Genomic DNA, 105,952 nt, shown 5'->3' on the forward strand with positions numbered 1-105,952 from the left:
AGGTTTGGTTTGGGCATTTGCAGGAGGAGCCAACGTCTTTATTCTCTGATGCACCCCCTGCCAGTCCCTGCGCCCGCCCAAGCACTAACAACATGGCCGTGTGTGGTTTGTGTCAGGATCAAGATCAAACAGCGCACAAGCTTATTACCTGCCCACAACCTCGTTTAAATTACTACGTTTACATGTATATAAACATTTTTTTTGAAAGATTCATGTATATAAATATGATATCTGTGTCGGTCGGTCGATTGATTCCTTGCTGCTGAGATGGATGAATGAAATGGTGAATGGATCGTCCCCACCCCCAGGAATAAACAAGAGGGAGGGACATGGGGGAGGTTCCCAAGATCCTTTCCTTGCAACTTTCGCCTTGCTTTCGCGACCTGCTCGAGCCCATGTGGGGATCACTCGTTCCCTGGGTCCTCCGAATCGAGTGTCCAGGTCTCCGTGTGGGGTCCCTAAACCCTTAACCGTAACGTAATAATCTCTTCGCCTGGAAAAAATGGCCGTCTAGAACAACCATCAGTAAGGACACGTTCATCATGCCAATGGATCGTATGCCATCCGTAGTTCGTAGATGGTCACATGCTCGTGACGAGAGCATCCATCGATGGCGTCCAGCGTGGTGCTCCCGTTTGCTCACCGGACCTCAGAGCCTCCCCCTCCCTCTCCGTTCACCCCGGCGGTTCGGAGCAATCGAGTCCCGCGAGGACACCTGCGCGCAGCGAGCATGATGGTGTTGGCTAAAACAGCGTCCCCTCACCGCGCCGCCCGCAACAAACAAACCAACGGCCGCCCGGGTCCCAGCCACGCCGCCCGGCCTCTCAAACGGTCAAACTGGCGTGCGCGAGAGGCCCGTGTCTTTGAACGTACGCGCCCGGAGCAGAGGACGCTCGGAGCCAGCCAAAGGACCCGGGGTGGAATGAATGATGGCCTGGCCGCAGTAACTCTCGGCAACCACCGCGCTGCGCGTAGTACGACACCCCCCGGCGGCAGGGGATGCGGCCGTGCGTGCACAGAGGGGGAGCTGGTGAGGATCACATGGAGGGAGCCAGGCCAAAGAGCGTGCCCCCGAGTGGAGTGGAGCCGTGGAGGAGAGCCAGTTTGTCTGGCGCGGTGCGTGCGAGCACCCCTTCTTGCCCGGTCACAGAGGCGAGAGAGGGGCGGCCGTCGGTGAGCCGGCGCTGCGTGCCCGGGAATACTTTACTCGGGTGCCGCTCGATGCGCGTGGCAGCGGCCGCGTGAGTCACCGCTGCTCTGCGAGGCCGCGACCTCTGTTCCCTGCCGCGTTGGTGCGCTGCCTCTGCCTCCCCACCCACGACGCACCGCACCGCACCGACCGCTTCAAATCGCGCGTCGCCACCAGGCGCCCGGCACCTCACTCCTCACTTCTCACTCCTCTTCACTTCACTCCTCGACTCCTCGCCTCGCTGCAGCTCGCTGCTGTCTCGCTAGCTCCCAGGAGAAGAGAGACAGAGACAGAGACAGAGAGGCAGGGAGACGGGAGAGGAAGCAACAAGCCAACGAACAAAGAGCTCCTGAGATGGCGGCGCCGGCGCCGAAGCAGGAGGAGCTGCAGCCGCACGCCGTCAGGGACCAGCTCCCCGCCGTATCCTACTGCCTCACAAGCCCGCCGCCATGGCGTACGTCCTCTTTCTCTCCGCTCCTCCCACGCTAATCCCCTCGTTCACATTGCTCTGGTCCTGTACCCTGCCGCCGCCGCCGCCGGCTTCGCGCATTGCTCTTGGATCTCTGTCTCGGACGAGACTGACGCGTGACGCCGGCCTCCTCCGGGTTCCTGTTTGCAATGCAGCGGAGGCCATCCTCCTCGGGTTCCAGCACTACCTCGTCATGCTCGGCACCACCGTCATCATCCCCACCGCGCTCGTCCCCCAGATGGGCGGCGGCAATGTACGTTCCCGACTCCTCTCTCGCTATCCTTTTCTCTTTCTCTTTCTCTCCTCACCGCCACGGCTGCCGCGCCGGAGCCTGACAAGAAAGCTCGCTTTTCCCCCCCTTTACTCGGGCAGGAGGAGAAGGCGCGGGTCATCCAGACGCTGCTGTTCGTCGCCGGGATCAACACGCTGATCCAGAGCTTCCTCGGCACGCGCCTCCCCGCCGTCATCGGGGGCTCCTACACCTTCGTCGCGCCCACCATCTCCATCATCCTCGCCGGCCGCTACAGCGGCATTACCGATCCCCACGAGGTAACCTCGCCTTCCTCTTCCTCCCCGGCCCACCGAGCCTTTCATCGTTTCAATAGACTTTGGTTTTAATCTGGTGGACCTGTGGCTGCAGAAATTCCTGCGCATCATGCGGGGGACGCAGGGAGCGCTCATTGTGGCCTCCACCCTCCAAATCATCATGGGCTTCAGCGGCCTTTGGCGCATTGTCGTCAGGTTGGTTTCAGGTCCCAGTGTCGGGATGAATTCATCAGTGTACCTTGTCTCATCCCATCTGTGCTAACTCCTGTTCCTTCGATCTTGCAGGCTGCTGAGCCCGCTATCTGCTGCTCCCCTGGTCGCGCTTGTCGGATTTGGGCTCTATGAACTGGGATTTCCAAGCGTAAGTCTTTATACATGTACGTTAGACCTGCATGAATGTAACAACAGTGAGATAGTAACATGAATTTGCCCTGCAGGTTGCCAAGTGTGTTGAGATTGGTCTTCCTCAGATTTTACTGCTTGTGGCTCTTTCTCAGGTATGATGCATCAGGATGGCTGCTGTGTGATTTTAACCGTAAAAGTAGCTGCATCCTTGAGAACGATGTGTGATCTTGGTTTTCTCTTGCAGTACATACCGCATCTGGTCCCGTTACTGGGTACTGCCTTTGAGAGGTTTGCTGTCGTAATGTCCATTGCCGTTGTGTGGCTTTACGCCTTCTTCCTGACAGTTGGTGGCGCGTATAAGAATGCTGCTCCCAAAACCCAATTCCATTGCCGTACTGATCGATCTGGGCTTGTTGGGGGCGCTCCATGGTAATAGCATGCATCCTTTTGCATGTTCCTTCACTACTTAAGAGAGCTTTATATGTTTGCATACATATTCTGAATGCTACATCCTGCAAAGAGCCTGCTTCGCCGCTAGATTGATAGATTATTCATCTACAAATTGCAGGATAAGTGTACCTTATCCATTTCAGTGGGGAGCACCAACCTTTGATGCCGGTGAAGCTTTTGCTATGATGGCAGCTTCCTTTGTTGCTCTTGTGGAGGTATATTATTCAGATGAACCCATGATTTTTTTTGAAGGAAGAACCCATGATATTTATTAGAACCCATGATATTTATTTACAGCTTTCTCATCCTAGATAGTACTGCATATCATCAAGTTAATACTCCTTACTGCATGATGCAGTCTACTGGTGCATTCATTGCTGTTTCACGGTATGCCAGTGCAACTCCATGCCCTCCTTCTGTCATGAGTCGTGGCATTGGTTGGCAGGTACCATCTAAATTTCTCTATTTGCAGTTAGTGTATCTGAAAATTTGAACGACATGTGAGCATCTAACTGTCTTATCTAATTAATTTGTCTATCTGTCATTCCAGGGGGTTGGCATTTTGTTGGGTGGCTTATTTGGAACAGCTAATGGATCCTCTGTATCTGTGTGAGTAGATTCTAGATGACTGCTACAACTAGTTTTTATAGTGTGATGATGTGATCTGAATTCTACTCAGTATTGATCTGAGTTTGCATTGTTCTGAAACAGTGAAAATGCTGGGTTGCTCGCTTTGACACGCGTTGGTAGCAGACGTGTTGTGCAGATTTCTGCTGGATTTATGATATTCTTCTCCATTCTTGGTAAGCCTCTGCTTTTATGTGAATTATGTATTCAACTTCTGGCCATAATACTGTGTTAAGTACCTAGCTTAAAGCCTGGAACTGCTTAAGTTTGTTACCTGGACAAATACAATCGAGCAGAGCAATCCATACTATGCCCCTGCACTCCTGACAACAATCAACTGTATCTAATGGTAGTGATTTTGTGCTGCCTTTGTAGGGAAATTTGGAGCTGTTTTTGCATCAATTCCTGGCCCAATTATTGCAGCTATATATTGTCTTCTCTTCGCATATGTTGGTATGTAGCACGAAGCCACGAAGTAAATTGTAAACATCGTATATTTTTTATATCAACTGGTTGAATAATGATAGAAGCAATGCGTTCTGCTGTACAAACAGGTATGGCAGGTGTTGGGTTCCTTCAGTTCTGCAACCTGAATAGCTTCCGGACAAAGTTCATCCTGGGCTTCTCTTTGTTTATGGGTTTGTCGGTGCCACAGTATTTCAACGAATACACTTCTGTCGCAGGCTTTGGTCCAGTACACACACATGCCAGATGGGTAAGATCAAGCTCGAATCAAATTTTGGTTTTCTTACAATAAGAGCAACAAGCTGACAGCTTGACAGATAGTTCTACCAAATGCACATTCATGCCGCCTTGCACTGTGAAGTTAGATATTATTTCATGGTGGTTTACAGACATCATGCTCCTTTGATGTTGTAGCCTGGTGCTATATTTGATTTTTGTGTATAATAGTTAATAACCAAACATCACATGTCAAAGCAAGTGTTTTGAGTATTGCCTTCTACTCACTCCGTCCCAAATAACTATTCGTTTTGGCTTTGACTTTTCTAGAAACATAACTTTTGTTACGTATCTAGACATACATACATCTAGATCCATATTAAAAGTTTTGTATCTAGAAAAGTCAAAACGAATAGTAATTTGGGACGGAGGGAGTAGTAGTTTTAGTGCTTTGATACACTGAAGAGCTGCAACCTAACTGCTGTTTTCTCTTCTGCTCATGTCCAGTTCAACGATATGATCAACGTGGTATTCTCCTCCAAAGCATTCGTCGGAGGCGCTGTAGCATATTTTCTGGACAACACCCTGCACAGGCGTGACGGCACCGTGAGGAAGGACCGGGGGCACCATTTCTGGGACAGGTTCAGGTCGTTCAAGACAGACCCGCGCAGCGAGGAGTTCTACTCCCTACCATTCAACCTCAACAAGTTCTTCCCATCCTTCTGATCCGCAGCCGGTAACAGAAAACGGGAAAAAAAATTGTACGGTTAGGTCGTTGACGAAGTGATTTTGGCGATGCCACGCCCACGCTGTTGTCTCTCCTATATTCTAATGTACCTCCTGAGTTCTGAATCTTGTAGAGCTCAGCTTAACTATGGACGGGATGGAGGAATGGCTCGGTATTTTTGGATGTAAATTGGGTTGGATTCCCGGTTATGTCAATAAACTGAAAATGCCTAACTTCTTTCTACCTCATCAATCGTTCTGATGCATGTATGTTAGGGGGTGTTTGATACTTATGTATTAAACTTTAGCAGTGTCACATCAGATATTCGGATGCTATTTAGGAGGACTAAACATGAACTAATTATAAAATTAATTGCAGAATTCTAGGGTTAATTCGCGAGACGAATCTATTAAGCCTAATTAATCCATCATTAGCAAATGGTTACTGTAGCACCACATTGTCAAATCATGGACTAATTAGGCTTAATGGACTAATTAGGCTTAATAGATTCGTCTCACGAATTAGACTCCATCTGTGCAATTAGTTTTGTAATTAGCCTATATTTAATACTTCTAATTAGTATCAAACATCCAATGTGACAGGTGTTAAACTTTAGCGGATGCTCTCCAAACACTCTGTTTCCTGATGCATGATGCAGTGATGCTCTTACTACGGGAAATTTTATCTTCCTTGAGAGTTCAGAGGAATCAGGTAGGCGACAAGCTGAACACATGAGGATGGTCTGAATTCTTGATCTGAATGCACAGTTGCAGGCCATGCTGGAGTGATGGGGTGCTGCCATTTGCAGATTTCAGATGATTTCTGCAGCTCATTGGTGTCGGCCTTCAGGTCGTCAGAGCCGATTGCGCGTCCCTGCTGGAAACAAAAGACGGCGCGGTATGAACTCACACGGCCACATACCACGGTCATGGTCAAATCCAACAGCGTGAATCTACCCTGAACTGTTGATGTGAGGTAGCTGTACAACTAGAACGCCAGACCATTTCAAAGTTCAAACTATTAATATTTTTTAAAAAAACATTGTGAGTGGCACATGATTTTGAGTCGCATGCACGACCTCGTCATCAAGTACCAACCGCTAGCATGCAAATCTTTTCATTTTAAAAAAATAGTACAAGTACAGAGTACTAACGTGCAAACATGTGGGAATTGTTTTTTTTTCGCCTCTTTTTACAGATTACGAAATCGTAAAATAGCCGCCGACGCTAAACGTGATTGATGTTTACACGAGAACATTTTTTTATTTTACTCCATTTGACGCGTCAAAAACACTGAACCCGAGAGATCTGTCGCGCTCTAAAATCCAAACTAAATTCAAATTCTCTGATGGTTCGTTCCTCTGCTGTACTCTGATTTCTTTTCTGACAACAACATTATTCATTAATTATTTTTTTACTTTTAGACCCCCTAATGATTGAGTAATTATTAAATAACTACTATTTCGATCCCCTCCCTACCGCGCGTTTACGCCCACGTCCTCTGCCCGTTTCCTTTCGGTTTCCTCCACCATCTCTCTCACATCATCGTCGCCACCTCCATTCGGGTCTCCGTTCCCTTCGGCCTCCGATCCCTCCACGAGTCCATCCGAATCCGAGGTACGCACGCACGCGCAATTCGCCGCGGCTCTCCCCTCCATTACGCGATCCGATCGATCTGCGCGGCGTCGCGTCGCGTCGCAGTTCCTTCGCTCTCTTATTCGGTGGATCTCGGTGGCGCGCGTGGCTCCTGCAGGATCCGCGGCGGCGGCGGGCGGGCGGGCGGGCGGTGGTCGGCCGGCGATGGCGCACCGGGTGGACAACGAGTACGACTACCTATTCAAGATCGTGCTCATCGGCGACTCTGGCGTCGGCAAGTCCAACATCCTCTCACGGTTCACCCGCAATGAGTTCTGCCTCGAGTCCAAGTCCACCATCGGCGTCGAGTTCGCCACTCGCACCCTCCAGGTAAACCCACTCCCTCCCTGCCCTTGAATCTCGGGACGTGAACGCGAGAGATTTATTGCATTCGATGCGTTCTGGATGCGTTCTGGTCAGAGACGATTGTTTCGGCTTGGGGCTACGGAGACAGAAATTTGGGATAGCTAAATCACTGCGGCTGATGGGTCTATTATAATGATTTGGAGGATGTGGTGCGCTATGCACAGCAAGAGTATCAGCATGTATCAGATCTGTGAAGTTTCTTGTGTTGTTATGAATGATTGTAAATGATAGGTACAAATCAACTTTGTATGGATAATATTTATGCATGCAGAGAAGAAAACTATGAATTATGGTTGGGGGTATATATAGGACTATTTAAATTTTGAAGTCTAGACTAGAGCAGGCGTGTTGCCATGCAGTAAGCAGTATTTGCAGCTTTTCCCTAGTTTTGGTTCTTATTGCAGTTTAAGCTCTAACTGAATGGTCGAATAAGCAGTGAAGCACTTTACATAAAGACTCGCCTGTGGGATTTTCTGTCCTCAGCAAGTAATCTAGTACTGCTGCTCTTTAATGAATATTTTGTCTACACCAATGATTTTGAGTCCACACTTGCAACAGTTAAACTAATTACCACCGTAAAAAAAAGTTGGTTGTATTGAGTTGCATGCACATTGTTGATGTGTCCTTCAGTTTGGAGGTTTCTCAGCTTGTCTGTCTAAACTCCATCCAAATACGCATAATTTGCTGTTGTGCTTGTCAGTTTTGTCTGTGGCTTCAATATCTATTGTTGTTCCCCACTTTTTATTTGGTTGTTTTGTCTCATTATCCAATAACAAGCTGGAGCATAGACTCATTTGCTGGTTGTCTTCTACTGTTTTAAGCTATAATGCTATGTTATTTTAAATTCCTGTATTCTAGTTTACTGACATGATTTTATTCCAACTGGAGAAAATGTTGATATACTGGTGGTTTAATAGTTCTGCCATATGTTGTTTTCGAGTTCACTGATACATTGCCTGGTGTATTTACAAAGCATGCACAATATTGTGTTTATTATCGTTGCTTGCAAATCAATTATGAAACTATCACTTTTGCCAGTGGTAGCAAACTGGTTTGTTCAGACTGGTATGAAAATGAGCAATTGCTCAGAGCATACATGTGTATGTATCTGTATCTTGGCCAGGAATATTTCAGAACAAGGAACTGCCTGGCGAATGGATATCATGACTTCATGAGTTAATGATTGTGCTGGTACCATGTACTCGATTTGTCCTTGCATGTCAAAGGTGGTCTGTTTTTGTCAAGACAAGTTCTTTGATTAATTTAGTACGTATAAGAAATTTGGGTGCTGTTTGACTGTACCATCTTGGCTTTATATTCTATTGTACTGAAAAACCTTGCAATGTTTTGTTGGCAATAAATGATCGTCACTTTTGCTTATTTTTCCGCTTCATTGTATAGGTATTTCCACTGTTCTCTTTCGGCAAGCAATTTAAAATTAAGTTTTTCTAACACTGTCACTGTGTTACTTGTTCTAACAGATAGAAGGGAAGACCATCAAAGCTCAGATATGGGATACTGCTGGGCAAGAGAGGTACCGTGCGATCACTAGTGCTTACTACAGAGGAGCTGTGGGTGCACTTTTAGTCTACGACATCACAAAGAAGCAGACATTTGAAAACATTCAGAGGTGGCTTCGTGAGCTCCGTGATCATGCAGACTCCAACATTGTGATCATGATGGTTGGTAACAAATCGGACCTGAACCACCTGAGATCGGTTCCAGAGGAAGATGGTCAGGCATTAGCGGAGAAAGAAGGCCTACACTTCCTGGAGACATCAGCACTTGAAGCCCTGAATGTTGAGAAGGCATTTCAGACTATCCTCACTGATATTCATCAAATCATAAGCAAGAAAGCACTTGCTGCACAGGAGGCAGCAGGCAGTGGACCTCCAGGTCAAGGAACCACCATCAATGTTGCTGATTCGTCTACCAACACGAAGAAAGGATGCTGTTCTTCCTAGGAGCAAACAAAGATATGTTGATGATGCAAAAGGAAAGTATTATGGATCTTACAACACTCTAGGTGTTATGTAGGTTGCTTTGACTCCTTTTGGCCTGTAACTCTGGTGGGGTTGTAATCACAATTCATACTTGTGCAAAGAAATTCCAATCTCAGGTAGATATGATGTGTAGTTCCGAAATTTTGGTAGAGACTGGTGTTTGGCAGACTTCCTTTGAGAGTGTGTTTTCTTTCAGTGTTCTATCCTAATATAGTCTTTCTACTGAAAAACAAAATCAGGTATTTCTTGTATTTCTACATGAGCTTGTGGTGTTATCCGACATTTTGATTTCTGTGCTAGAACATCGATCCATGTTCCAAACTACACAGCTCATGTGTTCTCCATGGTTTTGGCCATTGTGTTGGTTCATTCACTTGTTGCCTAGACTACGTGTGATCCCCTCCAATATCATGCGTACCATACTTCAGTTTTGTTTTCGTTATGCATCATGATCTGTCTCTGTTATTCATAGTTATTCCATTCAGACAGAATCAGTTCTAACCTATCTACTTTAGCATAATCCTCTTTTCAGTTGCACTGTAAAGCTCCATCTTCGCTGTCAGTAGTGAGCGGCAATGCATAACTCGTGCAAAGTACCTCAACCCCCTTTCAAACTTTTGATATATTCATCTATGGCTTTATATCATTATATCACTCTCACCTGATCCATTTTGCAACGATTTATCCTTTTCTGCTGGGAGAACGACAAGTCATAGTTTGCACAGCATTTTTCTTGTGAACCTTAAAAGATAAGTGTGGCCAGTGTCTGTTACCCTTAACTGTGATTGATACCCCTTGTTTCTGTCTTTGCATCCTTACATCACTCTCAGCTGATTCATTTTGCAGCATTGTTTTCGCTTTCTGCTAAGATTGGGACAGATAATTCAGATGCCCAGTCTCTCCGAAATCAGCTTATCTTACCAGCATTCTCTGGAGAACCATCAAAGATTAGGCTGGCCAATGTCCTTTCAGCGAAATCTTGGTAGAGACTATCGTTCGGCAGACTTACTACAGTTCAGAGCAATGCCGTTTTTCTTTCAGTAAGCTAATCCTAATATGTTCTTAATTATCCGAAAACTAAAATCAGGTTTGCATTTCTAATTCTACATGAGTTTTTCGAAACCTGAAGCACATCCTTCCATTTTTTTTGTGTTTCCACGTTATGTTCTTCCAGGCTGCACAGCTTCCACGCTATTGGCTCATTGTCTCGTTGCTTCAACTACACTGCTTGCGATGTCCCTTCTCACGTGAACAATACTCCAGTATTCGTGTAGCGTCATGATTTGAGCTTATCATGTGGTTCATTGTTGCTAATGCATTCTGACAGAATCAGTTCTCTGATCTCAGCTTTAGCATAAACTTCTTTCCAGCTTGCATTCTGGAACTGCATCTTCGCTGTCAGTAGCAACCATGCTTAACGCTTCTTGCTACGGCGACATTTTCAACCTCTTCATGCATGGCTTATGTCCTCATTCCGCGTTGCCCGGTCTTTCAAATTGCTCTCTTAAGTTGACGTCGAATTCTGCAGATGCCCGGTCTTTCAGAGACCAACCTGCTAACAACAACATTTGAATAGTCTGAAGAACACAAGGACCTTCCAATATAAGGTAGGAAGCACCAAATTCCTTCTTAATCATGGTTTAGCATTTGTATCACTCTCAGCCGGTTCATTTTGCACAATCTATCGCTTTCTGCAAAGACTCCTGCACATTATTCAGATGCCCAGTCTTTCAGAAATGAGATCTGACAGTATTACCAAATCTGAAGAGCATTATCTGAATTCTGAAGAACGAAACGATCGAAAACGAACCCTTGTGATTTGTCAAGTGTGAGTGCACTCCCTACCAACAACTTGTGATCTCCATTTCTTGCAGCTGCTGCTGCCGCGAAGAAGGAAGAACATGTTCTGTCCACACAAAAAAATCAGTCAATCTTTTCAGGCAACGGGCACTTGCATAGATGCTTTGCCGCAGAAAATGGTAGCGAATGATGAGATCGTGCGGGTCGTCCGTCAACTGGAGAGCCTCCTCAAAACCGGATTCGCAGCGACGCAAAACGTTTTTGCCGAATCCTGTTCTGTCCCCTCGCCGAGAATGTGCACGGCCATTGATGATAGAACTTGCTTTCTTCAGACCTCTTTTTTGCAGGCCAAAGCAAAGCAGTTCTAGAAACCTCAGTCTGGCTTTGGCTCGTAGGATCCAAGTCCAATACATCCCTCCGATTCCAGATTTCCAGTGGCAGGCAGCCTTGGCCCTGATCGTGATCTATCATGCAGGTGGCCATTTGTCATGTGCTTTATTTGTAAGGAGCCTCGCTCCCGGGGTTACAATGTTACATGGGTTCTGACTCGCCCCTTCTTGGATTGGTTGGCATTGCTGATCAAGGCAAAAACACTGATCAAATATCAATTGAACCAAGGTAGAAAATTACCCTTCATGATGGATTGATGTGAGGCGCACTTTGGAGAAGCAAGTGGGTGTCTGATGCAAGTGCAACAAGGTGAGCTAACTCGTTACTGGCTACCACAAATTCTTATCCCCAAATGCGCCAATCATGTATGATATGTCGCCAATTTGGTACTCCGATGGTTACATTCTCCCATAGAAAAATGGCTACATTCTGATTCTTTGAATATATCCTATTAAGAAGCGGTTGTGTAGGCACCACCTTGCCTGTCTTGGAAAAGAAGGTCCATCCCACGATCCATATGCTTGTCCTCATCAGGGGTTAGACTCACTAGACCCATGCTGGAAATTCACGTTGGCCAGGACAATAAAAAATACTCACTTGTGGCTGAGGTGCAATCTACCACTGAATATTTATTCCAATTCCTCTCTAGATGCAGGTTTGGTCGGTGTAGGCCAGGGGTTGACCAGGGGATTACCCACTAAATTTGGAGCTAATCATTTTGCTTCCATCATGAGATTTGGGTTGGGAATTTCATGCTCCACGATCTAAGGCGCAAAAGTGAATTTGTGCACATCTTGGTGAGCATGGTGTTGATTTAAGACAACTATTATAATAAGACTCTCTGCATTGCAGTTGTGCAAAATGGTGACAACATGGTACACAGGTGAGATGAGAAAAAGAAGGGCACAAGGTTAACCTTATTTACCACTGCCAAACTAACTCTCGGTTGCATTTTGTTGGAACTGAGTACCAAGGTTAGCTCCAAGAATTACAAATCACAGTCCCTTCAGCTAATACAAATTGCAATCAGATACAGTATCTAGCTCAAGCATTTATCTTTCTACTCTTACTTACAGGCCACTTCAAAAAGGCCTATCAATCCGTATCTTCAGCGCATCTAATCTGATTGGCGTTTCAAATCAATCATGTAATCCTTTCAGCACATTGTACACGACCAAATTTCCAATCAATCCATCTGGCTCATAATGACCGCTAACGGACCGAAGAAAAAAGATACCGGTATGTCATTATATAGCCAAAGCACATGTCAACAGTCAACTGCTGTTGTTTCAGATAGCGCCAACGATCGACACGTGGATCGGCGCCACTATCGGCAGATTAGTGATGCACACCCTCAATATAGTATCCTTTCAACATGACGATTTGACAGTAGTTTGGAGAGTGATGATGACCATAATGGGAGAGCACGCCCACTGTGACCGGACCGGTACAAATGATGATTATCGTCCTGCTCCCACAATGCCTGGACCGATCAATCCAAAGTTCTTGACATCAGCTAGCTCAAGAGATACAGAGGTGCCATGCATAGCAGTCCCATCTGTTTACAAACAGTCACTAGCAAAATAGTTTGTACCTGAAGCAGTTTCCGGTGGCGGCTGAAGATCTGCATTAGCATCCACTAACTAATTAGCTCGGTACGAGCTTGCTGTGCAAATTTCTGACGCATTTCTTTCATGTGCTTGAATTAGTTAGTTGGATCGAGGCAGGCACTGACTAAAGCAAAACCAAAGTGGTGGTAGCAAAGGTGTGGTGTGGATCGCATCCATCCATCGATTGATCCTTCACCGATTGCACCCAACTCGACGTTGTCGGCAATGCAAGTGCATGCATGGATCCGGCCACTAATTTTCCAGCAAGTTCGTTCGATGCATGGAACTACTGCTAATCTGGGTTAAAAAAACAAAAGTAGTGATGCTCATATATGGAGCAAGGTAGTGGTTAGCTTAACTTGCAGTGAATGCTATAAATGGGCACATGTCAAATTTGCAGTATGATTTGTGGATGAAATCATTCGGTTCGGTCAGAGATAAAATGGATGTGATTAGCTGCGAGCTGAGTGACAGACGAATGGCACATCAAGTAGTTATCGTCTGACCTTGAAAATGATTGTGCTCCACCGCTGCACTTGGTCGATCAGTGCGTGCATTGTTCATCCTTTTTCGTCAAATCTCAGTTCTTCCGGCAGTGTATCGTTGGCTGTTGTCAACTTTCTTTTCGGTCGACAATGTGTACTGGAGCAAATCCCATCCATGATCCAACTTTGACTGGTTTCAAATTTCAAACACTGAGGACGACCACTAATAGCTACTTTTTAGGTTTATGCATAGCTATACAATTTTTCAGATAATTCTTACAAGTTGCTGCATTTTTCTGCGCTGCAAACATGACGGTATTAACGTTTTAATTACAAAGCTAGAGGCGTCCACTTGCATTTGTGATCAAAATAAGACCAGAACTTCTTTTTGCAAAAATAAATAGCCTTTCTAGCCACATAGCCTTCATGATTAGAGAGATTCAAGGAGTAACAAGAAGTGGTGTAAGCAATATGACAACTCAAAGTGAGAGAAATAAAAGATAGAAGGCAAAGAATCACGATGGTGTATGACAATATGACACACTATGACACTAGATAGTAGATCAATCCATTCGATTGCAAAGCAAGACAAAGCTTGCAAAATTTGAAGTAATTAACTATGAATAATGCCAAATATGAATTGATGAATGAAGGTTATATTATCTTTTATATTCATCAAAAACTGCTATATTTAAAACATTCAGATTTTTTTAGGCAGCTTAAAAGCATATTATAATTTATTTATATATTTCATTCACAGTTCTTGCTACAGTTACCCACTGCAAATTAGTATCCTTTTTACAAATACTATTGCAGCTATTTATCAACCAAAACTAGTTACTATTTGTCGATTAAAAGGAAAACACACGAGATTAGATCATCCAGTTTACTGCAAATCATTTTTTTTTTGCTACTGATGATACACCCATTACGAAAAATCGGTGTCGCATCAATGGAATCCACACATAATATTCGGGTGGAAGTACTTGTCGCACAACGGTAAAATCGACATTTTCCCCCCTCGGATATGGGCTACCTAGGCGATATATTCAGGAATAAGAATGTGTTGATTAGAATGCACAATCACTTCTGATTGACCCTTCATGTTATAGTAGCCTTCTAGGTTTACCCACCAACTCTTTTTTTTAGAAAAAAAAGGTTTACCCACTAACTCAATATGATAATCGGCTCTAAAAGTGGCGTCATCTTGATCAAAACTAAGAAAATTGACCAAGCTATGGGCTTCAAAATCCGACTTATTATACTCAGACCCACTTGAGGAAACGAAAATTTTAATAAAAGAGAGAAAGTATCCTACCGTATTTGGTTCTCTAGAGACAGACAGATTCTTGAAAAAGCTATCTTCTAGAGATTGTCAATTAGAGATGGAGGTTGGCCAATCTTTAAGCTCGGTTACAGTTGTTACAAGACGTGAAAAAAAAGAAAAGAAACCACCCCCTTTGTTTGAAACATAGCATATGCCTTGTTCATTAATACAAAGATATATTATTTCATACTCCAATATAGAATGTATCTATCAAGATTTAATCTAATATTTTGTAAATTGTAGGATATAGCTTTAATATCATTAGATTCATATTTAGAAGCATTTCTATAGTGTTGACCTTATGGACACATACCATCTCATATGGAGTAGGAGATATTAACTGTTACTAGCGTTAGAGACCAGGTCAGTCAAATCGAACCTTACATTTGTAAAACGGAAGAAGTATTTTTAAAAGTAACTTCGCATGCTTGCATGCATACATTATGAAACGGACCCGAATTCCTATTTCTGAGAATTCAAGCCTACGCACCTCGATGATAATTTTAGGAAGGCTATCACGTGCGAATCCCTATCTCAGGTAGTACAAACCCATACCAACATAAAAACAGAGAGAGAAACAGAATACAAACATCATAGGTAACATGAGTACGAGTACATCTCAGCGGCACATGTCGGTACAAGTCCATCAGGACTGAATCAAGAAAGGTAAAATATCTACGCAGCGGAAACATAAGCTATGGCGAACTCCATCTCCAGAGGCAACTCGAGCGAAGAATGGTCTCTAGTCTTCCCAACCGTTGTTGTCGAAGTCGTAGTCGGGCTCCGACCCTGAAAAGCCACAATCTACCTGAGAAGCAGGTAGGCCATGTCAACTCCCAAAAGCAGCAGAGCCAAGGAAACAGGGGAAATATACTATATGCATGGATAAACCTATATATGGTTGTAGAGGTTTATGCAGCAACTGCAGCAGCAATCAAGGAAGCAACTATGCAACATCATCTCCGAGGTCAACACCTCAAACAAGGAAGTCGCCACAAATCACCGGATCCTTTACCCAAGGGTCCAGCACCCAAACACACTAGGCAATGTGAGAACTCCCTCCCCTCACATCTCAATGGCAAACGCCAGCCTATCTCAAAAAGGGGAAAGGTGGAAGTACAAGAGAAGTCTAGTAAGAAGTAGCGGTAGTCAACAACACTGTCCATAACCAGTGGACACGGACTATAGCTATAGCTTTATACACTCTGCAGAGGTTCTATAACTGTATCCGCACGGATGGAGCTTGAACGGTAGTGAACCGTCCAAACCCCGCCTAGCAGCCGGAGCCCTAGTAAGTGGATAGCTCTCTCCTGTTTCCTCGATTCTGGAACCGTCCTCAGCTGTAGGGCACACCGTCACCAATGAGGACCTCGAAGCTATGAAACCTACCCACACTAGGGTGCAGTCTAGTTAGAGCAAGTCAACGCCTCGAACTCCTTACACGATCCTCCAATCCACCTACAAGCAGAGCACTATCCACTACTAGTCTTGGACCGAACCCCGCCCATAACGTAAGCGAGTGGTAAGTATGAAAAGTAGCTGATGTGACTGGTGGTAAATTGACTCGGTCCTTAAGCGGCTGAGAGCGAGCACTCAGCCAACAAGTATGTGCCGAAGCACTAGCAATGTACAAGTACGCCACCTGCTCCTTAGTAACAAATAAGGTACCCACCACAGGTATGGGGTATAGAGAGAGTCCAGAAAGCTCTCTCTTGGCAAGGGACTCCTTAGTACCAATCATGGCTCGCTCCCGCCAAGAACACATCAAGGAGTCACACTCACCCAAAACACACGCGAGAGTATTCAAGGAATCCCATCACCAAATCCATGGCAAATACGCATCCATAACTCAAAAGCATATAAATGGATAAATGAGCGTTGGACTAGCTAGGGGTCCGTAGTTAGTCCACAAAAGTAGGTAACCAAGAAAAACAGGATTAAACAATTATCAAGGCATGACTAAAAATATTAGCTATGCAATCCATCATCACCAAGCAATATAAGTAAAGCACTAGCAAATAAGCATGCATAGGATCTATATAATTGGGAGTGACATGATACTTTGTCCGTAGTCGATTGGGTCCTCCTCGGTGTAGTCGAGGTCTTGAAGGTCTTCCTGGTCGTAGCTCGGATTTGAACAGAACAAGATACGACGAAACGTAAATTAAACGGCATTACATCTAGGCAAAAACTCCAATAAAGCCAAATTTAGAAGATCCAAATAATACCAAACTAGCAACAAACAACACGGGCTCGATTTTACGAATTTAATGCAACTACTTTCGGAGTTAAAATAAATTAGTTATGAATTTTTAAAGATTATTAAAGGATTTATTTAATTATTTAGTAATTTCAAACAAATATTTATTAAATGTGACATGTGTCAGCTTGTGGTTGCTCCACGTGGCACCCCCTCGGGTTGCCACGTGTCCTGCTAACGTCAGCGTTGACCTGATCAACGGTCAACATGGGCCCATCGGGTTAGTGGGCCCACAAGTGGGCCCGACCAGCCACATCAGCGCCACGTGGTGCCTACGTGGCAGCCACGTGGGCGGCGGCATGGCGTGCGGGCAACGGTGAGTGCACGTAGGCGAGCGCGGCACAGCACAGCGGGCACACACGGGCGCGGCGTGGCAGGTGCAAGCGAGCACTGGCGCGGCACGGTTGGGCATCCCTTGGTCGCGGCATGGCCGCGGCGGCCCACGGCGAGCGGCGGCATCTACGGCTACGCTAAGGCTACGACACAACTAACAGCAAGGGGAAAGGAGGAGGGATGCGAGGCTCACGGCAAGGCGGGTGAAGAGGAATAGCGTCGGCGGCAGCTTCCTTCGGCGGCGGCGTGGCGGCTCCCGCGGGCAGACTCCTCCTCTTGCTCTTCTTCTCTTCCTCTTCTCCTCCTTCTCCTTCATCTCCTTCTTCTCCTTCATCTCCTTCTTCTCTTCTTCCCCGCGACCCTCCTCTCACTTTCTCTCTCGGCGATGGCGGCGCAAGGGGAGAACCCTGGGCGGCTAGGGATAGTGAGGCTGGAGGGAGGGGCGCGGCTCCTTTTATAGCGGCGAAGAGGCGGTACAAGGGCACAATTGTGCTCCGCCATCCATCCTCGGTGTCCGCGCCTGATGATGGCGTGGCACCAATCCGGCAACTCTGCGGCTAGGATTAAGGCGCGGGCGGCGGGCGCTCCGGGGGCACGGAGGGGAATTCCCCTCTGCGGAAGCCTCTAGAAGGGGACACGGAGGCGCCTCCGGTCGGGGGTGTGCGCCAGCGCGACGCCCTTGCCCGCCCGTGAGCGTGCACGTACCGGGCGCGTGACTCGTACGGGCGGGAGGTGGAAGAAAGGCGCACAGGGCACACCGACAGGTGGGGCCGGTTGGTCAGCGAGAGAAGGCACGGGCGAGCGCGCAGAACGCTTGCGCGAGCGTGAGCTGGGCCGAGCAAGCGACTTGGGTGGTGGCGGCCTGCTGGGCAGCGCAGAGCGGTGCGGGCGAGCTAGGCCGAGCAAGCACGATGCGGGCGAGCTGCGGGGCGGCGCGTGGTTGAGAGGAGAGGTAGGTTAGTGGGCCAGACCGGCTCAGCTTAGCGGGCCGGTCCAGTGGGCTGGGTTAGTTTAGGTTAGTTTTTATTTAGTTTTAGATTTAGAGTTAGATTTAGATTTTAGTTTGAATTTTGAATTGAATTCAAAATTCAAACAACACTTGAACATGAACTCCAAATAAAATCCAAAAGATCCAAATCAAGCCACACAAATTTTTAAATGGGATTTAGGGATGAGAGAGAAATTATCTAGTTTTTCAAATGAGCACACAATTCGAACAAAAAGTTTTAAATTTTTGCAAAATTCACTCATACAAATATTACAAATTTTTTTTTGAATATTACACATTAAATATAGTAAGTCTTTGAAACGGCGACAATGATGTGCTGTGCAGTCATATTCAATTGTTTCTTTACTGCATCCAAGATGGAAATACACGCACCTTGTAATTTCAAACGAGGAGAACACCAGATTCAGGCAACCACACTCATTTGCGTAGTTCAAGCTGTTTGCTCGGCCAGACAAGCCCCATTAAAACCTTTGTCCTCGGACACCCGAGACGCTGGAAACAAACAGCTGGATACCTGCCTGCGCGTATAAACAGCTCAGTTTGCTTGCTTCCATGATCACAGTGGCAAGAGATCCAAGCGCACCACCGCGGCGCGGGCTGCAGGATCCAGCCATCCGGATTGCATCATTGCTGATGGCTGGCATTTGGACCTCTGACTTCTGGACACGAACTGAACCGGCAAACAATTGTAGCTGACAACCGGTGGTCTGCTACGGTTTGTAGCTGGCCTTGAATGCAATGCAGGCGTTACACATAATAGTCTCGTTCATCTGCCTGCGAGGGACGCTATACATAGTATAGTTCAGGTCATGGCAGCACATCTAGTGGACTCCGTGAGGAACATAAGAACTTGCCAAAGAAATCGAGAGATATTGTTGAATACTACGCACTTAGCCTCGTAGTGTCATGTATAGATTTCAAAATAAGTTCCTTTTTATGAGTAGATCTACTGTAATCTTCGCAACCCTTTTGCTCTGACTTGTTAATTTTCGCTGATACGACGTGGTACCAGACCCGCCGCTTTTGGTTCTGAGCCAGCCAGCGATCTCGATCTCCCCCATTAGTGCTGCCTCTTTACTGAACAATTGCCAGATTAACAAATTCCCTCCATGGATTCGCCTGCGTGGCCTTGCCTTTGCTCGATTCGATTCGTGCCCATCGTCGTCCATCTCCTCAACAGCGACCACCCGGTGCCGCAATTCCGGCCGCTTTCCTATTCCCCCGGCCGCTCCCGTGCTGCCATGTGGGCCCCACAGGGGGGGGCGCTTATATAAAGGCCCTCCTCCCTTCTCGGCCTCTCAGACCACCAAACCAAGAACTAGATAGATCATAGATAGATCAAACAAAACAACCCTCTCCTCTCTTTCTCTCTTGACGACTGGCAAATATAGGAATCGAGATTGACTTCATGGAGAAAAGCTTGAGGGTTGGTTCCATGGAGGACCGCCGGGAATGGGTACACGACTCCTCCGTCGATCACCGCGGGAGGCCGCCCTCCCGTGACGCCACCGGCTCGTGGAAGGCCGCCATGTTCATCATCAGTGAGTACCCACTGTCCAGAGATCATCGAGCTCCATGCACCGACCAGCTGTTTTTCTGTCGTCGGCGTGTTCTTCGGGTCGATTAATTCGTTCCTAGCTTTTCCTCTCCCAAAATAGGTGATCACTGATTTCGTCTTCCTCCTTTGGTCGATTGGCATGCAGTGATCGAGTTCAGCGAGAGGCTCAGCTATTTCGGGATCGCGACGAGCCTGATGCTCTACCTCACCAAGGTGCTGCAGGAGGAGATGAAGGTCGCTGCCAAGAACGTCAACTACTGGACCAGCGTCACCACGCTCATGCCCTTGCTCGGCGGCTTCCTCGCCGACGGATACCTCGGCAGGTTCTCCACCGTCGTCTGCTCCACCGTCGTCTACCTCCTGGTGAGCTGCTGATGTCCCTTTGAATTCTTCTCGCATGCATGCATTGAATCTCTCAGCTCCGTCCGTTGACGCGTGTTTTCTTGTCGTCGTTCCAGGGCCTGATGGTCCTGGCCACGGCGCAGCTGTCGCCGAGGCTGACGCCCAACCACTCGCTGCGGCTCCACGAGACGCTCTTCTTCGTCGGGATATACCTGGTGTCCGTCGGCACCGGCGGGCACAAGCCGGCGCTAGAGAGCTTCGGCGCCGACCAGTTCGACGAGAGCCACGCGGCGGAGCGGGTCCAGAAGATGTCCTTCTTCAACTGGTGGAACTGCGCGCTCTGCTCCGGCGTCCTGCTCGGCGTCACCGTCATCGTCTACGCGCAGGACCGCATCGGCTGGGGCGCCGCCAGCGTCGTGCTCGCCGCCGTCATGGCCGCCTCGCTCGTCGTCTTCCTCGCCGGCTGGAGGTTCTACCGCTACAGGGTGCCGGAGGGCAGCCCGCTGACGCCGCTGCTCCAGGTCGTCGTCGCCGCCGTCAGGAAGAGGCGCCTCGCGCTGCCGGCCGACGCCGGCGAGCTGTACGAGGTCAAGCCGCAGAATATCAAGAAGAGGCTGCTTTGCCACACCCACCAGCTCCGGTAAGAACTGGCGTTGCTTTCCTTTCCTTTCGCCGGCCATTAAAGTGGTCGATCGTGAGGTGCAATTGCTGGCTACAATTGTTGCAACCGTCGCTAGTGACCAGTGATTGCGATACGAGTTTATCCAATTCTGCTTCTTTCGGATGAACAAATCCGGAGCAAATCTTTGAAAAGCAAAAGGGAACACAGAAACCCAGCATTACATTTACGATGAAATGTTGAGTGTGACGCATGTGGTACGTGACGTACGTGCAGGTTCCTGGACAAGGCGGCCATAGTGGAGCACGACGGCGGCGAGGACGCGGCCGGGCCGTGGCGGCTCGCGACGGTGACGCAGGTGGAGGAGACGAAGCTGGTGCTTGCCATGGTGCCCATCTGGGTGGCGACGCTGCCCTTCGGCATGGCGGCGGCGCAGGTGTCCACCTTCTTCATCAAGCAGGGCAGCATGATGGACCGGCGCATGGGCCCGCACTTCGTTCTCCCGCCGGCGTCCATCTTCGCGCTGTCCGCCATCAGCATGATCGCCACCGTCGCGGTCTACGACAAGGTGCTGGTGCCGTTCCTGCGGCGCGCCACGGGCGGCGAGCGCGGGATCAGCATCCTGCGGCGCGTGGGCATCGGCATGGTGCTCGCCGTGGTGGCGCTCGCCGTGGCGGCCGTGGTCGAGCGTCGGCGCCTGCTGTCCCCCTCGCCGGCGTCCATGTCGGTGTTCTGGCTGCTGCCGCAGTTCGTGCTGATCGGTGTAGGCGACGGGTTCGCGCTGGTGGGGCTCCAGGAGTACTTCTACGACCAGGTCCCCGACAACATGCGCAGCCTGGGCATCGGGCTGTACCTGAGCGTGATCGGCGCCGGGAGCTTCCTGAGCAGCCTGGTGATCACGGCGGCGGACAGGGCGAGCTCCCGCGGCGGCCACGCCAGCTGGTTCGCCAAGGACCTCAACCGTAGCAGGCTCGACCTCTTCTACTGGCTACTGGCATGCATCGGCGCTGCCAACCTGGTGTTCTACGCGTTGGTCTCCACCAAGTACTCGTACAAGACCGTCAGCGGGGCCGGCAAGGTCGGCGTCGACAAGTCCGGCGACATCGAGTGCGCCGCCGCCGCCTAGCTGATCGATCGATAGCTAGCTGGAGATCATTAGCGGCTGGTAATTCGATTTATAAGATGTGTATGATAATGTGTACTATGTCATCAGTTATCGTGTGTGTCACTCTAGCTAGGGTACATGTCGTCTCAGTGTCACAAGGATTTAATTAGCTGGGATGGATCGTTCGTGAACTCGCGTGTCGTGGAATGTACTTGTACAAGTGCGGTTTGGTTCGTTGTAGCGGCGATTTACCATGTGCGTGAGCTCGGTTAATTCGTGACGAGGAAATGCCAAAAAGAAATGGAATGGCAAACGGGCGCGGCGGGCCGGGGAACTCGTCTCCGACTCCGGCGACGGCGGAATCGCGAAGGTTAGGGGCGACGTTCCAATATGACGATAGATGGGGAGAAGTTGGGCTGAAACGCTCGGCCCGAAATTATTTAGTTACCGGGTTGTTGGTCGCCACGTTGTGTTTGGTTGAGTTGGGCTGAAAACAAATTGATTGGCTCAGTTGGACCGGGCTGAAAAAAGGAGTTGGACGGAGATCGATCTAAACGACGCTAGCAAATCGAGTACTAGTTATATTTTCAAATAGCGCGTTTGGTTGTGCTGTGGTTTTTGTAAAAGTAGGTGGGAGCTGTGAGCTGTAAAAAAGTAGCTGTGAGCTATGGGCTGTGGAAAAGTCGTTTGGTGGAACCGTTGTAGTTTTTGGAAACACTTACAAGCGAACCCTACATGTCATTAATAGTCCACCCCACTCAACCCTCTCCCTCTCTCATTGACAAGCGGATCCCGCTCGTCAGCCCCTTCTTCCTCCTCCTCCTGTTGCCAGTACCAAAGGAGCTCGTGCGGCTGCTCGCGGGGGAGCAGGTGTCGCCCCTGCTGGGAGCTCGCGCCATGCCGCCACTAGCTGCTCGCTAAAGGAGGAGAGAGGGAGGCGGAGAGGGCTGTTGTCGGCGTGGTCGGTCGGCCGCCGCGTCGGACCCCGCCACCACCACTGGTAGCCCGCGGAAGGAGAGAGGAGCTCGTGGCTAAAGAAAAACATCAGGAGAGAGGGGAAAGAAACGAAATAGTATGCATGTAACGAGTGGCAGTGGATAATTTCTTCCAACTTGAGAAAATCAAAAATCCAAGGAAGCACCTCCCTAACTACTGCCAGAAATGAACTAACTAAAAACTGCCAGTTTTTGGACGGAAATAGCTGAACCTTTTCGACCCTTTAATTGGATTTTAACTTTTGGAAAACAAAAGCAGCCCTCAAAAGTCCAACCAAAAGGAGGCTTAACCAATTACATGCGCCACCAAGACAGAGAGACCACTAGCACTAGCACTAGCACTACCACTTTGTTCCTCGGCAAAAGCCGAGGTGGCTGGCATTGGCTGCGGTCGACGGGTCAAGTAAGAAAATGAAAAGATTCTTATCAGATCCGGAGATTCTTAACCATCTGGCTGTGCGCATGGTTAAGCAAACAGAAGAAACAAAACCAAGATCGTGAAACAAAACCAAGATCTGGCTGTGCGCATGATTACTTTAAATAATTTTGACTTGGCCTGAACCAAGATGATGAGCACAGTCAGATCTTGACCTGAACCAAGATGATGAGCACAGTCAAAATTATTTAAAGTAATTATCCTGCAGTATTTAACTCTGGGAAAAGGTAAAGCAAACCTGTGTGAGTTCTGCGTCGCGGCGAGCAGTGGAGGAAGGAGCCGTGGCCGTCTCGCCGGAGCGCGGCCACGTCCTTCGATCTTCTGTGGCCACGATCACACACACGCTGCTCCGACTAAGCAGCAAGGCAGGCTCAAGGCTGTGCTCCAGTGGCACAGAAGATCCGGGCAGGGTTTGTTGTTGCACGATGAAAGTGAGCCCATGAAAGTGGCGCTTTCTTCCCTCGATCTTATCTCTGGTGACTCATTTCCGCATGTGACTCTCGGGACTTATCAGTTTGTATCTTCGGTCTTTTGGCATATACCCCCTCGTGCTATCAAGTGTATTATTTCCTCATGGGGGCACCTATGTTATCTACAAATCGAAAATGAGCCCGTATTTTACTTACCCTAGTGCAAACCATTTGTGCAGCTTTTTATTAACGAAAAAGCTATCGAGTGCAAAGCTATCTTTACACTCCTATAGATCCTGTACACTATAACGAGACGATGTTCGGCTTCTCTACATCTCCTACTCATCATTCTAATAGGTTAGGTGTTAAGATTTGGTATCCTTTGAGCTTAGGAGATATCTAATACAGTAGATTGAAACTAGCAGCATTAGAACCATCACATGTGGGCGGAACATTGTTGTGGTCAAGGTGGGCTATGCCTCCCTTGCAATTTAGAATTGCTAGGAGTACTTCTTAACAAATGACGATATTTTAGTTTATATATGGCCACCCATCTTCTCTCTAAGCGTATTTAGCCATCCCCTCTAAAAGTGAATTCAAGCTCCGCCGCTACATCAATAGTAGACAATTCATGGCAACATTAGAAGGGAAAGCGACAACTTGGTTAGCCAGATTAGGAAGAGTGTAGTGATCCATCATCACTCGAAAAATAAAAAAAGACAAAAGGACCGGTGGTGATAAGCACCGGGTGAAAACAACACGACTCGAAATATGAAACCATCATCCTAGACTCCCAACAAATGGAGTGCATCAAATAAGCCCTTTTTCTTTTTTATCGCAAAATTTTTTCTATAGTCCTTTATAATTTCGCACTCTAATTTCATCACAGTAGAGGGGTTGTTCTTCAAGTTGCCTGTTTGTCTATTGCCACTTGCTCGCTTACCAGTGGGCGAGCAGACACGGCACACGGGCTTGGTGCCTTGTCCCCGCGGAGGGGTCCCCGGGTTTCCTTCGCCTTCTATAAAGAAGGCTTCTATTAGCCGCGTACAGATAGATAAGCAGCAACTCCAGTCCAACCAAAGCACAAACGGAAGAGGAGAGGAAAGACACCCGTTTCTAACAAGACCAATTCTTGCAAGGAGAAGCAGACATGAGAACCCAAGTGTTCTTCCTCACATTCGCCTTGCTCGCAGTGCTCGCGCAATCCAGCAACAGGCACCACCACCACTCCCATGTTCAGAGCAAAGGTACCGGATCTTCTCTTTGTTCTTGCCCAAAAGTCGCTTCTTTTCTTGACATCGGAATCCAAGAATTGCTTGACCTATTTAATTTTCTAGTTTCCAAATAACAATCAAAGAGTTCGAGATTCGTTTGATTTTTCTTGTTACAAGTATGCATCAGTTTGGTTTACTCGGTTTGGAATCTGTCTCTGGTTTCAGGGCATGGAGGGGGAGGAGGAGGAGGAGGAGAGCTAGCGAGCCGGGGGAAGGCGGCGGCGCGGGCATGGCCGTGCTGCGACAACTGCGGCGGGTGCACCAAGTCGATCCCGCCGCTGTGCCAGTGCCTGGACGCGGTGCCCCGCGGGTGCCACCCTGCCTGCCAGGACTGCATCAAGTCCAGCCTCAGCGCCGATCCGCCGGTGTACCAGTGCATGGACCGCGTCCCCAACTTCTGCGACCGCCGCTGCACCGCCGCCGCCGCCCACTGACCGGCCGGCTGAGCGAACGACTGATTGCTGTGGATTATAGATTTTTGTGTGTAGAGAGAGAGAGAGACGAGGAATCTGTTCGTCTGATGAGCAACCAACCAAACCAATCTTGGGATTTTTTTTCTCCTTTTGTTTTTTTGTCTTTTGTCTTGACACTGCTCTTTGCCGGCTACTACTGCTTGGTTGACTGTTCTTGGTTGCGACTTGCGAGGAGATAAGCACGGTGAATCACCGGAATTTGGAAAAAAAAATTGCTTTCCTTGCTGGTTTTTTAGCTTGGTCACGCCGACCCTGCCTCGGATAATTGAGGTCCACGCCACACGAGCTTGGCCGATTTTTCGTCTGGACATTTTTGGGAACACAGATGCTGCCTCAGTGCCTCTCTGTCAGGGATGCAGGATGATGGACCTGGACGCTAATCCGGTCTCCGGCGCGACGCGAGGCCGAGGACGAGTTCCAGGGTCAGATTCACCCTCCAAAACGACAGGGGTGTTCTCACTGATCCGATGACAACAGGCACTGCAAGTGGAGACTCCTACCCCGCACTCGCACTCGCACTCGCAGATGCGCATTTTCCGCGAGGATATGCGGCAAACATGCAGCGTCTGAATTTGGAGCCTAGTTTCTTTCAAAAAAAATAAAGAATTTGGAGCCGAGGTGGGGATAAAGGCAGGGAATATGTCATCCAAGGAAGAAACTAGCTGCGGTGTATCTGCATACGTGTTCTTGGTCGAGAAAACTATGCTGCTACTTGCAACGTGGTAGCATTGGACACTACAAATTCATGAAAAATCAACAAACTGGTGGAATTTTCTTTTTTCCAGAGTAGCACGAAAATCAACAAACGTTCTCTTTTGAAGTCAGGAGAAGGATTCACTAGTGCACAGCTCTGGTGGAGTTTTCTTTTTTCCAGAGTAGCACGAAAATCAACAAACGTTCTCTTTTTGAAGTCAGGAGAAGGATTCACTAGTGCACAGCTCTAATTTTTTTTGAGGAAATTGCAGAGCTCTAACAAAGTTTAGATTAGTACGGAGCTCTATTTTTTTAGGAAATTGCAGAGCTCCAATAAAGTTTAGATTAGTACATAGCTCTATTTTTTTTAGGAAATTGCAGAGCTCTAATAAAGTTTAGATTGAGCAACTCCAAGAGTCTAAAAAAAATCTCCTCCAAAACTATCTATTGGGGACTCTACTAAAAATTTATTCTCTTAAAATCATGTCATCCCACAATAATAAACTTCCCAATACTTCAAAACTGACCACGTCAGCACCAAGTAGCTTCAAAATGCGCCGCCCATGCTCCGGCCGTGCCGCGTCGGCGGCGGCCTCCGCTCGCTGCTGCTTCTGCTCCTCTTCACCGTGCTCCTCTCCGTCGCCACCTTCTCCCTCCACTCCCCCGACCCCCTCGTCGTCATCGACGCGCCGCCGTGGAAGCCACAGCTAATTCGCCCAGTACGGCGGGCCAATCGTGGCCCTACCCGCAGCAACATCGGGGCGCACTCCGGTCTCAGCAGCAGTAGACCGGGCACGTACCACCCGCCCGGTCCCACCCATCGATGCCGCACCCCGCGTGGAAGAAGTGCGGGCACGGTAGCACCCGCATGAGCTCGTCGCCCCCGGCGGTGTAGTCGAACAGCCAGATGTCGCAGCGCTTGCCCGCATTCCCGCCGCCACCTTCACCTGGGCGTACGTCACGAGCGTGTTGGCACCGAGCGCGCGCTCGCTGTCGTCGTGCACCGCGCCGCCGGTAGGCTCGTAGGCGCACGAGGAGGCGGCGGCGGATCGGAGACGCTCTTCCACTGGAAGAGCATCCGTTGGGCAGTGCGTCCATTGGGCAGCAACCGCGAGCGTTTCAGAGCTCTTATACTACCTGGAGGCGCCACCGCAGCGTCTTGGAGTGAACGCCACTGCGCCGTCGATGGAAGGGAGGCGGAGGAATTGATGGAGACTACGAAGGACCGGATCGAACCCGCGCGCCGGCGAAGTCCAGTGGCGTCTCGTGGCCGCAACAACTTTTGAAGTACCACACCGTTATGTCCTCCACCACTACCTCGAGCACGCACCGCCACTCCCCCGACGGTGTCCATCACCCACACACGTGCACTCCCTTGACGCCGTCATGCGGCAGAGAGCAATTGGGCTGCTTGTCACGGATGTTGAAGCCACATTGCCGGAGCCGCCCGCTAGTGGACCTGAGGGACCGCACCATGCGCTCCACGGACCCCTCCGCGATGGGCGGCTCACAGAGCACTGTGGCGTGACCGCACCGCCGGCTCAGCCAGTAGAAGCACGTGTCGACATGGATCCCAGGGGACGCGGTGTTGAGGCATCGAGACATGCCCTGGGCGCCGAGCGTGGTCGTGGCTCATCTCCCGGTCGCGGAGGTGAAAAACGCCACGAGGACGCGCCGGAAGCGGGTGCGGGTGAGGATCATGACGGTAAAGGAGACTACGAAACAGTACTAGAGCGATCCGAGAAAAACGATTCGAGGTGATTGTGGAAGAACCAGTATGCGGGGCGATGGAGGTGCTTTTAGCGTCCATGCATTTTTACGTGGAGGATGCAGGGTTGTTGGAGGTAATTTTTTTTTGTTTTTCTCCAAAATAAGATTCTGGGGTAATTTTGAAGGAGCTCCTGTAGTTGCTCTAAGTATCAACAAGCACAAACCAGAGAACAGGCTTGTTGGGCCTGTTATCCGAGCGGTTCTCATAGAAGCAATGGCCCAAAACAAGAAAAGGCCCAAAGAGGCCCAGGAGTTCTCGGCGGCAGAGCGGAGAATCGTTCGGTTCTGTCTGCGAGTTCTTTAGTACCACCTCGGCTGCTGAATGCGGACGCGCCGCAAGCTCCCGCTATAAGATGAGCGCCCCGTGCCCCGTTGCTCCATACTTACCTGGACGGGGTCGACGGGCGATCAAGAAGGCCCGTGGCCTAGGTCAGTGGCCCGCATTGCACTTGGCGGGTGCGCTGGCTTACCATCTCCCCAAGTGGGAGAGTGGACGTCATAATTTGTGGTAGAGGGGGTACGCGTTCGCGCGGCCCCCACCAATTCTAACAAATCAAAATGTTGTCCTTAGCCCTCTGGGCTGTCTCTAGAAACAGGGGCGTTGCTGCAATTTGTGGTAGAGGGAGTATTTTACTCGTATTAAAAAAATATTAGCAGTTTCTAGTTGTATGGTTTGATCTGAATGGTTGAAAGAAATAAAGTTGCGTTATTTTATTAGCACGTGCAAAGCCACGCGGCCAAGCTGACCCAGCCATGGCGACCCATGGCCTTCTCCCCTCGTCACTCTTCGCATCCACCACCGCCATTCGCGCCATCGCAGCGCCAACCCGCACCTGCCACCGCGTACTCTCCTACGGCACCCGCCGCCGCCGCCCCCTGGCCTTCGGCCGCCGCGCGCCGGCGATGGACGCCCTCCGCGTGACGGGAGCCGCGGAGCCGCTCCTCCGCCCCTCCGTCGGGGGACACCCCAGGCTCCGCGTATGCCGCTCGACTTAACCCCCAATCGGCGGCTAAACATAGCCGTTGCGCGCCCCCTGCTATTCTGGGGAGGAAGGCGGGGTCTGGTTGGCGGTGAAGGTCTGACGACATGGAGGTCGATGTGCAGGTGCGGACCCATGCGCAGGGCGAGGGCGATGCCGGGCGTGGCGCCGCCGCGGAGGGGGACGCGGCCTTCTCGTGGGCACCCGTCATACTCCCGTAAGCTATCTGTCAGCCACCTCTCGAATTTTAGCATTTGGAGATTATCTGGAGTGCGGGGTAGGTGTTGAAATCAGAAAGGATGCATTTATGGTCTGATTCGACCTTGCACACGTTCTGATTGAAGCAACCGATTAAACTGTGATCCTTCACTGCATAGACAGTTTAAACTGTGATGCTTCAACATGGAGCAGTCATAGAATGTATGATGATGCAGAGTAATCTAGGATCTGTTTAATATTTCTGTACAGACTGATGCTTGCCATAGCAATGCTTCTTGGTGTAGAGTTTCGAGAATAAACAAATAAAATGGGGTAATCAGGAAGCCTATCCAGATTGCAGCCTTGCAGTACTGATAGATCACTGTTCGGAACCTAGGTTCTTGTTCCCTGCATTGGGCGGTCTCCTTTTCGGCTATGACATTGGCGCAACCTCTGGAGCAACAATCTCTGTACAAGTTAGTCCCCGTTTTGGTTTTTTCTGGAATTTCCTCTAGCTGACATACAGTCTCACTGCCACTGGGTGTATTCTTCTTCAGTCTGCTGATCTCAGTGGCACCACTTGGTTCAACCTGTCATCTGTGCAACTAGGCCTTGTGGTAATCCAAATTTCTGTGATTCCTAAGCTTTTGTATCTCCCTTTTCATATCAATTATCAAGATCCAAATGAGTTTCCTTTTCCTTTTATTCAGGCAAGTGGTTCACTTTATGGAGCTCTTGGTGGCTCTATTCTCGCATACCGCATTGCAGATTTTCTAGGTGAACTGAAAAGCTAAACCAATTTAATTGTCCTTACCATACTTGTTTGATAAGGGGGTGAATAACTTCTACCATCTTGATACAGGAAGGAGAATAGAGTTGGTCACCGCAGCTGCATTATATATTCTTGGTGCTTTGGTCACTGGATTTGCCCCTAATTTTGTAGGTCTAATCATAGGCCGTATCCTTTATGGGATTGGTATTGGTTTGGTGAGTACCTGCAGGCACAAATCTTCTTCCTCCCTAAGATGATCCCAGGTTACTGTTATTAAAAAAAATCTAATTTACGAATGCGTATAAAAGTGATTTTCTGGGGATGATAAGTACATTCACTCAAGCTGAGTAACCTGACAAAATTGTTATAAACTTATAATGTCATGATGCCTCATTATAGTTTTCTGATATGCTAATCATTTACTGAAGTGTGAAGTAGCAAAACTAATTGATGTCACTGTAGCTTGATGGTCATGTTCTGATATAACTAATTATGGAATAAGTAGATATAAAACATTCCTGCACTTGATTATTCTGATTCCTATGATGGGGTAGAACATATTCACTGGTACACCGCAAAATCAAGCTGGTTGTATTGCTAAGATATTTAATATAATTTTCTTCTTTAATTTCTGGGGTGGTTACATTGCGTGTAGCACTTTACCCTAGCCTTTTTGACACCAACTTTCAACATCCATAAGCATCAAAATTTCCATGGTTCCATGCTTTCTTAAAATGGGATTCGTAGCAATTGAAGAGAATTACAGTTGCAAAGGAGCATATGAATATTTAGCTAGGGGTTTGGGAGAGTTTATAGACCAATGCTGTCCTAAAACATTTGGTGTTATGCCACTGAACCATTATGGTGCTATGTGCCAGGCAATGCATGGTGCCCCACTTTATATTGCAGAGACTTCTCCTCCGCAAATACGTGGAACATTGATATCTTTGAAGGAGCTGTTTATTGTGTTAGGAATACTGGTAATTATCTAGTCTTCTGTATATTATACTTTAATATACCCATTTCATGCCTGCTGACCATTAAATATCTTGCGCAGTTCGGATATCTTGTAGGAAGTCTTGAAATTGACAATGTAGGAGGATGGCGGTACATGTTTGGTTTTGGCGCTCCGCTTGCAGCTATCATGGCTATTGGTATGTGGACTTTACCACCTTCACCAAAATGGTTACTTCTCAGGGCAGTTCAAGGAAAGGGGTCTATGGAGGATAATAAAAAGAAGGCAATTCAAGCCCTTAGAACGTTGAGGGGCCGCTCAACAAGTGAAAAGGTTTTAGCAGATGATGTTGAAGATACCATTGTCTCTATTAAGGCAGCCTATGCAGGACAGGAAGGTGAAGGGAATATTTGGGAGGTATTTGAAGGAGCTAGCTTGAAGGCCTTCACCATTGGAGGAGGTCTTGTTCTGTTTCAGCAGGTATTTTGTTCTCTTTAACCCATGTATTAGCAGGTTATTCAAGTTAAAGTTCTGGCCATGCTCTTATCTTTTATTTTTTTAATTTTATGCCCTTTTTTTATCTATTTTCAAAATACGGATGAATGCTACTTCTTTTTGAGTGGTAGCGTAGACATGCTGGATTTTTGTTATAAAGCTAAACTCTTACTTGACAGATAACAGGCCAGCCAAGTGTTCTATATTATGCAGCTTCGATACTTCAGGTACCAATATTTTGCTTGGAATTGTTTGGTGGTATAGTTTTTATATAGAAAATGTAGAAGTAGGATACTGTTATCTGCCCTATACATTTCTTGAATTCATACAACTCAACGTCTCCATCTCTAAAGTATGCCTTATGTAGACTGCTGGGTTCTCAGCTGCATCAGATGCTGCCAGAGTGGCAATTTTGATTGGGTTGTTCAAGGTAATGCAGAAGATCTACTTCAATACTTGTATATTAGCTGTTTCTGAATCATTCTGTGTAGGTAAAAATGTAAGGATCTTATGCTTTCTATTAGTTTTGAGTTTGTGTAACAATTCTATTCTTCGCAGTTGCTAATGACAGGTGTTGCGGTACTGAAAGTTGATGATCTTGGAAGGCGCCCATTATTGATAGGAGGTGTTGGTGGAATTGTGAGTATTTGTTCCTTCCTGTTATTTGATTAAGTTCTACATATTACATGGAAAGCCCCATACACACACTTGAATTCAGTTTGGCAATTCCACTAAACATGAACACTGACAATACTAATATTTTAGGTAATGTATTAGACTACAACTCTACATTAGAATAAGATAATTGGTAAACGTAGTAACTTTGTGCATGTTCTGTCAGGTTTGCATTCCTATGTTCTAACTAAATTGCCTTATGTTATCTGTAACCTGTAAATGCAGGCTCTGTCACTCTTCCTTCTTGCAGCTTACTACAAGATCCTGAACAACTCCCCCTTTGTTGCTGTTGGCGCTTTACTTCTTTATGTTGGTGCTTACCAGGTTGGTGCGTTATTCTGCACGGGGAGCCTGACAAGCACAGCAATATTTTTTTCAGGAATCCACAAAAAGCTTATACATCCATGTGTTTCAGGTCTCATTTGGTCCAATTAGTTGGCTAATGGTGTCTGAGATATTTCCACTGCGAACAAGAGGGCGTGGGATCAGCCTTGCGGTACTAACAAATTTCGGCTCAAATGCGTTGGTGACATTCGCGTTTTCACCCTTGCAGGTATTGCTTCTCAAGTTCTCATATTGCTACCTCCTGGCTCCTGACGTGCAATTTCATGATGTTTAGTTTCTGCAAGTGGAGTCCCCAAATTACATGAACAACTAAACGTGTCAATACCTAGTAGTTGCGACCAATGAATCCTTTCTCAATAAATACTCATTTTTATCCTTGTCATAGAAAAACTGCTGTTCCCTGTTCTATGGTCCAAATTCAGCATCTTATCAGGTCCAAACTCCAGACTAGTGTTTATTTTTGTGTGTGTATTTCAAAACTCCACCCTCTGCCAACTGATCTCCAACGCTGGGGTTACCGGACTAGTGTATTTTGGCTATCTATTCGAATACTGATATAGCCTTTTTCATTTTGCACAAATACGGGAACAAACAATACGTGCAGTTCTGCCAACAATTTATATTTCTCTTTTCACCACAGGAATTCCTTGGGCCAGAGAATATATTTTTCCTGTTTGGGGCCATAGCAGTGCTCTCCCTTGTGTTTGTGATCCTCAATGTTCCCGAGACAAAAGGACTGAGCTTGGAGGAGATTGAATCTAAGATCCTGAAGTAAAATGGCGTGGTCAAGGCTCCACAAACCCCGGTTGTTGGCCAGAAAGATTAATGCCGTTTACAACATGGATGCTCACTCGTAGGATCAGAGTGCGTCAGTCTCAGACTTAGTAGCGCAGTTCACGTCTAGATGTAAAGTTTTTCCTTCTTGTAATTAATATTTCTGGATATGCATTTGTAGCTACCAAGTCATAACCACGTCCCAATTGTCCATTGCATCTCATCCCATAGCAGCAGTAAGTAATCGACTAATCGTCGTGTTCTTGTGACTATGCTGTATGTGCTGGTGAGCTGCCGCAATGAGGACGTCCCCAGTTACCCCCACTGTTTAGTTTTTGTTTTCTGGAACTATTTTACCCCTACTGTCTGCTGGTGTGAAACTATGCTGCAGAAATTTGTTTGTACTTGCTCACTGATGCTTACCTGTTTAGGTAAGCTATTTTTCTCTGTTTTATTTCCCGAAAAAAAAGGAATGCCGATGGGGGAACGGCGGATGTCTTGGGAAGTAGTTTGGCGATGGAGAAAAGCCAGCATTACTGTCACTACTGCTCACAGATGGATGCATCTGCAACTAGACTTTGTTTAGCATCAGGACTGGAGTGTCACCGAACCAAACAGACATCACAATCAAGGAGCTCATGAACAGAAATGTAAATCTGACCGACACATTTAATACTTGCTTATCCAGCATTTGATTACTACTTATCCTAACGCATCTGGCCCATATTGCGCGTCCTGGTGGGGTTTGGAATCGTGCATTATATACTCTTGATTCAGGAATAAGCACACCACGGCAACTACTCCGTATTCAGATTTTTTTATAACAAAATGCATTAGGAAATTGATCCGGTATCCAGTGTGCTATTTTTCGTAGAATTTTCAAGATATTGAGGTACGCAACGGAAATATGAAAACACATGAAAAATGACATGTCCTGTCGTGTCATCGTGTGTGGTCACTGAGCTGAGCTTTCATGCGTCTCCATATAGCTGACTAAGCTGAGCAGTTAGGTTCTTGCTTATCAAACACGTAAGAATGCAAACACTAACTATAAAGTTATATATTGTTCCAGGCAGGACTGCGAGAAAGGGAGATTCTTCATCCAGTTCGGTTGCGATTCAGAAGTGCGAGTAGTACATGATCAACAAGGAGGGAGGGAACACGTCGTGCCGACTTGATTGCCTCCATCGTGGTGGCGGCAGCAGCAGCAACCCGACCGACGAGTCAGTCGCCGAGTATGAAGTGGGAGCGAGACCGACGACGATGTGAACCTCCCGCCCAGACCACGACAAGCGGGGGATCCCGGCGACCTCGTCTAGTCTGGGCGTGGCGGCCGGAGGCCATGGTCATGCCCTGGCTGTTGCAGCCTGGCCATGGTCCAGTTGCCAAAGTCTCCCAGGTCCCAGCGCTATTCTTTCGGTGCTACACGACGTGCACGTTCCCTCGTGACGTGACGTGGACTTGCACACCAACAAAAGTCTCGGGCTCCGCCGTGCCGGGACGACCCTCCCTCTTGCGCGCGCACACGCGCTCCACGTGCAGGCTCCACGGCTTTCTAATCTTACCAGCCATGCTCCACCACCAAACAATTAATCCTAGTCTAGATTCCAAAAGCAAACACCCAGTGCCATGCACCACAGTTGCACAGGTGATAAAAAGCACTATGACTTGTCAAGCAAACTCGTGTTACCAGGCTAGCAGCTACCGTTCCAATCCACCCGTCGCGCGTCAAGACTACTCGTCCTTTTCATCAAACAGCAATGCGACGGACGGTGCGAGTGTGACAACACTCTTAGTATGACTGACGATTAAGGATGGCTTGCTTATTACTCCCTTCACGTCGTTTTGATTTTTTTAATTCATAGATATTATCACTACTAGGAAAAACAGCTCTAGTATCGGTTGAGAACCCTCCTCTAGTATCGGTTTCGCAATCGGTACTGGCAATTCGGTACTAGAGGGGTAGAGGGGGATCGTTTAGTACCGGTTGAAATAACCGGTACTAAAGGGTATTAAAAAAATTAAAAAAACAAAAATCCCCCTCCCCCGCCGCCTGCCCCTCCACCCGAAGCCGCTCAACCGGCCACTCCCCGCCGCCCCGATGGCCGCCGCCACCGTGCCTCGCCCCACCGCCACTCCTCACCTCAGGCACGAGGTGAAGGGTGAGTGGAGGGGGAGGAGAGGGGAGGCCGGGGAGGGAGGGAGGGGGCTGGTAGCCTGGAGAGGGAGAGGGAGCGGATGGAGAGAGGATATGAGGATGAGGGAGGTGGAGCGGAGGGAGCTGAGGATAAGGACGACCACTAAGGGGGCCAGTGCTTGGCGCGCGGACGGAAAACACTTCAGTACCGGGTGGAGCCCCCACCTGGTACTGAAAGGGGGTCACGGAAGGCTCCTCGGGGACTATCCATTAGGTTCGGTACTAAACATTAGTATCGGGCTAAAAAGTGACCGGTACTAAGCCTTAGGATGAGAGGTCATTTTTCTAGTAGTGTATTATGTACCTAAACACATACTAACCTAAAAATGATCTACAATTTGGAACAGAAGGAGTAGTATTCAGCTAGCATTGACTAAGCAAGCAAGTTCAATTCTTTGCTGGGACGATGGTGTCCTAATTTTATTTCGATTGGTGACGAGGTGAGTTGCCTGATGTATCTGGCCCATATGGCGTCCTGGTGGGGGGAACGGGATCGTGCATCGTGCCAGCCGGGAATTAATAGAAGAGGTCACAAACTCACAATGATCCCAACCAGGCGTTGGGTTAATTAGTGGTTCTATAGGGACTTTGGAATCCAAAAAATACTCCTTTTAGAAAGACAAGCAAGGAATCAAGCGCCGCGCACCTGACCGGGAATACGGACAGAATTCTGCCATTCAGCACTAGTGCTAATCAAGCGAAGATTTCTAACGGTGAAATCTGACTATCAGTGACGCTGGTGCTCCCATTTTTCTAAATTTATTTTGGAATTTAACCGTCGCTATTCTTTCAGTGGTAGACGGCATGCCTGTTGACAGCGAGACGATAGTGGTGCCTTAATTTTTCGAAGGTGCTTATAGGAGTAAGGTTGCGTGCGTGTATTCGTAATGGTGAGTCTGCATACATGTACGTGAGTGTCTGCATGTGATTTGAGAAAAAATAGTAGTGTTAATCAACAAGGTAATTAACCCGTCGTGCTGACTTGAATGCGTCGGCAGCTGCCGGTTGAACCTGGCTCGCCGAGTGACTGAGAGTGAGACTGCCAACCTGCCCAACGAACGAGGGACAGACACTCCCCTCTCCCTTACTTCGTTGTCAAGACGTGTGTTTGGTTGCTTGTATTATTTGGTTCGTATATGGAATAGTTTAAAATAATAATAATTTTTTTATTTGGTTGGGTGAATTGTACCGACCTATCTAGGATGAAGTCATCCCACTCAATACATTATTCTATAAATAATTATGAACTATATGGTACAAGTAAATTGATTGAACCTACGATCAAATATCATCCATATATGCATTGCAGTCCTCGGTCCCGGAGTACGCCTGCGACCCGCGAACACACCGTCCGTCACGCCTGTTCAATCAGCTGTTCACAGTTGCTGCTGCCCATGGGCCTCACGTGCTTCGATCTAGATGCCTAGTGCCCACTTTGAGCATCTTCCCCATGATAGTCTTCTTCTGACCATCTTTCTTGAACGCATACATCACTTGAGCACCGTAATCCTGTGCTCCATCTGCGAAGGCCCATCTATATGCATGTCACCTAGGTGTTAGGGCTTCAAAGAACTGAACTTTGAGATCGCTTTTGGTGGCTAGGAGCAACTTCACACGCTGACATCATGCATTTCTTTTTGAACTAAATTAAGGGCCTGTTTCAGCTTAGCTTCTCGGGTCTACTTTGGAAAGCTGAAACAAACAGTCCAGCTGTTGAAATTGCTTTTGGAAAGCTAGCTTCTGAGGAAATGAACTGAAAGCTGGAAAGCTAACTGAGAGGAGCTTTTCCTAACTTTTGGTGTGTTGAGAAGATAAAAATTTATTACAAAAGTCAATAGCAAAAGATCAGCAATCAAAAAGTCAATTTTCACATAGCTAGCTTTCCAGCCAAAAACTCAGGACGTTCGGCGGGCCTGTCCTCATTGTTGTTTTTTCTTTTTTGGGATAATACGCTTGGTAGCAATCTTTCTAACTAAATCTAAGGACACACAGGATATGACATGGACGATAGGAGATGATTATGAGAAGAATGTTGTTGGTGCACTACACGGGCAACCACAATGTGGTAGAAAAGTAGTCCATATGTACTTTTATTTTCCATTCAGCCACCTAGTAACATTGTGCAAGTAATCCATATGTAGGAGTACAAATTAATTTTCGGTTATCTATAGGAAATGGTAGTGTTAATGGCAACAACATGTTTTGGAAGTGGATATATAACACACAAATTCCGTACCTTTTTGTGTGTTCGAGAGGATCCGTGTCCCAACTAGTTTAGTCTTGTTTGGCGATGACACATGCACCTACATCCAGGACCTTAGGGTTAGGATTAGTGGGTTTTCAATGTTAGAACTTGGGTTTTACCATTCTCCGAAAACAGATGCAAGGGAAGAAGGCAATCTTGGCAGTGGAATCAACGGTGCATTGACATTAGGGCGGAATGTAGTGAAGCAGCGGCATGAAGAAGGTAGCTAAGTATAATGGTATTACAAGGGTGATGGGAGACGACGATGAGCAGAATGTTGCGGCTTGCCGAAGCATAACCTACTATTGTGGTTGGAGCACCGACAAGTATGGGCAACCGTACAGCCGTAGAGGAGAGGGGAGGGTGAGCCGATCAGGGATGTTAGGTAATTTTCTCTTAATGAAATACGTGCTAGTGAAAAAAAGGACGTTAGGCAAACAGATGGGAGCAATGGAAGAAGGAAACGACGTCAATGTTTGATCACCTAAAAATCGTGTGTTTTCAGCATTAGAATCACTATGAGTGAGAAGTAGACAGGTAAAAACCTCAAGTACCATGCCACTACTTGCACCAGTCGCAGTATAGTGTCCAATAAACCCACAAATGCAGCGTCAAGACCTGTCGTTCCTACCTCTCCGATCCTATGAAGCGAGCAGCCAGCCAGCGCCGTTCCCTCTGATGCCGTCCACTTCCACGTCCCTCCCGTGCTGCCGTGCACGACAAACCCAGGCGCTCGTGCCGGTGTAGCCATAGCCCCGATGACTTTGACGACGCGCTGGGATTGTTGCGGCCGGAAGCTATAAGCCGAGCACGCCGGCCGATCGCTGAGAGATCAACGTGTCTTGTTCCAGCTCCACCATGGCGTCTGTTCTTGCCGCGGTGGTGCCCGTCCTGCTCGCTCTTCTGGCTCGAAGCGGATCACCGGCCGCAGCCGGCGCCGCCACCGAGTTCGTTCTCGCCGGCTTCGCGGGTGCGAACTTGACGGCCAGCGGCGCGGCCGTGGTCACCTCCTCCGGCCTCCTTCGGCTCACCAACGAGACCAACGAGGCGTTCGGGCACGGCTTCCACCCCGCACCGCTGCGGTTCAAGGACGCCTCCACGGGCGCGCCGGTCTCCTTCTCCACCACGTTCGTGGTCGCCATCCTGCCGCGCTACCCGGACGCGCACGGCCACGGGCTCGCTTTCGCGCTGGCGCCGTCGGCGACCGTGTCGGGAGCCGTGGCGGGGAAGAACCTCGGGCTTTTTAACACGTCGAACCACCTCGGGAATGGGCAGAGCGAGGTCGTCGCTGTCGAGCTCGACACGGCGATGGACGAGGAGTTCGCCGACATCAACGACAACCACGTCGGCGTCGACGTCAACAGCCTAAAGTCCAATTGCTCGAAGCCAGCGGGCTACGTCGCCGACGCCGGCACCGTCAAGCTCAACGTCAGCTTGGTCTGCGGGGACCCCCTGCAGGTGTGGATCGAGTACGACGGCGCGAGCACGCGCCTCGAGGTGACCGTGTCACCGGCCGGCGTGCCCAGGCCGGCCGTCCCGCTTGTGTCTTGCGCCGTCAACCTCTCGTCGGTGGTGGCCGACGGCACGTACGTCGGGTTCTCGGCCGCGAACGGCGCTGCCTCGAGCTCGCACTACGTTCTCGGCTGGAGCTTTCGCCTCGGCGGCGGCCGCGCGCCGGACCTCGACCTGTCAAAGCTCCCGCGGGTCCCGTCGTCTAGGCCCAAGAAGACCATGCATCCGCAACTGGTCCTGGCGCTGATCCTGCTTGCCGTCGTGGCGCTCCTCGTGGTGTCAGCGGGCGTCACGCTGTTCGTCGTCTGGCGCCGGCGGTTCACCGAGGTGGAGGAAGATTGGGAGTTGGAGTACGGACCTCACCGGATCAGCTACAAAGACCTGCACGCGGCGACCAGAGGCTTCCGCGACGTCATCGGCGCCGGCGGCTTCGGCCGCGTGTACCATGGCGTGCTCCGGCGGTCGGGCACGGAGGTCGCCGTCAAGAAGGTGGCCCATGACTCGCGGCAGGGCTTGCGCGAGTTCGTCTCGGAGATCGCGAGCATGAGCCGGCTGCGCCACCGCAACCTGGTCCAGCTCCTCGGCTACTGCCGGCGACGGGGAGAGCTCATACTCGTCTACGACTACATGGTCAACGGCAGCCTCGACAAGCACCTATTCGACGCTGAAAACAGGCCGGCGCTGAGCTGGGAGCGGCGCGCCAAGATCATCCGCGACGTTGCCGCCGGGTTGCTGTACCTGCACGAGGAGTGGGAGCAGGTGGTGGTGCACCGCGACATCAAGGCCAGCAACGTCCTCCTCGACACCGACATGAACGGCAAGCTCAGCGACTTCGGCCTGGCGCGGCTCTACGACCACGGCAGCGATTCGCAGACGACGCACGTCATCGGGACGCTCGGGTACCTCGCGCCGGAGATGATCAAGACCGGCAAGGCCACCCCGAGCGCCGACGTGTTCGCGTTCGGCGCCTTCCTGCTCGAGGTGGCCTGCGGCCGGAGGCCCGTGGAGTCACTCAGCAACAACAATGCGGACCCGGCGGGGCTCGTCGACAACGTCCTCGAGTGCTGGAAGACCGGGAGGATCAGAGACGCCAGGGACCCGAGGATCGGCAAGTGCGACGAGGACGACCTCGAGCTGGTGCTCAAGCTCGGGTTGCTATGCTCGCACCCTGATCCCCGGTGCCGGCCGAGCATGAGGCAGGTGGTGCAGGTACTGGAAGGCGCCGCGCCGGTGCCGGAGACGCCGCCGGAAGATCTAGGCAGCAGCGGCAGGACCTTCGGGTACTACGAGACGTTCGATGAGTTCCTCAACATGTTCCCGACGACGATCGAGGTGGCGACCGTCACGCCGCGCCTTGGTCGCACTCCAGCGCCGAACACCAGCACCTGATCTCCGGCGGAGTTCTGGCTCTGCCATCAGCTCTCGTCAATAAATTACAAAATTCTCTTGTAACTAAATTCAAATTTCTCTTACCACTAAATTGCTACAAAATCGCTGTGATGTGCTTAGGATGGTTCAAATTGGAAAGCAAACAGTTACAAGATTAGGTGTTGTAATAATCTTGTCTAAAGAAGTGAACATAGGTTGTCAGACAGTTTTAGGATGATCAAAGAGTGGTTTTGCTTTCATAAGTCCTAACACCTAATTAACCTAATCGTTGAGGTTTTGTACGTGTAATTTTTTTTCTGCAAGTGAGTAATCGTTGAAGTTTTGTATGTGTAATCTTTTTTGTAAGTGACCATATGAGATACTATAATCTCCGAAATGTTTTTCTACATATTCATCATTTTAGATTTATATATTTTTGAGATAACTCATCTTGTAAGTGATAAGAACTAAAGATCATGTTACCACTCAACCATCAAAATCACAAATAATAATCTTTTTTTTCCTTATATCCTCCCTTCGTTGACCGCAACATTGACCTACGCATCATAGAACAAGCAAACCGGTTCATGCAACCCAAAATCCCCACATTTAAAACTCTGTACCTGTAATGCAGTGTGCCGTTGCATCCTCCTCAGTCCCACACGACACGAGCAAGGCATCAGCCATCACTCCCGTTTGTCACAAACACAGCCAAATCCGATCGATGTGAACGGCATCGACCGTTCACCCAGCTATTCTCTGTCGTTCATACCTGGTCGCTCGGTTCCCCAGCGAAATAACATAGGCAGACCCCCCGCACATAGCTCTGGCCCAGAGAATGACTTGAGATCCTGGCATCTCTCGAGCGAGCAACTCAGACATTCGAGTGATTGACCATCGAGCCAACACGTGGGGTGGTGCCGACCTGAACGCATCCATCATCGAGTGCCTCTGCCTGCCCAACGCCAACGAACGCCGGCCCGGACCTCGCTCGACCTCGTCGTCAACAAGGCCGGCCGGTCCCGGAGTACGGCGGCCATACATCCGGCCTGTGGAATGCTAATAACATGGGATGGACCTGGCTGGAGATATCCAGCAATGACCACACGGTGTGCATCGTCCCAAGCTGCAGAGTCAGTCAGTCGTCGTCTTCTATCACAGCAAACGCAGTACAGTATTTAAGTAGTGACAGCTACCTGTTCTTGGGTCCCTCTCTGAATGTTGTACATGTATCCGCTGAATCTGCATGCAAATACAGACGGCAGAAGTAGGGACTGATGACTTGAGGTCTAGACGTCTAATTAAGCTGATGTCGACCTCTGGGTACGTATGCTATTTACCAATTTACCACCATGTTGTTGATCAAGATCAGATAACCACGGTGCTTGTTGCCAGCCTAGAAGGTGCGGTGTGATGGACAGAGACGGCGGTCACTGCTTGCGAGTGTGGTGCATGCTTTTGCATTGCCTGGCCGTTCGTCTGCAATCGATATGATGTTGTTCAGCTGCCGCGTAAGCTAGGCAAGTCGATCCACAACTTGGCCGGCAATTTGCAGTTTCCTTGGCTACGTTATGCCTCTGGTTAGTACAGTACTAGCTCCAAACTCCCAACTGAATGCATGCGAATGCAAACCACACAGAAGTCTCGAGCTGAAGGGGCCATTAGCTGGGTATGTGACAGGGAATGCGAATTTGACTTTTGGAATGCATGTCGTCGTTTTCCACTGTGAGAATGACACCTCTACTTGTGTCAAATTCAGCAAAAACCTAAAGAATGATTTGCAAATTTTAGATCAAAAATTTTTACGTCATATATGAATTGGAGTTTTGCAAATTCAAAGGTATCTTAAAGTGAGACACTACACGGCAAAAGCAATGTGGTGCAGTGCTCCATATGAATATGCAACACACATATATATCCTCACTGACATTTTGCGGAGCTGAATTTCCAGCATCTAAAACAAAACAAAAAGGAATGGGAAATCTATATGTGACTTGAGTATTCCCTTCAATAATTTCTTTTCCGATTTCAGCTACATGCACATATGACATCCCTGCTTCATGTCCGGCAAGATCAGGGTTCCAGATTTGGGGAATTGGAGGCTGCATTAGAGGATTTAGAGGGGAGGGATGTGAATGAAGGTTAGCCTAGCAGTGGAGGGCCACGGTGGCCACAACGGTGAAGTAGCATGTGACGGAGGATGGGCACTGCTGGGGATCGCCAAAGAACTAAACACCCTCGAGCGCCATTCGTGGGCATAGTTTTCCAAATGGGCCGCCCGGCCCTAGCCCGGCACTAACCCATCCTGGCCCAGCACTAATAGGCCCGAAGGGTTTTCGTGCCGGGCTGGGCTGGCACTGCGTGCCGAGGAGGCAGCCCAGGCCCGGCCCGACGACCTTTTTATCGGGCTGGGCCAGCCCACAACACGACGGGCCATGCCGTGCTAGTGCCCGGCCCGGCACTAGCAGCAGCGGCCGGCTCCAGTTGCCCTCGGAGGGCGGCGACGGTCGGCGGCCGGCCCCCCGCGTCGGCCCCTGGCGGCGGCGGCGGCGGCGGCTGGCCCCCCGCGTCGACCTCGGGCAGCTGCGGCGGCCGGCCCCCCGCGGCAGCCTCGGGCGACGGCGGCTGGCCCCTTGCGGTGGGCATGGCGACCACCGTCGCCAAGCAAGCAGGAAGGTGGGACTGTGGGAGGACCCTGGGAGGCGGACGGGTGGATGGTCAAATGGGGGGAAATTGAAAGTATAAGTAGGGTTCTGCATTTATATGGTAGTTAGATCGGGCCACATCGGGCCGGTCCAAAAATCATGCCAGGCTCATGCTGGCCCAGCGTGCCGGGGAGGCGGCCCAGGCCCGGCACTATCATCGTGCCGGGCCAGCCCTGGCACTATTCACTTCGTGCCGGGCCCGTGCTCGTGCCGTGCTTTTTAGTGTTGGGCCTCGAGCCACCCAACGGGCCTGGCCCATTTGGAAATCTTTGTTCGTGGGTAAAAACTCTCTAACCTCGCAAGTTCTTGGTCAAGGAATAAAACTTGGTTAACCTCGCAAGTTCTTATGGAAACTATTCTGGTAGTAAAACTCATACCCTCGCATCTTCTTTGTTACTGGAGGGACTCGAAGCTGGCAACTGGTAACTAATAACTAAACTCCAACTGAGCTAACCCTCGAGTGTTCGGAATCAGTCCTGAACACCGAGCTTTCATCTTTTTTACTCTTTACTCAGGAACGGAACCTGAAGGGAGATTCCGTGAGGTTACAAGATTCTCAGAGCAACACAACGAACCAGGCGTCACGAGGTTGGACAACTATCTCAAGCCAAGGGTGGAGACACGAGGCTGGAAGATCGATCTGGTGAAGGTGAAGTCCCGAGGTTGGAAGGACGGAGGCGTGAGAAACGTGACCATATTGAGGAATTCAATTTATACACGTTACCCCATGACCTTTATGTATGGCATATCCTAGAAATGTAGTGGTTGAGGAAGGACATTTCGAAATGTAAAGTGGCTCATGTGTCACTATAATAGGGGAGCTCTACTCCATTGTAAAGGAAAATCGATTGTTTTTTAGAACTTCCAAGTGTTATCTCTTTTTATTCACGAATTTGTTTGGTATCGAATTTTTCACGAATTTGTTTGGTATCGAATTTTCTTTGAGACCAACAGGCAATGAGGAGGTTAGGGTGGGCGCAACTCATTTCAATGGTGTATGGTAGCATAGTGATGACAGATCGATCCGGTGGTGGGATCCACCTGAAATGAGAGAAGAAGGGCGGTAAGGGGCACCACTCAACGCAAGAGGAAGCTCCTCGGTGAGCACATCGGGAGGAAGAAGGAACTACAAGAAGAAGCCCAAGGAAGAAGATCTAGTAACTGTTGGATTTCAATCCATGAACATTCAGATGTATGGAAAAGAAAAGAAAAGAAAAGAAAAGAAGCCCGTAAGCAGTATAGCTGGCCTAAAAAGAGATACCATGCATGGCTTCAAGGATGGGTCCGGGATGTGCACTGCTGGCGCAGAACCCAAACACCAAAACAAGCACACACTTGCCAAACGTCACTCTTCAACACTTGTCGTACAGTAGATTTCTACCTCTCCCATCCTTGTCGTGCTGTGAAGATATCACCCGCGAGCAGCCAATCCGAGCGCTCCCCGCTCCCATCCTGGCCCCTCCTCCGATGCCGTCCACTTCCACGTCCCTCTCGCCCGGCACGGCGCCGGACCACCAGCTGATCGAGGCATCGGCGACGACGCGACCAACCCCTACCCGGGCACCAGTAACCGGGACATGCCTTTAACACGCTGGGATCCCACTTCGACAGAAAGATGTAAGCAAAGCAAACGACGCCTCGTTTCGTTCCATATCATGGAGGCGGCCATTCTTGCCGTGCTGGTGGCCGTCCTGCTCCTCCTCGCCCGAGGCGGATCGGCGGCGGCGGGGGCCGGCGCAGCCACCGAGTTCGTGTTCACCGCCGGCTTCGCGCGCCAGAACGTGACGACCAGCGGCGCGGCCGTGGTCACGGCCTCCGGCCTCCTGCAGCTCACCAACGAGACGAACGAGGTGTTCGGGCACGGCTTCTACTCGGCGCCGCTGCGCTTCAAGGACGCCTCCACGGGCGCGCCGCTCTCCTTCTCCACCACCTTCGTGTTCGCCATCGTGCCGCGGTACCCGGACGCGCACGGCCACGGGATCGCCTTCGCGCTCGCGCCGTCGCCGGCCGTGGCGGGAGCCGTGGCGGGGAAGAACCTCGGCCTGTTCAACACGTCGGATAACACGGGGCAGGGGAGGAGCGGGATCGTCGCCGTCGAGCTCGACACGGCGCGGGACGATGAGTTCAGGGACATCGACAAGAACCACGTCGGCATCGACGTCAACAGCTTGGAGTCCGTGAACTCAACGCCGGCGGCGTACGTCGATGTCGGCACCGGCAGGCTCGTCAACTTCAGCCTGGTCAGCGGAAACCTCCAGCAGGTGTGGGTCGAGTACGACGGCGCGAGCATGCGCATGGAGGTGACGGTGTCGCCGGCCGGCATGCCCAGGCCGGCTGTCCCGCTCGTGTCGTACACCGTCAACCTCTCGTCGGCCGTGGCCGACGACACTTACGTCGGGTTCTCGGGAGCGAACGGTGCGGCCTCAAGCTCTCACTACGTTCTTGGCTGGAGTTTCCGCCTCGGCGGCGGCCGCGCGCCGGACCTCGACCTCTCCAAACTCCCGCCGCTCCCACCTTCAAGATCCAAGAAGATGATGCCGCTGCTACTGATCCTCACACTGTTCCTAGTTGCCGTCTTGGTACTACTCCTAGTGTCGGGGGCAGTCGTGGTGCTCGTCAGAAGGCGCCGCCGGATCGCCGAGGAGGAGGAGGACTGGGAGATCGAGTACGGCCCTCACCGGATCCGCTACAAGGACCTGCACGCGGCGACCAGGGGCTTCCGCGACATCATCGGCGCCGGCGGCTTCGGCACCGTGTACCACGGCGTGCTCCGGCGGTCGGGCGCCGAGGTCGCCGTCAAGAAGGTGGCCCACGACTCGCGGCAGGGGCTGCGCGAGTTCGTCTCGGAGATCGCGAGCATGAGCCGGCTGCGCCACCGCAACCTGGTGCAGCTCCTCGGCTACTGCCGGCGACGGGGCGAGCTGATGCTCGTCTACGACTACATGGTCAACGGCAGCCTCGACAAGCACCTGTTCGACGCCGGCAAGCCGGCGGCGCTGAGCTGGGAACGGCGCGCCAAGATCGTCCGCGACGTCGCCGCCGGGCTGCTGTACCTGCACGAGGGGTGGGAGCAGGTGGTGGTGCACCGCGACATCAAGTCCGCCAACGTGCTCCTCGACGCCGACATGAACGGCAGGCTCAGCGACTTCGGCCTGGCGCGGCTGTACGACCACGGCAGCAACCCGCAGACGACGCACGTCATCGGGACGCTCGGGTACCTCGCGCCGGAGATGAGCAAGACGGGCAAGGCCACCACGAGCACCGACGTGTTCGCGTTCGGCGCCTTCCTGCTCGAAGTGGCCTGCGGCCGGAGGCCCATGGAGCGCAACGACGACCTCGACTCGCCGGGGCTCGTCGACCTCGTCCTCGAGCACTGGAAGGCCGGGAGGATCATGGACGCCAGGGACCCAAAGATCGGCGAGGGCGACGAGGCCGATGTCGAGCTGGTGCTCAAGCTCGGGCTGCTCTGCTCGCACCCGGACCCCCGGTGCCGGCCGAGCATGAGGCAGGTGGTGCAGATACTGGAAGGCGCTGCGCCGGTGCCAGAGACGCCGCCGAAGGATCTAGAAAACAATAACAGGTTGTTCTATGGATACATCGAGTCGTTCGACGAGTTCGCCACCGTGTTCCCGACGTCCGGGACCACCACCGTCACGACACAGCCGTCTTCTTCGCACTCCAACGACGAGCAGCAGGAGGTGATCTCCGGCTGAGTGGTGACATCTTCTCTCTTCACCAAACCACCAAAAAGTTCAGTCATGTGCCTACTTACGGTGGTTGGAACTTGTAAAGGAAAGCAAGTAGTCATAGATTTAGAGTCAAAGAGGTGTTTGATCTTTTTCGAAGTGAACATAGGATATCGTCAGCCATTTGTAGGGATGACAAAAACAATAAAGTTTGATGTATCAAGTCCCAACTGCCGAGGCCGGCTATACCAATCAGGTTAATTATCATTTTTGGCTGGTGCATTTCCAGAAGAAAAGACTCTGCAAATGACAAGTGCATGAGAACGGGTGGTGGACCACAATAACCTTATATGGATTGTAGGTGAAACAGTGAATCTCTTCAAATTAACAGTTAAATAAACCTCAAAAGAAGTAATGATATGGAAACATCATTTTTGTGAAGAATCAGAACCCAGGTGTCGCTTTCGCTGGGCATCAACTTGCTTACATGGGAAGAAGATTGTGGCATGTGAACCATAAACTTTATAATAGAAGTATTGAGTTTAGAACAGTGGTCAGTGGACTTGGGAAAGATACGGGAAGGTATCTGAAATCTAAAATATCTGAACAACCGAAATAGACAGCACGTACAAGTGACATGAGGAAGGTCCTAATTGGAAAATTACGACAGGCAATGCCAGCTTCTATCCATATAACATTAGCTTACAGGTTAGCTGACTAGTTCATTCATCTATAGCCTCAGCCACAAGCAGAATCATCATCATCTTCCTGGATGCCCTGTGCAGCACCTTGGATCATTTCATCATCAACTCCTGGAAGGAAGTTTAGAACGTCTGATATTTAGCTTTTGTCATTACCTGCAGATAAAGTCTACAAAAGGAAATACATGTGGATGTACCTTCAATGAAGGATTCAAATTCATCTTCATTTGGTTCCCTTGGTGCGATTCGGCTGACTGATTGATTAATCTCCATCCAGTTTGGTTGCTCAACTGGGCCAGAGAACAGTGCAGGTGTATCCACAACCCAGTCATCAACTATGTCTACGTAGTCCACTGAGACAGGATCAAATGCTTTCACCTTGCGCTGTTGTCTATGAACAATTATTAATAAGATCGGTCAATCAAACCATGTTTTTTTAGCAACACATTCAAATTTAACTCATAATGGCAAGACTCTATACAAAAAGATGATTCCATTACCTTTGCTGCAGCCGTAGGTTGTATTGTACAAAGGTGAGATCATGCATTCGCTGACGCTCAAAACTATTCAATCTTTCATCATGAACTTGCTCAAAAGGAATGTGCGCCCGATCACATCCTCTAGCGCTGCAGGTTTGACTAAGAATACGGACCGCTAGACGTGTTAAATTTGGGCAAGCTCCTCCATATGTATACCACCATTCAGCTGTAAGATAAAATAACAATAGTAAAGGCAAAATGTTAAATATCACTTAACAAACTTTACATTGTGACAACATCATTAAAGGGAAGCACAATTTAACTAGGTTCCAAATATTGAAAGAAGGCTAACAATGTAAAGTTTGTCAGAAAAGTCTCATTTGGTTAGATAAAACAAAATAACCCTACAGATGTAACTCAAGTTTGCATGACAAAAAAAAACATAATACTAGCGTGTATTACTAGTTAACGAGAAATTCTTAAATACTAACCAGGAGGTAAAGTTCGTCTGGATCGGATAGCCATCTGCCTACGAAAATCCCCTGCTGTCTCACTCCGGTACATGTTGAGCTCTCGCTGGATTTTATCTTGGATTTTCACATCAGAAACCAGCCTTTCTATGCAATCTAGCATTCCTGAGAAGATTCCATTTGATACATCACCTCGAATTCCATCAAAAAATAGTGGATTCAGGAAGAAACCAGCTGAATGAAGTGGCCGTGGTGTTTGGTTGTCCCATCTCCAGTCGATGATATTCCAATAAGCCATGTAGTCGTTCTTACTCACTAGCTCTTTCTTGATTGCTGCTTTGGCCTGGTACAATCCAGCATAAATGTACCCCATAGCAGGCCTCTTTGTACTACCAACTAGCTTAAGGAGATGCACAAGTGGCTCGGTGATGTGAACAACAGCAGCACAAGAGGACCAAAACTGCAAACTATTAACAAGATTGCTTACTTCGATCCCTCCTTTCTTTGGCAGCAAAAAGTGTATCCATTCATCCGAGTTGACCATGGCTTGCAAAGCCTCCTTCAGACCGTACATGTTCTTCAGTGTGACAAAGTTCATAGAAGCGCGAGTCTCTGCAGGAACTAGCAGATCCTTCCCATGCAGATACTTCTTCATTAGATTCAATGCAAATGCGCTGTTGTAGAAAAATCCTGTGAGGGCCTTTGCATTACTTATTATCTCACTGATTGCCCCTACCTTACTGAAATCTTCAAGCATGCCATCGATGCACTGGAAAGAGCATGGAGACCAGAACAATGTTGGAAATGTTTCACCTAGCTTTTTTCCTGCAGCTGCATGGATCTCAGAGTTGTTTGTGATTACTTGGACAACTTTTTTCTCGCCAACTTCCTCGACAACACTTTTCAGTAACTCATACAGTGCATCTGAAGATGCGACAATGCTGGTTGCATCCACCGATTTGAGGAACATAGTGCCTTCTGGGCAATACACTGAAAAGTTTATCAAGGTTCTGCCTTTATCAGTGATCCACTCATCAGCCAACACCGAGCAGCCAGTCCTTGTCCATGACCCCTTGAAGAACTCCAACCGAGACGTCGCATCATCCAGTGACTTCTTAAGAATGTGACCACGAAAGTCATGGTATGAGAGCGCCTCCGGCCTCCCTCCTGCCGATGCAATAGCCTCAAGCATGGGCTGGAAGTAGACTGAATTCACTGCTTCCAATGGCACACCAACATCATACAAGAACCTCCCAACTGCCACAGAAACCTGCTCCTTGTCCAAACCAGCATGTCCGAAATGTCCTGATGATGGTGTAACTGCGTCGACTGCCATCACAACCTGATGAAGAGGATTGGTCTGAGGAGTAGACGGAACATGCTGCTGCAGAGTCGGGGGAGTAAGTGGTGGAGTGGAGGCGTTACTCAACATCTTCCTCTTCTTCTTACTGCTGACACTCCCCCTCATGGTCTCCGGAAGCGGAGGCCTCTGTTCGTCGAGCGGCACGGGTTCGAAGTCCAGCACCTCGTTGAGCGGGATCATGTGGATGGGGCTGTCGGTGGCCCCACCGCTCGCGGCGGAGGCGGGCGACGCGTCGGTGGGGGCGAATCGCCTCATGTCGCCGGGCGGGAGTGCGTTGGCTAGCTTGCGCTGCATCTTCTTGGCGGCGACAGCGTCGAGGCTGCGCATCATGGTGTCCTGGACGTCGCGGGGCACCTTGGGGCAGCAGCAGGCGTTCCCGGGGCGGCGGGCCAGGTGCTCCTTGAAGCGGTGGATGCCGCCGCCGAGGAAGTGCTTGCCGCAGTAGGCGCACTTGAGGCGCACCCGGCCCTCGGCGCGCACCATGAGGCAGTGCTTCCACGCCGGGTCGTGCTTCTGCGCGCCGATCTGCACCACCTCCTCCTCCTCCGCCCCCGCCCCGGCCGCCGCCGCGGCGTCATCCCCCTCCTGCCTCTCCATCCGGGCGCGAGCACTGCATCAGCCATCACCACCGGGCGTCACGAACGGCGCAATTGGATTCGAACGCAATTCATCGAGAGTCCTGCTGCTAATCCCCCAATTAGCCGATGGCGCGCGCGCGAAATGAACCTGTGCGGCCCCGCGCGCGCGAACCGAGCGAACCAGGAGAACCTGAAAGGAGTGGGGGAAAGGGTGGGAGGAGCGGGATCGAGAGAGAAGAGAGAACTCACCCGGGTTTTTGGGAGGCGAAACGGCCGGGCTCCCCCAAATCGGCGTCCGCCGGGGCGGGGAGGAAGAAAACCAGTGAGGTGGAGGTGATTGGGGATGGTGAGCGACGGGCGAGACGTGGGTGAGGAGCGAGCCGGCCGGGTGGGGTTGGTTGGTTGACCTGGCCGAGAGGGAGGGGGAGAGGGATCGGGCACCGGCCCAGCCGGTTCTCGCGTGGGTTGGTTCGGGTCAGGTCACATCAGGTTTGGGCTGATCGGGGCGAATGTGCCGGACCGTGGGCCGGCCTGGTTGGTTTGGCCGGAGGAGAGTGCAAAGCACTCGTTGCCCCACCCGTCAAACCGGGCATCACCGGCCGCGGCGCCGGCCCGGAGATGCTCGTTTCCCGACTCCCGAGGCACTAGCTGTCGCGCAATGGGTACGGTGCAAGCTGCAGGGGGCAGATGGGGACAAGTAAACACCTCACTCCACTCCATCTCAGTTCTCAGCTGATGGCAAAGATGAACTGAGAGCTGATGGCGAAGATGAACTGAGAACTGTAGCTAGATTGAGAGCTGGGGAAAGAGGTCGGGGAGGGGGGATTTCGTTCCGAAGGCCTTGCTACGAGCTGATCTTACCATCACCATTCAGCAGCACCGAGGTATGGTTCTCTCGGGTCACAATGTTTGCATATCTTTCTGCAGATCGAGCTAGGTCTATATGTTGGGGAAAATAATTAGTTTTCTCTTCCCTTTTTGGCTGGGGAATGTCAGTGAAAATCGCATGGGAAACTTCCGTGAGATTGTGCCCGTGCGTGTGAGATTTCGGAAATATGTAGGACAAATCCCGGGCAAAAGGAAGAAGTGGCGTGCTCAATTTATTCTTCCCCCAAGTGACTGGTTGAACTCGCTGGAGTTGGTAGCTTTGGTTCGTTATGTGGACCTGATATGATGTGCCAGTATCAGGAGGGAAGTGCCTTTGAGGGATGGGATCATGGGAATGAATCTTTTTTGTTTTTTTGCCTGCTCCCCTTCTCTCTTCTTCTCTGCTCGCATTTGGGAGACCTGACGCCTACCAGGAAGCTAGGGGAGTTCAGTTCACGTTGATTTCTTTGTTTGAGAATTAGTGTCTTTTTTTGGAAAAAGACACGTAGGTTACCCCCGGTAAATAATTAGGCATTAGATTAGAAAACGTTATTTGTCTCATGATTTAGAGTTACAAGTACTGTACTTCTCGGACACATTTCATGGTACCAAATTATAGGTCGACCTATAATTTGGAACAGAGGGAGTAGTACGTTAATTTTAGGTTATGCATTCTTAGATGTAAAGTATGTGTACCTGTATTTTGTTAGTTGGATTTGACCAATTGGTGTCGATTCTTAGATGGAGAATTTTCAGGGTGTGTAGGTTAAGTGGGTGTTTGGTTCCACCTTGCTAAACTTAGTTGCTAAAGTTTAGCAACTTTTAGCTGCTAAACTGCCAAACACCCTTGCTAAAACTTGCTAAAGTTGAGTTGCTAAAGTTTAGCACTTTAGCAAGTTTTAGCAACCAAAAACTTGTCTCCCCCCTCTTGCGCACCTATACCCCTCATTTATTGCTTGTCTCCCCCCTCCTGCGCACCTTTAATAAGGGTAGATAGGTCTTTTTATAGCTCATTAAATGTCTTTTAGCAAGAGTATCCAAACAGCTTTTGCTAAAGTTTAGCAACTTTTAGCAACTAAAGATTAGCAAGAGGAACCAAACATGCCCTAAGATGGAAATCAACAACTGTAGGTTTTAAGGACGTGATTTATGAAACATTAAATGGCTCTATTGTAATTAGGATTTTCGCACTATAATAAATCCCAACAGCTGGCATCACAGTTTGGATGGATTTTATATGGGAGGCTGAGAGGTCCTAATTTTGTGTCTTGAACTAGATATGTTGGGCCTAACGAAATTTAGGGTCTTTCTATCGATCGAGATGGTGTTGGTTTCAGCAGTTTTTTCAGTTACAGTGTTTGAATTCCCAAATCAAGGGTAGAATGGGGAGATGATGAAATGGTAGGCATGCTGTTTTTCTCTAAACCTTAGGAAGTTTATTTGTGCCCCCATGCTGGGTGGGATACAGGTAGCTCTGGTTTGTTTTTCATATGGCTTTCTGCATAAGCAGGGAAGCATGTTTCATCTGTAAAGGAAGGGGAATGCCACTGGATGTGGTGAAAATTTAGAAGGAATGTACTGAATGGTGAACGCCTACCAGATGTCAGAAAATATGGGTCAAATGAAACCTTATTTAGGAAATACATCTCTTACGAGGCTATAGATTGTGAATGAACTGATACCTTTTTTTTCTGCAGGCATGTCAATAACCGAGAGCTTCACGATATACCATGGGGATAATTTGTTTACAAATGGACCTGCGGGGGTGCAGCGGAATCTGGCCGGCCGCGTCGTGTACAAGAAGCTGCTAGGGCCGCAGTACATGTCGTTCCAGCAAGTGCGGCGCTGGATATTGGAGATGTTCAACGTGGACGAGGTGAGCTTGTGCTGCGGCACATCGTGCCTGTAAAGCCCAAGAACCAGGCGCGCGCTTACAACATGGCGGTTGATATAGTATGGCTTGATTCCTGGAGGACATTTCTTGAAGTGTCATTGCGCCAAGGTGTCTCTTTGGTACTCTATGTTCAGTGGCAGGCCAAGGCGGCGTCAGGTCCCGTTTGTGAAGGCGCTATCGGCGAGAAGAACAGCGCCACACCTGCTCTGGCTCCAGCTCCGGCCCCGGCAACTGCCCCTGCGCCCACTCCTGCTCCTGCTCCTGCCCCTGCGCCTGCTCCCGCTCCCGCTCCCACCGCTAAAGAGCCCACCGTGGCCGGTGAACAAGGCGGAAGCTGGGACAGGGAGGACCCGGGCCGACGTCTCTACCGCTGCCCTCTGTTGGAGGTACCTTATACTAGTTCCTTTTCCCATGCCATTATTTGAAGAAATTTATAGATTAGAGAAGTAGTCAAATCTACAAATGACCTCGATTCATTCCGCTTCCCAGGATCCTGGGGGATTGTGGATTCACGCAGTGGCTGGACGAGGCCTTCCCTGAAAAGGCGACCATGCACATCAACAACCTCCTGAGTAGGGAGGAGTGCCTCGAGCAGCAGGTCGAGAACCTCCAGGAGGAGCTCAACGAGCTCCGTCGCCGGTACGTGACCGGCAGCAGCCATCGTGACGGGCAAGACAGCGAGACACGCCCACGCCAAGTCCGCAGAATGATCTAGGACAACTGATGGTGTACCCTGCTTCTCCCAGTTTGCATGAAGTCCTCAAATGTTACTAGTCATGCTGTCCGTTTCTTGTTCGTTCAACCATTTGTTCAGTCATGTTGTTGCTAGAGCATGTCGCTCTGAACAGTCTGAACCGTGTTCCAATGTTATGCCATCTGTAATGTAAATTACTTGCATCAACGCATTTACCATTTCAGAACAATGTTGGACGTACTTCTTATTTTGTCGCTACTTGTATCGGTTCAAGTATCATGTCGAACAACCGTACTGAACCCCAAATCTTGCACAAGTGACAATCTGAAAGCTGCAAACGCGTTTGAATCCATAAAGGTCTGCAAACAGGCGAGAGTGATCACTATCCATTACCACTCAAGAATTTCTCATGTTATCCCCATGTCACGGTAAAAAGAATTTGAATATTACCAATCAGTACAACATTGTAAAAACTTGGAACACCTACAGCATGAACAAGCGGAAAAGCACAATAAGAAGCTATCACTGATTGACTAGCAGTAGAAGACTGCGCACATGGAAAACGGAATCCAAAACAAATTGGAATAGAAATTGTTTCGCGTGTAGTATATATGACCAACTCTTGTGCGAGGAGCACTGAAAAACTTACAAAAAAAAAAACTTCTCCGTGCATATCCTCTTCACGATGCAATGTAGAGCAATCTTCTTAGTGATATCCGAAATGTCTATGTCGCTATATGAACAACAGTGTTCTCCAGATTCTGAAAACTACCAGCACCAGATGCTACACGCTAAAAATGTTCAACAGAAGACAGGTTAAAGTCTTAAAGCACAGTTAAATAGGGTTAGGTCTTAGAACACAAGTAGAGGCGGGATCAGAGAAAGAATTCAATATAGTAATGGTATAATGGAAGTGTCATTGACTACAATGCAAAGACGACATGTGGAATTATGAAATGTGCTCTGCTCTGCCTTCAACGTGTTGGCTACCTGCGTCGTCGCTTGATCAGGCTCCATTAGAGGATTAACATACAACTCTTGATTTAGCCTTTCCTTTTTCAAAACAGAACTCACATGAACCCCATTTGTAAATAACTGAATAGAAAAACACATTCAATCTGCATTCTGCAATACGGACAGAGATACTGCATATTTGATTTATTCATGGAAGTTCAGAGTTTCAAGGCATCTCAAACTGTATGGCTGGAATATAAAGAACAAATATGCATTGCATGAGGTCACCCAAGTCTCACCAAAAGGATCACACTTCATGTCATCTGCAAAACTGTATTTGACCTGAATTATCATGGCAGGACACAACTTTGTTCTTTTTTACCCCACCATTAAAAGAACATTTTTACTCAAAAACTTTGAAGGCAATAAAAATTTTGCCATTGGGCTTTCCAAACAAGCTGCCCTTGTAGAAACCAGAAAAAATTATGAAATCTGCTTGTATAAGCTCATAAGCTTTCGACTAGATCCCATGACTAGCTATTATCACCAGCAGATAGAATACATACAAGAAATATCGTATAAACATCAAGTCAGTAGAACCAGCAATGGTCTAACCGAGTCCAAGTTCTTTCTTCAGCTTCTCAAGGGCAGCCTCTATTTCAGAAACACCATCGTCAAAGTTGTTTGTTGCTGTCTTGCTATCCTTAGCATTTTTTGCTTGCCCTCCAAATTGTGTGTATGGATCATTTCCAGTGTCATCCTTGGGGCTGGAGTCATCAATCTTCAGTTCATTTTCCAGAAATTCCACGAATTCCTCACCAATTGCCTGATTGAGCAGAATGCAATAGATGGTTTACATGACATTTCCCCAAAGGTACAGCTAGTAGCTGCAGAATTATCTATCCTAAATAATTACATGGTGATTCTCAACAACAATAGTTACAATAATAAATTGTGGAATAAAGCGAACTTACTGCTAATTCTTCCCAGAGGCTTTTAGGTTTCTGATCTGAATTCAACCCAGCTTCCCAGTTCTGAAATTCTGTTTGCAGATCTTTAAGGAATTCCGCTGCAAAAGGCACAATCACTATGGTCTCAAGTTTCCAGTGGCGTGAAAACATTTAGTTGAACTAGACTAAAAGTCTTATATCTCCACATAACAACCACTATGGTCTCAAATTTTCAGTAGAGAATTGGAACCTCCACACCTTTTAGGTCACATCAAAGTTTCCAACGAGGAACACAGCTCATGAAAGCACAAGAGGGGAGAGAATTCAGTACCGAACCCATAGAATGGCTCCTCTTCAGCAGTTGATTTGCTCTCTCTGGAGCTATAGGAGGACCATGACGAATCTGAACTGCTGCTCGCGTACTTGGATCGGCTCTCTGAGTTCATCAGTGTGTTGTAAGCATGCTTGATCCGCAGAAACTTCTCCTGGGCATTAGGCTGCATCGACAAAATCCACGAAGCTAACGGTAAGCAGAGTCACAACCAACGTTCGTCAAACGGAACGCGAAGGGATAAGAGCGCGAGCAAGCAAGCGGCAGCGGTCGCCACACGCACTTCCTTGTTGACGTCCGGGTGGTACTTGAGCGCGAGGCGCCGGTACGCGCGCTTGATCTCGTTGGGCGCCGCCGACGGCGACACGCCGAGCACCTCGTACGGGGACTCCCTCCGCCTGCCGCCGCCGGCCCCAGCGCGCGCCCGCACTCTCACCCGCCGCCAGCGTGGCGCGGGGCCACGACAGGAGAGGCGCGCAGTGGGGTACGAGGGGTTGGAGACGATAGCCAGGCGAACGAGGGCTCGCGGCGGCGGCGGCGGCGGAGCAGGACGCCTGCTGGAGAAGGCGAGCGGGAGGGGACGCGGAGTGGCGGCCTGCAGTTGTAGCGCCATGGCGCAGCCGGGCGACCGGAGGCAGAAGAGATAGCTGGATTTGTTTTCTTTCGAATGGCTCGCCACGAGCCTTCTACTGAGCGGGCCAGGCAGGATTACCAGCCGTCCAGATCAAGCGGCACCGGGCCACCGGGACCCATCGGACGGCCATCCTTAAACTGAAAAGCGTGAGAACAGATGCTAGTTCTTCGACATCTCAATTCTCAACATCGTGTAACCGCAACAAAACAATCCGATTAAAATTTAAAAGCATCAGGATTGAACCCTCGTGCAAAGAGAATTCACAAGTAGCATTGATTTAAAGCATCAGAGGATACAAGTATACCAACGACCTCCCACAAATCATACTCTGAAACAAAATGCAGAGCATGTCATCAGAATACGACTACAGGAGTTTGCACAGGCCAAAAGTCAGAGACTTCCATCAGGTCTGCTATTTCAGCCTTCCACAAGCGTGGCAAAGTCTAAGAATTGGAGTTGGAGGACGGCCCAGGGCCAAGCAGCAACTGCGGCGCATCCTTCTTCTCGCTGCCGGTATCAGAATCATCTTTCCGAGCAGGTCTTGCAGCTGCCCACGCACGAAGCGGTGGTTCGAACATCTTCCCCGCAACATCCGGTGGGGGCTGTTGGGGTGCGTCCTCTCCAGGGAGCACCACGAGGCCTTTCTCCCTGAGGGACGACGGCTCATTGTAGCACTCCTTCCAGAGCGAATCCACTAGCTGCCGCTCCTCGCGAGCAGCATGGAGGTCGTCAGCGTCCATCGCACTGATCCCTTCGATTCGGCTCTTGAGTATGTCTTTCAACTTGTCTTGGTCGGGTAGAGTGTTACCGGATGTCTTGTCCTGTGCCAACTCGAGGAGACCACTTAACGCAGCTTCACGCACTAAGGAATCATCGCTGGATGCGAGGTGCATCATCAGCTTTGGAAGACCAAGCTCTGTAGCTATGTTCCTGTCAGCTTTGTTGTTGTGCAGCAGATATTGTGTGAGATTGAGAGCTTTCCTGCAATGATACAGCAGATGTCATTAGCACTGCAGTTGAATAATGCCACGAACAGCGAACGTTTCAGCCAATACCAAAGGCAAATTGGTCTAAAGTTCAGTAAAACAGATAAAATGGCTCCAAAACACTCAGTGCAAAGGAGCATCCCGTACACCAAGCTCTCGATGATTGCACACTACCATCAGAAAAAGAACATTTCAATACCGCATGAGCACAATATCACAACATGCTAATATTGTTATGTTAGTATGTGGCTGCTTGTTCATAGGGTCCCTATGGATTCAAGAATAATCTTTGTAAGTGTTACCCTAATTATATACTACTCTCTAAGACACTGTTTAAGAAGATGCCTCAAAATCAACCAAATTGTAAATAAGTCCTACAAAATACTGGTATTCCTGCTCTCCTAGTTAATTAATAATCAACATACCTCTGGAGTCTGGCATCATCAGAACTAAGAGCATCCTTCAACCCAGCATAACCATTTCCCAGGCGGAATGCAGAAATTCCAGGCTGGTTATGACGAATCAAAGCTGCAAAAGATAAATGTATGAAGTTTATGTTAGCATGAGCAAAAGAAGATACTGTGTGCAATTAACAGCACAAGTCTAGCAAAGGATTATACTCCTTTGAGGCTATGATCAAGAGCTATACTTACAGGATATTGCTCCTAAAGCTTTCGTGCGTGCACTTGTACTTGGATCTGATTTGAAGTTTGTCAACAGGGGCTCGAGTCCATTGGATTCCATGACAAGTTGCTGACTCTTGGGATTGTTCTGCACAATTGTACTCACAACTTCTGCCGCCCTTGCTCGGATGCCAGCATGTGAATTTTTCAAGTAACCAAGTAGAGGATCTAACCCACCAATAGAATGTAGATCTGTTTGAATAATTGTATATGTGGAGTCATTCGGAATAATAACCAGAATAAACATTTACAGGAAGCATTGATTTTCAACTACGAATCTTACCATTTGCCATGTCAATGGATTCCACATGCTCTTGTAGCTCATCCAACATATCTGCAAGTATAGCAAGTAAATTGCTATTCCAGAAATTTAACGTACTCGAAGTACAACTATGGTAAAATTTAAAATTCTGGTGAACAGGCAAGCAACAACAGTAAACATCATCAATCATTAATTTCTCAAATGGCCTTCGACTTGAGGGTGTTTGACTATTTTTGCATATTTTTCACATATCAATTAGCCTAGATCGTTACTATCACAGAGCATTTGTTTATTGTGTTTCCACATCCTCTTATAATCGTACAATACCCTGCCTGTGGATTAAGAGTTGCACGCATGCTGATTGCTGATGCGTTAAATATCCAGGTTACTAGTTATTAGATATCTACCAATTGCTGAACATATCAACATAAAGGTAAACAATTCAGAATACTAGGCCGAGCCTCTTGTCTGTAAAAAGAATGAATCGACTTAGGAAGTGGCGTGGAATGCTCCACACGGTACCTTCAATGTTCTCTGGGGTCACACCCTGAGACTCCAAGACATCTTCTGGAGTTTTCATCACCTGAGTGATCTCCTTCATCCTCTTGACAACATCTATCGTGTTGGCTTGCATGGCCTCCATGAACCATTTTCTGTCTTCCTCGCTGCAGAACAGATCAAATGAAAATATGAACAACAGTAACATTTGATTCCATATTGTTATTTTTTCTAATGATATGCATCAAACTATGATCAAGTAGATGAATAATTACAGTAATACAAAACCATGACTCACACTGCACTTAGACTAAGAACGGTAATTTTGGCAAGCCACACGAATTAGGTAAAGGACGTCTCTTATTTGAGTTCCTAAAGCATACGGAGTAGTATGATAGTAACTGAGCACATGAAGTTTGAACACTAAGGTAAGCTAATGAACACTAATCATCCATTAGGGTTTCGGCACCGGACGAGCGAAAAAGGGAGGAAGTACGGGATCCGGAGACGCGAGAAACAGACCTGAGAGCGCGCGGCGGGTTGGTTCCGTCGCCGTGGGCGATGCTCCACTTCAGCAGGCCGTTCCAGTCGGGGCCCCCGTCCTTGGCCATCTCCGTTCTGCTGCTGCTGCGCAAGATGAGGCGAGACGAACGGCAAAAGGCGATTGCTTCAGGCGAGATCGGTAGGGTTCTCGCTGCGAGGTGGATCCTCCTCTGCTTTTATGGGGTGTGGTGTGCGGAAGTGGCGGTGGAGAGCAGGGGCTCCCCGTCGTCGTCAGCTGTGGCGTCGTGTAGATGCGGCGGCGGATTCCAGAGTACTCCGGAACCTGCGGTGTGCGGCCGCGGCTGGTCGTCTCCTCGACAACGTCTATGGGCCGCAAAACGCTTGAGCGTTTGGTTACCCTCGGCCCATCTGAGGTGTACGGATCCGGGGGCTCCTATATGGCTTCCATAAGCCAAATAAGCAATATAGCTTTAAAATCCATTACACCCATTCAGGATGTTTGGCACTACTCCACTCCATGAAAATTAGCTCCATTCCACCAACTCTAAAAAACTTGCAGCCAAACACGTCTAGCTCCACCAACTTCAGCTCTAAAAAGGTGAAGCTAGGGGCCAGATCCACGTTTTTGGTGGAGTACCTCAGGGGTGCTCCAAAAACACAAGTTTCTAACCTCCTAGTGGAGTTGGGCTTACTTACCCACCATTACCACCGGTTACACAACTTACCGGTTCGTTTCTAATTTTTCTATCCCCTCCCATCGTCATTTCCTCCCTCTATCGCTCAACCCGCCGCGACCGGCTCGCCCCCGACAGCCCGAACGCGCCGCCCTTGACCGCCGTCGTCCGCCACCGCCAGCCTGCCCCCGACCGCTGGACCCTGCCGCCCTCCCACCGCTGTTGCCCGCCGCGGCCAGCTCGCCCCCGACCACCAGAATGCGCCGCCCCCGACTGCTGGAAAGGGCCGGCGGTGGGCGAGCTCCCCCGAGCGCCGCAGTCGGGACCCGTTGCTGGCGGGGGAAGCTTCCGAGGTGCCGCGATCGGTGCCCATGGCTGACGGGGGCAAGCTCCCCTGGGCGGCACGGTCAGGGCGTAGGCCGGCAGGGACGAGCTCCCCCAGGGCAGCGCGTGCGGGCTGCAGAACGCCGGCCAAGCTCAAGCTCTGTGTGGCTGCAGGCAAGCGAGATCCCATGCGTTGCTGCTCTTGCAATTTGTGACTAGGAAGAAAGAGGAAAAGGCTAGCTGAAGCCTGCTGATTGCTTGCTCGTGTAGATGAGATTCATTTTCATCATCATTTCCGATTGATGATTGATGAGCAAGATTGTTCTACATTTTGCAGGATAATTTCTCATAATACATGTAGCACTGTCTAAAACTGAGAAGAGAAGAGGAGAGGAGAGAGAGGAAGAGGAAGAGGAAAAGGAGAAAATAGAAGAGTATTACATGTGGACCCATTCACAGGAACAAAATAGACTATTCTCAGCAAGTTCTCATGTTTCTGGAGCTGGATCACTACAATTAGTCAAACACGTATAACAACTCCATGATTTTTTGAAGTTGGTGGAGGGAGCTGCTAAAAGATGGAGTTAGTGGAGTGGAGCTGTTTGTTTTTTTAGTGGAGTGTTACCAAACACCCCCTTAGTAAACACCCCCTTAGTAGTAACAAACTAGTTTCAACATTTTTTTACTATTGAATCAACATCTAAAATTAACAGATTCAATATTTTCTGAAATATAGATCAACATATATTCAACATTTTTAACTTACTACTTCAACATTTTGGTAAATTGGATTCAACATTTTTCCAGAGAAGAATCAACATTTTTGGGAATTTTTTCTTCTTCTTCAACCTCCACCGCGACAGCGAGGCCGGCGAGCCCCGGGAGGCGGCAGCAGGGTTAGCGCGTGCGGATGTCGGGGCATTGGCACGAGGAGGAGCGCCGCCGAGGTGCCTACAGGGCTGGCGTCGGAACTCCTCGACCGCGAGGCCAACGGCGGTGCTCCTCAACGGCACACGCGGCCGTAGCGCACAGCTGCGGGCGGGGCAATGAAGCTCCTTTGTCGGGGTGGCGGTGGCCGAAGGCAAGGCGGCGTCAGGTCTAGTGGAGAAGAAAGGGGCTAGGGTTGAGAAGGATGGGCATATCTGACGGATAAGGGCGCGCGCACGAATCTCAAACAAACAATGGAAGGCATATAACTAACGAGCTACCGGAAGATATATAGGATTGGCTTGGAGTCCCTATCTATGTTCCGGAAGGTGTATAAGAGTTATAACTATAAAGTCCAATTAAACCCATTAGCTACAACTATTGTATGGCGTTAACTAGCTAACTATTCCGTTTTGTTGGACCCTTAGGTAAATCAGCGTGGGGATGAAAAAAAATGTTGGGTGAGGTAAGTTAGCGTGGGGATGAAAAAAAATGTTGGATGAGAAATGTTGAATCAACATTTTTAGAAAACATTGAATAAAAAAATTTAGAAAAAGATGAACCAACATTTTTCCGACAAAAGTTGAACCAACATTTTCGGAAGCTTTCTTCTCCCGCGCCGGTGAGCGGTGCCAGGGTCGGGCTGCACAGCGGTGCACGGGGGAGGCGAGCGGAGGCACGCTGGCATCGGGGAGCGGGCTGCAGGGGCGGCGGGGCCGGGCTGCAAGGGGTGGCGGCATGGGGCGCACGTACGGCGCCGGCCGTGGGGCCGGCGACAGTAGGAGGCGGCGGGGGTGGAGGAGAGGGTGGCGGTGGGAGTGGAGAAGGCTGGGGTAGAGTGATGTGTGTTAGGGTTGTGGGGATCTAACAGTGTGAGTTGTTTTGCATGTGGCGGTAGGAGTGGAGGAAGCAGGAGTAGGGTGATGTGTGTTAGGGTTGTAGGGATATAAAGGTGTGAGTTGTTTTACATGACTCTCAAACACGGGAAGGTGAGGAAAAAAAAGGGAGGGAAAAAAATCTTCGGGAAGATGAATATACGGATCCACCACGGGGACGATGTCGTGTTTGGGCTTGGGCTTTTAGAAGCGACCTCCTCGACAAAGTTAAGATAAAGCCCAATTATCTGCCCATTTGTGGTGTTCGGACCGATTCGATTCTTCTCGAGCTATGACACAGAGCATGCCCGTACGGTCTCTGAGCCTGAAGGTGAACTCTGAAGGCGCCTCCTCGAACGTTCGTAAAACCAAAAATAAGGGGAAAAGTAGCCATCGCGAGGGAGGCTCATTTGAAATTCGTCACAGAAATAGCATATCCCACAAATGCGACGACACACCACAAAATTGTGCTGTTTCGATGCTAGCATAGATGCAATCGCCAGCAAAATTCAGCTGCTTGTGCTTCTCGTAAGAGGAAGATATGAATTCCGAAGAAAAGGGGGAGTAACACAAGGCCCCCACGGCAACTTGCATGAACATTTACATAATCTTACATACACGTACAGATTGCACACTGCCACAACGTCTACCAAAACCACTCCTAATCGACTCCTAAGTCCTAGCAGGATCACACACACAAAAGCACAGCAACAAATGCCTGCACACCCATCTTCTCCTCCAAAAACCAAAAACAAAGATGTGCTGCTGCCGCGCTGAATCCCCTACACCCTACACTAGCTATCGCTGGTTCACCAACCGCGCTGGCGGCCGGACCATCGCCGCCGGCGCGCGCGCACGTAGGCACGCAAATTCACGCGCAGCTGGAGGCCGCCTGCCTCCGCGGTGGCGCGAGCACGAACAGGGCCTCGAGGTCCGGCGGCTGGAAGTAGCCGCCCTTGGGCGGCTCCCGGCGCTTGCCGCTGCCCCCGAGCTCCGGCAGCGCGACGGCCTTCTTCCTCGGCGGCGCCGCCGGGCACGGCGGCACCACTGGGATGCGGCAGTCCTCGCGCCTCGGCGTCTGCCACCCCTCCTCCGCCGCTGCTGCCATCATCGTCTCCTCGCCGTGGTACTCGACCTCCATCATATCACTCCGGTCTCCTGGGATGGTTTGAAACAGTGTTCCGTCTCCTCTCCTTGCCGCTATGAACAGAACAGAGCAAGAGCAAGCAATCTCGGTGATAGCGATGCAAGCGAGCTGGTGGAGCGGTAAATATAGCGGTGGGTGGTGACGCAACGGCACGCGCGAAGTGGAGTCCAGCGGCATGGCGGTGACGTGATGGGGGGCTCCATTGGGGGTGCTCGATCGGTGCATGACTCGTGGGGACGAGATGGGCGGGACCCAGATGTCAGTGGGGAGTAGGTGTGCGGCAGCTTGTGCGGGAGGTGGCGGGGTGGCTGGGAGAGTTACGTGTCACCGACTGGCCGGTGCGCGGGAAGCGCGTCGGTCGAAAGTGTCGGAATGGTCTAGAGCTGCCGTCCGTCCGGATTCCTTGTGCCGTTCCCACCGTGCAAACAAGAAAAAGACTTTGCTACCTCTGCACTGTACTGAAGACAGAGGATACTACTGCAGTAAAAACCTGTCTGGAACTTTCATTTTTTTTTTATTTTTTTTACTACGTTACCATCTGGAGTCGAATTGTTTTCTACAGTATGAATCGGCAAAAGGCAGTAGACTTTGATACATAACGAAGGTAGCAAAACCCTCCAAATGCTATGGAAAACCTACTTTTTCTTGGACAAAAACCCTACCTTTTAGGATCGGAAGGAAGCTAACATCACCGAATGGAGTCTTCACCGACGTACAAAAAGCTGGTAGCCTACCACAGACCACAGTCCACAGGCGAGTTACTCCGTAGTATCCTAATCGTAGTGGAAGAAGCCGAGGATGGATGGATAGACTAGAAAATGGTACGGTGTCGAGCATAGCACTTCGGTACGTGGGTCTCTCGCACCGGCAGCCCAGGTTGTGGTAGGGAGGCGCGACACGTGGAGCCGGCCCATTGCTGGCCAACAGAAAGGTTACCGCCAGCGTGGCACGGCCGTGTCCACGTGGCACTGCATCGCGAGACAGGACACGGGAGTCGAAGGCGGAAATCGAAAACCTCTGGCGGCCTCTCCAGCAGACAGACCAGTCGCCTCCATTCCATTGCATACGGAGTAGCCCACGAGACCGCTGGCGGCCCAGCAGGCACACGACGACGAAGAAGAATCTACTCAGCAAACTCTGGCCCTATGGGCCGAGAACGTTTCTTTTTTGTTTCCAGGTCGCAGGTTCAGTTAGCCACAAGGTCCTGGAAACATCGGCCTATGTACAGGTGAGTAGGTGACAATCCGCCGTGACCGAAAGAAGAAAAGAAAGAAATTTTGCAACAAGCTGGTGCCAATAAAAAGCAAGGATTTCATGGTTCATAGTATTCCTAGCACAAGCTACTAGCGTAATTTCGATTAAGTTATTACACAAGTGGCACCAAGGCTTTGCGGCACCTTACCCCCAAGGATCAAACAGATGTATCGCATTGCCAGTTTGCCAGCAGAACAACTACCCCAGCTCAAGGCAACTGAATTGCCCTGGGGTGGAGTCGCCGCTTGCCTTCTGAAGCACACTCCTTTCTACCGCAGACCTTCGCAGATCATGTAGATCTCCCTTGAACTAGGCCGAGTCGCTTTGGGTCTCAACAATGATACTTTCTTGAACTTCACTTTACAAAACTTGCCAAACCCTGCACCAACGCAACAAACAGTCTTAAGTCAGTTATAGCTGCTGCGAATGTTCCTCTGTCAGATGAAACAATAACACTTAATTCGTGCTTTGGTGGAAGAGCAAAGAAGCACTTCTCAAATCAATAATGGTCCACTTATATTAACCTGATACGTCCTCGTTCTCAAGAAACTTCAATACTAGGTTGCCTCCGCGACGAAGAACACCATCCTCGTCAGGGTCAGGCTCTGTAGAGCTCAGATACTTTTCTATGGTATCACTGTAATCAGATTCTTTTAGCTTTATCTTCCCTAATGCCAAAGAGAGAGCACGCATGCCCAATTCACAAGATATAGCTTCATCTTTGGTTGTGATCCCTGAAATTCGTGGACACATGTCGGACAGTATCACAGAGAATCCTCGTTCCTGTAGAAGAGGATAAAATCCATTAATCAAACTACAACCAGCACTGATTACAAGTTCGCAGGACACAAAGAAACTGGAATCCATGATTTGGTCTTTCTAATCAGAAGTTTGAAACCAAAAAGGGAAAGCTTGGCTTTTCGATTGATGAATCCTCCTAAGAGCGGTACCACAGGGTACAAAGGACAGAGGTTTGGGTTAATGTACATCATACAGAGGGCTGAGCAAAAAAAATGAGCTCAGCTTCACTCAAAATGATAATGCTCCCATTATAACAACTAACAGTTGTGCTTTTCATTTCAGGACTAAATAATGAATAAGTACATTGCGGCCTTCGATATTCAGATTATAATTTCTTGCATCTCTAGTTCCTACTCCCTATGGTAAATTGCCTCTTTGAGTCGTATTCGAAGTCTAGGAATGCTTGTCTTTCCAACTATGAAACATTATATATCTAACCTAAGTGCTAATGTCACTTCAACAAACTGAAAGTATCCTAGGCAAATCTCACATTCAGTCCAATTCAAACTTAATTGAGCAATATGCCAGCATGCCACCATTCATTGGTGTAGCAATCATCGCATCCAGTTACCCAGATAACCGATGGCATCAAGAACCAAGCCGCGATGTGGGTCGCTGCGGGAGCCAAACATTTGCAGGAACTCCTTCTGCCCCCCCTTTTTTCTTAGTTTTAATTGACATAGCAGAGTTTTGGCTTTCCCAGTTTTGGGGAGGCGAGTGTACATTGTGTATAGAACTTTTGTTTTTGGCCCGTCGGGTCTTCCCTCTTTATTAATATAGCAGCAGCTCTCCTACTGGCTCGTTTCCAAAAAAAAATCATCGCATCCAGTGTTCCTGACTAAGCAAAGCGGATAAATGCAAGCAGAAGTAAGCAAACAAACAATCGAACCTGTGGCGACATTGCCCGAGCCTGCTGCTTCATCAGAGTCATGACATCTGCACAGACCGTCCTGACCCGCGAGTCGCAGTGAGCAGAGGGGACCTTCACCTTCTGCTCTGCAACAACCGAGTCATCGAATCAGACCGACGGCCCATCCATCAATAATCCATCGCACTGACGAACAACAATTCAACCTTTACTGACCTTAACATCGACACCGACGACAACGCCGCCCTTCTCGAGGGGACCCAGGTTCTGACACGCCACCTGCAGGAAGCAACCACCGGGCAAGTTAATCGCATCTGGAAATGAGGACTGATCACATACTGAGAGCTCGAGGAGACGAGGAAGAGTAAACGGATCGTCACCTGGAGCCACGCGCCGGGAGCACAGCCGAGGTCGAGCACGGCTGCTCCGGGGGTGATGAGCCTGTGCTGCTTCTGCATCTGGATCAGCTGCGGCAGCAACGCAAACGGTCAGCGGCATGACACGGGAAGAGAGAGCCACAGGGAGAGCGCGGGAGCTGACCTTAAGTGCGGAGCGGGCGACATAGCCCAGCCGCTGCGACTCACGGTAGAAGAAGTCGGCGGTGCCCCCCGCGGCGCTCATGGCGACCTCGTCCGACGGCGACGGCGACGGAGGGGGGATTGCTAGGGTTTTAGCCCGTCGTCTTTCCTTCCTTCTTTTTTTTTTTTGCGGAGAAGAGGATTTAGCCCGTTCTACATGATGGGCTGGTCCGTGTTGGGTTGGGCCCTTGGGCCTTCGCATGCGTAGCCTTTGCTACAGTAAAAGGTGACGTGGACGGCCTCGGCGCCGCGCGACCCATCGGATCGGCAAGACCTTCTAGACGGTTCTCAAACCCACCGGCCACTGCGGTTATCGACAGCACCAGGTCCTGCACGAATCGAGTCGCCGCGAGCAGAGGTCATGGCGGATTCGGCCGCGCCCCGTCCAACCGTCCTCGTCACCGGCGCCGGCGGCCGCACAGGTAGCTCTACCTTCCCCGTCAACACCGTTAGTGACGAACAAGAGAGATGTTCTGCCAATTCGCCTGTTGGTCAAGGCTGATGATACTACCTGATGGGGAATTTTGGTTGGCTAGCGTGTGGGAATTTTGATCGAAATGAGAATGCCTTCGATTTTGGTATACCCACAATTTAACTGCCGTCTTCATAGATATAGTTTTGCTAGTAAAGTTGCAGTAGGTGTGTACGATTTCTGCAACTCTATTTTTCTTTGCGCCCTCTGCTCACACTGGCATTACTTGATGTTAGGCCATATTGTGTACAACAAGCTGAAAGAGAGATCCGAGCAATTTATCGCGAGGGGCCTAGTGAGGACAGAGGAGAGCAAACAGAAAATTGGGGGAGCAGATGATGTTTACATTGCTGATATAAGGGATGCAGATCATCTAGTGCCTGCTGTTCAGGGTGCTGATGCTCTCATAATCCTCACAAGTGCCGTCCCGAAGATGAAACCGGGTTTCGACCCTAGCAAAGGTGGGAGACCTGAGTTCTACTATGAAGATGGAATGTACCCTGAGCAGGTTAATTGACTGAATCTTTCTCCAAGATCACATGTACTTGTGCATTCATACAATTTTTCATCAATTTGTGACTTGTGATAACATTGTCTTTGGATGTGCTTTAGGTGGATTGGATTGGCCAAAAGAATCAGATTGATGCTGGTGAGCATATTGATCATTCTGCTTTATGGTTCAATATTTTTTTTGGGCACATAATAAGTCAGTATAGATGTTTGTTAAGTGGATTCCCTCTGCTGACAGCCAAAGCTGCTGGAGTTAAGCATATAGTGTTGGTGGGATCCATGGGAGGAACAAATCCTAACCATCCATTGAACAGTCTTGGTAATGGCAACATACTGGTAAGTTGGGAGTCTGATTATTTCCCTGGATAACTGCTTTCCAGTCTCACTTGAATCAACTTATTATAAATGTGATTATCTTAATTATTGCATGTGTTTGCTGCAGGTATGGAAGCGCAAGGCTGAACAGTATTTGGCAGACAGTGGGGTCCCTTATACAATTATAAGGTACACGGTGCATGTAGATCGAAACAAAATCCTTCTGCTTGTAGTTGCGTTAGTCTCATTCCAGTATATTTCTCTCATATGTTTTGTGTATCTAGAGAGGCATTTATCTGGATTGTGTGAACAAAATGCCAGCCTTTCTTTTCTGGAAAAGTTATTTCATGTAGCATTGTCTTGTGTAAAGGCTTAAGCATGGAATTCATACAAAAGAAAATAGTCAATTTAATGTCTACTCTGGTATATAATCTGATGCTCTTTTCTTATGTGTTTTCAAATTTTAGGCCTGGAGGTTTGCAAGACAAAGATGGAGGAGTGAGGGAGTTAGTTGTTGGAAAAGATGATGAACTTCTCCAGACTGACACAAAGTCTATTCCTAGAGCTGATGTGGCTGAAGTTTGTGTTCAGGTATATATGCACTAGACCACCATCTTCACAGATGTGACTGAAAGAACCAGGTTAAAATTGGGTATGGCCATGGACCCATTGGACAGCATGGTGGAACAACAATTCTGATCTTAAAACTTTTTTTTGCCTGATAATAGGCTCTGCAGTATGAAGAGGCAAAGTTCAAGGCGTTTGATTTGGCTTCAAAGCCTGAAGGTGTGGGCACACCAACGAAGGACTTTCGGGCGCTGTTCTCCCAGATCATGGCTCGGTTTTGACCGATCCGCTAAGAATCCTAAGGTCTACACACCGTTGGTTTCCATGGTGTTGCATTCCATTGCTTGTGGACTTGTACTAGATATATAAAAACTAAGTAGCTTGTGTAATGGGGAGCTGTAATTTGGTATGAATCCAAGTGTGATTGCAAAATCGCATTGTCAAACTACTGAAAGGAATCGGTGCCTTATTGTAAGATCCTTTTTCTTTCGATAAAGTAATCAGTGCCTTATTCTAAGATGCGCTGCTGTAGTTAAAGGGCTCTTTCTAGTTGCCATTGCCACTGTGTACGCTGTTAACACCAATCAGCCAACTTATTCAGGCGTGGCAGTTTGCATAAATCCCACAGAACAATTTATTCAGGCACAGCTAGTACATCTGCTTAGGTTCTTCGGTTGCAACTTTCCCAGTGGCTTCGAATGACGCAGGTAAGACATGTCCTAGTAGGTTCTGTCTGCAAATTGGTGTCTACTTTTGGATGAACTTTTCGGTCATCCAGCTGGTTCATTGAACAAGGCAGATGGACATGGCATCACGAAACTTTTGGCTCAGAACTAGGCAGTTCTTCAGTTAATTGAAAGCAAAGCTTCATCAAATTCCCATGTTGCTGGTGACTATCTCATCACGCAAAAATGATTTACTAAAGCAAGAAAGCAAACAATGAAAAATGATTTACTAAAGCAATGAAAGCAAACAATGAAGAAATTTTATTGGAGCTTGCGACTCAATGAACAAAAGGTTGGTGTATTCTATGATAGAAGAGGAAGAGAAAGTCCTATAACACTATTACATAAATGTGGTGGGGTATGCACTTACAGGCTGTATCTATTCCAATCAGTTTGATCTTCAACATCTTCGCTACCAGAAAAGCGCTAGAATTCATTAACATAAACATTATACATGATGAATTGCTGAATCCGTATATAAATGCATCGAAGGAACGGAGGCAAACAATGAACGAAATTTATTGGTGCTACTGGTTCGACGAATAAAATTAGTGTCTTCTATTATATGATAGGAGGAACAAAGTAAGCTACAGCAAAAACCTGTTACTTCATTGCACAGATTATGCAGACACCAACAAGCATCTTTTATTGCAGGCAATTAAAATTTCAAAATTTTGGCTTCAGGAGAACGGCCAGAATTCATGGACATAAACATCATACAACAAAATGAAATGACGAAAAAAAATAATAAATTCATAGAAAATGTCAGCTGAGCCCACTAATATTTACAGGTCTAGCTAGTCCATGCTGAAAGAGCAAATATGATACGGCCCTTCCAACCTTGTAGCATCCACTTGTTATCTTCGTCAACAAGGAAATCCCTGTGGTAGCTCTTGCTCACCTTGTATCTTGCTCTCTTCATTATCTCTTCGTTCAGGCGTAGCTGCCTAAAACCTGCCCTGAGGTTCCTCATCTGCCACTGTTTGTAGGTCTCTGGCCTTTCAATCCTCTCTGTGCCCTCACAGGCAATCACATTAAGAGCTTCCCGTCCAAAGAATTCACTTTCTATCAGCAGCCTATGTTCATCCATCCGTGAGGCATTTGCTTCAAGCATATCGAAGATTGAAGAGAAAAAAAACATAGCCTCCTTGAACCGTGTCACGAAGAAGGGTGCATTGTAAGTACCATTGACAATCCCATGAACGAACAAATGGGGATTCAACTTTCTGATTGTGTTCAAAACCCTTGTTCTGGGGCTGTCATCTGTTACCGTCTCGTCCATCATGTTCCTCATTCGGTAAAGGCAGTTGACGACAAGATACTCATCGCTTTTTATCTTGAGATCTTCGACTTGGATGGTATCCCACTTGGAAGCAATAGCTTGATATTCGAAGGGAATGTTGAACATACGGGCATACTCATGTAACCGTCGCCCTGTCGCCTCTATACGCTCTGCAGGGCGGAATCCTGGTAGGGGAAAATCGATACCAGTGATCCGAAGGCTTGGGGGCCCACCACATCTCTTTGAGAGACGCTGCATGAGGACTGGCCACTGAAAACCATACTGTACCCCATAGTCAATAATGTGCAACCTTGCTTCACTCTTAGAAGCATTCAAGATGGTCGTATTTGCAACGTAGTGCGATATTAACCTAAATGAGCATGCCTTAACATATAAACCGAATGCTCTCAGCATTTCACCAGTAGAAGTTCTCTTTGAAGTAAGTGAACGGTAGATGCTGCTACCAGTGCCAGCTAGGCGAGCCTCGAGACCATTAGCGAAGTAGTGTGCCAATCTCTGGCCAGCATCTCCAGTAGCAGAAGAATGCTTCCTAATCTGTTTTAACAACTCATTTGCGTTTCGGTGATCATCAATAGCTGCGGCCTGAGCACAGTGTATAAGTAGGGTTGTGAGATCGACCGCCTCCTCTTCTGGACTAGTACCAGATCTTCCCTTCCTTCGGCCTCTTCTATTTCCCGATCCTTTCACATATCTGCCATTGATTTGTGCTTCAGCTGGCATTGGTGAGTGGAACTCGCAATTTGCATCAGTACACAAAAGGACTTTGTCAAACATCTCTCGGACAGTCTCCTCATCGCACAATGCCAATTGTTTGCTCTTCCTCTCCTCCATCTCCAGATCATCATCGTGTGGGTTCTTCGTCTTCCTACCTTTATGAGTGGCACCAACTGAACACTCCACCACCATCTGACTAGGTAATTGGGAAGAGTTCTGATTACTTGTGACCACATCATGAAATCCTCTGCTTCCAGTGGACTCACAATCGTCAGTCATCCAAGATTTCATTTCATAGGCCTGTGCCATGATAGGCTTAGCAGACTTAAGAATGTCAACAAAGGGTTTCTCGACGGCGAGGAGGGCTGAATCCTCCACAGATGCACTGCTAACAGGGTAGGATTCGTCATCCTCATCTTCGAGAAGGAATTGATTGATGTATGCAAGGACCGCATCATCGGCATCATCGGCGCTGTCCAGCTCTGTTGTGGTTGTTGATGCCGGACTCGGTGTGGTGCAGCCAAGCATGACCCAGGGTGGCGATGGATGAGAACTCACGGGAGGGTTGTGGCTGTGGAATCCATATGAAGGGAAATATTGAACTTGTGATTGTTGTTGGAGGGAGAAATTAATCATGTGAGGGGTGGGCGGATTTGGGGTGGACAACTGATCACCAAAATCAATATTATCACGAGAACCAGGGTCCATCATAATTCCTTGAAGCTTCTATCCACAAGAAAGCCTATCCGTGTCGCAGTCACTTATAGGTTCATGAATCTCAATCCCACATCTACTGTAACTCTCTTTTTCCCTCTAGAACACAACGATTCCGCTTAGAGAACTACAAATGGCAAGAAAGCTGATGATGGAACAAAGTATTGGCATCCCACGTTTTTGCCGAGAAGTAATTTGAAAAGCGAAAGAAGATGAGATTTACCCTACAAAGCGATTGAAGAACATGGACGGGCAACTGTCTGGCAAGATCTGTGATCTACGCTACTAGGAAAGACTGGCAAGCGTTGCTTACTTGCTTAGTTGCGGCTCCAAGGAGACGCGTTGCTCTCCATCCTAAGCCTGGGATGCTGGCGCTGATGCGTGTAACCTTGGAGGAAGAAAGCAGTGGTGATTCGGGGCAGCGGCAGCAAGAGTCCAAGGACAAGAGCTCTGGTTGGGGTATGCGGCAGTCGCCCGTCGGGCGGTGGTTCTCTTTCGTCAACTGGGAGATTTGTTTACTTAAGTTGCATCAGCAACGAATCAGCAGTCGGATTGGTGCTCCTGTGTTTGGTAATCGAGGTGGGAGGAGGGGATGCACCTCGGTGATGCGCGAGGAGGTGCCGCCGCACGGGACGGGTCTGGGCGCAGAAATGATCGGATTCTCTGCGAAGGTAACTATGGTTTGCAGCCGGCAAGGACGAGCCATCTTCGCCGTAGTATTTTTCTTTTCGTTTCCGAAATATACCGGACTTTATTTTTATTCCCGGATGTGGCCACACTATGCATGTATGGCACATCGAAATGAAGTTTTTTCAAAGGATGATTGATTAAGGTAATATTTATTCAATCATAGTAATCAGTACAAGCATCATTGAGTCCATGATCTTTTGTGAAGCAAGGGCAATGGCAATCTTGATTTGTTCTTTAGGTGCGTTTTTTTACTACTCCCAGTTTATTTAGGCTCACAACAAAACTTATGCATCTAGAAATGTCAAAACTAATAATAATTTGGGATGGAAGGAGTATCTTTTTAGATGATTTTACTACCTATACAAGACATGGAACTAAAAGCATTGCGAGCCGCATGCGTGGTCATGGCAATTGATGGCAGGAAGAATCTGAGTAGGCCCTGAAGACCAAAACACCAATCACTGGTGTGGAACCGGACGAGATGCCGGGGACAATTTTATGATGATGTACCAAGCGCAAACGAAATTGGCCCGTAACACTTGTTCTTCGTCGCCACGATTGGCCCAAAGCTTGTGACCTTCCCCACCTGGGCTGGAGGCCTACAGCCGAATTTTTTTTATATATTTTTTTATTTTAGTATTTTACAAAATATATGTTCTAATAAAAAATTGTAAATTTATATCTATACCGCTGTTTGAAACGGCTATAGCCAGATGAAACGGCAGAAAGTACATTATAGCAAACCTTACCACCACTTGAACCGGCGGAATTTACCTTATCTGGATAGCACACTTTCAAAAAATCATAACTAATTTATATGAACTCCATCTATAAACTTTATATGAATTTTAGTCTGAAACTTGTGTCAATTATTTGAGTACCAAGATAGCTTCAAATAAAAAAAGTTTTAACTACAAAGTTATAGATCTCGTCGAGATCTACAATTCTAACATAAAGTATATCTCCATCCAAGTTTATATGAATTAATTATAATTTTTTGAAAGTGTGCTGCCCAGTTTCAATCTAAAATTTGAATTTTAATCTAAAACATGGATCGATTATTTGAGTGCCAAGATAACTTCAGATGAAAAACTTTTTAACTACAAATTTGTAGATCTTGTCTAGATCTACAATTTTCATATAAAATTTATCTTCATCCAAGTTCATATGAATTAGTTATGATTTTTTGAAAATGTGCTACTCAAAGAAGGGAAATTCCGCCGGTTCAGGTTCCTGCTACGCACCTTCCGCTGTTTCATTTGGCGATAGTCATTTCAAACGGTAGATTTCTAATTTTTATTACGATATATATTTTTGCAAAATACTAAAATAAAAAAAAAATTAAAAAAATTCGGCCTACAGCCACATCACCCCGGCCCGAGGCCCAATCATCCGAGCGCGAGCCCCGTTCGTCCCTTCCGCTCCGCTCGCTTTCTGCGGCGGTGCCAGCGCACCACGTGTCCGGCGTCCTCCGAAGTCCAACCTGACGCGGGGCCGCGGGGTGGAGTCGGACACCGATGCGTTGCGACGTGTGCGGCAGGCAGGGCGGCGCTTGCGCTTGTCCGGGCCGACCCCGCCACCCGCGCACCGTCGTCCCAGGCTAGCGGACTGGCTCGAGCCGCGTGCTGTGGAGGTCCGGCGATGGCCGGCTGGCCGCGCCTGCTCATCGGGTCAATGCAAACACTCCATGCGATATCTGGGTGAGGTCACGGCGGCGATCCGATCATCATCATTGGCCGCCGGTCAATTCCTACCTCCCGTGAGTCCATGACACGCGACGCAACGCAAGGTGATGCTCCTCCATCCATGGGCACCATGGCAGGTCCCCTGCTCGGCCAAGTTCCAATTCCAACCGAACAAGGAGGTGGCGCCAAATGCTGCCCTATCAGTCCATCCAGCGATTTTAGGTGTAGGACTCGCCACTGCATGCGTACACCAACTTGCAAGCAGCCAGGTGATCGACGACTACCGAGAAGAGCTTGCCTGCTGGACGGGCTGGGACTCACGGAGGGAAACTTGCAACTTGGAACTGCAAGCCTACCCATTTGTTTTTTGAAAAATAACAAGCCTACCCATTTCTTTTTTGAAAAATAACAAGCCTACCCATTTCACGTCTGCTGTCTGTCTGCAAGCATGTGCTGGGCTACAAAGCATAAACCTAGTTCTCAGGGGGAAAAAAAGAAAAGGGCGTAAGCATCTACTGCTGGGAAAGAGTGAGGGCGATCTCAGGTCAAACCCTTATCAATTTGTGTCCAGACTCTGGTCAGTAGGAACAACACCAACGGTGACCGAACGCAATCTTAATGGATCCAAAAACGACAGCAGCTGAGCTGACGCGCAACCAACCCAGCGCACCCGAACACGAAAGAGAAAAGGAGGAGGAGGGGCCGGGCACATGGCCTTCTGCTTGTGTTCTTCTCGAGCTGCCAGGGTGCGATTGGTTGCTTGCACCACCCTGGATACGAGCTTCCCGCGTGCGAGATTCACTGTTTGTTTGGTTTGCGTATCTGCTCGGCTAGGCTCTGCGCGTGCAAGATTCCCTCCGCAGCTAGGCTCTACCGGTGCGAGCAAATCGACCGTATCTGCCGGGCCAAGCTCGCGTGGTGCAGGTAGTTAGCCATCTAATGACATTATTAATACATTATTAGCACATATTAAATGATATTAACATATTTCGATTAAAATTAAGGAGTAATAAGATAAACTAAGAGCTATACGTAATAGTTTCCGTAATAAATGTCATTACGATGATTATTTAAATATTTTCATCTCATGCAACCCGTCCTCGTACGAGCAACCAAACAGCTTTTCGGGAGAGCTGGCTCGTGCGAGCAGACAACCAAACACCATGCTCCTGCATGCAATGAGTCTGGCTCTGGGGAGCCAGGTTGGCGGGTGCGAGCCAGGCTAGACTCCTCCATGCAACCAATCGCACCCAAGTTGGCACACACATTTGGCTCGGATTCTGAGATGCCAAACCCCTCCACCCCGGTCTGCCTGTCCAACGGGAAGAGATATGATCCATCCATAATTAGGGGGCGTTTGGTTCCCTTTGCTTATTTTTAAGCAAGTGTCACATCAATGTTTAGATACTAATTAGGAGTATTAAACGTAGGCTATTTACAAAACCTATTACATAAGTGGAGGCTAAACAGCGAGACGAACCTATTAAGCCTAATTAATCCATCATTAGCAAATGTTTACTGTAGCAACACATTGTCAAATCATGAACTAATTAGGCTTAATAGATTCGTCTCGCCGTTTAGCCTCCACTTATGTAATGGATTTTGTAAATAGTCTACGTTTAATACTCCTAATTAGTATCTAAACATACGATGTGATGGGTGCTTAAAAATAAGCAAACGAACCAGGCCTTATTTACCTCCACTGAGAAAAGATCCGCTGCCCAGCGGCTGCCGCGTACGGTATGGGATCGTGGCCGCAGCACTAGTAGCTCCGTAGCCCGTAGTAGTTGAGAAGTACTCCGTACGGCTACGAACCTAGTAGCTACGACGCCGGCCGGGCGTCAGGTCAAATCGTTACAGCTGCCTGCGATGCAGGGAAGCTCCAAGGGCAGCAAGCTGGCCCATGGCGCGGCACAAGTCACAAGTGCTGCGGCGAGCCGTGCGACTCTTGCTTGGCCTCTGTGCTACTGCCCTTGGCCGGCTGCTACTGCTACGCCATGCAACGCCGAAATCTCACGTGGCTATCGCTAGTTTTAGGCTTGGAGGATATGGCCTACTCCGTTTACCTTTACGAGGCGGCAACAACCCTGGTATCCTAGAGCTAACCAACCACCCCAATGATTGGGATCCATCAGTAGCGAGGCGAGTGACAGTGGCAAGCAGAGTGCAAACTCTACAGAGTTGACTTGTACCGGTGCCGCCGGCATGTGTCATGCGTGACGTGTTTGTGTGGACGGAGCAGTGCCGAGTTTGACCTCGCGCCCAAGCCGGAGACGTGGAACCCAAGTCTCGCTCCGCTGGAGACTGGAGTTAACGCGCGCGCGCGCGTGGCCAAGGAAACCGTTACGCGATGGCGTGCGGCCGAGACGATCGGGACAGCGACGGGCGAGGGTCACCCACCCACCGCCACCGCCACCACATGGCCTCCCGGCAAGCGTACCGTTGGCGACCACCCCCCGGCCGTCGCCATCGCATTCACGCCGGGGAAAAGAAAAGAGGACACAGGAAGGATTCGATTCACCGCTTCAATTTGGAGAAAGAAAAGTAGGACGACTACTGCTCAGATGTGGCTAACAAGCAAATTAGAAACGGGACGAAGGAACCAATCCACAGACTCACATGAAAATCAATCGAGTGTTGGATGGGTGGATGCATCCCGCTGGCCTCTTCCAGCTCCACGGCTGATGCAATGACGAGGCTCCTGTGCCCACTGCCTCCATCGACGACACGACCATGGACAACAATAAGCATGCGGTGGCCGTACGAGAGCATGGAAGGCATCGGTTAGGGTTAGGGTCGAGCCCTAGTCGCAGGCCAGGAACGACTGCAGGGGTGATCCTCGAGGACAACAACGACGCTGGGAGTCATCCGTGGGAGGGGAGGATGGAAGAGGAAGGGCGGCGGCGAGGTCAGCGACGACAGCGCGGCGCAGCAATAGGCGGTGGGGAAGAGAGGAGCATAGAAAGAGGAATGGAGAGGGGCGGCGATTTGGGGTCGGGCCAAAGCTATCCAAAATCCAGTTCTCACCCTCCCAACTAAATCTTGAGTTGAACATAATCGCCTTAAGAGATCTGGAGCCACCAATCCTTCCTCCAAAAATGTCATACCCAGGTCTGTGAGTCTGTGACGAATAATCTGTTCTCAGTCACTAAACCGTAGCTAAACCAGTTCCATCAGCCAACTCTTCGGTTTGGCTGGTGGAGTCAGTTTGATTAGTAGCTTCCACTTCTGTATCTTCTTTATCCTGGAACTGGCTTACAAGGACATCATTTAAACTGTCGGGTGGGCACTGGTCAGCATGATTCCTAGCTTTCGTCTGGCAGAAGCACTCTGGCCATGAGTTTGTGTAGAAAGACTCTGGATGGTTGCGCTTGTGGGGGGCGCCAAAATGGGTGTTGAACATGACCTGCCTGACCCTCTCCTCAAATCCAGATGCACGCCCTTCCTCCCTGTCCATGAATATCGGAGCAATGGCCTTCCTGTTTGGTGTGATTGTGGTTCGGAAACCATTGTACAGGCGATGCCCCATGAGATTGTTTGCAAAGTTGCTCGGGCCATCATATGTGGGTATAAAAATGTCCGACAGGAGACAGACCATGTAATCAACTGCTGAGCCTGCTAGCCCTCGGGTTTCTTCCAGCTTTCCACTTCCGACCATACTATGGTTTTCTAGACGTGGAAACATATCTTTGAATATCTTCATGAAGCGTTCTCCACCAAAGAGCTTGCCAGAAGCAAGGTAAATCCGTGTTGTGTTATCAAATCCCATAGCACGCAGAATAAGACCTACCTGAAAAACCATATAACATTTTTCCGTTATTTATGGAAAGCTTTATTCAACAGAAAAATCGGTTATGATGGCTATGATATTTATTTCTCATATACTGGCATCCCATATTTTTGTTCTTTAAATAAATAATATTTGAAGGAACAAGCTCCATTGTGGACCTCAAACTAACAACTGCCATGTGTGAGCCAAAAATGTAGGGCTTAGTCTGAGGGCCAAAGTTCTCTGGTGCTCTGGTTTTGTGGTTTGAGGACCAAAAAGGTATGCATGCGCGGACTCCCATATTTAATATTTTTATATAAGTTTCAGCTTTGCTCTTTGTAATCATTTTACACCAATCAAGTTGGTTCATTTAATGGGTGCATCAGGCCAAAACACCCTAAAAGTTGGAAGTTTGGAAGCTCCATTAGAAAAAGCATACTTCGAAGCTTAAAAAAATTGAACTTTGCCACACCCATACTTAGACTGATATATATCCATGCCAAGTTCAAACTCGATCTGGATTAATCCATGACAAGTATGCTTGTGCTGAAGTTTTTTTGAAATATTCCAACCATACCACCACCTCAAGTGCACCTTCCATTCATACCATCAACATATGTCAATGACATATAGGACCAGACCCCTCATTTCATTGACAAGCCTGATGGTATAGATGAAAAGTGCACCTAATTTGGTGGTATGGATGCAAATCACCCTTTTTTTGAAGCTTCTAGGTATGCTTTTCATGGAATATTCGAATTTCCAACTTTAAGGGTGTGTTCACCCTAGATGCACCCTCATTTAACGCCAAGAGCATGGAATGGTATATGATGTTCAAGCAATCATGAAAAATAGAACAGCAGACATACAAATCATGAATAGCAACAACAATATGATGTAGATCACAGATTGCGTGGGTTTTGCATTTAGTGGAAGGATAAAATTGTCCACAATATGTAAAGCGAAGGTACAAACAGTAGCAAGTACACAGCAAGAACAAGTATTCATATTACCTATCTAGTAACCCATCGTCCATCACTTAACTTGAAAACGTAATATAAATACAAAAACATACCCATGGAGCTAAGCTGCAAAAGAAAAACACACTACCGTGCGCTTGCCTGACTAGGTTCTGAGCCTAAATTTGTACCCCCATCCAGAGTAATTAACTTTCAGTGTCAGCACACAATTAGATTATGTATTAGCACTCAACAAACATCAGGAACAGCGTCTATAAGAAGAATGAGTACCTCTTCTGGAGTTAAAGGGCACTTTCCAATGAGCCTCCTTTCCTTGGAGACAAGTGACTTTTCTGGAAAATGATCTGCACGATACTTCAAAAGGATTTCCCGTTCTTTAGGTGTGAATATGTCAACACACCTGCACATTTTGGAAGGTATGTTCATGTTTAGCAACACAGGAACGAAATTACATGGCAAGACATGCAAGCAATAACCACTGCATATAACAGATTTTCATGTATAGGTTATCAACAATAGTCAAAATTAATGAATTAAATAAGATAAGATTTTTCTAAAATTCTATTATTAAGGACTGAAATGGCCATTTTGACTTCATTTTAATAATTTGATATCTATGAATGAATAAATGTTATGAGTCCCACATAAGGGCCATGTTTGGCCCTCGTCAAGACTTTCCTAAGCCTACAAAAATTACATCAACAAAGCCTTTTAGTCTGAAATGAGTTGGGTAGGCTCTTTCCTAAGCCTACTACAGGAAAAGGAAATCCAAGGGCAGGCTTCTCCATCAATGGATACACTTCAGCATTAAGAAATGACACACTGGTTTGATCAAAGCCCTACCCAGCATAAGCAAGCATATCCAGCTCAAACCGAAGATGGATTGACATGAAATGACCTTCTGAACGGAGCTTATTCACTATATCACTGCTTGTTTTCATGATATTTGACTTAAATCGTAATGCGTGATAATTCACCCTGCATCTCAATCTCTGTAGCTCTGGATCATCGATTTCTTCAGCCAAACGGTGTGAAAATGGAGTTAAATGTATCGCACCGTACTTCCTTATCTTCTCCAGAGCAGTTGTCCTGTACCAAGTAACCGGTGCATCTCTAGGTGGGTCAATCTGTAAGGACAAAAGGTGTATCAAAAGTATAGAATATCTAGAAAAAAAATGACTTTTCAAAGATAGAAAAGGTGACTTTAGTATAGCTAAATTAGTTTGCTACTGTGCTCTGAATATATTTACCTTATATGCTCTAAGCTTCTTGGTCTTTCCCTGTGCAGTGATTTTTGGAACACTCATAACAATTCGAACATCATATTTCAATGAGTTGATGAAGTGGGGAACATCATATATATCTACAAAACCACTGGTCCAATACATAAATGCACAAAAACAAATAAGTAAACACCAACCAAGAACATCTTGTGGATCGTTCAACGTAAACAAAGTTGAACAGGAAGATAATTACAAAGCCAGATAAGAAGTGAACTCAATGTACATGTAGAAAATGGGACCTCATTATAATTACCAGATAAATTGCAAGGAGTGCAGCATGCTAAATGCAATGGCCACCTTATTATCTGAAAATCATAATCAGGTGTTCTAACTCTCAATTTTGGGTTTGTCCAACTAATCTTTCACCATAGATTCTAACATCTACATGATGGTATTACCCAAAAAATGAAAATAAGGATTTCAAAGTGTGTCAATAATATCTCCATTGTTACAATCTTTAACAGAAAAGTTTCAGTTTTTACAACTTAGCTCACGATTCATTATCTAGTATACTTTGAACAACTTTCAGGCAGGATGCTGAAAGGGTGAGAAACTGTAATGTCCTGCAAAGGGTTCGTAGACTATAATTTAACTGTAAAAGTCCCTCTTAGAGTCCTATTACGATGCACTCATCTTAAGATTCTTAACTGTAAAAACTCCTCCTAGAGTCCTAGTACAACGAACTAATCTTTCCAAACAAATTCTAACACTGCAAATTTTAATAAAGTAATTTATATAGAAACTTTTCAGCGTTCTAGAAGTATGTTATATTCCAATAACCTGACTAGTGGTTACAATGTGCTAATTACCTATTATCACCAGGACTCAAATACTCGTACGAAGTTAATCAAATGACAACATAGAACACTTGGATTATGTCAATATCTTATGGTAATATCATGTACATTAGGCATAAAAAGCATTATGAAACTATATAAATCAATTAATGCAAACTGCAGAATATTTGATAAGAAAAATTATGCAGTGAACTGCTTTTACTTGTAGAAAGAAAAAAACACTGCTCAGACAGAACACAAAGTTTGTAGTAACTTTGCATGCAATGATCTTACTGCATGATAGACATTTCAGACTTACGTACCTCTTATCATGCCAGAATGAATTTGTGTCTAACTCTGGCAGAACTAGTGTAGCATTCATGATTCGTGCTACAACAACAGCATTACATATCTACAAAATCAAGTCAGCAGTAATCTTCAGCTATGTTGCCATGAAGACATAAAACTTGCATGATGAAATATAATACTTTAGAGATAAATTTTCTTATATTAATCATACCGCACTACGTTGTTGGGTCAAACCGCCATTGCACCGGACACGCAAGTACCCATTGCTCTCAGACTCAATTGGTGGGGCTGTGAGTAGAGAGATTGCATTTTAGAATTTCATTTTACCATCACCCAGAAGGACATAAAGAGTGGACCAGTAACTTCTTGGAGGATACAGAAACTTACGAGACCAATAGGTGCGTGGTGCGGAAGATGCTCTCCAACCATTTGAATCTGCAGTTCTCCATAATTCATTTACAACATAATCCTTGAGTAGTAGCACTGATGTCAGTATAAGATATAATTTGGTAGAAATTCATATAACCATTATATATACAATTCAATTCCATGCATTTAGAAATTAAAATAACTGAAATTATAGGTCAAATGAATTGAAGCTGAGAATATAAGTGATGCATCAAAAAATTATCTAAGAAAATTGGGCCATTTCTTTTCAACATTATTCCTTATCCATTAAATATTATGTGTGAGAGCATGATGGATAGAAAATATTTTGTGCTGGCTTGATTTTAATAGTTATATGATAATTCCTTACTCTATTCTTTTCATCAGGATTAATAAACAGCCCTATCTACTATAATGCAGTAAACTGATTGTTAACATTTCTCAATTTTTCATAGGAACATTAAGCTACATCCTTAGGTGCTAATTAAGCAAATTAATAGTTATGGACAAGTTGGATCTTACAGAATTTTGGAAAGAACTATCACAACTTACCCAGATTAGGTGCTTCTGCATTGGATACAGTTTACTATCTTGCTTACGATGTCTTCAATAAAGAGTATGTATTTGTTAACTATCATAGCAATGTTTCTATCCGTTTCAAAGAACACATGATTTATGCTTAGGCATATATGCTATCCAATTATGCCATTATTTGCAGAATAATTTGTTTTAAATGTTCCATTAGAGGTTTGCTTGCCTCTCACCTTGCACTTTAACTCTCATGGCATTGCTATCAGCCTTCCTCCAACCACAAGCAGAACAAACACCACAACGAAATCACTATAGAAACAGGCATGGGCGAGCGAGCACACCTGGACCCTGTAGGTGCCGAGGAGGCCAACGAAGGAGGAGGACCAGAGCCAGATGGTGCCGGTCACCAGCACCGCTACGGCGATCCACAGCCAAGCCGGTCCGCGGTGCCGGCGTAGTGACGTCTCGCTGCCGAGACCCCTGCGAGCGCAGTCAGTGGCGGACCCAGGATTTCAGAGTAGAGTATGCCCATTGCAAAAAAATATTTAGACGAACGACATAAAAAGTTCACAAGGGAATCTACCTGCGTGTCTTCATAGCCCTTTCCCACATTGATTTCAGATCAATATTTTTTGACTTCTTCATTTTTGACTGCCTACAAGGAACCAAATGTCATTTTTGACTTCTTCATGTCAACCGTGTGCATCTATAGCAATTGGCAATACATCTATTTTGACACATTGAGCAATTGGCACATCTATTTTTGCAACCGTGTGCATCATGTCAACAGATTGAGAGATTGAGCAGTCGATTTCGATTACCTCGCGGTAGGGGGCAGCAGGCAGTCCTGGTTGGGGGGGGGGGGGGGGGGGGGGGGGGGGGGGGGGGGGGGGGGGGGGGGGGGCGGGGCCAGGCCCGAGGGGGTGTGCGGTCGCCTGGTGGGGCTGCGCCGGCGCCGGCGCGCCGCGAGCGCCGAGAGTCGAGAGGCCGCCGCGCCGCGCGGGACCGCGGGTTGACCTGCCGGTGGAGGCCTGAAAGGGTCTGGCGGCGGCGGGCGGCGGGATCTCGCCGCGGGGGCCGGGGGGCGCGGGGCGGCGCCGCGGCGCGGCCGCGCGGCCGACGTGGGTGGACGAGGGCGGCGCGGTGCTTGCGGCTGTGCCTGGCGCCTGGCGGCGGTAGCGGACTAGGACCTGACCGGCTGACGGGCTGAGAATTTTTTTTTTATTTATATATATATATATATATTACAAATTTGCACAAATATATTGTTGAATAAAAAAATTGCAAAAATGGGTCTATACCGCCGCTTGAAACGGCGGTAATGTGCTACAGCCGCGTCAACCGATGGTGGAGGAGGGCGGTGGCCCGCTTACCGCCAGATGAGATGGCGGTAGCGCCGCGCCCTCGCTTCCACCCATTTTAGGCCACGTGCCACCCATTTGCAAGTCGTTGGTGGTTCCTGCCACCCATCATTTTGGACCCTGTGCTCCCTATCACCGGTGGTGGTGGTCCTTACCCTGGCGCTGGTCCCGTTGATTACTGCAGCAGTTATTGATAGGTCCAGCTCTGTGCAAGTAGCAGCACAGTGCAGCATGCATGCATGAAAAGGCACTACCAGGGCAGCGGAGACCCATTTTCCAAGTTGCTGGTGGTGCTGCAGGCTCCTTTTTGAATCGCGTAATGCAGAATATATTGTTTCCCTCGCTTGGAGCTGCTTGAGTTGGGTGAAGCCCAACCGCTGTTTCAAACGGCGGTAAGGACCCTTCCGCCATTTTAAGATCCTGCCGCCGTTTTCATCCGGCGATACACAGCAGTACATACCAGCCAACACTATATCGCCGTTTGAAACGGCGGTAAGGATCCTACCGCCATTTTAGCCGATGACATAGACCCATTTTTGTAAATTTTTTATTCGACTATATATTTGTGCAAATTTATAAAAAATATATATATAAAAATAAAAAAAATCACGGGCTAAGTGTGGTGGTGGGTGGATCAGTGGCTAGATGGGCCGATGGGCTGGCCGGCCGGGTGTGGTCTGCGGGCTAGGTTGGTTTGGATGCGAATTGGAGTCCAAAATAGCTGTGAATATCAATTTTAACACCTAAACTATATTATACATGTATATACCTTTAATAACTACTAAAAAAATTTCCTTTATGCCCAGGAATACTCAGGCACCAACTTTTTTATTTTTTAGCTTTTTTGGAAAGATTCTTACAAATAGGTCCCTAGCGGAAACATTTTAGGATAGCGCCAAGCTTACATGTCTCGACGCCAGCGCTTCCGGTGCCTAAGTCGTTGCGCAGTTGGTGACGTGGCTGCTGACATCGCGCAGGGGCTTGGCGCCAGGCTGGGTGGCGCCAAGCTTGGCGCCGTAGATCTTGGCGCCATGCGCCAACCTAGACTGGCGCCAAGCTAGGTTACACACACGACAGGTTTCCTTTCTCTGTTTTGCATTGGACATTTCCCCGCCGGCCCGCCACTCCTCCTCGCCCTCCCACCGCTCGCCCGCCGCTCCTCCCCACCCTCCCGCCGCTCCCCGCACCCGCCCGCCTGCCGCGGGTCCACGCGTCGGCCCGCCCGCCGCCGCTCCCCGCGCCGACCGTCCCCTACAAGGTAATAGATAGTTAGATACAATTTAGATAGATATAATTTAGATAGAATAGTTAGAATTTAGATAGATAGGTATAATAGTTTGATAGAATAATTTGATAGAATAGTTGGATAGATAGTTAGATAGAATAGTTAGATAGAATTTTCTTCATATGTAAATTTCTTTACAAAGTTATATAGCTAATATGGTAGTTAGTTAAATAGTTATATACTTAGTTACATAGTTAGTTAATAGTACTGAGTAGTTAGTAGTGAATTGACAGTATCTATTTAGTTAGTTATTTTATACTAGAGATCTTGTATTTAGTATGCTTCATTTATGTTTTACTAAAGGAATTGTGCGTCGTTATGTGTATGGACTAGATGGACAACCTAGTTAGCATCTATCATGGAGGCACCGTGGAAAGAGATCATTATGGATATGTTGAGCTTGTTGAGATGCAAAGCGTGGCTGTGTTATTCGATGAGAAGTCTTCATTTTGTGAGTTGGTTACAAGGGCTCGGGAGGAGCTACATTGCCACAGAGATGATGGCATCGTAGTGGAGGGTGTACTTCACCTAGGTACCCCTCCCAACCTCCTAAGGAAGATGATCCCAATTCGGTGTGCAGACCAGTGGAAGAAAAGTATGTGAGATTGGTTATGAAGTGCCAGTTCCAAAGTTTGGACGTGGTTGTGCATCGGGTGCCAGTTGATCCCATCCCTCGTCGGTCTTCCCCACCAATGGGTCAGCAGGCACACTTCGACCCTCCCGTCCTGGAACCTGTTATGGATGTGGAGGTTGCACATACGGTTCCCGATGCTAAATCTGCCCCCAATGAGGTATTTGGAGATGCTTATCCTCCTCATGAGATCCCGTTGACACAGAATCATCCGAGTAAGTGTCTTATCCGCATGCTTGTAGGGAGCTGACCCCCTTCATTACATCATTTTTTTCTTCTTTCCTCATATTTGTACTTATGTTGTAGGAGACATTCCTAACAATGTGGATATGCCCCCAGTTGCTGCGCAAGTGCACTGCGGAGATGGATTCCGTGGCTCCAATAGTGTTGAAATTATGAATGATTCGGATGTATATGAGATGAGAATGATTCTTGAATCTGATGATGATCACCCTGTTGGAGAGATGACAGAAAGCGATGTTGAGACGTTCAGGCGTATCTTTCCCGGCCGCAGTGATCCAAGAGTTCACGAGTTTAGCGATCTTACTCATTCCAATCAGGCGTGTGCAGAAGGATATGATGATGAGCTCCTAGAAGCTCGTGAGGCTGGCCCTAGCATGGTAATTGAGAAGGGTAGGGTATTCAAGTACCTCCCTACATTGAAGAGGTGGTTGTAGGCATTTGCAGTGATACGAAAGAGACCTTACAAGGTCTTGCATTCATATGCGGAGCGCCGTTACACAATTATGTATGAGAAGGAAAGCTACCCATGGACGGTTTGTGCAAGGAAGCAAAAGGTCACCAGGAAGTGAAAAAATCACAAAAGTTGTGGAGCCACACAATTGTGCTGACCATGAGCTTAGACTGAAGCATTCGCAATTGACATCAACCCTCATTGCCAAGCGGTTGATGGGGATATTGCAGTTAGAACCTTTTGTCGCTGAAAATCGGTCGACGACCCTCAGCGTCGAACACACGACCCGGGAGAATCTACTTAACTCCTGTTCGGGTTATTGCCCTGGTGCGGTTCACGTGGCGTGCTAGTCAATCTGACTTGTTGATTAACAAGGAAAGAAAATTATTAAATTCCAGGGGCTTCGATCGGCTAAAGTTTCGATCTATCTTGAATAGCGTATCAACGAATCGGCCGATTCACTGTAGAGATGACCGGCTATAGAATAGCCGATGATCACGTAGCGATTGTAAAGAAACTACTAGAGCAATTTAAACAACGCTACAGATGCAACACTTGAAACAGATCTAATCGGCAATATGACAATAAATAAAAATAACAGTAATGAAGCCGACAGTTCGAATCTCAAGCTGGATAACTTGTGATAAAACTAGAGCAATAGATAAAACCTATAATTCTAGTTAATATCGATAACTGGTGAATAAATCTAAATGAAACAATAGCGATGCACCCGTAGTTAAAGCTTAGATGTTACTCGATAAGCGGAACTTACAAATCGGCCGGAGATCGTGTCGATGCAGCCCTGCCAACCCGTACGAACTCGTGAAAAGAAAAGATTTTTGGCAAAGTCGCCGACTTGAAAGTAAAGTACGAGGAATAAGTAGATTTGTTGTATTTGATTGATGTTGTTATTTACAAGCCTCACGAGGTAGCTATTTATACCCTGCCACAACTGATTTTCTAACCGACTAGGATCTATCCCTAATTTTAAACGATAATAAATATTTACAAACACAACTCGTATCCGAGTTGGTTATTATTTTCCCACGGGCCAATCTCCTTCTTCAACTAATCTTCATATTGGCCCACCTCAAGCCCATACCGGCCAAACCATCCCGACTCCCAATCGGCCGGCCTCTATCAACTCCCTTTGCCAGTCGGCCGAAACACTGTAGCTTAATCGGCCGATTCCCAACTGTAGCTTCTAGCCGCTGCATTGGCCGTCTTTCTTCTTCTTTGACGCCGTTTCCAAACACGTGTCAAAATCTGACATCAACAGAACCCAACATGAAGGTTAGGACAATTATCAGGACCGTTGAGGAGTTGTATGGAGGTTATGTGGTAAATTAATGTAAAGTTTGGAGGGCTAAGCAGCGAGCGTGGAAGATGATACATGGGGACTGGGAGGCTGGGTATGAGCAGTTGCCGGTACTTTTCAATGCAATCAAAGCAGTGAATCTGACGATGAAGACACGGCATACGACCAAAGTACTCGTGCAGGAAGGCAAGTGGAGGCAGGACCAATCTTGGACAGAGTGGTAAGTTAATTGCCTTATGTTTCTATGTTAACTGACTTAGTGATTAGTTGACTTAGTGATCTAATGACTTAGTTACATTTAGTGACTTAGTGACTAAGATAGATTTAGTGATTTAGGTAGATAGTGACTTAGTGATTTAGGTAGATAGTAACTTAGTGATTTAGTGATGGTACATTTATTTTGTTGCAGGGTCATACCCTCAAAACCTCAGTTGAAGACATTAAGCGGTTTTGTCTGAGAGTCAGGGATGACGAGACGCGTAGCTTCCTAGACATGAGATTCTAAATATTCTTTCAAATATATTATTAATACGTTAGATTCTTTCACTTAACCTATTCTTGTACAACAGAGACTATCACGTCGGTTACGCCGTGCGGCTGCTCGTTGTGGTTGCAGGACAGCTATGACGCGAGATGTGCACATTCCTTCCCAGGCAGAGGAGGCATAGGTTCGTCTAGCCAAGCAGCTACACAGGACGACGACGAGGACAACGGGAGGCACGAGGAGCTTGGCCCGTCTCAGCTCTAGGACGCTCCTTAACTCAGCCTACACAGCCTGCAGGCACTAGGAGACGCCATCCACCTTCCCCTTACACTCCAGGCACCGACGCTCTTGGTCACAAGGGTAAAGGTAAGACTAGAAGGCAGTGAGGGTTTGTGGTAGATGTTATTCTGTAATAACATGGAATTTGTGGACTTTCATTATGAACTATTGTGTATGTGGACTTTTATTATGAACAAATTTGTATATGGACTTTTATTATGAAATATTGTGTATATGTACTATTGCGAACTTTCATTATGGACTTTGTGGACTTTCATTATGAATGTGGCATATATTTGTATGTTTGGACATGTTGTATTGAGGTTAAATATTCATCTCACTATTGTGTATGGATTACATAAAAAATAGGGGAAATTCTGCCGAAATTACGGTGACGTGTTGATTCAGTGATGAGCATCCGTCGGTACTTCTTTTTGTCATCGCTAAATTGTTTTTAGCTCATAAATTTTTCGGCCTAAGTTCCTAGATTTGATTCATTGATGGATGCAAAGTTAATATTCCTAGATTTGAATCATATCGCAATCAGACACGGCTATCTTAAAGTCTTTGTTAACGGCAATCAGACAAAGCCTGCAAGCACTAGGCACAAGGAGCCTATAATCGAGCATTGTCGAATTTTATGCATCATATTTGTGGTAGATGAATGATTCAACGTTCAAAATCAACATTGACAAATGCAGTACGTAACCATGGTGAGAGCAATGGGAGAATTCTACATGTTTCGCAAGTCCATTTGTATGTTTTCAAAATGAAAAGTAGGGGAGAATTTTACATAACAACATAATGAAAAGTCCAACAATAGGTAACATTGTTCATGAATAAACCATAGAACTAGCAGGTAATGGAGACTACTGCGTGCAACGAGGTCACTTTCCCTTCGTCAGGGCATCGGGATTCTCCTCAATCGCTACTTTCGCTTGGCGTGCACGCTCAAGCTTCTTCTCCCTCTCCTCTTCGTTCGCAGCAACATGCCTCCTTTCCTCCTCTTCCTTGTGCTCCTTTTCTGCAGCCTTCTCTCCGCGTCTCTTCTCCATTGTCTCCTTCATCTCTTCCTCCCATCGCAACATTTCCTGCATCTCCTCCTTGTCTTCAGGCTTGATCTCAGTGTCGATCCACTGCTCAAAATCACAGAGCGGTGGAGGAGTCTGCAACAAATGCAATTGTTAGAAAATAAAAAAATTATGCAAGATGTCATACAACACAAAATAATTATTAGACAACATCAATTTCTCACCATCTTGTTAATGCGGCGCTGACAAAGTGTAGGCTCAAACGCAAAATTGGAACACATCCAATACCTTTGCCTATACGTGTCCTCTGCATCGGAAGCTATCTTGCAAGGATCACCACAAAAGCACATGGGTACTGGAACACCACTAGGCATAGGCAATGGGCCGAAGGCATTTCTAGTCATCCGACCATAACTACAATTTAGTCATTTTCGTTGTAAGAAACGAAAGCAATTAACATTAAACATACACCTAGAGTTTCTCATTCGATCCACAACAATGAACCCATAACATAACAACGTACGTTGAGGTTACCTTGGTTTCCTAGTTTTTCCACGCCTTGACATCCTACGGATGCATGAAACCCTAAGTTCAAAAACCCGACTAATATATACCAAATCAACGTGAAAAAAACTATGAGGGAGCGAGAATACCTTGCTCTCGAAGGTCCACGGATCAAATCAAAGTTTCCAAGGTCCAATATGACGATTCGTGATGTTGGGCGAAGTGGGGAGAGAAAAAACCAGAGAGGGAGGAGAAATAACAGGAGGAAAGCTCGGGCAGGAAAGGGGGGCATGGTAAAAATACGAAGCTTGGCGCCATCCAGTCTAGCGCCAAGCCCATGCGTCATGTCAGCACCCACGTCACCAGTTGCGCAATGACCTAGACGTCAGAAGCGCTGGCGCCGCAAGCTAAGTGTCCATATTCTGAAATGTTTCCGCCAGGGACCTATTTGTGAGAATATTTTAAAAAGGGCTAAAAACAAAAAAGTCGGTACTCGGGCACAACAGTGGGTCCGCCCCTGAGCGCAAGTCCGCCGATCCAATCGAATCAGCAGCACAAAGTAGATAAAAATTAGAGAAAGAAAAATCATGGGAAAGGATTTAGGGGCGGATCGCCGCTGGAAGCGGGCGGCTCACCTGCGCATTGGGATCGGGCGGATAGGATTAGGTTGCGGGTGGGGGATTTTTTTCGTGCCGCGTGCGAAGGGTTTGGACCTAGACGAGAGCGATTGCTGGAGGCAGAAGCGGAGCCGCGGACATGGGAACATGAAAGGATATTAATGCGTGTTTGGTTACTTTAGTCCCTGATTTATTTCCATCACATTAATGTTTAGTTATTAATTAGGAATAGTAAACCTACAAAACTAATTGCATAACCCATGGCTTTTTCGTGAGACGAATCTATTAAGCTTAATTAGTCTATGATTTGACAATGTGGTACTACAGTAAACATATGCTAATAATGGATTAATTAGGCTTAATCGATTCGTGTCACGAAAAAGTCACGACTTATGGAATTAGTTTTACACTTAGCTCATATTTAGTACTTCTAATTAGCATCCGAATATACGATATGATAAGGGGCTAAAGGAACATATGATAGGATAAGGGGCTAAAGGAACCAAACAACTCCTTGTACAACTCATTCATTTTCACTAGTAATAATTTAGGTAAGGTCAATGATTATATGAAAAAGTTCAAATTACTGCCCGAACTACTAACAAAGTTTGAATGACCCTAAATCATTTTACTGTCCACTTAACCCCTCCGACTCGCCGCCGCCTCCCTCTCCTCCAGCACCGCTCCCTCCTCCTCTCCGACTCGCCGCCGCCGGAGCTCGCCAGCGGAAGCCCGTCCAGCCGCGATGAGGATGGCGGCGGGTGCATCTCCACCCACCACGAAGCCTCCTTCTCCCACTCCGCCATCCTCCCCACCCTCTTCTTCCTGCTGCTGCGGTGGATGTTGCCGTGGTGCTCGTGTTTGTTTCCCCTGTTCCTTAAGTTTTCGCGCTCTTTCCCGGCCATGCCATCGCCGTTCGCCGCCGCCCCGTGAAGCTCCGTGCGCCGCTACTCCGCCCCCCCCCCCAATTCTGCGCCGCTCAGGGAGACCCTGACCTTGGGGCATGGCGCCACTGCCCTCCCCTTGGCCTGCCACGCATCTTCCCCCTTGTCCCCGGCCGGCCCCAGTGCGCCGTGCGTGCCTGTGTCTGTTCGTGCGTGACCTGACTGGAGGTAGAAGAAGATAGGAGCTAGTTGTGAAGGAAATAGAACTCTAGGGAGTCCGGCATAAAAGGGTTGGCTTTATGTGTGAGGTGGGAAGCTTTCCAGGGGCTAGATAGTAAAACGCAGGGGATAGCATGAAAAGGAAAGGGTAGATCTGAGAAGGGAAATGCTCTTCGAGGGGGTAGCTTGCAAAGTGGCTCGATTTTGTTTTATTTGGTGGTTTTAAAATATTGCAAACTTGAAAAATGCTAAAAATGTGATTCTTATTTTTTTGTTTTCCTTGTGATCTCTAGTTTATTTCAGAGTTGAGTATGTGCATGTTACTATTATATTTTTGGTGCTGTGATTTAATTGGTCTAGAGGTCACTAAATGCTTTATAAATCATGTAGTGCTCTAAAAATAGTGAAATCACTTTTTTTAGTTCAATTGTGACATGCATGTTCAAGATCTGAAAGTTGTGCTACTAGATCAGATGGTTTTCATACTGTTTTATTTCCATCATCAAGAAGAGGACGGACACCAGTCACTCGCTGATATATGACTCAGCTCTCTGCTAACAGATGATCGATCATTCCACACGCCACAGCTTGCTCATGGTTCAGAGACCATGGTCGGGAAGGCCTATAACGGCGACAATTGGGCTCCGAACAAGATGGTTGGTGGACACCCAGATCAGGCTGCCTTCGACGAAATCGCCATCAGCTGTCCCCTTGAGCCCCCCGCCGTTCACCGTCACGGTCACGTTTACTGCCTTCTTCTCCCCGGGCTCAGAGAACACCAGAGTATCAGGGGACACCCTGATGTCCATCCAGGACGGCCCATGCACCGTCGCCGTGTAGGTCTCCGCCGGGCCGACGTTGGTAAGGATCCGGGGCACCGTGACCGGCGTATTCTTGAGTGGCACCATTATGGTAGGATAGTTGAGCCACGCTTCTGGGATGCTCCCCAACTCCATGCGTGCTCTTGATTGCTCTCGTTGCGAGTGTGAGTAAAATCTTGTGAAATTGAATTGCAGCAGAGTACAGAAAGAAGCAACACGCACCTAAATCTAAAGAAATTTGACAGAGCTTTGCAACTGAGATGGTTATTGCGTAAAATAATTGAAATCACCCGAAAATCTATTGAGTAGGAATGCCAGATACCATGTGCATCTTATTCATGCGGTATTTCCTTATTTTAATAGCAGGCGATGTGTCCTCAATCAGTGAGTATGCGTTGCATCCGTACTACTCTCTCTACCCTATATTATATATCATTTTGGTACATTTAGATTCATAATTTTTATTATTCATCTAGATATATGTTTGTGGAGGATGGTTCTGGAGAGAGTACTCCGTCGCAACAGTTTACGAATTCCTCCTCCAAAGGTAAGGTTCCCCTTCGACGGTAGAAGTGAGACGAGAGTCTATCCTACCTTTTCGATCCACAGTCCGAGTCTAATGACGAAGAAACAAATGCAGGGGGGAGGCAGTCCAGGTGGTGCCGTGTGCGTTGGGAGGAGGAGATGATTGCAACCGTAAGGCAGCTACAATGAAGAGCTAAAATGGTCTTTACAGGTATGGCATGGCTCACCATTGTGGGGATAAGTTTAACAGTTCACAGCTTATGGTACCCATATCCCTATAGACCGGCCATATGAATAAAATACAATATTCCTATTGGTGGTTGCTGTTAAATTGTTGTTAATTATCATGTGCGTAAATAAACTAAGTACAGGTGACCCGCCGGATATAATTTACTCGGCTGGGTATGGGTCTGGGAAAAATTCCCCACCCATAGCGGATATGGGGATCCTAACATTCTCAAATTTTTATGGCGAGAATGGATCTGGGTGGTCATACCGAGGGTGATTTACCCGTTGCCATCCCCAGCGTTGACTGTGGCAGAACAACTGACGTGGACCTCCAGCTGATTTTAGAAAAAGTGGAGGACCTTTTTGCAATATCACACGCTACCGCCTACCGTTTGGCGACGTGGCAGGCCGAATGGGCGCGGCAGGACCCCGGAATAAGGGGCTCTTGATATACAGTATGTGTGTGCAGGAGTGTAGGACCAGCAAACGATCGGCTATATTACTATAGCATATGGGGTAAAGATTAGCAATTGCAGCAGCCGCATAGTTGACGTTCGTATGGTTTTTCTTCCCCAGAAGTCTACGACCAAAGCTATCCAAAATCCAGTTCTCGCCCTCCCAACTAAATCTTGAGTTGAACATAATCACCTTAAGCTGGAGCCATCAATCCTTCCTCCAAAAATGTCATACCCAGGTCTGTGAGTCTGTGACCAATAATCTGTTCTCAGTCACTAAACCGTAGCTAAACCAGTTCCATCAGCTAACTCTTCGGTTTGGCTGATAGAGTCAGTTTGATTAGTAGCTTCCACTTCTGTATCTTCTTTATCCTGGAACTGGCTTACAAGGACATCATTTAAACTGTCGGGTGGGCACTGGTCAGCATGATTCCTAGCTTTCGTCTGGCAGAAGCACTCTGGCCATGAGTTTGTGTAGAAAGACTCTGGATGGTTGCGCTTGTGGGGGGCGCCAAAATGGGTGTTGAACATGACCTGCCTGACCCTCTCCTCAAATCCAGATGCACGCCCTTCCTCCCTGTCCATGAATATCGGAGCAATGGCCTTCCTGTTTGGTGTGATTGTGGTTCGGAAACCATTGTACAGGCGATGCCCCATGAGATTGTTTGCAAAGTTGCTCGGGCCATCATATGTGGGTATAAAAATGTCCGACAGGAGACAGACCATGTAATCAACTGCTGAGCCTGCTAGCCCTCGGGTTTCTTCCAGCTTTCCACTTCCGACCATACTATGGTTTTCTAGACGTGGAAACATATCTTTGAATATCTTCATGAAGCGTTCTCCACCAAAGAGCTTGCCAGAAGCAAGGTAAATCCGTGTTGTGTTATCAAATCCCATAGCACGCAGAATAAGACCTACCTGAAAAACCATATAACATTTTTCCGTTATTTATGGAAAGCTTTATTCAACAGAAAAATCGGTTATGATGGCTATGATATTTATTTCTCATATACTGGCATCCCATATTTTTGTTCTTTAAATAAATAATATTTGAAGGAACAAGCTCCATTGTGGACCTCAAACTAACAACTGCCATGTGTGAGCCAAAAATGTAGGGCTTAGTCTGAGGGCCAAAGTTCTCTGGTGCTCTGGTTTTGTGGTTTGAGGACCAAAAAGGTATGCATGCGCGGACTCCCATATTTAATATTTTTATATAAGTTTCAGCTTTGCTCTTTGTAATCATTTTACACCAATCAAGTTGGTTCATTTAATGGGTGCATCAGGCCAAAACACCCTAAAAGTTGGAAGAATGGAAGCTCCATTAGAAAAAGCATACTTAGAAGCTTAAAAAAATTGAACTTTGCCACACCCATACTTAGACTGATATATATCCATGCCAAGTTCAAACTCGATCTGGATTAATCCATGACAAGTATGCTTGTGCTGAAGTTTTTTTGAAATATTCCAACCATACCACCACCTCAAGTGCAACTTCCATTCATACCATCAACATATGTCAATGAGATATAGGACCAGACCCCTCATTTCATTGACAAGCCTGATGGTATAGATGAAAAGTGCACCTAATTTGGTGGTATGGATGCAAATCACCCTTTTCTTGAAGCTTCTAGGTATGCTTTTCATGGAATATTCGAATTTCCAACTTTAAGGGTGTGTTCACCCTAGATGCACCCTCATTTAACGCCAAGAGCATGGAATGGTATATGACGTTCAAGCAATCATGAAAAATAGAACAGCAGACATACAAATCATGAATAGCAACAACAATATGATGTAGATCACAGATTGCGTGGGTTTTGCATTTAGTGGAAGGATAAAATTGTCCACAATATGTAAAGAGAAGGTACAAACAGTAGCAAGTACACAGCAAGTACAAGTATTCATATTACCTATCTAGTAACCCATGGTCCGTCACTTAACTTGAAAACGTAATATAAATACAAAAACATACCCATGGAGCTAAGCTGCAAAAGAAAAACGCACTACCGTGCGCTTGCCTGACTAGGTTCTGAGCCTAAATTTGTACCCCCATCCAGAGTAATTAACTTTCAGTGTCAGCACACAATTAGATTATGTATTAGCACTCAACAAACATCAGGAACAGTGTCTATAAGAAGAATGAGTACCTCTTCTGGAGTTAAAGGGCACTTTCCAATGAGCCTCCTTTGCTTGTAGACAAGTGACTTTTCTGGAAAATGTTCTGCACGATACTTCAAAAGGATTACCCATTCTTTAGGTGTGAATATGTCAACGCACCTGCACATTTTGGAAGGTATGTTCATGTTTAGCAACACTGGAACGAAATTACATGGCAAGACATGCAAGCAATAACCACTGCATATAACAGATTTTCATGTATAGGTTATCAACAATAGTCAAAATTAATGAATTAAATAAGATAAGATTTTTCTAAAATTCTATTATTAAGGACTGAAAATGGCCATTTTGACTTCATTTTAATAATTTGATATCTATGAATGAATAAATGTTATGAGTCCCACATAAGGGCCATGTTTGGCCCTCGTCAAGACTTCCTTAAGCCTACAAAAATTACATCAACAAAGCATTTTAGTCTGAAATGAGTTGGGTAGGCTCTTTCCTAAGCCTACTACAGGAAAAAGAAATCCAAGGACAGGATTCTCCATCAATGGATACACTTCAGCATTAAGAAATGACACACTGGTTTGATCAAAGCCCTACCCAGCATAAGCAAGCATATCCAGCTCAAACGGAAGATGGATTGACATGAAATGGCCTTCTGAACGGAGCTTATTCACTATATCACTGCTTGTTTTCATGATATTTGACTTAAATCGTAATGCGTGATAATTCACCCTGCATCTCAATCTCTGGAGCTCTGGATCATCGATTTCTTCAGCCAAACGGTGTGAAAATGGAGTTAAATGTATCGCACCGTACTTCCTTATCTTCTCCAGAGCAGTTGTCCTGTACCAAGTAACTGGTGCATCTCTAGGTGGTTCAATCTGTAAGGACAAAAGGTGTATCATAAGTATAGAATATCTAGAAAAAAAATGACTTTTCAAAGATAGAAAAGGTGACTTTAGTATAGCTAAATTTAGTTTGCTACTGTGCTCTGAATATATTTACCTTATATGCTCTAAGCTTCTTGGTCTTTCCCTGTGCAGTGATTTTTGGAACACTCATAACAATTCGAACATCATATTTCAATGAGTTGATGAAGTGGGGAACATCATATATATCTACAAAACCACTGGTCCCATACATAAATGCACAAAAACAAATAAGTAAACACCAACCAAGAACATCTTGTGGATCGTTCAACGTAAACAAAGTTGAACAGGAAGATAATTACAAAGCCAGATAAGAAGTGAACTCAATGTAAATGTAGAAAATGGGACCTCATTATAATTACCAGATAAATTGCAAGGAGTGCAGCATGCTAAATGCAATGGCCACCTTATTATATGAAAATCATAGTCAGGTGTTCTAACTCTCAGTTTTGGGTTTGTCCAACTAATTTTTCACCATAGCTTCTAACATCTACATGATGGTATTACCCAAAAAACGAAAATAAGGATTTCAAAGTGTGTCAATAATATCTGCATTGTTACAATCTTTAACAGAAAAGTTTCAGTTTTTACAACTTAGCTCACGATTCATTATCTAGTATACTGTGAACAACTTTCAGGCAGGATGCTGAAAAGGTGAGAAACTGTAATGTCCTGCAAAGGGTTCGTAGACTATAATTTAACTGTAAAAGTTCCTCTTAGAGTCCTATTACGATGCACTCATCTTAAGATTCTTAACTGTAAAAACTCCTCCTAGAGTCCTAGTACAACGAACTAATCTTTCCAAACAAATTCTAACACTGCAAATTTTAATAAAGTAATTTATATAGAAACTTTTCAGCGTTCTAGAAGTATGTTATATTCCAATAACCTGACTAGTGGTTACAATGTGCTAATTACCTATTATCACCAGGACTCAAATACTCATACGAAGTTAATCAAATGACAACATAGAACACTTGGATTATGTCAATATCTTATGGTAATATCATGTACATTAGGCATAGAAAGCATTATGAAACTATATAAATCAATTAATGCAAACTGCAGAATATTTGATAAGAAAAATTCTGCAGTGAACTGCTTTTACTTGTAGAAAGAAAAAAACACTGCTCAGACAGAACATAAAGTTTGTAGTAACTTTGCATGCAATGATCTTACTGCATGATAGACATTTCAGACTTACGTACCTCTTATCATGCCAGAATGAATTTGTGCCTAACTCTGGCAGAACTAGTGTAGCATTCATGATTCGTGCTACAACAACAGCATTGCATATCTAAAAAATCAAGTCAGCAGTAATCTTCAGCTATGTTGCCATGAAAACATAAAACTTGCATGATGAAATATAATACTTTAGAGATAAATTTTCTTATATTAATCATACCGCACTACGTTGTTGGGTCAAACCGCCATTGCACCGAACACGCAAGTACCCATTGCTCTCAGATTCAATTGGTGGGGCTGTGAGTAGAGAGATTGCATTTTAGAATTTCATTTTACCATCACCCAGAAGGACATAAAGAGTGGACCAGTAACTTCTTGGAGGATACAGAAACTTACGAGACCAATAGGTGCGTGGTGCGGAAGATGCTCTCCAACCATTTGAATCTGCAGTTCTCCATAATTCATTTACAACATAATCCTTGAGTAGTAGCACTGATGTCAGTATAAGATATAATTTGGTAGAAATTCATATAACCATTATATATACAATTCAATTCCATGCATTTAGAAATTAAAATAACTCAAATTATAGGTCAAATGAATTGAAGCTGAGAATATAAGTGATGCATCAAAAAAATTATCTAAGAAAATTGGGCCATTTCTTTTCAACATTATTCCTTATCCATTAAATATTATGTGTGAGAGCATGATGGATAGAAAATATTTTGTGCTGGCTTGATTTTAATAGTTATATGATAATTCCTTACTCTATTCTTTTCATCAGGATTAATAAACAGCCCTAACATCATATAACTAGCAAAACTAAGGTTCATAAACATCATGTGTCAATTGTCAATTCTATAAATATCCTTATATTTATGTCGTAAGCTGCTGGAATGCTTCAATGTTTACAGGTCTACTATAATGCAGTAAACTGATTGTTAACATTTCTAAATTTTTCATAGGAACATTAAGCTACATCCTTAGGTGCTAATTAAGCAAATTAATAGTTATGGACAATTTACTATCGCAACTTACCCAGATTAGGTGCTTCTGCATTGGATACAGTTTACTATCTTGCTTACGATCTCTTCAATAAAGAGTATGTATTTGTTAACTATCATAGCAATGTTTCTATCCGTTTCAAAAAACACATGATTTATGCTTAGGCATATATGCTATCCAATTATGCCATTATCTGCAGAATAATTTGTTTTAAATGTTCCATTAGAGGTTTGCTTGCCTCTCACCTTTCACTTTAACTCTCATGGCATTGCTATTGGCCTTCCTCCAACCACAAGCAGAACAAACACCACAACGAAATCACTATAGAAACAGGCATGGGCGAGCGAGCACACCTGGACCCTGTAGGTGCCGAGGAGGCCAACGGAGGAGGAGGACCAGAGCCAGATGGTGCCGGTCACCAGCACCGCTACGGCGATCCACAGCCGAGCCGGTCCGTGGTGCCGGCGTAGTGACGTCTCGCTGCCGAGACCCCTGCGAGCGCAGTCAGTCGCGGACCCAGGATTTCAGAGTAGGGTATGCCCATTGCAAAAAAATATTTAGACGAACGACATAAAAAGTTCACAAGGGAATCTACCTGCGTGTCTTCGTAGCCCTTTCCCACATTGATTTCAGATCAATATTTTTTGACTTCATTTTTGACTGCCTACAAGGAACCAAATGTCATTTTTGACTTCTTCATGTCAACCGTGTGCATCTATAGCAATTGGCAATACATCTATTTTGACACATTGAGCAGTTGGCACATATATTTTGACACATCTATTTTTGCAAGCGTGTGCATCATGTCAATAGATTGAGAGATTGAGCAGTCGATTTCGATTACCTCGCGGTAGGGGGAGGGGGGGGGGGGGGGGGGCGGGGGGGCGGCGGGGGCGGTCGCCTGGTGGGGCTGCGCCGGCGCCGGCGCGCCGAGAGCCGAGAGGCCGCCGCGCCGCGCGGGACCGCGGGTGGACCTGCCGGTGGAGGCCTGAAGGGGTCTGGCGGCGGCGGGCGGCGGGATATCGCCGCGGGGGCCGGGGGGGGGGGGGGGGGGGGCGCGGGGGCGGGGCGGCGCCGCGGCGCGGCCGCGCGGCGGACGTGGGTGGACGGGGGCGGCGCGGTTCGTGCGGCTGTGCCTGGCGCCTGGCGGCGGTAGCCGACTAGGTCAGGCAGGAGCTCGGGACCTGACTGGCTGGAAGCGGGCGGCTCACCTGCCCATTGGGACCTGGACGAGAGCGATAGCAGGAGGCAGGTTACTTTAGTTCCTAGTTTATTTTCTGGTTGGTTACTGATTAGTAACATTAAATATATACTAATTGCAAAACTGATTGTATGACTAGTGATTTTTTTCGTCAGACGAATCTGTTATACTTAATTAGTCTTTGATAATATGGTGCTATAGTAAACATGTTTATGCTAATGATGGATTAATTAGGGCTTAATAGATTCGTCTCGCGAAAAAGTTACAACTTATGCAATTAGTTGTACAATTAGCTCATATTTAGTATTCCTAATTAGCATCCGAATCGATCATGGGCTAAAGAAATCAAACAACTCCTAAGATTCAATGGTTAATAATTTAGACAGCTAATAGGTAAGGTTAACGATTATAGGAAAAAGTCCAGATCACCTGAACTATGAACAAAGTTTGATAACCCTAAGAGCAACTCCAAAAGCTTCCCCTAAAAATATATCAACCCACAGCAGAACGCTAATAACTTGCTCCCAATATTTTAAAACAAGCCACATCATCATAATTGGGTCCATTAGTTGTTCCTCAACAAATTTGAAGAACGCTAATAGCTTCAGCTCGTGTGCCTGGATGCCGTGCAGACACCACCAGCAAAGCCTGATGTCACGGCTTCCCTCACACGAGAGCTTCAATGCTTGATGGAGCATCACATCACAAGATCTTAATCACCCAAATAAGGTTAACTATACTAAATTGCTACTGTCAGCAGCGTCTTGAGCCACCGCCCCGGGTTGCAAGAGAACTTAGTGCCTCGTCCCGAGCTCCCCACTGCCGCGTTGTCCTCAGCCGTACTCCCGCTCGTGCCGTCCTCGCTAGCACGGCCGCCATCACCTCTCCCTTGCCCTCTCCCCTGGACCAACCGGCCCTGTCCGTCTCCCTCCCATTTTCTAACTTCTTCTTCCCAGGAAAAACATAGCAGATAGCGTAGCTCCCACTCGCTGGCCAAATTCGCCAGTTACACCCCACCTCCAGCCGATTCCTCTCACCACCAGTACCACAACCTCCCCATCTCTATCCAGAGACCAAGCCCTAGGCGTAGCGGAGCTCCACCCCGACGGGAATCGCGGATCTCGCGGCCTCTATTGCCGCCGGCCGCCCGAGCTCGACCCCGCCGTCGATCTCCTACCTCCGGCCACCGTCTGCGCCATCCAACAACTCAACTTGTGCCGCCGCCCGCCGGCCCGAGGCCCTGGGACCGCGTCACCGTCGAGATTCGGCTCGAGCGCGACACCCTCCACCAATGGCACCTTCAGCTCACTGCGCCCCCCCCCCCGAAGTCGAAGCACAAGGACCTGAGTCGGGAAATGAGCGCGCGAGGGGCGATTGGGGGAAGCGCCGGCTCCCGCAAATATGCGGGAGAAAGGAGGTGGGATTCGGGTTCCCGTATTTTTTAGGAAACTTTGCGGGAGCTGTTGGAGTGTGAATTTTTTCATTTTCTCCTTAAATTTGGTTGTTGGGGTGTTTTACAGAGGCTCTTGGAGTTGCTCTAAGTAATTTTACTGTCCACTTAACCCCTCCGACTCGTCGCCGTCGGAGACACCGGCGGAAGCCCGTCCGACCGCCTCCTCCCTCTCCTCCAGCACCGCTCCCTCCTCCCCTATGACTCGCCGCTGCCGGAGCACGCCAGCGGAAGCCCATCCAGCCGCGATGAGGATGGCGGCGGGTGCATCTCCACCCACCACGAAGCCTCCTTCTCCCACTCTGCCATTGAAGCGTCCTCACATAAGGCATCTTCAAAGCCTTCCGGGAGTTCCGGCTCGTGCTGCTGGTCCTCGGGCTTGGCCTCGCGGTCAAACTCCTCCTGGGGCTCCTCCTCGGGTACTCCGCGATCTACGACACACACAAACGGGCACACAAATAAATAAAAGAAAATCGGTTTTTATCCATTGAGCTCCGAACAGAAAACGCGAACGGAAAATAGGTAGAAATAGTATTTTTGGGAAATTTGGATATGGATCGGCGGAAGTATACTGGAGGATCACGTGGTCGAATTTGGGATTAATTGGAGAAAGTTTGGCGCATAAAATGACGGGTTGAACGTGGATTAGGGGCTTTAAAAGGAGGTTTAGGGCTGATTTGCGAGGAACCAGGGACCTATTTGTAAATATTTCTAGAGGTGGAGGGGCTCATCCGCGAAAAGGGTTATGAGAGTGGTGGAAGAGCCTATTTGTAATTTGAGAAAAAGTGGGGGTCAGATCGGAATTTTGGGAAAATTTTCCCTTCTTCTCTCAGGAACAGAGAGAGAGAGAGGGACGGTGGGGTTGGGGGCCGACGGGGGCCGGCCGGCCGGACCTCGCCAACGGCGAGCCGAGGGCCGGGGATGACGGAGGAAGGGGAGGGGCCTCCATTTTGCCCATTACCGTGAGAATTTGGAGGTGGAGGAGGGGCGGCGCGCGGCTCGAGGGCGCCGGCACGGCCGGCGGGCCCGAGACGGGCGGCGCGGGCCTGAGCGTGCGGGGGCCGGGGAGGGTAGGCGGCCCGAGTATGACGCCAGGAAGAGTGGGGCGCCGGGAGTAATGGCGTTGGGGCCGGCCAGGAGGAGTGGCGCCAGGAGGAAGTGGCGCCGAGTGCTAGGAAGAAGAAAGAGGAGGAGAGAGAAGAAGGAAGGAAAACGAAAAAGAAAAAGGGAGGGGAAAAAGAGAAAAAGAAAAGGGGAGACCGGCGGCGATTGCAGCACGCGGTCGGACCACGCGCGCGGCGGTCTGGCGACGGCACGCGGCGAAAATTACGGGCACGGATAAAATGATGGCTGTCGGCTTGGGTGCTGGGACGGCGAAATTGCCGGGAAGATTTTAGAATTCCAGGAGCTTAGCGGTAAAAAGATTTTGAAGGCGATTTTTAACGGGTGATTTAGGTTGGTGATTTTGCGGATGTTATAAACCTACCCCACTTAAATTGAACCTCATCCTCAAGATTCGACTGAGTCCTGAAAAGCTGGGGAAATTCCTTCTTTAACGCGTCCTCGCGTTCCCACGTGGCTTCTTCTTCGCCATGCCTACTCCATTGAACTCTGCAAATCCGGACTACTGAATTCCTTCCGGTGATGGTGTCCAGAATCTTGATGGGCACTTCTTGATACCGAAGGTCCCTTTGCAAATCTATTGTCTCCACCGGTACTTGTTACTCTGGTATTCTTAAACATTTTCTTAGCTGGGAGACATGAAATACCGGGTGTATATCCGACATTTCTTCGGGCAGTTGGATACGGTATGCTACGGCTCCAACTCTCTTAAACACCTAGTATGGTCCAATATACCGAGGGGCTAGTTTTCCTTGCACTTGAAACCTCCGAGTACCCCGAATCGGGAAAACCTTCAGGTAGACAAAATCTCCCTCATTGAAGCACAATTCCCGTCTCCTCTTGTCCGAGTAGCTCTTCTGTCTGGACTGTGCGGCCTTCAGCTTCTCTCGGATTTTTGCCACACGGTCTTCTGTTTCTGTGATGAAAGCAGGTCCAACTAGAGAGCGTTCTCCTACTTTTGACCACATCAAAGGGGTCCTGCACTTTCTACCATAGAGGGCCTCAAATGGTGACATGCCTAGACTGGCTTGGTAACTATTGTTGTATGAGAACTCTGTATAGGGTAGACTTTGTTCCCAATCCTTGTCATAGGTGAGGACACATGCTCTCAACATATCCTCCATGATTTGATTCACCCGCTCTGTTTGGCCATCAGTCTGGGGGTGATAGGCTGAACTAAAGTCCAATTTGGTGCCCATGGCTTTATGCAAACTTCTCCAAAACCTAGAGATGAATTGGGTCCCTCTATCCGAGACGATCCTGCTGGGCACACCATGCAGCTTCACTATGTTGTCGACGTAGAGTCGGGCTAGTCTTTCGCCACCATAGGTGGTCCGTACGGGTAGATAGTGGGAAACTTTAGTGAGTCGGTCCATTATTACCCATATGGAGTCATTTCCCTTCTGAGTTCTGGGCAAGCCTACTACAAAATCCATGCCGATCTCATCCCACTTCCAAACTGGGATAGGCAATGGTTGCAGCAAGCCGGCTGGCTTCCGGTGCTCGGCCTTGACCCTTTGGCAAGTATCACAATGGGCGACAAACTGGGCTATGTCCGCCTTCATTCCATTCCACTAGTATCTCTGTTTTAAGTCCATATACATGTTGGTGGACCCAGGGTGAATGGAGTATGCCGAGTTATGGGCTTCATCCATGATGGTCTGCCTGAATACTCCGTCCTTGGGGACACAAATTCTGTCCTTGTACCACAAGGTTCTTTTGTCATCCACTCTGAAATCCGGGGCTTTATTTTCTCCGGTTTGCTTGCGGATTTTCACTAAGTCCTGATCCGAACGCTGGGCTTCTCGGATTTTATCCTCCAAGGTGGGCTGGACACTTAGCTTGCGGCTAGTATTCTGGGGGATAATGTGTACATTCAACCGGGCCATTTCCTCCTGTAGGCGGGCATTCTCAGGTCCGGGCTGTCCATAGGATTTCCGGCTTAGGGCATCAGCTACAACATTAGCTTTGCCAGGGTGGTAATGGATTTCTAGGTTGTAGTCCTTTACCAATTATAACCACCTTCTTTGCCTTAAGTTCAGATCGGATTGGGTGAAGATGTACTTTAAGCTCTTATGTTCGGTGTAGATCTCACACTTATTCCCAATCAGGTAATGCCTCCAAATCTTGAGGGCGTGCACTACGGCTGCAAACTCTAACTCATGGGTTGGGTAGTTCTGCTCATGAGGCTTGAGTTGGCGGGAAGCATATGCCACAACCTTCCCATCTTGCATGAGGACACATTCTAATCCTTGTCGGGATGCATCACAATAGATGACGAAGTCTTGCTGGATATCTGGCAACGTCAATACTGGGGTTGTCGTCAACCTCTTCTTCAGCTCTTGGAAGCTCCTCTCACGTGACTCTGTCCAGGTGAACTTCTTATCCTTCCTGAGCAGCTCTATCATGGGCCGGGCTATCTTGGAAAATCCCTCAATAAATCTCCTGTAATACCCAGCTAAACCTAGAAAGCTTCTAATCTCACTAGCATTGGTGGGTTGTTGCCAGTTGGAGATAGCTTCAACTCTCTCCGGATCAACTGCGACTCCTTCCACGGTCAGGATATGACCAAGGAATGCCACTTTCTCAAGCCAAAATTCACACTTGCTGAATTTGGCATAGAGTCGGTGGGCTCTCAATTTCCCTAGCACCACCCGTATATGTTGCTCATGCTCCTGAACACTCTTGGAGTAAATAAGTATGTCGTCAATAAAGGCTACGACAAACTTATCTAACTCATC

The 105,952-nt window shown here is 47.8% G+C and overlaps 18 protein-coding genes and 1 non-coding gene across 24 annotated transcripts; 10 read left to right on the forward strand and 9 right to left on the reverse strand.

The window, feature by feature from the left end:
• Positions 1-1,078: 1,078 nt before the first annotated feature.
• LOC117840338 (nucleobase-ascorbate transporter 6) lies at positions 1,079-5,282 on the forward strand. Its single transcript, XM_034720843.2, has 14 exons — positions 1,079-1,643; positions 1,814-1,911; positions 2,031-2,207; positions 2,299-2,399; positions 2,490-2,565; positions 2,642-2,701; positions 2,794-2,978; positions 3,118-3,214; positions 3,358-3,444; positions 3,550-3,608; positions 3,711-3,802; positions 4,002-4,079; positions 4,181-4,341; positions 4,815-5,282. Exons 1-14 carry the CDS (start codon positions 1,544-1,546, stop codon positions 5,031-5,033), a joined length of 1,590 nt encoding a protein of 529 aa, XP_034576734.1. The 5' UTR covers positions 1,079-1,543; the 3' UTR covers positions 5,034-5,282.
• Positions 5,283-6,800: 1,518 nt separating this feature from the next.
• LOC117840340 (ras-related protein Rab11C) lies at positions 6,801-9,361 on the forward strand. The gene is made up of 2 exons (XM_034720845.2): positions 6,801-6,998; positions 8,516-9,361. The coding sequence occupies exons 1-2, from the start codon at positions 6,834-6,836 to the stop codon at positions 8,996-8,998; spliced, it is 648 nt and encodes a 215-aa protein (XP_034576736.1). The 5' UTR covers positions 6,801-6,833; the 3' UTR covers positions 8,999-9,361.
• A 10,174-nt stretch (positions 9,362-19,535) lies between these two features.
• LOC117840336 (protein NRT1/ PTR FAMILY 5.7) lies at positions 19,536-22,066 on the forward strand. The gene is made up of 4 exons (XM_034720839.2): positions 19,536-19,792; positions 19,955-20,172; positions 20,268-20,791; positions 21,047-22,066. The coding sequence occupies exons 1-4, from the start codon at positions 19,660-19,662 to the stop codon at positions 21,894-21,896; spliced, it is 1,725 nt and encodes a 574-aa protein (XP_034576730.1). The 5' UTR covers positions 19,536-19,659; the 3' UTR covers positions 21,897-22,066.
• Positions 22,067-24,702: 2,636 nt separating this feature from the next.
• LOC117841076 (uncharacterized) lies at positions 24,703-25,683 on the forward strand. Its single transcript, XM_034721646.2, has 2 exons — positions 24,703-24,963; positions 25,156-25,683. The coding sequence occupies exons 1-2, from the start codon at positions 24,867-24,869 to the stop codon at positions 25,422-25,424; spliced, it is 366 nt and encodes a 121-aa protein (XP_034577537.1). The 5' UTR covers positions 24,703-24,866; the 3' UTR covers positions 25,425-25,683.
• A 2,613-nt stretch (positions 25,684-28,296) lies between these two features.
• On the forward strand, positions 28,297-33,444 carry LOC117839854 (D-xylose-proton symporter-like 3, chloroplastic). Its single transcript, XM_034720284.2, has 14 exons — positions 28,297-28,904; positions 29,032-29,123; positions 29,502-29,580; positions 29,662-29,721; positions 29,815-29,881; positions 29,967-30,091; positions 30,755-30,856; positions 30,934-31,311; positions 31,506-31,553; positions 31,694-31,756; positions 31,885-31,965; positions 32,227-32,325; positions 32,417-32,554; positions 32,987-33,444. Exons 1-14 carry the CDS (start codon positions 28,680-28,682, stop codon positions 33,119-33,121), a joined length of 1,692 nt encoding a protein of 563 aa, XP_034576175.1. The 5' UTR covers positions 28,297-28,679; the 3' UTR covers positions 33,122-33,444.
• On the forward strand, positions 28,306-28,466 carry LOC117841126 (U1 spliceosomal RNA). Its single transcript, XR_004637158.1, has one exon. It is a non-coding gene; the product is annotated as a U1 spliceosomal RNA (small nuclear RNA).
• Positions 33,445-38,166: 4,722 nt separating the features above from the next.
• On the forward strand, positions 38,167-40,851 carry LOC117837329 (L-type lectin-domain containing receptor kinase SIT2). Its single transcript, XM_034716936.2, has one exon. It carries the CDS (start codon positions 38,421-38,423, stop codon positions 40,461-40,463), a length of 2,043 nt encoding a protein of 680 aa, XP_034572827.1. The 5' UTR covers positions 38,167-38,420; the 3' UTR covers positions 40,464-40,851.
• A 3,743-nt stretch (positions 40,852-44,594) lies between these two features.
• Positions 44,595-47,100, forward strand: LOC117840770 (L-type lectin-domain containing receptor kinase SIT2). The gene has a single exon (XM_034721301.2). It carries the CDS (start codon positions 44,725-44,727, stop codon positions 46,858-46,860), a length of 2,136 nt encoding a protein of 711 aa, XP_034577192.1. The 5' UTR covers positions 44,595-44,724; the 3' UTR covers positions 46,861-47,100.
• Positions 47,101-47,332: 232 nt separating this feature from the next.
• LOC117840769 (uncharacterized) lies at positions 47,333-50,809 on the reverse strand. Of its 2 annotated transcripts, XM_034721299.2 has the most exons (5): positions 50,674-50,809; positions 48,505-50,456; positions 48,035-48,239; positions 47,732-47,925; positions 47,333-47,645 (listed from the first exon to the last, which is right to left on the reverse strand). In XM_034721299.2, exons 2-5 carry the CDS (start codon positions 50,441-50,443, stop codon positions 47,572-47,574), a joined length of 2,412 nt encoding a protein of 803 aa, XP_034577190.1. In that variant the 5' UTR covers positions 50,444-50,456; positions 50,674-50,809; the 3' UTR covers positions 47,333-47,571. The 2 variants fall into 2 exon arrangements, with proteins under 2 accessions (XP_034577190.1, XP_034577191.1); XM_034721300.2 differs by having other exon boundaries at positions 48,505-50,767.
• Positions 50,810-50,845: 36 nt separating this feature from the next.
• LOC117840773 (uncharacterized) lies at positions 50,846-54,130 on the forward strand. The gene is given in 5 exon segments (XM_034721306.2): positions 50,846-51,308; positions 52,989-53,165; positions 53,168-53,368; positions 53,370-53,571; positions 53,675-54,130. Coding segments are annotated over 4 exon segments (804 nt in total). The 5' UTR covers positions 50,846-51,308; positions 52,989-52,990; the 3' UTR covers positions 53,901-54,130.
• Positions 54,131-55,152: 1,022 nt separating this feature from the next.
• Positions 55,153-56,789, reverse strand: LOC117840772 (uncharacterized). Its single transcript, XM_034721305.2, has 4 exons — positions 56,398-56,789; positions 56,115-56,280; positions 55,808-55,902; positions 55,153-55,659 (listed from the first exon to the last, which is right to left on the reverse strand). Exons 1-4 carry the CDS (start codon positions 56,725-56,727, stop codon positions 55,444-55,446), a joined length of 807 nt encoding a protein of 268 aa, XP_034577196.1. The 5' UTR covers positions 56,728-56,789; the 3' UTR covers positions 55,153-55,443.
• Positions 56,790-56,941: 152 nt separating this feature from the next.
• Positions 56,942-60,057, reverse strand: LOC117840771 (uncharacterized). 2 transcript variants are annotated; one of them, XM_034721304.2, is made up of 6 exons: positions 59,700-60,057; positions 59,202-59,344; positions 58,701-58,751; positions 58,388-58,585; positions 58,160-58,262; positions 56,942-57,729 (listed from the first exon to the last, which is right to left on the reverse strand). In XM_034721304.2, exons 1-6 carry the CDS (start codon positions 59,786-59,788, stop codon positions 57,192-57,194), a joined length of 1,122 nt encoding a protein of 373 aa, XP_034577195.1. In that variant the 5' UTR covers positions 59,789-60,057; the 3' UTR covers positions 56,942-57,191. The 2 variants fall into 2 exon arrangements, with proteins under 2 accessions (XP_034577195.1, XP_034577194.1); XM_034721303.2 differs by having other exon boundaries at positions 58,388-58,609; positions 59,700-60,052.
• Positions 60,058-63,027: 2,970 nt separating this feature from the next.
• LOC117836736 (cyclin-dependent protein kinase inhibitor SMR5) lies at positions 63,028-63,713 on the reverse strand. Its single transcript, XM_034716219.2, has one exon. It carries the CDS (start codon positions 63,623-63,625, stop codon positions 63,353-63,355), a length of 273 nt encoding a protein of 90 aa, XP_034572110.1. The 5' UTR covers positions 63,626-63,713; the 3' UTR covers positions 63,028-63,352.
• A 1,206-nt stretch (positions 63,714-64,919) lies between these two features.
• LOC117836734 (uncharacterized) lies at positions 64,920-67,333 on the reverse strand. Its single transcript, XM_034716217.2, has 6 exons — positions 67,092-67,333; positions 66,932-67,018; positions 66,768-66,830; positions 66,573-66,674; positions 65,407-65,665; positions 64,920-65,261 (listed from the first exon to the last, which is right to left on the reverse strand). The coding sequence occupies exons 1-6, from the start codon at positions 67,329-67,331 to the stop codon at positions 65,152-65,154; spliced, it is 861 nt and encodes a 286-aa protein (XP_034572108.1). The 5' UTR covers positions 67,332-67,333; the 3' UTR covers positions 64,920-65,151.
• Positions 67,334-67,416: 83 nt separating this feature from the next.
• LOC117836735 (uncharacterized protein At5g02240) lies at positions 67,417-69,510 on the forward strand. Its single transcript, XM_034716218.2, has 7 exons — positions 67,417-67,551; positions 67,838-68,109; positions 68,214-68,250; positions 68,350-68,447; positions 68,554-68,615; positions 68,894-69,017; positions 69,155-69,510. The coding sequence occupies exons 1-7, from the start codon at positions 67,491-67,493 to the stop codon at positions 69,272-69,274; spliced, it is 774 nt and encodes a 257-aa protein (XP_034572109.1). The 5' UTR covers positions 67,417-67,490; the 3' UTR covers positions 69,275-69,510.
• Positions 69,511-70,338: 828 nt separating this feature from the next.
• Positions 70,339-72,904, reverse strand: LOC117836733 (scarecrow-like protein 30). Of its 3 annotated transcripts, none has more exons than XM_034716215.2 (2): positions 72,763-72,904; positions 70,339-72,576 (listed from the first exon to the last, which is right to left on the reverse strand). In XM_034716215.2, exon 2 carries the CDS (start codon positions 72,444-72,446, stop codon positions 70,512-70,514), a length of 1,935 nt encoding a protein of 644 aa, XP_034572106.1. In that variant the 5' UTR covers positions 72,447-72,576; positions 72,763-72,904; the 3' UTR covers positions 70,339-70,511. The 3 variants fall into 3 exon arrangements, with proteins under 3 accessions (XP_034572106.1, XP_034572105.1, XP_072147383.1); XM_034716214.2 differs by having other exon boundaries at positions 72,673-72,814; XM_072291282.1 differs by having other exon boundaries at positions 70,339-72,594; positions 72,673-72,814.
• A 4,962-nt stretch (positions 72,905-77,866) lies between these two features.
• Positions 77,867-83,720, reverse strand: LOC117836166 (O-fucosyltransferase 1). 2 transcript variants are annotated; one of them, XM_034715544.2, is made up of 10 exons: positions 83,681-83,720; positions 83,443-83,514; positions 83,201-83,339; positions 82,329-82,410; positions 82,153-82,229; positions 81,956-82,044; positions 80,824-80,947; positions 80,417-80,700; positions 79,844-79,973; positions 77,867-78,614 (listed from the first exon to the last, which is right to left on the reverse strand). In XM_034715544.2, exons 2-10 carry the CDS (start codon positions 83,502-83,504, stop codon positions 77,973-77,975), a joined length of 1,629 nt encoding a protein of 542 aa, XP_034571435.1. In that variant the 5' UTR covers positions 83,505-83,514; positions 83,681-83,720; the 3' UTR covers positions 77,867-77,972. The 2 variants fall into 2 exon arrangements, with proteins under 2 accessions (XP_034571435.1, XP_072146871.1); XM_072290770.1 differs by having other exon boundaries at positions 83,443-83,510; positions 83,681-83,710.
• Positions 83,721-92,765: 9,045 nt separating this feature from the next.
• LOC140221460 (subtilisin-like protease 4) lies at positions 92,766-93,122 on the reverse strand. The gene has a single exon (XM_072291107.1). It carries the CDS (start codon positions 93,120-93,122, stop codon positions 92,766-92,768), a length of 357 nt encoding a protein of 118 aa, XP_072147208.1.
• A 1,092-nt stretch (positions 93,123-94,214) lies between these two features.
• Positions 94,215-100,102, reverse strand: LOC117836167 (O-fucosyltransferase 1). Its single transcript, XM_072290722.1, has 9 exons — positions 100,034-100,102; positions 99,792-99,930; positions 98,830-98,911; positions 98,654-98,730; positions 98,457-98,545; positions 97,325-97,448; positions 96,917-97,200; positions 96,343-96,472; positions 94,215-95,113 (listed from the first exon to the last, which is right to left on the reverse strand). The coding sequence occupies exons 1-9, from the start codon at positions 100,090-100,092 to the stop codon at positions 94,472-94,474; spliced, it is 1,626 nt and encodes a 541-aa protein (XP_072146823.1). The 5' UTR covers positions 100,093-100,102; the 3' UTR covers positions 94,215-94,471.
• Between the last annotated feature and the right edge of the window lie 5,850 nt (positions 100,103-105,952).

Source organism: Setaria viridis, chromosome 9, assembly GCF_005286985.2.
Source record: "Setaria viridis chromosome 9, Setaria_viridis_v4.0, whole genome shotgun sequence".
In the NCBI taxonomy this organism is placed as follows: domain Eukaryota; kingdom Viridiplantae; phylum Streptophyta; class Magnoliopsida; order Poales; family Poaceae; genus Setaria; species Setaria viridis.

Coding starts and splice junctions, on each gene's coding strand:
- LOC117840338 (XM_034720843.2), top strand. CDS start 1,544: ATGGCGGCGCCGGCGCCGAAGCAGGAGGAGCTGCAGCCGCACGCCGTC. Junction 3,215..3,357: donor CCTTTGTTGCTCTTGTGGAG/GTATATTATTCA, acceptor TGCATGATGCAG/TCTACTGGTGCATTCATTGC. Junction 3,803..4,001: donor GATATTCTTCTCCATTCTTG/GTAAGCCTCTGC, acceptor CTGCCTTTGTAG/GGAAATTTGGAGCTGTTTTT.
- LOC117840340 (XM_034720845.2), top strand. CDS start 6,834: ATGGCGCACCGGGTGGACAACGAGTACGACTACCTATTCAAGATCGTG. Junction 6,999..8,515: donor TCGCCACTCGCACCCTCCAG/GTAAACCCACTC, acceptor TTGTTCTAACAG/ATAGAAGGGAAGACCATCAA.
- LOC117840336 (XM_034720839.2), top strand. CDS start 19,660: ATGGAGAAAAGCTTGAGGGTTGGTTCCATGGAGGACCGCCGGGAATGG. Junction 20,173..20,267: donor CCACCGTCGTCTACCTCCTG/GTGAGCTGCTGA, acceptor TCGTCGTTCCAG/GGCCTGATGGTCCTGGCCAC. Junction 20,792..21,046: donor TGCCACACCCACCAGCTCCG/GTAAGAACTGGC, acceptor ACGTACGTGCAG/GTTCCTGGACAAGGCGGCCA.
- LOC117841076 (XM_034721646.2), top strand. CDS start 24,867: ATGAGAACCCAAGTGTTCTTCCTCACATTCGCCTTGCTCGCAGTGCTC. Junction 24,964..25,155: donor CTCCCATGTTCAGAGCAAAG/GTACCGGATCTT, acceptor CTCTGGTTTCAG/GGCATGGAGGGGGAGGAGGA.
- LOC117839854 (XM_034720284.2), top strand. CDS start 28,680: ATGGCGACCCATGGCCTTCTCCCCTCGTCACTCTTCGCATCCACCACC. Junction 30,857..30,933: donor TTATTGTGTTAGGAATACTG/GTAATTATCTAG, acceptor TATCTTGCGCAG/TTCGGATATCTTGTAGGAAG. Junction 31,757..31,884: donor TTTTGATTGGGTTGTTCAAG/GTAATGCAGAAG, acceptor TATTCTTCGCAG/TTGCTAATGACAGGTGTTGC.
- LOC117837329 (XM_034716936.2), top strand. CDS start 38,421: ATGGCGTCTGTTCTTGCCGCGGTGGTGCCCGTCCTGCTCGCTCTTCTG.
- LOC117840770 (XM_034721301.2), top strand. CDS start 44,725: ATGCCTTTAACACGCTGGGATCCCACTTCGACAGAAAGATGTAAGCAA.
- LOC117840769 (XM_034721299.2), bottom strand. CDS start 50,443: ATGGAGAGGCAGGAGGGGGATGACGCCGCGGCGGCGGCCGGGGCGGGG. Junction 47,926..48,034: donor AACCTACGGCTGCAGCAAAG/GTAATGGAATCA, acceptor AATTGTTCATAG/ACAACAGCGCAAGGTGAAAG. Junction 47,646..47,731: donor ATTTGAATCCTTCATTGAAG/GTACATCCACAT, acceptor ACTTCCTTCCAG/GAGTTGATGATGAAATGATC.
- LOC117840772 (XM_034721305.2), bottom strand. CDS start 56,727: ATGGCGCTACAACTGCAGGCCGCCACTCCGCGTCCCCTCCCGCTCGCC. Junction 55,903..56,114: donor GGAGCCATTCTATGGGTTCG/GTACTGAATTCT, acceptor TGCCTTTTGCAG/CGGAATTCCTTAAAGATCTG. Junction 55,660..55,807: donor GCCTCTGGGAAGAATTAGCA/GTAAGTTCGCTT, acceptor CTGCTCAATCAG/GCAATTGGTGAGGAATTCGT.
- LOC117840771 (XM_034721303.2), bottom strand. CDS start 59,788: ATGGCCAAGGACGGGGGCCCCGACTGGAACGGCCTGCTGAAGTGGAGC. Junction 59,345..59,699: donor AACCCGCCGCGCGCTCTCAG/GTCTGTTTCTCG, acceptor TCTGTTCTGCAG/CGAGGAAGACAGAAAATGGT. Junction 58,752..59,201: donor GACCCCAGAGAACATTGAAG/GTACCGTGTGGA, acceptor CTATACTTGCAG/ATATGTTGGATGAGCTACAA.
- LOC117836736 (XM_034716219.2), bottom strand. CDS start 63,625: ATGATGGAGGTCGAGTACCACGGCGAGGAGACGATGATGGCAGCAGCG.
- LOC117836734 (XM_034716217.2), bottom strand. CDS start 67,331: ATGCGAAGGCCCAAGGGCCCAACCCAACACGGACCAGCCCATCATGTA. Junction 66,675..66,767: donor TCGTCGGTGTCGATGTTAAG/GTCAGTAAAGGT, acceptor GTTGCAGAGCAG/AAGGTGAAGGTCCCCTCTGC. Junction 65,262..65,406: donor TGAGAACGAGGACGTATCAG/GTTAATATAAGT, acceptor GCGTTGGTGCAG/GGTTTGGCAAGTTTTGTAAA.
- LOC117836735 (XM_034716218.2), top strand. CDS start 67,491: ATGGCGGATTCGGCCGCGCCCCGTCCAACCGTCCTCGTCACCGGCGCC. Junction 68,110..68,213: donor ATGGAATGTACCCTGAGCAG/GTTAATTGACTG, acceptor GATGTGCTTTAG/GTGGATTGGATTGGCCAAAA. Junction 68,251..68,349: donor AAAGAATCAGATTGATGCTG/GTGAGCATATTG, acceptor CTCTGCTGACAG/CCAAAGCTGCTGGAGTTAAG.
- LOC117836733 (XM_034716215.2), bottom strand. CDS start 72,446: ATGATGGACCCTGGTTCTCGTGATAATATTGATTTTGGTGATCAGTTG.
- LOC117836166 (XM_034715544.2), bottom strand. CDS start 83,504: ATGAAGAAGTCAAAAAATATTGATCTGAAATCAATGTGGGAAAGGGCT. Junction 83,340..83,442: donor AGGGCTATGAAGACACGCAG/GTAGATTCCCTT, acceptor CTGCGCTCGCAG/GGGTCTCGGCAGCGAGACGT. Junction 82,411..83,200: donor TCGGCACCTACAGGGTCCAG/GTGTGCTCGCTC, acceptor CTACTACTCAAG/GATTATGTTGTAAATGAATT.
- LOC140221460 (XM_072291107.1), bottom strand. CDS start 93,122: ATGGAGTTGGGGAGCATCCCAGAAGCGTGGCTCAACTATCCTACCATA.
- LOC117836167 (XM_072290722.1), bottom strand. CDS start 100,092: ATGAAGTCAAAAAATATTGATCTGAAATCAATGTGGGAAAGGGCTACG. Junction 98,731..98,829: donor ACCACGCACCTATTGGTCTC/GTAAGTTTCTGT, acceptor CTCTACTCACAG/CCCCACCAATTGAATCTGAG. Junction 96,473..96,916: donor GATATGCTTGCTTATGCTGG/GTAGGGCTTTGA, acceptor CAAAATGTGCAG/GTGCGTTGACATATTCACAC.